This window comes from Artibeus jamaicensis, unplaced genomic scaffold (genome assembly GCF_021234435.1).
Source record: "Artibeus jamaicensis isolate MK-2021 breed Jamaican fruit bat unplaced genomic scaffold, CSHL_Jam_final contig_1015, whole genome shotgun sequence".
Lineage (NCBI taxonomy): Eukaryota > Metazoa > Chordata > Mammalia > Chiroptera > Phyllostomidae > Artibeus > Artibeus jamaicensis.
In genome coordinates this window covers 10,178,913-10,320,592 of record NW_026521194.1, presented here as the reverse complement: position 1 = coordinate 10,320,592, position 141,680 = coordinate 10,178,913, and the positions used below count along the sequence as shown (strand labels likewise).

General features: G+C 50.0%; 2 protein-coding genes and 1 pseudogene across 3 annotated transcripts; 1 reads left to right on the top strand and 2 right to left on the bottom strand.

Annotated features, from left to right (window-relative positions):
- The first annotated feature begins 87,537 nt into the window (after positions 1-87,537).
- IGFBP2 (insulin like growth factor binding protein 2) lies at positions 87,538-112,680 on the top strand. The gene is made up of 4 exons (XM_037132277.2): positions 87,538-88,011; positions 109,066-109,280; positions 110,173-110,313; positions 112,221-112,680. The coding sequence occupies exons 1-4, from the start codon at positions 87,639-87,641 to the stop codon at positions 112,353-112,355; spliced, it is 864 nt and encodes a 287-aa protein (XP_036988172.1). The 5' UTR covers positions 87,538-87,638; the 3' UTR covers positions 112,356-112,680.
- LOC119039509 (nucleophosmin-like) lies at positions 98,736-99,416 on the bottom strand (annotated as a pseudogene).
- A 6,652-nt stretch (positions 112,681-119,332) lies between the features above and the next one.
- Positions 119,333-140,684, bottom strand: IGFBP5 (insulin like growth factor binding protein 5). 2 transcript variants are annotated; one of them, XM_053670980.1, is made up of 4 exons: positions 139,611-140,684; positions 126,040-126,272; positions 125,117-125,236; positions 119,333-123,932 (listed from the first exon to the last, which is right to left on the bottom strand). In XM_053670980.1, the coding sequence occupies exons 1-4, from the start codon at positions 139,942-139,944 to the stop codon at positions 123,801-123,803; spliced, it is 819 nt and encodes a 272-aa protein (XP_053526955.1). In that variant the 5' UTR covers positions 139,945-140,684; the 3' UTR covers positions 119,333-123,800. The 2 variants fall into 2 exon arrangements, with proteins under 2 accessions (XP_053526955.1, XP_036988170.1); XM_037132275.2 differs by having other exon boundaries at positions 126,040-126,269.
- Between the last annotated feature and the right edge of the window lie 996 nt (positions 140,685-141,680).

The following is a 141,680-nucleotide window of genomic DNA, read 5'->3' as shown; positions in this document are numbered from 1 at the left end:
CCCCCTCAGCCTGGCCTCCCCCAAGAGAGGTTCCTCTCCCAGGGCTCCACTTCTGTAAGCGACTTTCATCCATATATGAAAATCTGGCAAGAGCAGGAAGACTTTCTGCTTTGGTGGCACGTTTCTCACACAGCAGGCCAGCGACTCTGCAGGGGGAAGCAGCTAGAGGGAGCTGCTGAACCCGGGGGGGCCTGTCCTCTGTGGACTGCGGCGTCCACTCCACTTCTCCAGTGCCTTCCTCCAGGGTGTTCAGGAGAGAGTGCACATGGTTCCTTTAGCCCGTAACAGCAGGGCAGTGGAGAAGAGAGGTCTTGGTTCTGGAATTGAAGAGCTAAGGTAACTGTTACCATATGGCAATGTCACGGAGTCTTGGCGGGTCAGCAGGACAGGGTCTTAGGGACGATCCCCACAGGTGCAGCACAGAGGTCACGAGACTCGTCTCTGGTGTCAGACCATTTGCATCCCACCTTTGGTTATTCTTAGCATCTTCATTCCCTTGGGCAACTTGCCTAACTTCTCCAGGCCTCTATTCTCTTGTTTCTAAAATGGGGATGAAAATATACCCACCTGATAGAGTAGTTGTAAAGATAAAATGAGATACTTTTTGTAAAGTGTTCAGCTTGACACATAAACATTCATTTAACATTTGATATTGGTATCGTGTTATCATTCTTTCCATCACTCTAAAAGCATGGAAACAAAGGCTCACAGAGGTATTTTTAAGAAATGTATTTTTTCAAAATCACAAAAGCAGTCTGATTGTGTGTGAACATTTTCACTGATTTAAAAAATGGGACATACAGACACCTGGACATGAGCCGGGAAAGGACAAGCTATATTGCCTTATCAGCTCCCAAATGCCAGAGCTCACAGCAGAAATGTCCACTTCTTGTCTGCACTCTCATGCTCTCTGTGGGTAATTGGGGCTCTGCTCCTATCATTATTGCCCTTCTCCTGGGACATGGGCATTCAAAACAAATCTGTTCCATAGCACCCATCTGGAAGCTTCTGTGATCACTTCTGCCCATGTTTCTTGACCAAAGCAAGCTGCATGGCCATATGGGAGTTTAACAGTGTGGGTAGGTAAGCAGTCCCTTTACAAGAGGTAACCAGACATTGGTGAAAATTATGCAATTTATGATGATTTGCTATGTAAACAAAGATAATCTTCATGTGACTAATCCTCTGACATGAGCCAGCTGAAGCCTGCTCTGAGATACCAAAATTGAGAGATCCTTTCACAGCATTAACAGGTCACCAGTTGATGACCACTCTTTGAAATAATTTCTTCAAACCCCCAAACCACGGACAGATCGAAGTCTCTATTCCTTGAGAAACAAACACACAGTCATACCCTAGGATAAGAGGGTCCTCATAGAACATCACAGAGAGTTCACTGCCCTTTCTTACCCTAAAGTGTTTACCACCGATCCCTTTGTGGTTCACTCCATTAACCACTGCTGATTTAGAGCTGATTGCTGGCCACAGTGGTGGAAGGAAAGGGGAACACACACCTCCAGGAATGTGGCAAGCTTCCTACTAGTGGGAGAAGCTAGTAGTAAAGTCGGCAAATAGAATAGTATAAAGTAAATACTGGTTTGGTCTGGGCGCTGTGCAGCCACAAAGGAGGGTCACATAATTAGCCTGGCGGTGTCTGAAAAGTTCATATGGGAAAGCGGATGTTGCTGGCATTTCATTCCTAAGGAGGGTGGGAATTATGCAATTGGTTAAAGTTGTGAAATGGTATTGAGGACAAAACGTACGTCCTTTAAGAAGGAAATGTTCTGACTTCATGTTATTTCTCATTAGCAAGCATCTTTTCTGAGTACTGAACATTGGCTATGTATCAGGCAGTTAAATGACACATCTGTGTCCTTTGGGACTTAACTCACCTGAAGCAGGGGTTCTGATAGAATGGGCCTGGGGTCACCCACAGGTGCAGACTTGTGGGGCTGACCCCAGAGTCTCTAGGTGTGGAACCCAGAAGCTGGCATTTTAAACAAATGCCTATGATAATTTCGGTACACTCAAAATTAGGGGGTTATTACGTAAAAGGCAGCGGTAATACTGATAAGTGTGGGAAGGACCCGGGGAAATGAGATGAGTGTGCTGAACAAAGAAGTACATTAAAGTAAAAAATATTTGCGTTACCTGTGAGTCAGTGGCCAGTGCCCTTTGAAGTCCAGTGCAAAGGTTAGAGAACTTGGCACCTCCTTGTCCAGGCTGCTGTCGACTTCCACTCAGGACCGCCTCTCCAAGCTTCCTCTTTTATGCTAACAAGTATTTTTTAAAAAATTTGCGTTGCCTTTTTATCTCTTCTAATAAAACAATTTAATGGTAGATTCCGGTACCCACTTTGTGTGCAGCAGCCAATTAGGGGCACAGTGATTAGTGAATGAGGAATGATGACATCTCTCTATAGGCATGGAGTTTACAAAGAACTTAGTGTCTCGTTTGATCTTCAGCCAATAATGTGAAGGTAGGTCTCTTAATAACCTGATTTTACATGTGAGGAAACTGAGTTTGGAGAGGATAAACAGTCTGCCCAAGGTCACATCAGGTAGTCAATGAGCTAGCTGTGCTGAAAAATCAGGGGTTTCTTAGAGAATTTAGTCTTTAGGATTATTCCGTTAAAGCGAGCACTGGTTTGGTCTGGGACCTGTAGAGCCACAGAGGAGGTCACTTAACCTAGCCTGGCCACGTCTGAAAGATTCATATGGGAAAGCTGGTGTTGCTGGAATTTCATTCTTAAGGAGGGGTGGGAATTATGCAATTGGTTGAAGTGAAATGGTATTGAGGACAAAACGTACGTCCTTTGGGAAGTAAGTATTCAGTCTTCCTGATATTTCTCATTTATTGGCAAGCATCTAAGTAAGGATCCTGAGTGGTTAGTTGGTCTCGCTTGTAGCTGGACTGCCTCTGACAGAGAACTCGTTCCTTCAGGGAAGCCCCATGCTCCCCACCCTGACCACTGGAGCCCCCTTTTGAAACTCGGCATCCTTTAACACGGCTGGATCCACAAGTAGGAGGAGCTCCAGGTGAGTGTGAGGGAGAGAAAGCGGAGCAGATCAAAGTCAGAAGGCCTCCTTCTGTGCCCGGAACTCAGCAGGCTGTGTATAGCATGTTGGACCACATCTAGCAAAACTATGAAATTTGCTTTGGCCTGCAGTCCTCCTCTCCTCCCCTCAGTGTCTTCGTCATTCCTGTCTCCTCGCCTATCGTTCAGTTCAGTGGTCTCCTTTTTGTCCTGAAGGGACTGTGAGCTCTCTCAAGGTGAAAGGGCATGGCTGTGCTTTGAGCATAAGGACAGTTCTGAGAACTGCACAATCCAAAGGAACAGGTGACTAAGGGAGAGTGTTGGCTGGGAAGGAATCACCATCGTCGGTCACTATGGAAAATCCCAGAGAGCTATTTTCTGACTTCAGGTGGGAGGAGGACAAGCACAGTACCAAGAGCTCTGGTGAGTCTCCTTCCCTTCCATGTCGTGACCTTGAGAAGTAATACCAACAGTAGGAGGTGGCTTTGGCTTTAGAAAACTGGGCTACAAGTCCAACTCTACGAAATGCTCACGGTGACCTTTGAAAAGACTCTTCACTCTGTTCCCCATGTGTTGAGAGGGGGTAGGAGGTCTGCCCGGCCCACCTCATAGTATGGCTACAATGCTCAAAGGAGAGGAAGCTAAGCTAGTGCTAGTTGCCTGGTATGAAGATGCCACGGGCAGTGGTGCAGAGTTAGAATGGAGATGTGGAGTCCCTGAGGACCGGTGTTTCCTGAGTGACCGACCACCAGCGGAAGATTCTTATCTCCTCCCGTGATGGGCGTGAACACAGATCACCAGCTGATCTGTAATAGCAGGCCAGAGTCATGTAATAAGGCAGCAGAGGGGAATGGTTCAGAGGCTGGGCTTGAGCCCTGCCATCTGGGTTTTTCTGACTCTGGCTCTCCCTAGCTTTCTGACTCCAGGAAGATAGTCGAGCTTTCCAAAACTCTGTTTCCCCATCGATAAAATGGGGATAATAACAATCCCCATCTCAGTGAGTTGCTCTCAAATTAAATGAGACAAGATTGGAGTGCTTAGCACAATACCTGGCACCAGAAAGAAGCCTGAGTGTTAGCTATTGTCCTTGTTTTTGTTATATTTGAAAGGTCAGTGCTTTCTGGTTGATCAACACCCCGAGAGACGGGCTAAGCACTGAGCAAGTATAGGAATTAATTAAGTGGATAATGGATGCAATTAATGAGTGATGCATTGACACTTGTACATGCCAAGGACAGGTAAGGGCATATCTGATTGGGTGGCGCTGTCTCCTGTGCATACTCTCTGAGTGCAGGACAGCAGTCCCTTTGCTTCCACATCTACTGTATAACAGACTATTGGTCTTGCCTAGCAGTTCTCCCTTGGGCCCCCGAAAGGAAAGAGAAGTTGAAATTGTGACTCTGTTATGACTGAGAAGCTTTTCATCCCGGCCATCTGGCTGTTTCCAGCCTTGACTCCCCTTCATCAGTGTGTACATTCACAGCACCGACCTACCTGCTCCCCCTGCCCCAGGCCCCCTGCAAAGTATCCTCCCTTCCCCACTCCTGCCCCCCAACTCAAATGGAAATGAAAATGGGGTGGCAGGAGAGCAGTGGGTATCTCTTGCAGTCCCTAGCTTACACTCGGCTTCTTTCTACTTCTGCCTGGATCAGCCTTCAAGAAGCAACACCCCCCCCCCATTTTTTTTACTCAATAGTGATTCTCAGAAACCTTGGAAGGGGTTTTGTGCAGAGCCTTGGTCATGTATGGAGTCACCAGAAAGTTGAATGGGAGGCACCAAAAGAAGGAGGGGCAGCCCCTTGTAAAGCAGGTAATTTTAGGAATGGTGTTGGGGGAGGGGAGATAGACCCCTGGCTTCTGTCATCTCCGCGCATTAACAGCATCTGTGGAGGTGAAAATGGGCAGGAGACCTGCTCTGTCTGACAGTTCAGTAAAGGTGGGGGGCCCATATCTCTCTTCCCTTCTCGGACTGGGGTCCCAGGGAGGGAACTGGTTTGAGGAACCGTGGGAGTGAGTCCCTGCCCCTGCTGCCTCCAGCTCCCAGTGCTTGGTACTTCTGAGCTCTGCAGGTGTTAAGGAACATACAGGTCCCCCCAAAACAGGATACCAAAAGGTCAATGCGAGATTAAAATTAATATATGTTTAATTGAAACTTCTTATGTCACCTTCACCATTAAGCATAGCATATAAAAATGTCCCATGAAAACAACTTTTAGTTGAGCTTTTGTATTTTGCAGGCATTCTAGGGAACACAGTTGTTAAAATTCCAGGGAATCATAAGCCAACATAAATTTAATAAGTTACTGTAGTCAAACCACCTCAAAAGCAAAATTACAAATATACTTCTGAGATTATGCAGACCAAATTTGTTCAGTGTGGGTGCATTTGGGCCTGTTTGATAGGATGCAGAACCTCCAAAAGAATGAGTCCCAGGTCCTGGGGATGTCTCCATCCACCTGCCAGCAAGCAGTGTGTGCAGTAGAGGCACCAAGTTAGAAGCTCTCTCTGTTTCTTCTAGATCTAAACATCTGTGGATAGTATTACTGTTTTTTCTTTTTTTATCACTACTTTGTAGCCCATAAGATTTAAAGTGTGCTCAATAATCAATCAATCAACTAATGGGAGCCAGACTGAGGGCAGTAGAAAGAACTGGGCAGTATTTCTCTGCACCAGCCATTTGCATAGGACCTTTGGGACCACATTTGCCTAAATCCTCCCCATCCCTCAAGCTTCAGGCCTCCTTCTGCTATACCTGGCCACCCAGGCTTCCTTTTTCAACATCTCTGTCTCTTGTTTCCTATACTGCAGAAAGTTCTGAAACTCAAATTCAATAGGATCTCAGGTTACTCATGGAAAGAGAATTCCACAAAAGCCAAGCAGGATGGAACTAGGAATGGAAGACAACATTTACATAATAACTTTAGTCTCCGTTGAGAAAATAGTTTTGTTAGCAGCATATGGCATCAATGTTAGACCTCAGTCCTTGAGTTTGCTAAAAAAAGAATTCAGAGCCAGGGGACTCAAATGTAAGCAAAAGTTTATTAAGAAAGTCACAGAGGTAGAAGAAACAAGTTGCAGAGGCCAAAGAAGGGCCCTTGGAGCTTAGGAGAAAGAGAGCAAAGGTACACGCCTTCAGAAATGGGGACGGAAAAACCTGGGTGTGCTAGAGAAAGAGAGGGAATGTGCGAGCAAGCGAGTGCCCTGCTGGGTCCTTCTGCTTAAAGGCTTTTATCTAGAGATCTCAGGGGAGCATCTCATTAGAATATTCATCAGCTTTGCAGGTGTGGCTCCTCAGGGTCCTGGTTTCTACTGATTGGTCAACACCGGGGCAGGGGATCACTAATCCTGCAGCTGGTCCTGATGTCACCTATAGCAACTTTTTGTCTGGTTTTGCAGCTTTTCTTGGGCTGGAGCTGAAACACAACTGAGGCCTAGATGGTATCTTTAGTTGGACGAAAACTGTGTCCCTCCCTGTGGTCAACAGACTTGAGGCTTTGTTCCTAAGATTTGATGCAGGTTAGAACCTCATTGTCTTGAGGGCTTAATGCTTAAGGGAGTGGTTGTACACAGGCTTGTGTGGGAGTCCTTTGAGACTTTTCTCTGGCTCCCTTGCTCCTCCTCTTAGGGGCTGTACCGCATGACAAGCAACAAAAAGAGGGGAAGTCAGGGAAGGTCTAAACTGCACAAGCAGAGATATGCTAGGGGAGGAAAGGCCACCCTGGGGGTGAGGTGACACCCTACAATGCTTTACTTTCCCAATTTTGCTTGTTGCTAGGCACCCAGGACTCCCTGCCCTGGTAACCTTTTGTACCTGGCCTGTCTTTCCTACTCAGCTCCTGCCTGTCTAACTGCCTACTATACCAGTTCTGTGGTTTGAACCCACATGGCTCAACACTGAGTTTTATTAGTGCTTCTTTGTCTTTTTGAGGTTCTGATACAGGCCCCTGAGTTAAGCTTTGCAATTCATGGCCAGAGCTGGACAATGAATCCTGTGCCCAAACGCAGCATCCTCATTGCAAGAACAGAGAGAAACAGTGAGTGGGGTGGTGCTTTGCAATCAGTCTGCCCAGCTTCTTCACTGCAGTTTTACTGATGGGGAAGCTGAGACCCAGGGAAGGAAAATCTCATCCAGGCTGTGTGGCTTAATAAAAGGCAGAGCTAGATATAGAAGGATTTTTTATTGCTGGTCCAGTGTTCTTTCTACTGCTGTGCAGGGGCTTGATTAAGACTTTTCTTCTCTAAGAAGTTAACATCCCCATCCTACACCTACTCAGGCAGCTAACTGCACTCTAACTGGGGAGGGTGGTCATTTTTTCAAGGTGCACAGATCTTAGAAGCAGTAAGACCTGCAGTGAAAGCTTAGCTTCATCTCTTAACAGCTTTTTGATCTCAAGCAACCTCTCAGAGTCTCAGTTTCCCTTTCTGTAAATACGGCAGAGGATGCCTGAGCCACAGGAACGTGTTGCGGCTTCTGTGAAGGCATGGATGTAAACACACCTGGAGCATGCCAGGTAGACAGCTGGCACCGGCATTGTCCTGGGAATCTGGATTTTCTTGGATTGTTCTGTGACTTCCCCTCTGGTACAACTTGTATCCTGAAGCAAACTGAAAGCTCCCACTGTTGCTTTTACTTCTTGGGTATCTCTATAGAGCTCCACATGTAGCTGGTAGTCAAAATTTTTTCCTAAACAAAAGAATGCCACAAAGATTCCAAAATCTGCTCTTTGGAACTCACCCGACAGTCAGGGCAAAGGCTGTTGTAGAACGTGGAGTGTGTGTGCAATCTGCAGGGGAAGGGCTGCCTTCTGCAGGAGTGTGGGGCAGGTGGGGACTGGAACAGCCAGGCCAGCCTCTTGTGTTACCACCTCTAAAGTGACTGAGGCTTGGACAGGGAGGGAATTGCCTGAAGCAGCCCCTGAGAGAGGGCTCTGTGGAGCCAGGCCTCTGCAGGCCAGCCAGGGTGGGGGCTGGATGAAGGGTGTGAGGCCCCTGTGCTTTCATCAGTTCCAGCCTGCCTGTCCCTGCTTGGGGCCCAGGCACGTCCTCAGCTGAACAAGATGTGGCAGGAAACCATGAATCAAGGGGTGAAGGTGTTCAAGCAGTTGGGCTGACATCTGGGTCTAAATCCCTTTCTCTCCCCTTCCGGGCTTGCTCTGGCCTGTCCCCACCTGGCAGAGTCTGGAGGCTGCCCACAGCTCTGCCTTTCACATCTCTCTGGGAGCCCGGTGACAGCTGGGATTGCCCAGGGCTGGCTCAGCATGCAGAGGGAAAGTAAGAATCTGAGACCAGGATCGATGGTTGCAGGGATGGGTGCCCTTTTATACCATAACGTTTCTGAAAGGGAAGCTTATCTGTGAGAGGCATCGTGGCACTGGGCCGCGGTCGGCAAGCCTTTTCTGTAATGAGCCAGATAGTAAATATCTTAGGTTTTTCGGCCTATGCAGCCTCTTCTACAAATATTCCCACTCTTCTCTAGAGCACAAAACAGATAATACATTAATGAACAGATGTAGCTGTGTTCGATAAAGCTTTGTTTATGGATGCTGCACTTTGACTGTCATATCATTTTTGGATGTCACAACACAATTAGTCTCCTTTGATTTTTTCCTCCAACAATTTAAAACCCTTCTTAACTTGGTAGCCTCACAGAAACAGGGACAGATGGTGGGAGGGAGTTTTCAGGTCCCTGGACTTGGCATCAGGGACTTGGGAGTCAGGCAGCCTTGGGCTCAAACCCCTACTCAGCTGTACATTTGGCTTCTGACCTTTGTCAGGTGGCGTAACCCCTCTGAACCTCAATCCCCCATCTGTAAATGGGGATAATAATGTCTACCTCATAGGGTTGTAGTGAACATCAAGTGAGGTCAGGCAAAGAGCCCGACAGGGACCGTGTGAAGTCCTCACTAGGTGGAGGTTATTACCACTGCTCCTGTCATCCATGAGGAAACCAGCAGTGAGAGCGGGGAGGGATATCCCACTCTCCGTTTCTACCCAGAACCTCTGCCTGTTTTGAAAAGGCAGTCGCCGCAGGCTTTTTACAAAAGTCACAACCCCTTGCTCTCAGCTCCAGTGAACTCATCCAGCCTGTATCCAGGTCAACTGAACATTTGCATGGAGCCCGGACTCTGTGCAGAGCTTGGGGGTGCAGAAGGAGTGGGAGATGGAACATGTGGCCTGGTTCCTGACAAGATAGATGTCTCCTTGGGAGGAGAGATAAGACGCAAACCCACCAACCACAAATTACAACAGCATGTGGAATAAGGCTCCCTAGGGAGGCGGTCACGTCTGCCATTGAGTGAGCGCCAGGCCCTGTGCTACGTGTTAATATGTTAACCCCATATACATAAACCCTCAGTGAGGCTTATTATTATCCCCATTTAATAAGTGGGAAAGTGGAGACAGAGAGACTGGTCACACCCGACTGAATAGAGAATGGAGATTCACAGCCAGGTCTGGCCCATGTGGGAGCCAAAGCTGTACCTGCTGATCTGAGGTGTCTCTGGAGCCCAGAAAGTGCCTTTGAGTTGTGATGGCTGGGGACACGTCACAGAGAGGGTGGCGTTTGAGCTGCCCTCTTGAAGCTGGAGAGGGTTTCACCAGCTATCGATGGGGCAGCGGGAGTAGAAGTTGGGAGGATTCTGGCAGAGGGAAAGACGTGAGCAAATGTCCCTGGGTGGGATGTGTAATGTTCTAGGCATGTTTGGGGAACAGCAAGTGGCCCCTCTGGCCCAGGGAGGGTGTGTTCTGTACAAATGTCCTGTCCCTTCAGGCGGGGGCGGGCAGAGGCAAGGCCTGATTACCTCACTGCCCTGAAATAAATAGGAACTTCCTTGCAACAAAGAAAGCTCATTGTAAAACAATCTGCCATGCAGTGTATCCCGTTCTTAGAACTTGCTTTTTTGTCTGCCCATTATTTTTCTCCTGACTTCAGGTGTCTTTCCTGGTGTGAGGAAGAGGCCGTGGGGCACACTGAACGCAGCGCTAGGCACAGGTGCAGGGTGTCTCAACGGGCTGCGAGTCGTGCTGGCCGGCCGCTTCTCCTCTCTCGTTTCAGGTCCCTCGAATGTCAAATTAGGGGTTAGGTGAACTCCGGGTCCTTTCCAGTTCTAACCTTCCAAAGGATGGCATGCCGTTCCTGTTCCTGTAAGGAGGCAGCCTTGGCCTCCAGCTCAGAGCAGGCGAGGCCACTGCCCAGAACGGTAGATCACTGAGGGGTGGCAGGGAGCGTGGGGGCTGGATTAGGACTTCCCTCCTTCCAGTTGTCAACATGCTGCTTAGATAACCTGCCCCTTCCTGAAATGCGCGGGGGTCCATGTTCTTTGTCCTTTTATCCACCAGACTCATCAGTGAGTCAACCAGCTCATTATTTATTCACACCTGTCCCCTGGGGCCAGACCCCCTGAGTTTAAATCCCAGATCTACCAGCGCTGGGACCGTGGGCAAGTGTCAGAACCTCCTGTGCCTTAGTGTTTTCCTCTGTGAAGAACAGATAATAATGGAATTTGCCCGACAGGGTTTTAAAGGATTAAACTGGTCATGTATCGTAAGGGCTTAAAACCACTCGTGGCACAGAGCAAAGCACAACGGAAGTTTTCACTGTTAGCATTGTTGTGTAAAGCATTTCTCGAGGGGATGCTGTGTGCCCGGTGTCAGGAGCTTCTCCCGTGAAGAGCTTCTCCTGCCCTGCAGCCCTGAAAGGCAGGCTTCGCTAAGCCTGCTTTTCACAGGACGAAACTAAGGTTCGAAGAGTTCACCTGACCTGCCTGAGAAGGGCCACTGGCCCCATGGGCAGCGGAGGGCAGGTCAGCAGGCCCGAGAAGGGAGACAGCTGGGAATAGCAGACAGGTCACCTCCTGCCCTTGTCACTTAACATCCATCTCACATTACATCCCTGCTGCACTGTTCTGTTCTTGTTCAAACCTGGACTCCTGCTGGCCTCTTGTCTTAAACTGTGTAACCCCTGTCAGCACATGAGAAACATTTGCAGGGACTGGGAAGCAATGTGATTGAGGTGCGGCGAGAGAAGCTTGGGGAGAACGGAAGTCCGCCCCTCCGTGGTTGGCTGTGGGGCTGCCCCTCAGCCAGACCAAAGGGGGAACGTCCTGCTTTGGGACAGTCAGGACGTTACTACTTAGATAACTGAGGACACTCGTGTCTCAGTACCCCAGGCAGATCGGAGTGATTATGTTGCACCATAGTGCAATTTCCTCTCAGCTTTTATTTCTTTGGCCGAACATTGCAGATGGTATGCTCCTCTTACTGGAAGGAAGTGTGGAAATGATCAAATAGAAACATGAGACATGTGGGCAACACTGGAACTGCATCTGGACGCTACAGGTGTGGTGGGAAATCCAGCAGGTCTCTTTCAAGACCCTCTAACCCTGCTCCCCCTGTCCCGCTGTCGTTAGTCTGTTCTGTTAGCCTGACTTCTCCCAGGGCTGTTTGACCAGGTCATTCTCCCTGTCACAGTCCCAGGGCTTGTGTGCATGCTATACACACACACACACCCCTCTCGGGTGCTGCCCAAGGCTCCAGTTCCAGCTTTAAACTCTTCACTGGTGACTTCCTGCCTGTTCACCGAACCTTCCTGAGTTTCTCCCTCACACTTTCCATGGAAAAAAGCACCTTCCTCTGTTCTTAGAGCTCCATCTCCTTCCTCCTTTGGAGCCCGGCTGGCAGAGCGCCTCCTGCAGAGCTTCCTCCTGTTTCAGATCCCTATCTTTGGCTCGCCTTCTCTTTGTCCTAGTAGCCTGTACCTATTTTAAAGTCTGCTCTCAAACAGAAATCCTACTTTCTTCAAGTTTCAGGATGCCCTACCTATCTGCCCCCATTTCCAGGCCCCACCATCCTGTAAACCTGAAACCCTTCTTCCTTCCGCACTTGTGCTGATTTCCATATTGATTGCAGGTTCCAGGGCTTCTCGGGTCTTCACAGCTCCTCCACTGGGGGCTGACTGGGATTTCTTCCCCACCCCACTCCAACTAGACCAATTTTAGTTTCACCAAACCTAAGACTGTTGTTTTGCCTCTAGCTTTTAATAATGAACTTGCTTCCAGGAATCCAAGAGCCCAGACAGAATGGCTGCTGACCTAGTTAGTGACCCAGCATAATGATGTCTCCGGGATGTCCATCCTCAGGGCTCTGGTCCACTGCATGTGTGAATGTGGGTTCACACATTCTCACACTCCTCAGGCCAGGTGGGTCTACTGACCTGCCCCTTTGAGCCCAGCTCTCACGGAGGGTTTGCTGAGTGAAGGTCTGTACAGTAGAAGGAGTATGACGGCCTTGCTTTGTTTTAGGTCTTGTGTTTTAATCTCTTTAAACCCCAGTTTATCCCTCCTGTTGATTTCAAGCCCTGGTCTAATCAAAGGTGAAACCACTGAATGCACTGTTGCCACACTGCTCTACACTGTGTATGTGTGTGTGTGGGGGGCTTGTCATCCTCAGAGCTCGGCTGAGAATGCTAAGGCGTCCTCAGAGTCCCTGTAGCCAAGGACAAGGCAAAGGCACGCGGTGGTCTGTTCCCCCTGCCCCAGCACCCACGCTCCTTGCAGACCTGACTCTCCTGGTTCCTCCAAGGCCCCTGCTCCCCGTCTGAGTCCGTTTGAGCTGCCTTTGCAGACCACAGGCTGGGTGGCTCAAACAACAGGAAGATCCCGTCTCACAGTTTGGGAGCCCAGAAGTCCAAGATCGAAGCGTTGACAGGGCTGGTTCCTTCTGAGGTCTTTCTGCTGGGTTTCTCCCTGTGTCTGCATATGGACCTCCCTTTGTACCTGTCAGTGTCCAGATTTTCTTCTTATCAGGACATTAGTCATATTGCACTGGGGCCACCCCAATGACCTCATTTTAACTCAATCACTTCTCTAAAGACTATCTCTAGTAGTCACATTCTGAGAAACTAGGGGTTAGGACTTCAACATACTAATCTTGGGAGGACACATTTCAGGTCCTAACCGTTCCCACTTTTTACAGTGTCCTGTTTTAGGGCATCCTGGACCTTCACTTAGAAGACATTTCCTTCTCTGGAAAATGGAATCAGTCAGGATACTTACTGGTCTCTTGAGGTTTTTGTGAAGATTAAGTGCCTATCAGGCTTAATATAGCCTTGCTCATAGTAGTTATGCTTAGTAAATGTTAAAGCCATGTAGGTAGATAAAGATGATGATGATAACACCATTGTGATTAGCAGATGTCTTGGTCATAACAGAGTTCCTTTTTTATAGCACCCAATGACCATTTTTGCTCATGTCACTTTCATTTTGCTCATTTTTTTCTGAAAGAGGCTTCCCTGTGACTGCCCACTGCTCAAGATTTGGGCCAAAGCTAGTCTTCACCCCTGCTGTGAGCAATTAGAGGTGCTCTGGCAAGAGGAGGAGCTGATCCCACCCCACCTCTTCTATCTCCTCCTGGTAACCAGGAGGCCCTAGGGCTCCTTAATCACAGCTCACTCACTCAGGCAACTGCTCTTGACCTCAGCACCTTCTCCTGCACCGTGCCAAGTGCCCGGGGAGACTGCCAGCTCTCCCACCCTCCAAGACGATTCTCTTCCATCATGCAAGTGATATGGGAAACCCCATCTCCCGTCCCTGGATTGATCACAGAAAAGGTGCTACCGTGTGGACACATAGCCCTGCCACCCTCCCATGCACACACACCATTTGGCTCACACTCACAGTCCCTTCTGATAAAGGCTTTCTGCTCAACACTCTCTGTCTACATGCATCCAAGTGTCCATCTCTGTCAGCACTTTTTAAAAAAATGTTAAATTGTAAGCCTGAGTCTAATTCCATTCTCTGTCCTGTGCATTACTTCTGCACAAACATGCCCCGTGGAGAGGCTGGGTCTTCACACTGCACAGAGCAGTTACGCATGAGTACTTTCTCTCCTCCACACTGTTTTATGCTTCTGTGCTTTTGCATCTGCTATGTCCTCCCTGCCTGGAAGCACATCCTCTGCCTTATACCCTGGTGAGCACGTGTCCTAAGTCAGGGCTGGGTATGGACCCTGCGAGATGCATTGCTGACCTCAAGTTGAGCTGGCGACCCCTCCTTGGTGTTTCTCTTGCACCTTGGCTGGCACCTTCTCCCTGCCACACTGCACTGTGATTCTTTGTGTATCTTTCCCAGCTAGACTGGGAGCTTCTCAAAGGCAGGCACCCATGATGAGCCATTTGACTGCACCCCCCGGCACCCAGCCCCGTGCCTGGCTCCAGATGAATGAAGCCCTGAGGAGGGCTCTGGGCTGCTGTGCTGGGCAGCGCCTTTCATGGCATTTTTCGTTCAGCCTCACCTCTTCCTTTGCCCTGTTTTTAGTCTAATTCCTTTCAAGGCTCTGGCATGAGACTCTGAGCTCATTTTCATGATTGCTTTAAATATTTGGGGCTGTTGGCATGCCAACATGGAGACCCACACTAAGGAAGGAGAGGAATTCTCTAGCTCTCTGGGTCTTGCCCAAACGTAAAAATGTGCCAGAGGCAGGGGAGGTTCTGAGAAAGTGCCAGATTGGGTCGAAATAAGCCATTTTTCTACCTGGCTCAGGGAGCCAGGAATTTTGGCAGGAGACAAGAAAGTGAGAGGCCACAGAGGCCTGGGGACCATGGGCTGGGGTGGGGGAGGGGTAGCATTGTGGGGAAACCAAGGAGGAGCCAGGATGGAAATGAAAGGAAGTGGTTCCACAGACCCAGATATGTGGTGACTGTGCCTGACACGGTGCCTGTGCTGGTGATGAGCCCCCTGAATGTGGACAGTCCAGGAGCCAGTGTTGAAATCGGGCAGGCAGGAGGACAGGAGGACAGGAGGGGACTCTGAAAGTCTTGTCTGGAGGAACTTGGAGGCCATAGAAAAAAAGCTCATGAGCATCTCCTTTCTTCGCAGAGGCCGCAAGCTTTGAGGGTTCCAAGAGAAAGGGACCAATAGTGCTAAATGTGGCCACTGCAGAGAAAGCCAGGTTGGTGAAAGCAAACATCTTGGGTGTTTTAAAGAAGAATTCAGGGAGACTGTGGACAACCCAGCGTCTTTATACATCGCTCGTGGGAATCTAAATTGGCATAATCATTCAGAAACTCAGTTGGGCAATGTGTTTCAAAGGCTTTAAAAATGTATAAATTACTAATCCAGAAATTTCTCTTCAAGGAATATAGTAACATCAAAGACAATAATTAAAGTTTGCTGAGTATTTTCTCAGCCAAGGAGGACATTTTTTAAAGCACTTTACATTTAATAATTTATTTAACACTCAGGAAAGCCCTGTAAGTATAACACTATTAATACTTTTTACAAGTAAATTTTTATTTTACACATAAATAAGTCCTGAAGAGGTTATATCACTTGAGCAAGATCTAATGACTAAAACGTCATGACATTGGAATTGAGATTGTGTGAGAACAGCTGCAAGGTGCTCTTAAACTTGCTCTTAACTGTGGGGTCATCTTGCCTGTTGAAGTGATTAGAAATGAGCACAAGGCTGCACCCAGACGGTGTTCATTTTAGCGTTATAATAACAGGAAGCAATCCAAATGCTTAACAGCTGGAGGTTGGATAAATAAAGTCTGCCTTCTAAATGAGAACATGCTATATAGACGTTAAAAATCACATTGTAAATGAATACTCAATGACATGAGAGAATGTTGATAATACATTTTTAAGTGAGAAAAGCTGTTCTCAAAACAATATGATCTCAAATATGAAAAAAGAAAGATCCTTGCTATAATTCACACGTGTGTGCGTTGGTAGACAGACCTGGCTTCCATGGCGGACTGGCTCTGCCACCACCAGGTGCCCTGGACACCCTTCCCCGCCTGGCATGAGAGCCCATCCTCACACCCCAGTCAGTTTAGCAACTGCCTCCAGGTTGAATGAAATGCTGTGTATTTTAACAAAGATAAGCCAGATGACTGGCAGAGTTCCACCTCCTAAATGTCATTGTTTTCCCTCAGGTCATTCCAAGAACACTTTTTCCATGAGGCAGGATTCTTAAGGAGTGTGGACCAATGGAAATGTATGGGTGAAGCTCATGGGAAGAATATTTCAAATACACAGTGGTGCTTAAGACTAGGTGTGGATGGGTCCCTCCAATGTAGGGGGTTCTGGAAAGTGCCCGAAAGGAGGGTGTCCTGCACTGTGGGCCATTGAAGGTAGGTCAGTCCCCTGCCCCTGGCATCACCAGCTTGCTGTTGCAAACAGCTGAGCCCCAAGATGCGTCAGAAACCCCACTCAGAATCGTCATGGCTTTCTGTCCTATGCTTCACCCGGCTCTAGATCCACGTTCGGGCAAAGACCAGAACTGACTGCTTAGAAAAATATTTAATTGAGGTTCCTCCTACTGTGCTTATTTCTGTCTCAATAAGGCCTTGGCATGCCATAGGTAGCTAAATATATTGGCTGTTTCCTCTCCAATGCCAACCTAGTTTTTCAAATGTTCCCAAGTACATCTGCCCAGCTTCCCCCTTTGGGAGAATTTACAGCACTCGCCCTCTGTAACCCAGCAGAAGGAGAAAACTGCGGAGGAGGTCGACTTTGGTAGAGAAGGGAAATCGGGATTGTGCTTGTGCAGATGAAGGAGTTTGATCGCATCTTGCAGGCAGCTCTGGCTCGTTCACACCTCTGGTAGGTGGTTCTGGAAGATGACCTAGGGGAGGAAGGTCCTTCTTACATGTCAAGGTCTTCAGCATCTTACATGGACTTCACTTTCTGCAGGACCCATAAGGCAAGGCAGAGAATAGCCACCCCACTTTATAGATGAGGAACCTGAGGCCCAGTGTGGCTGTCTTTTCCGTGAAAGGACACCGAGTCTCACTTTCGAGAGTACAGTGTGTATCTCACATCCTCTCAGGTTCCAGAGTTCTTTGTTCTCTAACCTTTGTCCATTTCTTTGATGTAAATCATTGTCTCTGCACTTAACTTTTTCTTTCTAGATGCACAGAAAGATCTGGAGTTGGATTTCTTGTTGTTCTCAGCATTGCACAGAAGGCAACAAAGGTGTTAGGGGTCTTCAATAAATGACCCTTAAGGGCTGCGACAGACTTCCCTCTCTGTTCAAGAAACACTGCTTTGCTCATCTTGGCAGGAAGCTGAAGGGTGGACGTGGGAATTTTAGGGTGAGGGAATTTCAGTCCTGGGGAGTCTGTAGGTCCCCACATCTTATTCGCACAGGTGCTGATAATATCAGCTGCCCCTTTGGGTCTGCGTGCGGATGCCCTTAGCCTTCCTAGCAGCCTTTTCCCACTGCTCTGGAACCTTTCAGGGCATTCCAAGCCCCCGCCCCTCTCCCCCCACCCCAGGGCTGGCCTGTAGTCAAGCATCTTCACACTCTGCTGCTTCCATCTGGAACTCCCTTCCTCCATTCCTGATGCTGGCTGCCTCCAGGCCTGCTGGCTGTTCTGGTGCCCAGAATCCCACGGGGCCCTGCCAGCTGAAGCCATGGTAGACCGCCACAGATAAGGAGGGGTGGGCTCCCTGGAGACAGAGTGCACAGGCAAGAGGATCCATTCCAAGTACCTCTGAGCATTCCTCAAATGGTACCTTAAAGAAAAAGAAGACGAATTACCAATTGGGGGCAGATATTCAGCACATGCATAATCAAGGAGGGATATTTTCAAGAGACAAAGAAAGAACATCCCCAGGTGACCTTGGGATTCTAAGATTCTCTACGTCATTGACCATCCCTATGGCACGAGACTTTGCCTGATATGGAATTATATTATTTCCAGAAACACTTCTTTTTCTTTTGTAAAAAGGTGAGGGAGTCTGAGCACAATATTTGGGAGACCGCGAGCTATTTCAGGGACCCAGCTAAGACTTAGGAAACACAGATGTGAAGCCTGCCTCTCACAGCCTGCGTAACTTCCTGCCTGCAGGCAGACCTGGTTATGAATTCAGTGGAGGCTTCAGGAAGCATGATGCTGGAATAACGTGAGAGGAGGAGTAGAATTAAATAGAAGCAGAACCAGGCCCTGCCCTCCACAGGTATGCACTCCCTGGAGACATCTATGCAGAGGGCTCTTGTTCCGCCATCTCACATAAACTTGTGCAAAATTGACCAAATGGCTTGCAACTTCCCCTTTGACTTGTCAGTCTCCAGTGCTGACAATATACTTCCCTCGCCACCGTGACACACATCAGAAGTCACCCCTGATTTCTCTTCCCTTTGGTCCCACACATCCAAGTCACTGGTAAGCCTTTTCATTCTCTTCTTCACTGACTCTCCAGCCACCCTCCTGCATTTCTTTCCATAAAACTCTGATTGCATGATATCAGAACCTACAATTAACCTCATTTCCAATGAACTCATGCCCACCTGCTTCTCCCTAGTTTCCCACTGTCTCCACTCCAAGCCGCAGCGGCCCTCCGCTCCCCACCATGTCATTCTGTGGGGCTGCCTTCCACAGCTTCTCTCCTCTCGTAAGTAAGCCTCACCCTGTCATCTGCCTGTCCCACAGATGTGTCAGTTTGATTCCTCTTTCCACACCTGCAGCTGAAATTCCAGCCTCAGCTCTGTCTAAGCCGCCAGTCCTACAAAGCCCATCTCCTCTGGGAAGCAAACCCAACTAGGCCATCCCGCTGAAGTCCTTACTGTTTGTGTGTTATGTCCAACTTGGCCCTCATTTGGCAGTTTATTATGTATCACTGAGTGGTGTCTTTTCAGCATGGTTGTAGTCTTCCTGATGCTAAGGGTGTGGTAATACCAGTTCGAATCATCTCTCTACTACACCCAAGGCAACGATGTGGCAATAGGAAAATTAACATCGATCAGGGGATTTAAGACATGATTGCAAGTCCTTTCAACTCTAAGAGCTGGATATTTTTGTCTCTATTTTATAGATGAGGAAACTGAATCTCAGAGAAATGTTTTTATATCCACACCTGGTAAGCAGCTGAGTCAGGATTCCAAACCAGGGTTGCTTGATAATAAAGCATCTTTTGCAGCTCCATGCCACTCCAAGGTGGGGCGTAGGTATTCAGAAGTGCATTGAATCAGAAAAACAATTGGACACATGCAGCTGATGTGCGTTGAGTCATTGCTAGCATCGGACTCCTGTGTTTCTCTTAATCCCACCCTAAAAGCTTGAATCCTTTTGATACTCATATTTTTTTCAAAGAAGCTATGAGCAAGTTTTATGACTTATGTCCATTTAAAAATGTCCTATTTATTTTTCTGGAAGCACAGTTGCTCTAAATTTTTTGCTTGAGCCCGAGGATATTTGATGTCACTGCTGAATGACCAGAGAAGAGGCTGTGATAGCCAGTAGCATCTCTGCCGCATGAGGTGCTTCTGCCCTAACGTGATTACATCATAATCACAGGGACAGGGTGATACGCAAAGTCCTGAGTTGCAGCTCAGATATTACAGATACGTGTACCTCAGCCAGGCTCCCACATTCAGGAATCCCTCATGAACCCCAAAGGATACTATTCATTTGCCCAGGATTGTGATGAAAAGAGAGGGGGGCAGGGAGAATGTGAGAGCGTGAGAGCTCAAACACAGATTGGGGAGAAAGAGAGAAAGAAAAAGAGGAATTGAAGAAAACAGAGGAAGCTTATAGAATGATTTCTCTGTTAAGTGGATGGAAAAACTGATGTTGAATCTTCGGAACTGGAAAGGAAGGCATTTTGTCTTTAACGACAACCCTCCCCATATCGCTTATCATGTCCCAACAGCACAAATACAAGGCCTGGTGGTTTGAGGTTTAGGCTGAGTTAAAGCAGCTTGGCTTCCACCTGTCCTCGCTGACCACCATTCTGGAACGTTCTGACTGGACGAGTCAAGGCCTGCAGCCCCTGTGCCATCCGACCTGTCCCTTCTTAGTCCTTCCGCTGTGGGGAGGAGAGAGGATACGGGTGACAGTCTCATCTCAGTCGCTGGGTGGTTTCTTGACCTTGATTCTCAAGGACCCTCACTCTAAAAACCAAACACCCTGGCCGGTGTGGCTCACTCGGTTGGCGCATCGTCCAGTAGACCGAAAGGCTAGAGGTTTGAGTCTTCCTCCGTCTGGGCACACGCCTAGGTTGTGGGGTCAATCCCTGGTTGGGGTGTGTATGGCAGGCAACCAAGCGATGTTTCTCTTTCCCTCTCAAAGATCCATAAACGTATTTTAAAAAATGTAAACAACAAGCAAAGAACAAAACAAAGTTTTCTGGGGCATTACCATTGGACTAACGCAGAGCTCTCTCTACTCCTGAAAGCGACACCTGCTCTCCGCTCCTCGGGCCCTGCCGCTGCGCACCGCTGCGTGGGTCTCCCAGCCTTGCTGTGGCTCCGAGCAAGAGGGGTCAGAAAGGCCCAGGGACACGGCCAGGGCAGGCTACAGACCAGTCGAGCAGCCCCGCTTCCCTCTGTCCTGGCCTCTGGGCGTGGCGCGCCCACACAGGCCACAGCCCTTCCGGAGCCTCGGGAAGAAGGCGAAGGCCAGGGACCAGTTGGGGGCGGGGGGGGGGCGGGGAGGCGGTGCTGCTGTTGGACCTGGGGGTTGAAGCTGCAGGACAGGCATTCGCCAGGTTCTGTCCGGCGCTCAGACCGCGGGTCACTGTGTGCTGTACAGTGACTGCGGAGGTAAAAGCGCCTCGTTCCCTACGGGAAAAAGCCTGTTTCACAGAAGGCGACACGCCACAGTGGAGACAAAGCAGGCTGTGGAAGCACGTGTTCTCAGGTTCCAACCCCAATCTCTCTGCTGCATAGTGGACTTGAGAGCTTTTCTGGCCCCACTGTGAGGGCCCACCTCCGGTGGTTTGGAGAATTGAACGCGACAGACGCCTGACACAAATGCGTGGTTGTCGGCAAGCAAGCGCCAGGCACGCGTTCCTCCTTTCAGGTTCTGCCCCCGCAGAGAGAACAGGAGCCCGGTCACGTCTCCAGGCTGGTTTCCTGTTTCTACCCTTTTACCGAAACACTGAGACCCCCCCCAGGTCGGGCGCCGACACCTGGTGCCTCTTCAGCTTGCTTCGCTGCCACCAGGCCCTCTCATGGCTCCTTCCTCCATTCAGGTCCCTGCGCGGACACCACCTCCTCAGAGAGTGTCGGGCCAGGCTGACCGAAGCAGCCGCCCAGAGCTCTCCGTCCTCCCCCACTTTCCCGGCCTTGACACCGCAGCACTCCCACCCCCACGTGATGCTGTCTGCTCCAGGGGGCCATCAGCTCCGCAGGACAGGGGTTTTGTTTGCCTGATTTTCCACTTTATTTCCAGTGTCTACAACAGTTCCAGGCTCCTACTGTGCACTTATCCCCTGGCGTCTGTGGAAGATTGGTTCCAGGATCCCCTGTGGATACCAAAATCCTCAGATGCTCAAATCCTTTCTGTAAAACCATGCTGTGTTTGCGTGTAACCTATGCGTAGCCTCCTGCATACTTCAATCATGCCAGATTACTTTGTACCTAATAACATGTAAATGCTATGTGAATAGATGTTACAATGCATTGTTTGTGGAATATTGACAAGAAAAAAGTCCATACACGTTCAATCCAGGTGTAACCGTCACAGGCCTAACTACATGGCACATACCGGTGACCACGTAACATTCTTTTCTTGGATATTCTCAATCTGAGTTTGGTTGAATTTATTGGTGCAGAACCCACAGATACAGAGGGCTGGCTGCAGTCTATATTCAATAAATATGGTTTGTCAGGAGACCATAAACCAGAAATATGGGGAGAGTGGGTTCTGCTTGACGCTGCGAAGGATGGGAGACACAGGGTCCCTGCTGCCTTCAGGGACATGTCTGCGCACGTCAGTCCCAAGCATACTTTCAGCCTTCTCTTGCCCCTCATCCGGGTGCCCCAAGGTAGGTCATGATTCATAAAGCCCAGTGTGGGGTGACCTGGGGAGTGAGCTATATGGCTGTAGAACTCTAACACGGTTGCCTCTTGTGCCCAGACACTTGGGTTCAGGGGCCAATCCTCCCACTGCCGTTCTGGCCACGAGGCCAAATGAGCCTGTTACTTCCCCCCCTGGAGCCGCGCTTCTTCCCCAGGGCAGGGGGCTCCCGGGGGGGGGGTGTATGTGCAAAGCGAGGGTACAGGCGACCCCCTGTAGACCCATCACAGCTTCCCTCGTCACCCTTCTCACCTCATGGCCATTCCCTGGACACATGGCTGTAGTGGCGGGTGAGCTTCAGCTGTGTCATGTCACAGGAAGCGCGGTCCCTGCCTTTACAGAGATGGCACTGGCACCTTTGGAGGAGTTTCGTACTGGCCAAGGTAGGTGGGGATGCTGAGCTCAGGAAGGGAACCGGATGACCTTGGCTTTGCAGATTTCTTCTCAGCTGCTGGCTTCTTTAGAGGAAAGGTTCAGACGACCTGCTGCGGGTTTCTGTGGAGAGCTGGACAGGAAGTATTTTCTCACCAGAGATGAGCCCCTCTTCATCTCTAATGGGCTGATGGAGGGGGCACTGGCCTGGGGTCAGCAGAAGGGGGTCTAGTCCCAGCTTTTTCAGGCCAGACTCTTCCCTGCTCTGACCTCAGTGTCCTCTGACTCCGTAGGTGGCATGTCTTCTCAGAAGTTTATGGAAGTCACTGTCCCATGAGGCCAGCCCCACAGGCTGCACACCGACTGATTGAACAAAGCATAAATAGCTCCTTCCTCCCTGTCATCGTTCCTCAGTCCCCTCGTCATTTCCATGGAGAAGAAGTGGCCTGATTCTCCTGCCAGGGACATCTGAGTGGCCCCTGCCATCTTCTAGTTTCTAGAGCTGGCTCTGAGGGGTCACAGCACATTCCATTTACTCACACATGCCTTGTGGACTATCAGGGACAAGAGGATGTCCAGGCTCCTCAGGAACAGAGTGGGTGAAGGGAGAGAGCCCAGAGACAGAATTACCCATGCTCTGGGGGCTGGGGAGGTAGGCCAGGGAGAGAAAGTGGCCTGGCCTGTCGTAGACCAGACCTGGACGGAGAGGGTGTGATGCTTGCTGACAGATTTCTCATCCCATCCAGCTGCATGAGTGTCACGGTGCCGTGACCAGTTTGGCTTGGAGGAGCCCCAAAGGAGTGATCTTGTCTGTAGCCCTCTGTGGCAGTTTTAAATCATGGCCCACAAATTCTTTGACCCTCATCCCCTCTGCTTGTGACTGACTGCCTTGTGACTATTTAACAAATGAACCCAGGAGACGAGTCTTTGTGCCAGTGCCTGGGCCTGGGCCCTCACAAACTGGCACTTCCACTTCTTGTCTCTGGGGACGCTTGCTGTTGGAACCCAGCCACATCTCCAAGAGGAAGCCAGAGCAGCCCATGGGGAGCAGAAGCCCGCGTGGAGAGGAGAGGACGTGCTGATCCGGGGCCCTGGCTGAGCACCCAGTGCCAGCATGCCTGCCCTGTGAGCAAGCCACCATGACCCTCTGCCCAGCCTCCCTGGCGGACAGCATGTGGAGTCCAGACGGCCTGCCCCACCGTGCCCTGCCCAAAGTGCAGGAACACAAGTAAACTAATGCTTGTTGCTGTTCTAAGTGATGGAATTCTGAGGCCGTTTGTTATCGGCAATAGAAAACTGGCAACCCCCACCCCCGCCCCATTGCTGGGACCAAGGCTCTCAAGTCCAGTTGGACTGTTGCTTAGCTTTTTCTGAAAACAGCAGCTACTCCAACCACCCTGAAGACTTTTCTTCCTCTGGAAAGACTCCCAGCTCATCTCTCTGAGTGAAGATGACCATTAGTAGGAATTTTATTCCTAGAGGGCCATTCTCCCTCCTCACTTCACATCTCCCTCACAATGCCCTTCCCCCACCCCTTCTTCTCACCTCAGCCTCCTGCAACTCTCCCCAGGGCCTTGACCGCATGGCCTGGTGAAATCTGGTGGCGTGCTCTGTGTGCACACGTGTGTGCATGTGTGTTCATGTGTGTGCACATGTAAGTGGGTGTGTGCAGAGGATAATGCTGCAAATATTGAAAGTGGGCAGCAGGCAGTAAGGAGAAGGGCTGATGATTTTGACTGCTGATGTTTTTGGTGGGTTGATTGGAACCCAACCGTTTTTCTTTTAAGAGATTTTAAAATTTAAATCAGCCTTTTCTGGTTATACCATTCTGCATTTTTCACATTTTTTACAGTGAACATGGATCACTTTTGTAATGAAGAAAATAAAACTCACTTCCAATTCCAACATTCAGAACTGACCAAAATTCACATTCTAGTGAATATTTGAGATCATGCCACAAACATGGTTCTGTCTTCACTTTTCACCGTATATTATATTTTAAGAGTCTCTCTCAATATTGCCCCAAACCTAATTTTTAATGGCTTCATAGTGTTCTAGAATATATAAATAATTTGTTTAGTTATTTGTATAATTTATCATAATTTGACACATTATATATATCACAACCTAAATGTCAAATACATGTGTCAGATATGTATGTGTGTACATATCTCATATCCTTGCACGTAACTCTTTAAATATTTGAATGTTTTCACTTTGATTTCTGGAAGTAAAAGTGCCAGGTTAAACACTGAACATCTGGGAGTCTCCTGATAGAGCACAAAGCAGCAGGAAGCACCACTTCTGAACTGTCCTCGTGGCCTCAGGCACATCTCCTGACTGGGTGTTGCTCACTCCTCCCCTCTCGGGGGAGGACCTGAGAGGAGGAAAGCAGGGGAAGAAAAGACCAGGCGAAGTTCTGGCAGGAAGAATGGAGAAACTTATTCCTCCATGGGTATGTGAATGGCTAGGGACATAGTTTCTGTTTTCTTGCCCAACTTAATATGATGAAGGAGAGAAGAAACTAACAATAGGTAGAAACCTTCCATCCATTACCTCGTTTAATCCTTCCAAGGGCCTGGAGTTGTTATTATTCTTATTTTACAGACAAGGAAACTGGGCTGGCAAGGTTAGCTACCTCTCTGGAGTGAGGCAGCTGGTAAGGAGCAGAGCCTGGAGGTGTACCCTGTATAGCCCAGCTTAAGAGCCAGTGAAATGAGCTGCCCTCTGGCCCGGTACCTACACAGCAACATAGGGAAATGGAGTGGGCTTTGTTCCACCCCCCCCCACACTTCCTCCCTGCCCCAGTTTGCTTTTTCTCCCTTCGAATAGGAGGGACCCTTTTCCGACTGTCACAAGGGACTGGACATTATCCCCCAGAAGTTACTGAACCTCGTTCCTTGCAAATGCCTGGATCCTGGTGAAAGCTGCCTTCCCTCAACACTGCCTGGATGACCTTTGGAGGACCCTGGTGGGCAGAGGATTTCATGGGCTGCTGGGGAGCCTTCTGTGGCTGCTCCGACTTGCATTCTTCCAGCACATGTTGTCTAGGAGCATAAACCCTGAGTGTGTACAATGAGGGGAGGGAGGGCCTGCTGGCAGAGAAGCCGCAGGGAGTTGAGCCCATGAAGGGGTATTAATAATGAGGCCTCTGGCTGCTAGGCCTGCCCTCAGAGTCTGTCTGGGGAGGGGCCCAGAGGGCAGCCAAGGGCAGAAGGATGCACAAGGCTCCGAGCCCTGTGTTTAAAACCCAGCATACTGCAAGGAGATTACCCCTTAATCAGAGTTTTGGTCCAAACCCTCACTCTCCTGGCCACTAAATTGCATCTCTTATCCCTTCAGATTCCTTTGCAAGATATCTACAGGGTGGGGGGCATCGCAGATGGACCCCATGTGGCTCTGTTTAGATGCCTCATTCCATTTGGATAGTTTCATTTGAGGGTGGCATTCAAACTATTTAAAAACAGTAAGAATGACTTTAGTCCTAGACCAGTCCTAACAGCTAGCCAACTCAGAAGGCAAGAGCAGGCTTGTAAAGGCCCTCTGCTGGGGCATGTGTTAACTCTTTAGTTGCTGGACTGGGGGAGGTCTGAAGGTGCCACAGGCAGGACTGAGGCTCAGGTAGTGGCTATTTACAGAGAGGTGCAGGTGTTTTTCAATATTTTAAGAATTTATATGGCTGTATCCATATGTACAGGTATGGCTGGGCCCTGTGTGGATGGGAGAAAATGAAGCCCTGGCCATAGGTCCTCAGGATCCTTGCAAATGAGTCTGTCCTGGCTCCTCAAGAGACACACCATGGGTACCTCTTCCTTGCATCTCCATGCAGCGCCTAACAATGGTTTCTGGAGTCAAGTCTCTGCAGTTGCCACACTCTAGCTCATCAGAGATGAGCTTAACATGGCCAAAAGCCCATTCCCACTTCCACAAATTAGGGGTACTTCATCTTCAGTACCCCCCATGGCATATGTCCTCTCTGATGCCTCCCTCATGGCCAATACCCAATCAAAGGTGGTGACAATAAAATTTTGGTTTGGGGGGTTGGTTTAAATTCCCATTCGTGAATTTAAATTAAGTCCTGTGGTTCCCAAGGGCAATATGGTTGACCAGCAAGTTCTTTCCCCAGCAGATCTGAGCATTCCTCTCTTTTATGGTGACCCAAAGTTCCTGGAGCCTGGCTTTTACTCCTGGCTGCACTGTGACCAGCTACATGTCCTTGAATGAGAATTCCCCCTCTCTGGATTTCATTTTCTTTCTTTGCAAACTGAAGCCTGGGAAAGCCGATCTCTCAAGCCCATTCAATTTCTAAAATATGAGTCTGTGTTTCCCTTTCACTGCTGCAACCATGGAACATTTATCATGGTTAAGAAAGTACTCTGGGAAACCAGATGGTTGAGTTCAAATGCTGGTTCAACCACTCTATGACTATTAGCCTTGGAATAATAGTAGGATAGTTGTGTGGTTTGAATAACACCAGTAAAGTGTGTACAAGTCCATAGTAAACTCTCTATAAGCATCTTTTTCTGCTGTCTCTGGTTAAGTGTAGGTTTCTTGAAGGCTAGGTCTTATCTCTACTTTACTAACTGATACCCAAAGCTACCATACTAAGCTTTAATTCAGTAGCCCTGTGAGCAGGTTACCACCAGGGTCTCCATCCTCTGTCAGTAGGAACAGAGCTGACACTCACTGAGGTTTACTCCGGGCCAGACTTTGTACTAGACACTTAACATATAATTTTAAAAATTTTACCCACACAACAATGGCAAGAGATAGGTACTATTCCCACCCACCTCATGTTACTCCTAAGGAAACAGAGGCTCAAAAAGATGAACGTCCGATAGCAATGATAGATTTGGACCCAGGTCTGTGGGGGCTCCTGGCCCGTGCCAGGGTGAACAGAAGGAATTCGTCGGAAAGACAACTCCACATCAGTCCAGGCTCTTTCCCGGGACAGAAAGCTGCCATCTGCATGTAGATAGAGAAGGAAGCCACCATACGGGGGAGGGATGAGCCCTTCCCCTAGAGCCCCCTCCCTCTCCTGTCAAGCCAGGCTCGAAGATCCAAACCACAGAGGAAGATGAAAGAAGCTTGATGTAGTCCTCCACCCTGGGGAAAGGAAGACAAACAGAGAGAGAATGAGAAAAAAGACAAGAAAGAAAAGAACATAAGAAAGGGGGCAGGGAACAGTCCCTGGCAAATATTTTCCATTAATAAATTCCATTTTGCCTCTCAAAGATTTGCCAACTATCCAAGCAGAAAAAATTTTTCACATACCAGGAAAAACTGTTGCCGAAACGCCTCTCCAGTGGGCCTGCCTGCAGCCCCTGTTTCCATAATTTCCCAGGAGGCAGCTTCTCATGGACTCTTGTGGGCTTCCTCTAGGAAGACCTGCCTTTTCCATGGTGGGGGGGGGTCACATACTTCCTTCCCAATGTGGAGAGAAGATGCCCCAGGAGCCTGTAGGTCTTCATGAGTCCCCAATCCCCCTCCTTTCTCCCTGGCCCCCTCCCCTCCCATCTCTCTGTCTGCCTCTGACCCAGAGTGTAGAAAACTTCTGCCCCAGCCCAGGGTTATCCACCTCTTTCCAGTCAGTAGCAGCTCTCTCCTACCTTTCTCCCCTTAGTTCTTCTTCTCCTTCTTCCACCCAAACTTGGTTTTATTGAGTTGAGAGGGAAGAAGTTCTCAAACCCTTAGTGTGATCTTGCTACACCTCCAACACTCTGTCTTCATGCATGTATGGATTCAACAAGTTTTACTGAGGGCCTACAGGTGGCTTCCATCTTTGAAAAGTGCACCAGGCCTCTGTGTTAGATTTGGAGAAAAGTAGCTGTCAAGGACTCATTCGTTTTATTGAATATGCTTAAGGATAAGACCTCTGGAAGTTCCTATGGGTAAATTTGTGCCAAAACATACTGTTCAGGAGCTCCTGAAGCCATCAGAGGATGTCTGGATGAAAAGGAAATGCATTTGTCGACATCAAGTTGCCAAGCCAGAGAGCAAATGTGGATCTCATTAAAACTAAAGCGAGGCCAGAGAGTTGATTATCTTTTCCCCTGATGGATCACCTTTCTGTCTCCAGCTCAACTTCTCCTTCCTGGAATGGAGAGGGGCTGGCTTCCACAATTGTGTTCTCATGCAGGCCAACTAGGAGAGTAACATCTAACATAGCTCTCTGTCTTAGAATGAAGTACGCTCACTCCCCTATAGCCTGACCTTGGTGTTGAGTTCTCTTCTTTGTTCTTCTGGAGACTTTTTAGAGGACCTGATGATTTCTTATTCTATTAGGTTGTACAATCAGGGCCTCTGGGTAAGCAGGACCTCTCTGAGGTCAGGGTACCCAAGCACTAACCTTTATTTAAAATAACCCTTCCTTCCTTTAGCAACTAATTATTGACACTATGTTCTAGGCATGGTACTAGATGCCAAGGATGCAGTGATGAATAGCACACATTCTTGCCTTGCTGGAACTTAATTTCTGGTGGAAGAGATAGATTCAAAACATCTGTATGGGTCAGTCGGGGTAGTGTAACAAAAGTCATTTTTAATCTTGCTGATACTATGTTTTTTTCTTTGTAATCAAAAACTTTATTCTAGTGTCTACTCTTTGACCTTGTAATTCTACATGCAGAATTTTCTCTTATTTATGTGTGAAATAGCACCTGTATATAATTATCTGTTATAGTAATATTTATAATAGTAAATGATTAGAAATATGGTACTGTAGTCTGTATCTCCAGAAATAAACATCATGCGTTGTAAACTGCATGCCCTTCTACGTAGTGCGCTGAGATCTCGTGCCAGGTCGTGCACCATCCTTTTGTCCAGTGTTTCCACGCCGTATGTGCTCCCAGCCCATCAGTCCCCTGGGTGCTGGCTCAGTTGTCAGATTGACTGTCATGTATCATAGTGCTCATGTTCCAGTAACCCTTATTTCACTTAGTAATGCCACATTCACCTGACATTTATCACAGTGTATTGTGATAATTATTCTCCTTTACTGTTAGTTACTGTTGTTAATCTCTTACTATTTCTAATTTATAAATTAAACTTTCATAGGTATGTAAGCATAGGGAAAAACATAGTATTGTATGCATAGGATTCAGTACTACTTAAGGTTTCAGGCATCCCCTGGGGGTCTTGGATAAGGGGGGACTACTGTATCCCGAAAGTCCATTAGAGGGTGTTGATTAAATGCACTGTGGTGTAGCCATATAATGGAATTCTATCCAGCTGTTAAAAAGCAAAACAAGGAAGCTCTTTTTGTACAGATGTGAACTAATGTCCAAGACACATTGTTAAGAGAAAACAGCAAGGTAAATAGCAGGGAGCTTTTTACCTTGTGTGTTACCATTTTCATTAAAAAAGAAAACCAAACAGCGTGAATGTGTGTGTTATCTGGGAAGACTACGAGAGAGAGGAACTCGTTGGCTGTGGGGAAGGAGACTGACTGTTCATTGTATCCCCTTTTGTAGCTGCTGACTTTCCAACTTGGGGATACAGAACTTCTTCAAGTATTTTTATTTTACTTAAAAAAACCAACCAGGGGCGGTGGGAGCCGTGGCCAACCGAAGCATGATGCCTTTTCTGAGGCCAGCAGCGGTGCAGTTTTACCCATCATCAGTGTGGGGGTGTGCAGGTTTAATATTGTCAGACCTTCCCATAAGAGAAGCTGGAAACAATATGTTTGAGGAACCTTCCAATTTTAAAATGTTGGCTCCCCCCCCAGCCGGCCCCCATGCGGAATGAAGCAGATCTGTGAGCTATGTCCAGTCTGGGTCCCTCAGCGCAGGGCCCCGTGGAAAGGTCTCCGGGATCCCTCAGAGGGCTACTGGTTGTGTTTGGGAGAAGAGGGTGAAGGCCACCTTGGACAGGGGCAGCGGATGCAGAGCAAGGACGAAAGGAGCAGAGACTGTGTGGGGGAGGGTGGGGCAGGACAACGGCATCTGGTGACAACCGGATGCGGGGCCTGGGGGACACAGGGAGGTGGCAGAAGGCTGTTTTTAAGGTTGAGTTGTTCGTAGGGTGGAGGGGTTTATAGGCAGAATGGAATGAGCACGGCTCTGAAATCAGGGAGACCTGGGATCTCACCCCTGCTTCACCATCTGGGGGGAAAGCAGGTATTCTTATCATTAAATATAGATATAAATAGAATAATGCACGTAAACTGTTCACAGTTCACAACATGTTAGTTGTTATGGACATTTGCTATTTTTGGTTATCAATGTTCCTTCTCTCTGCTCCTGATTTCGTCCTAGTCGGTATGGTCCTGGTGGGGGTGACTCTACCCCCAAAGAGCGAGTAACAGGAAGCTCGGGTCTGGGCAGTGGGTCAATCACATCTTCATGGTTACAGTAGCAGTTTCGGTGGTCCTCATATGACCCAATGCAGACCGGTCCTGGCACTTCCACTGGAAATGGAATGCGGGTGAGGTGGGAGCCTGGACTACTGTGGGCAGCTTGCCAGCTCAGGGGACACAGGTCTGAGACAGAGCCAGTCAGAGCTAGCACAGCTGAGTGATAAAGAGAGAGAACTCAGGGCCTGGGGGCAATAATTAATGTCCCTGAATCATGTCAGCTCCCTGCCCGGGTCTTCAGCTTACTCCTGAGCTAGAGTATATTCCCTTTTGTCTTCAGTAAATGCATTTCAGCAAACAAACAAATAAACAAACACAAGCATCCGTGGACCGAGGACAAAAAGCTGCTAAGTAGGCCACAGGGTGTTTGGTGTCGCAGAGTCCTGAGATTCACCAGCTCCCTCGATCTCTGGGGATTTCAGGGAGTGAGCGGTTGAGCGGTAGTAGCATTCTTACCTGCAACACCCCTGTAGCGGCATCACAGAGGCTTCCAGATGAGCGAGAACTTGAGCGAACAGTCAAGTGCGAGTCGGAGGTGAAACAAGGGAGCTGAAAAGACTGCAGTCAGAGCAGGTGAGTGAGGTGGGCACAGTGATGCTGTTTCTCGATTCCTGGGTGGGGGGCTTTGTGGGGAGACTGGGATTCCACGGCACTGGAGCAGGCAGGCCCCCACTGGAGCTCAGGTGCTCTTCGCCACACAGGCCCCGCGAGCACTAAACCCCCTCCCCCCCACGAAGTGGCATCTGCAGAGAGACATCAAAGTGTTAACACTGTTCAGGCAAGAAAAGTGGGGCCTGAAACTGCCCCCTGAGTGAGGGCCTGGCAAGGGGTGTGGCAAGTGTGTGTGAAAGTCTGTCTTCCCTCTCGATGGTCAGGGAGGGTCCAGGTCCTCTTCATCTCAGTAACTCAGAGAGGAACCCAGACTGTGCCTGGCACATAGAAAGAGCTAGAATAAAACGTTTCCCGTGCGAACAGAGCGGAAGATGTCAGCAGACTGCTTCTTTTCTTCCTGAAAGAGCAGCCATAAGCAAGCGGCTACACCTGGGACTGAGAGACTGGGGCAAACCCGGGAGGTGGGGAAGAAAGGAGAGTGGCCTGAGGTCGCTTAGAGAGACATCAGTTGGCTGGCAGTGTTGACCGGGAATCGGGGTTAGTTGCTCTGCACAGCGTCTCCTGGCCAGACTTCACTGGAACCGTGGAGGCAGGGAACAAGCCTGAGAGTTAGAGGCCCATGTTTGGAGAAAGAAGGCAAGCGGGAGCCTGCTGGCCTCTCGGCCCAGCTGCCCTGCCTTCAAACACCAGCAGGTGTTTCTGTCTGGGGGCTGCTGGGCCTTTTCCATTGCTGCCCCGCTGCTTCTGCGTGATCCCACATCACGGCTTCCAGATGGTCTGCCCCCTTTCCTGCCCTCACCCCCTCCCAGTTAGGTGGCTATCTGTCATTGTGTCCCACTGGGATTCTTTGGGGTGAGAAGGAATGAATTTCCATCCCACACTTCAGATCTCCTTTTGGCAAAAAAGGAAATTCCATCTGCCTCCAAAAGAATGGGAGAAAATGACTGCTGGGACAGGAGGACTGGAAGATTTAAAGACCTCTCAGGGATAACTAACCCTGGGCCGTGGCCCTCATAGCATCATTGATTAGCATGTGCTCCTGAGCAACTCAGTTCAGTTCCTCCATTCATTCAACAGACACTGAGCAATCACCACGTGTCAGGTGCCAGGTTACACATCAGGGATAGGAAGCTCACCAAGGAATATTCTCTATCTTCACAAACTAAATGGGTAGATAGACAAGCAGTCAAGACAACTAATTACACCACAGGGTGGTGCTTGGTGCACGGGGAGGGACCCAGGGGCAATGGGGCCCCGACAGAGGCCTCTGCCATGGGCTTGCTCTCTCCTCTGCACATGGAGTGTGTGGTACCAGGTCATGAAGGAAAGGTGAGGGGGCTTTGATGTGCCTGTCATGGCCGCATCTTGAGGAGAAACGTAGACCCATATTAGGCCCGAAAGCAACACTGAGCTGTGGTTCTCAGCCAACAATGTGCATTAGAATCAGAACCTAATGAGCAGCTTATTCTGAAAAGGCAGATTCCCTGGCCCAGCTTTGGGAATTCTGGTTCAGTAGGTTTTGTGGTAGGGCCTCAAAACCTGCATTTTAAAGCAGTATCTGGGGTTAATTCTGATGCACATGGTGCATAGACCATGCTTTGGAAAAGACTGTCTTGAAAGTCCCTGGTGATTCCAAAGTACTAAAACTACCCCCATGTAAGGCCTTCACTCTGAGCAAGTGGAAGTGCCCAGGAGAGGGCCTGGATTTGGACTTCTCTCCCAAGACAAAAGCTTCTGCTTTATGAGACTGGCCAGTAAAAATCGCCAGGCTGCCTGTGTGTTTGACAGAAAGCACAGGCTAGTCACGTAGTTATTTATGATTCAGTTGTTTGGAGAGAAACACTGTGAAACTGTAATAGGGAGTCTAAATCATTTTCCATTGCAAAAACACCCAAATACCCTAAGTAAGAAATACCATAGGGTATGAAGTAAGAGCACAGGCCGTAAAGCTAGTTTGCCTAGGTTTCTATCTGAGCTTTTTCACTTACTAGCTGTGAGATCTTGGTTAAGTTACTTTACCTGTCTGTACCTCAATTTCCTGATTGAAAAAGCAAAGCCGGTAATAATGGCACTACCTCAAGGTATATCACAGGAGTTAAACACCTTAATGTGTATAAACACTTAGCATTGTGCATAGACAAGAAATGCTACCTGTTATGAACACACCCAAGTACTCAAAAATGTCCAGGAGCTAGAAACCAAGAGGGAACCAAAACCTGGAAACATAAGCGCATGGCTGTCCTTTGCGGTCACCGTGGGGGCAGAGGAGGGGGGTAGGTGTCTGAACTGGCCTTATTTACACGGGGGTTTGGGCTTTGGTGCTGTCTGGGGACAGAAACACGATCTGGAGCCTCTAGGAGGTGGAGCACTGGCCCCGAGACTTCCACATCAAGCCAAGACCATGGAAGGACAACATCCTTAAAACAGTCATAGACCAGAAATAGTCAATCCCTAGTAGAGAAAAATGGAAAGAGAGCTTGTTTTTCTTGAATTAAACCCTAGGTCAGAAGGGGAAAATGTCTCCCTTAAGAATTCAAAACCACTGGCATGAGTCCTTAGTGGGTTTAGATTTTTAACAAATAATTCCTGTACAACCTAGAAACCCCTAGGCTAAGAAATAACACAAAACTTGGTCTGGGCCAATGATACTCTGTTAGAAGGAAACACTTTGATTACACTGGTTTCTCCAGGTGAAAACCTTTCTGAGGATGAGTTCACAATCTGAAATCACACATATATGCAGGGAAAAACCATATGCAAAATCTGCAGATCTGTCAAACAACAGGACTAGACCTCCCAGAACCTTAGAGGGTAGGCCCATCAGGGAAGACCATACAGTAGGTACATTCAAATGACTACTAGCATCAAATAAGGCTTCAAAAACATGATATATGCAAAGTGAACAAAATAAGGCAGATTGAAAAAATAAAATAGTTAGAAAAATTTTAAAAACATTAAAATTTAAAACTCCATGAATAGACTTAGTAGATTAGATATAACTTAAGAAAGAATGATTGGACTTGGAGGTAAATCTAGGAAATTATCCAGATGGAGCCCAGAGATGGAAATTATGGAAGAGATCTTAGGATATGGGAGGATAGAATGAAAAAGTCTACCATGCATCTAATAGGAGTTCCAGAAAATAAACTAGAGGGAATGGGGTAAGGCAATGTTTGAAGGGAAGATGCCTGATAATTGACAAAAGATGAGAATTTTTTTTTCTTTTTAAGATTATTTATTTATTTATTTTTAGAGGGAAGGGAAGGCGGGGGAGAAAGAGAGGGAAAGAAACATCACTGTGTGGTTGCCTATCTCACACCCCCTACTAGGGAACCTGGCCTGCAACCCAGGCATGTGCCCTGACTAGGAATCTAACTGGTGACCCCTTAGTTCACAGGCTGACGCTCAGTCCACTGAGACACACCAGCCTGGGCAAGAATGTTTAGACTGAGCTCCACTGCCATTGGAAACTGCCTGAGAGAAGTCAAGAAGACCACCTGGTTTCCTGGGAGTGGGGCCTGCCCCCTGACGGACCACCAAGGTGAGACAGGTGTGGGCAGAGGCAGGGGCTGACACCAAGGATCACTGCAACAGCAGGCAGGAGACTTGGACTTGGTATGGAAGGCTCCAGGGAACTTTTACAACACCTAACAAGGCTTGTTAACTAAAAACCATTTTCTGAAGGATTGTTTTGCAGCAACTGTGTTGTGGAAATGAAACTATTCTGGGACTCTTTGTTCCCAGTTCCAAACTGCTGGGGTTTTTGTCTTGTTGTGTTTTGTTTTTCCTTTCCTTTCCTTTTAAAATAGCACAGAGAGGTTTTGCAACAATCTGAGGTGTTTGGAGAAAAGTGTTAAATCATTTTTGAGCAAATGATTGATCTTTTATTCCGTATTAACTATTCTGTGAGCAGTGTTGATATTTTGTTGATGGAAATAACAAAGACTACCCTGCTTCCTTTCCCTTCTCTATTGCTTCATCACATTAGGCAGACCATGCCTGGAAAAACTCTGCTGTGGGCCAAACAAGGGTATGTTCTGAGCAGAGGGGATGTTCCTCAAAAATCATGATTTCACGTACAGGTTGGCTATTCTTTGTGGCCTCCAGCTTCCAGGGTTGTTGCTGACAAATGGAAAGTTGCTAAACATTTGCCCAGGAAATGAAGGATAGAGAATCAAGCACATAAAAGTATCAGCCTGCCAAGGAATGTGATTAAATTAGCAAAGGCTGGCCCCAGGGGCGTGAAGAGATGGGATGGGGACCACTCAACTTACCACATCCCCCTCTCGAGAGCTTTTATTTCACCAGCCTGTGACACAAGGGTACAGTTGACCCAAGGAGAGCTTATTCTTTTTTTTAAAGATTTTATTTAATTTTTTTTTCAGAGAGAGAGGAAGGGAGGGAGAAAGAAAGAGAGAGACATTGCTATGCAAGAGTAACATCAACCAGCTGCCTCCCACACGCCCTAAACCAGGGACACGGGGACCTGGCCCGCAAGAAGCCATGTGGCCTGACTGAGAATCCAACCAGAGACCCTTCGGTCTGCAGAGCAGGGTCCAATCCACCGGGCCACACCAGCCAGGAGAGCTCATTCTTTTGACACATTTATATAGAGGGATAACTGTGTGAAGCCATGGTACTAGGGCCACTGCGGTGATCCAGACAAGCTCCCTGCCCTCTGAGTTTAGAACCCAGCGAGAGATATGGGTAAGTAACTATGATGTGGCTTTGAAAGTGTGATATGGTGGGGATGGTATAGACATGGCAGTGGGGACACATATAACTGAGGCTCGAAGGAATCAGTAAGAGGAGCTGAGGGGAGAAACAAAGAAGGGCGCACTGTTTCATTTTTTTAGAGCACCAGAAATCAGAGGTGAAAGGAAATAGTGCTGGAAAGGAAAGCAGGCAACAGACTAGAAGGACTGTGTTAGCCATGGTCAGATCATAAGCCTTATTCATAAGCCTTGATCTTGAGGAGTCAGGGGCCACTGAAGGGTTTTTCCATAAAGGAGCTTGTATTGTATTTCTGATTGTGTTTCTGATGAGCTTGATCAGCTGCTGCATGGGATGCAGGGTGAACAAGCTGGCAGCAGTGGAGATGGGAAGGACGAGGATTCAAGAGCTGCTTGGGCAGGAGCATGATGGGGGTTGGTGATGGAATGTGGACTTTGAGGGAGAGAGAAGATGCAGAATGATGTGCAGGGTCCTGGTATGAGCATTAGGCAAGTGACAGGAGGAAGAACGCTGTGCCTATGACTTCCTGAAGCAAAGGAGGGCAGGGGGCGATGCAACAGAGCCTGGACGGAGCTGTAACAAGAATGGGGCAGGAGCACTAAGGCTCGAGGAAACTCAGGGCCAACTGAGGGGTTTGCAACCCATGCGTCTCACTGGGCCCCACACTCAGAAGGGCCCGGTGCTTGGCTTAATGCTCTGCCAGCCATATTGAAATCTAGAATGGTTTTGTCTTTGAACTTGTGTTTGATAAGCAAACACATTGGAGCCTGCCCATGAGCACTGCAGAAATGTGCAGACTGAATGTCCTCTGTTCTTTGCTGCTCTTTTACACAGAGCATTGCAGGTGGCCCAGGAGCTCTCTGTTCTGGTGGGCACACCATGTGTGGCAGTTTGGTGAGATGCAAAATGACTGCAACATAAGCATGTTACAGAAACTAGCTGCTTTTAGCCTCAGTGAGCCCCAGAATTCCCTATGCCTGTTCCGTATCAACATGGCTCCCCCTGAGTAAGGGGGACACTGACTGTCCTGGAAAACCACACTTTCCATTCAAATCAACTTGCTTTAAATGTGGAAAGAAGGTAGTGATGTTCTAATAGAACCAGCAAGGAACCCTTTTTACCCATGTTGCTTCCCTCTGTGAGCCAACGATTTATGCCAAAATGATGACAGGTACAAGGGGACAGGGCAACGCAGAGTTCCTTTCCTTCTGAGTCTGTCCTTCCTTACTAAGTTGCAGGTGGAGAGTACTGGTTGGATGTGCGCACATCCAATACACTGGAGTTAGTTTTGTCCAATGTTTCTGTGCTTTCGGTGAGAATGTGTACAAGCTACAGAATACAAACTGTGTAGTTTTGGTGATTCTGCATGTGAATAGATGTTCTTATAGTTACATTTAATGCTGGCATTATAAGATATAAGATAAACACAATCTTAAGATATAAGGTATCTTGCACAATGTAAGATAAACAAAATTCAGGCTAATAACTTAAAGTTAAGAAAGTTCTTTACTTGAAACAGCATTTATTTTTTATTTTTTAAAAGATTTTACCTATTTATTTGTAGACAGAAGGGAAGGGAGGGAGATAGGGAGAGAAAGATCAGTGTGTGGTTGCCCTCCACGTACCCCAACAGGGGACCTGGCCCGCAACCTATAGGCATGTGCCCCGACTGAGAATCAAACCAGCAACCCCCTGGTTCACAGGCCGGCACTCAATCCACTGCTGGAACAGCATTTAATAGCAAATTAAAATACTACAGCAGTGGAAATGTAAAATGGTACAGCCACTTTGGAAGACAGTCTGGCAACTCTTTACGAAACTGAACATAGTCCCAGCGTAGTCCAGCAGTCCCACTCCTAGGTGTTCACCCAGATGAGCAGGAAACTTATGTCCGCAGCAAAAACCTGCATGAGCATTTATAGCAGCTCTTTTCATATTGCCAACATTTAGAAGGGACCAAGATATCCTTCAATAGGGCAATAGATTAATAAATGGTGGCACATCCTACACCCATACAATGGAATATAATTCAGTGATAAAAAGAAATGAGCTTCCAAGCCATGAAAAGACATGAAGAAAGTCTAAGTGCATATTGCTAAGTGAAAGGAGCCCATCTGAAAAGCCTACGTACTGTATGAGTCCCACTATATGACATTCTGGAAGAGACAAAGCTATAGAGTCAGTAGAAAGATCGGTGGTTGGCAGGAGTTTGGGAGTAGCAAGGGGGTGGTATGAATAAGTGGAACACAGGGACATTTATGGCAGTGAGAACATTTTGTATGATTCTGCAACAGTGTCTGTATGGCATTACATGTTGTCAAAACTTATAAAATATACACCACAAAGAGGGAACCCGAATGGAAACATTGGATTTTAGTCAATAATAATGTGTCAACATTGGCCCATCAATTCTAACAAATGTACCACAAAAGCAAGAGCAGAGAGAGGGTATATGGGGGCTCTCTGTACTTTCTGCCCAATTTTTCTTTAAAAATTATGTTAATTATAAAAATTAAAGAAGGATAAAGAAACCCTGGTCCCATGACATACTGACTTGTGGGCTAAGAAGCTACAGGGTTGAGAAAATGATGTTCTCTCTAGAAAAGCTGCTCTATAATGACCAAGGGGCCTCTTTGCTTTGGCTTGGGTCCCTTTCTTTGTCAACATGAGGGACCCAATCCTGGGTCAGCTTCTCCATTGGGAACTGCCTGGACTGCAGATGGACTTTGTGAGAGCTGGTGCTCGGGTGTGTTTGTGGATGAATGCTCAGCCCCTACTCTGCCCTACCTCCTGCTTGCCCCTTTTCAGAAGTTAGGAGCCATATATGCTCTAAATCAATGGGAGGTAGTGAGCGACATTTCTTCCTGGATAGCCAAATAACTGTCAGCATTATCTGAAAAGAGAGTTAGTATCATCTCTGCCACTCATTGGGTAACCTTGACCAAGTTGCCTCACCTCTCTGGGACTCAGCTGATCTATGTAGAAAAGGGACATGTTGGAGGGAGACAAGGTAGGTCACTTTCCAATAAATAAGTGGGGCTTCTCTGATTGAAGACAGGGAAAGATAAGAGAGGGATAACCTAGAGCCCCAAACCATCACTCACTTGTCCTCTTGATGAACTGGTGAGCTTGAAGCTTCAGAATGTCTAGAAATCTCAGGGCACTGAGGAACACAATACAAAAATCCCTATCTGGTCTATCTCTCTCATTGGAGAAATAGAAGAGCAAGGGGCTTGTTCAAGGTCACACAAGGGGTAAGTGGTCATAATGAAACTTGGACCCAGGTCCCCTGACCTCTAGTTCAATGCTCTTTCCTCTCACTGTTTTTCCCCAATCCTGCTGTGGCCACCTCTTGTTTATCAAGTGGAAAACACCCTACCAGCCCAAACATGAGCTCTGCCCTCTGGAAATGGAAACAGCAGCCCACACACAAATCATTGCCACCTCCGGTGCAGTGGCACCCACACAGAGTACCTGCAAGATGATCTCAACTCTCACAGGTTATTTATGTTTATCACTAAGTATGAGATTCCTGAGGTACCTAGAGCCTCTGAGAGCAATTTATCAGGGATTTAAACGAGCCATTAGTTGAGTCTTAAGCAGCATTAGCATTTGTCCACTGTGTCAGCAGAGTGCTGAGTTATGCGGTCTTGCATTCTTATGGCCCAGTTCTTTCATGAGTATTGGTCACATTTCCTCAACTAGGTGCTCCACTCCATGATTAGACATTTCTCCCATACCTATCTTGGTGTTCTGTACTTAGTGTTTAGGTAACAGTGCTTCGTCAATCATGCTTCTTCTCAAGGCTGATGTATCATTTTTTCTGCTCACAAAATGGGAAGATGAACAAGTCAGAAGACAGTTCCTGAGGCAGCAAACTTTTGAACCTATCACAAGGACATGGGTGCACTTCACTTGGCGTGGTGGAGGTGAGAAGGAGCTAAGCTGCCCCCAGTCAAAGCTACTGTGAAAACCCAGCTGCCTGTGGGGAGTTGACTGTGTGGCTGGCACGGTGCTGAGCTCTGCAGGCACCTGGTCTCCAGGAGTGCGGAAAACAATCTTGGCTGAACTTCTTCCTGTCTCACTGTACAGATGAGGGATCTGAGGCTCTTAGAGGAGAACAAACTCAGACAAGGCTTCAGGACTACAACTAAACCCAGGTCTAGTGGACTCCAAAGTTCACGTTCATAATCTCCACATCAAGGTGACCAAAGGCAATAGAATTGGGTTTTGAAAGATCCCATGGGTTGAAAAAAGAGCTTTTGTATCACATATGCCTGGTCTTTGCCCTTCTGCCAACCATGCTGTCTACCCCTCATGCAGCCTCTCTCTATTATTGATTTGAGAGACAGACTGATTTGTTGTTCTAGTTACTTATACATTCATTGGTAGATTCCTGTATATGCCTCTGACTGGTGATTGAACCCATAGCCCTTGGTGAATTGGAATGACACTCTAACCAGCTGAACTATCTGGCCAAGGCAGCCTCTTAAAGAATTTAGACAGGACACCAATTGAAACAGCTAGAGAATGTGGAGCCAACAAGTGTGTAAGCCAGACATATTAACACGGCTCAGAGACCTTCAGGAACAAGGGGAGGGGGAGCTAGCTAATACACATTAACACAACCAGAGTTGGAGTCATGAATACATAAAACTGCAGAGTTTATCCCAAAGGTCTTCAAACTGGGAACATTGTGATCCTGCTTAACAGTCCCTCAGAAGCAAGCATGATGAACTCAAGCTTTCCCAGAGTCCCCTGGGGCTCTGAGATTGTAGTGGATGGTTACTCAGGAATCTCTTGGAGTCAGACAGATTTGGCACTCCATCCAAGACCCATATCCTTCATTTAATAGCTGAGGGGTTTGGGGCAAGTTACTTAAGCCTTTAAACTTCAGTTTGCCCTCTGTGTCTTGGGAATAATAATGATGCCTACTTCAGAGGGTTGTAAAATTAAACGAGATTCTTGCTGACTGCTTAGCACACAGTATCTGGCATATTGTAAGCATTCAATAAATAGTTAGCAATTATTGTGATTATATATTTAATATTCCCTGGGTTCTCATCAAGTTTAATAAAGTTCTTCAGATAGCTGAAGTGACAAAACTCATCCTTTTAGGAACCAAACCAGTCCTTGGTCCAATGCACAACTTTGCTGTTGCTCTCTTTCACACTTACTTTGTAGTGTTTGTGTATCTGGAGGCCTTCCTGAAGCCCCCTGGTAGAAAGATAATGTGTTGGCTCTTTCTAAGGATAGATTGGGTGGTAGCTCAGAAGCAAAATTATCCAGCCCTCACTGGAGTTGCTCAGTTGTTTGTGTGTTGCCCCGCAAAGCAAAAGGTCACTGGTTCAATTCCTGGACTCAGCATATTCCTGGGTTGTAGGTTTGGTCCCCAGGTTTGAGGTTTCTCTTCCCCTTCCTCTCTCTCTAAAAAAAATTAATAGAGTCTTTAAAAATGAAAGAAAATTACTCAGACCCCAGAATCTTTTTTTAAATTGTCACTTAGGATATGTATATTGATTTTAGAGAGAGAAGGGGCAGGGGAGAGTGATGTGAAAGGGAAACATTGATTGGTTGTCTCCTGTATGCACCCCGACTGGGGATCAAACTTGCTACCTAGGTGTATGCCCTGACCAGGGATCAAACCCACAAGCTAGGTGTGTACCCTGACCAGGGAGTGAATCTTCAACCTTATGGGATGATGCTCCACCCAAATGAGCCACCCAGTCAGGGCAGACCCCAGAATCTTTACCTCTCCTGAAAACCACTGAAGCTGCCAGAATATCCATAACCATAAAATCATCACTAAAGTCCTCATCCGCCTTCCCACAACTATAGACTCAAAGTGTTTGAGCTAGATTACTTTATAGGAACTTGAAAGTCATCTGGTCCAACCTCTGCATTTTACAGATCAAAACACTGAATCCTAGACAGAGGGTGGAACTTGGACTAGAACCACAGATGATCAGAATTGTAAAGCAATCAACAGCACCATGAAAGGTTGAGAAGGAGACCAAGTCAAGAGATCCTCTGGATCTAGGGACCTCTAGACATTGCACACATCCCCAGCCAGTGGCACTCAGTTCAGAAAGGCTCTGGGCTCTCAGTTTTTTCCATCTCTGTCTCTCTTGGTGGAGCCTTCTCTCTGTCTGTCTGTCTGTCTGTCTGTCTCTTTTTTATCCTCACCCAAGGACATGCTTATTGATTTTAGAGAGAGGGGAAGGGAGGGGGGGAGAGGAACATCACTCGGTTACCTCTCCTATGCACCTCAATGACCTTGGATGGGGGCTGAGATGGCACCCTAGATATGTGCCCTGACCAGAAATCAAACCTGAAACCTTTCAGTTTACAGGAAGAATCTCCAACAAACTGAGCCGTAGTAGCCAGGGTGAGTCTTCTCTGTTGCATGTGTGTGGCTCTGGAGCTAATTCTGGCATGGACTCATGGTCAGAATAAAGTCAACTACTTTTCCACCCTCTTGTGCTCATTGGGCTCAGTGTCCCTGGAAAAGTTAAGTAGTAGCTTCCCCGGGTGAAAACAACGCAGCTTTATTCCCTGGGCAGTTCTCACAGTTCTGTCAGAGGTGGTTGTTAGGGAAATGTTGAACAAATAAATCAGAATCGGGATAGAGAAAACAGGGATCCAAGTCAGAGAGAAGGGGACAGGTCTGTGGGGAAGGAAGGAAAAGGGGCAGGGGCCATATCTGCATTATGCACTGTGTTATCATTAGTGATCATACCTGATGCTCAATAAATATACACTGAACGAATCAGTGAAGGGAGGGAGTGAGGGAGAGATACGCAGCCTATTAGATCTCTTGGAGAACTAGACTAGGCAAGGTAATCTGGTCAAAGGGCCATTTAGGCATGTCCAGGAAAGAGGAAAGTAACTAACACACATGGCACCTTCAAGGTGAACAAGGTCCCGTGCTTGGCCCTTCTATGTGGAACATTACAGAATGCTCAATTCCACCCTACACCACAGGCATTGACCATTTCACAACCGGGGATACTGAGACTCAGAGTAACTTTAATGTTTAGATGGAGGGAAAGCCTTCTTAAAAGGAGTTTACACTGATGAACTCCCTTCTCTAGATTTCTGGTGTGCCTCCACTCCCTGCCAGATTCATCTTATGCCCCTCTCATCTGCCCCATCACTTGGAACACTGACTTCTAGGAAGTATACCATCCAGACTCCCTTGCTCTGGCCTTCTGCTGGGAGGCACTGGTTAGAGATTAGAAAGCAAGAGTGAGAGAGAAGTTGGAGCATTTATTCCCCTGCTTTCTCTCCTCTCTGCCTTGCAATCTTCTGTGGCTACAGCTCTTTTCAGGTAGCCCCTCTCTCACCACCTTGGTTCTGCCTGGGCTCTGGAAACAACACTCCCTCCCCTGCCCCCAGTAGCCCACTGTTGCTTTCTCATCGTTACGAAGCTCTAGATACTTCACTGTCTCTTTGAGGCTCCCTGAACTTTGCCTATATCTCTGTAAACAGTACTTTTATTTAACTCTGTTTAGTTAAACCCTTTTGAATGACACACCCTTCTCCTCTCTGTGCCTTCATTCACTCAATTTCCAAAATATGTCACAGTCTCCTCCCTCTCTTCCAACCCAGAACATCTCAAACTTCTACACCATTTACTCCCTGACCACCACCCCAGTCCTCCAAGAAGTCTTCTCTGAGTATTCCCATGCATCACAATCCTATTTTTCCCACCTCTAGGCTGACTGCATGCAGCACAGAAAGCTCCTGCTCTATTGTTGTCGTGGTTCTAGGACCCAGTGACTTGTCAACCTGGTCATCTCTGCAGGATAGTGAGCTTCTTAGCAATTAGGACCATAAAATCACAAACATGTTTTGCTGGCATGAACCTTAGAGATCATCTCATTCCACTTCTTTATTTTACAGATGAGGAGATAGAAACTCAGACAGGGAGAGGGTCATGTCCATGGTCACCAGTCACATAGAGTCAGCTCCAAAGCCTAGTCATCCGATTACTTCCCCATGTTCTGTTTTTGCATTTAGTAGGGCCTCAATATGCTGATGACTCATCACTTGATTTTTATCTCTAACCTAGTTCTTTTCCCCGAACTCCTAACTTATAAATCTTACTTCCTACTCAACATCTCCATTTAGGACAAATAAGAGACATCTCTACGTGTCCAAAACTGAACTTGAAGAAAGTTGGGGCATGTGAGTGTGTGTGGCTGGTGTCAGGGGATGGGAAGCAAGGGTTCCTCACACGTTAGCTCTCTATTCACTAGAAACACTGTTCTAGCTAATACTTGTGCTACAAAGATTGCATCACGTAAAAGAAGGCTTGTGTGCCCTACAGCACTCTTCTCTCCTTGTGAGGTGTAAAAGGACTTTATTCTACTGAAATTGTGTATATGAAAGGACTGAGAAGTGCATCCCTAAGTGGGAGCATTATAGATGATTGGCCAGAGATCAAGTGTGCACCTACCAAATACAAATGACCTTCAGTAATGTAAAATCCTTTCTCCAGCAAAGATAACCAACAAGTTCAGCTGCTTTTAAATAAGAGTGCACCAAGTCAGAAAAAATAAAACCAGGTCAATGGCAACTGGATCGTGTGAGCCCTTCAATTTGCTATGGCAGGAAATTACACATCCAGTGTCCTCAATAGTTATTCCAGCTTGCTCAGATGCCGACTCACCAGGGAGGTCCCCATGATATGCAGGCTTTTCAAGTAATATCTTTGGAACTGGAGATTGTGTTTCTCATGAGACAATTCCTCCTTCTCTGATTTCTGCAATTGAGTTCTCTCATGCACTATGAAAGAAAAGTGGTACAATCGGGAACTATGCTGATGTTGTATGTGCCAGCCCCTAAGCTTCTGTCTGTTGGACTGAAGATGCACCATCAATTGATGAACAGCTCAGAAAGTCTACATGGCCTTTACCTGTTTTCCTTTATTGATCCTCAAGAAATAGGGTCTGTTAGAACAATTATATTCTAAACTTCCTTGAATGGAAATTAGAGATGAAGCAGAGAAGAAAGGAAGGAAAGCAGAATAGTCAATTTCTTGCCGCCAACCTGTCACCACCCAGCTCACTGTCTGGCATTTCACACTGTTGATCATACTATCAGGGCAAGGTGTTTTTTTCCTAAAGACATTTTCCATAGCAGCCTATACAAATTTTAACTTTTTCTGAGATGAAAGCTCTGTTTTTCACATTAGATATGCTTCCCCTAGGCCAAAGGCCAAATGGGATTTGCCTCATATCTCCATTGTATCCCCAGAGAACGTGGGCCAGCGGTGAGAGTGGACATAGATAAGAGGACTTTATCCCTTGAACAGAGATAAAGGAAAGAGCCTGAAAGTCTATTCCAGTTTGAGAGAGAAGCTCAGACAATAGAATGTGTAACCAACCATTCTAAAATGTAGTGGCTTATTCTCTGGTTTCTCTTCAGATCATATAAATCTTTCGCCTTTTTAAAAATGTAGTGGCTTAAACACCAATAAATTCAATTAAAATAAAATAAAATGTAGTGGTTTAAAACTAGCAGCATTTATTGGTTCTCCCAGCACTGTAGGTTTACTGAGTGGGTCTTCTGTTGGCCTTGCAGCAATGTCCCAGGCAGCTGCATTCAGCAGGCAGGTCTGCAAAGCCCTGGCCTTGGTTGCAACAGCAGAAAAGGCTGGGTCCCTCTCTTGATGTGATCTTTAGTCCTCAAGGAGACCAGTCTGTGCTTCTTCACATGCCAACAGTAGTGTCCCAAGAGAGTAAAGGTAATACCTGCAAGGTCTCTTAAGAACTAACCAAGAAGTTCTCACAGTATTACTTTTTGTACATTGTATTGGTCAGTGCAAGTCATAACAGCAGCCCAAGTTCAAGGGGTGGGAAAATAAAGTAACTCCTGATGGAAGCACCTGTAAAGTGACACAGCAAAGAGAAGTGAGCCCAGGGGAGGCATGATTCATCAGGGGCCATTGTTGTAACCATCTGCCACATATAGCACTTGTCAGGTCCTAGAATGATGGAGCCAAAAGGGACCAGAATAGGGACCCAAGGCTCTTGACTTCTAATCCAAGCCTCCTGCCACTGGACCAGTTACTCCAAGCAGTCACTCTCAACTGCTGGGAGATTCAAATACATCATGATGCTGAATGTGGCTTCCAGCACCGGCCTATCAAACGTGGAGGTCTGCCTTCTCCCCTCAGTGAGTCTGGCTTCCTCCAGCCTTTCCCCAAGCTTCGCATACTATTTTTATACATGTTGTAGTCTCAACACATTTTCCATAAATTTTAACAAGTTGACAAAAGAATTTTTTTTTCAGCAAAGACACTGAATAAGAGCAAAGACTGCAGCAGAGGGGGGCGTGTCTGGGAAAGCAGCCATTTTCAAAGAAGAGTACATGAAGTCACAGTCACAGCTAGTTTATTTAGCATGGTCATTCATGCCTAACTAAATATTAGAATCCCAGGGAAAAAATCCACTCTGCATCATGTTTCAGAAACTCGCTTTGTAAATGGTCCTCTAAGATGTGTACATTTTGCATATTTGCTGTATATAATATATATTTTCTTCCCTGCTCACCCAGCCCTTAGCCCTACATTTAAGCTCCTCAGGGAGAATCTGTTTCTTGCTTCTTCTAGACTCTGGTGGCTGCCTGCGTTCCTTGACCGGTGGTCCTATCACTCCAGTCTTTGCTTTTACGGTTGTATTTCCCCTCCTCTTCTGTTTGTGTAATTTTCCTCCACCTCCCTCCCATAAGAACATTTGTGGTGGCATTTAGGGCCCACTTGAATTATGGGTAATCTCATTTTAAGATCTTCAATTACATCTGCATAAATGTTTTCTTTTTCAAATAAAGTAACATTTGCAAGTTCCAGGGACTAAGATGTGAATGACCTTTGAGAGGTCACATTTCCGCCTGTTATACCACCTCATCGTATACAGGGGAAACCTGAGGCTCTGCAAGGTGAGACAACCTGCCCAACATTTGGGAGACAATAGAAGCAGAGGCAGGCTTCCAGCTACAGGGTCTGGACTCAATCCATTGCTCCTGCCAATCCAGCAAGCTTCACCCCAGACAAAAGAGGATGAGAGAAGGACCCTGCTGAGCAGGATGCCCTCACTGAGAGGCTCCTCTTCAGGGAGACTGAGCACAGCATGTCAGCAGGGACTATGTGGTGAGAGAGCCCTGTTGTCGTCGGTTTGGGGTGACATCAGAGATTCATCCTTGGAAGAGAGAAATGTGACATGAGTCTCAGACCCAGAGAAACCAAAGTTATTTTGGAAAATGTCTCAGGTGCAAAGTCCGGGGCTGCTGGAGTAGCTCTATGGTGATTCCACTACCACAGAGATAGCTGGTTGCATCATTCATTTGAGTGTAACGAGAGCCTCTAAATGTATTTCAGATGATGAGACCACAGCCACCCCTCTGTTTCCTTGGGGAAGGGAAAGGGTTATCTCTCTAAACTGACTCCAGATGTGTAATATCAGAGAGAAGCACTTGCTGCTCATGAGTTTGGCTGCCCTAACAGAAAGCACCAGTGGCTTTGACATAATAGAAGGTTCTTTTTCTTCCACTTAACAGCCTGGGCTTGCCCAGGCTCCCCAGGGAGCAGTGGGCCCATGTTCTTTCTCTCTTACTGCTCCACCATCCCTGGATGTCACCCTCGTTCACGTGAGCCATTGTGCTCACGTCCCTCATTGTGTCCTGTCTGGCTTCACAGCGCTCCCAATCAATCCCCCAAGCAAACAATTCCCTACATGAAATTCCCTCTCACTAGGTGTCTAAGAGGTTTCTGCTCTCTTAATTGGATGCCAACTGACACAGTCTGAGACCTGAAAATGGTGAGAACTTTGAAAAGAGGAATGGGTAAGGGAGTACCACAAACACAGCCACTGAGATGCACCTCTGGAAGGGAGAGAGAACACAGGGCCCTGGGCAGTCAAGGCCTGGATCCGGGAGGGGGGAACGTCTTGCCTGTAGTGCTCATGAGTAGATCTTTTGAGCTGGAAAAAGCTGCAGAGTTTCAGCCTCAATGGAGGCTGCACCAATGGGCTCTGAGTGGAGGCTCCCAGCTAGGAGTGGACTCAAGGGGAGTGGGCAGGGCTGAGCTGGGGTGAGGAGGAGGGGGAAGGAAAGTGAGGGAGTAATCAGCTGGCTGGCTGGAGGAAACAGGAGTTGAGACCAAAAAGGATCAAGAAGGGGCAGGCAGTGGGGCACTCAAGAAACGTGCCCGGACATCTGGGACGTTGGAAAGAGCATAGAAAAGCAACAGAGTCTGTACATTTCGGGAAGTGACGGGTGCCTGGGTGCTGAGATAGGCCAGCAGGAGACATTAGTTAAGGTCCCTATTATGGTCTGAACCTCCAGATGCATCTGTTGAAGTCTTCACCACCGGCATCTCAGAATGTTACTGCATTTGGAGACAGGACCTTTAAAGAGATGATTAAGGTTAAACAAGGTCATTAGGGACTGTCCTAATCCAATTGGCCTATTCCCATGATAAGAAGAGGAGATTGGAATATAGACACACACTCAGCGGGAAGGCCAAATTAAGACACAGTGAGAAGACAACTATTCACAAGCCAAGGAGAGAGGCCTCAGAGGAAACCACACCTGCCACCATCTTGATCTCCTACTTCCAACTTCCAGAACCGTGAGAAAATAAATTTCTGTTGGTGAAACCTGCTAACATAGTATTTTATTATGGCAGCCCTGGCAAACCAATATAGTCCCTCATCTACCAAAGCACTTTCTCTTCTTTAAAAAATTTTTTCTAAAGATTGTATTTATTTATTTTTAGAGAGAGGAGAAGGGAGAAAGAGAGGGAGAGAAACATCATTGTGTGGGTGCCTCTTTCGCGCCCCCAGCTGGGAACCTGGCCCGCAGCCCAGGCATGTGCCCTGACGGGCACTCAAATTGGAATCTTCCAGTTCCCAGGCTGGCACTCAGTCCACTGAGCCACACCAGGTAGGGCTTTACCAAGCATTTAAAATCCTTCCCAACAACTTTTTCTGGGAGGATTTAACCTGATCAAACCTTTCTTTTTCTTTTAAATTTTAAGAAAATTAAGAACTACATAAGTCTGAAGAATACTAGGCCTGGCTGGTATGGCTCAGTGAAGTGAGTGCCAGCCTTTAATCCAAGGGGTTGCTGGTTCTGTTCCCAGTCAGGGCACATGCCTGGATTGTAAGCCAGGTCTCCAGCACGGGGCGTGTGAGAGGCAACCACACACTGATGTTCCTCTCTTTCTCCCCACCTCCTCCTCACTCTAAAAATAATTAATTAATTAATTAGTTAATTTGTAAAATCTCAAGAATATTAAATGCCCATGCTCTCATTATACAGAATTAGCAACTTTAAAAATATTTTTATTTGTTTCAAGCTTTTTTGATAAAATAGTCAAAATATGACAAATAGGGTTAAAGTCCCTTTTACCACAAGCCTTTCCTCTTCTCCCCTCTTCAGAGCCAATCGCTATGAAGGAACTGATGTGCATTCCTTCGATCCACGCGTCTGTGAGAAACATTCGGAACTGGTTCCCGTGGGTTCTTAATTTTTTGCAATCACGGGACGTGTCTTGTGAACCTTGGCTCTACCATTTCCTGACCTCACGTTTAGCATTTCCAGAGCATAACAGGCAAACCAGGGCACAAAAAGTCATGAAAACTGGTGCAGGGACCAGCAGGACACATAATACTCTTGAATGAAATAGTGACAAAAATCATTCCCTGCAGATCGAGTCGAAGAGAAGTCTCATGTTGGGGCTAAATCTTTAATATTTGCTACTTACCCTCTTTAACACAGAGAAAAATATAGGCTCTAAATTGTCAGCATGCAAAGATATCAGGCCAGCTTTTCACACCATTGTCACTTTCCATGAATTTGTGTTTATGATTACCTTCTATGTAAAGTATGTGATACTGGTCTTTCCTTTATGACACTAGAATAAAGTTATCCTATAAAATAAATTTAAGTGTAAAATGTGGATTGGAAGTAAAAAATGTTAAGCCAATAATGGTACCCATGGTGTGTGAACATAGAAAATTAGTGAAGGGTGTTCATGAATAGGATTTTGTGAAAAGCCAGAGACACCAATAAGCATGCCTCCGTCTCCTGTTTGTGGAGCACTTGCAGTGTGTCGGGGGCCACAGGATGAGTTCTGTACATTATTTGTTGTAATCCCACAGCGACCCTCAGGAAGAGGTGATTAGCTGCCTTTTACAAATTAGGAAACTGAGGCCCAGCCCATATCTGAAGTGACTCCAGAACTCATGTGCTTAAGCTATGCTTACTGCCTTGGAATTTTGTCTTGACCTGTGTGATGGGGCCTAAAGGCACCTAGTCTGATGAATCAAGAGGCTTTTGGAGGTCAGGATAAAGGCAGGGATGAGAACGTGCTTTGAAGCCTATGAAATGCTGTCCAGATGCTTCGTGGGCTTGTGGCTGGTGTGGAAGGACCCACCCTTGGTTTGATGCTCTACTGTTGCCACCTTGAAATCCTTACCACTTTCACCTGTGATCATGTTTGTATGTGAAGTCCCGTGGGACAGTGGAGATGCACAGGAGGCCTGGACCTCTGCTTATGTGGGGTCTCCTTTCCACTCTCCTGATTCCTGGTTCCTTGTCTGGCCCTCCCCCCCAATGCTACCCCACCCCACTCCACCCCAGAATGGCTGCTGCCCTCTCCCCAGCATATCCGTGGGCCATGCTTTGCTGTTAATCTGCCCTGGCCTGGGAGGAGGCAAGGAGGGTTGGAGTAGGGAAAACTGGAGACAGCGTGTGTCTCACACTGGGTGAGGTGTGTCTGCCCTCCTGGGCTTGTTTGCATGTGGCTGAGTATGGATCCCTCACTCACCCTCCATCTAGAGACCCAGGGTAGCCTAGCACCAAGGTTGCAATCCCTGGGGCAGCTACCCCAAAGGAAGGGGAGATAGACTTTCCCAGCCCTGGCCGGGCCTCATACATTACTCAAGACTCAAGGCCAACCTTGAGTCTTGAGTAAGTGTAAGGAAGCATTTGATGTGTGTGACCATGTGGAAGAGCAAGAATTCAAAGGCAAATCCAGGAGGGAGGAACAGTGTTTATTTAGAGAAGCCTCAAGGGGCAGGAAAATCCATACAGACACAGCGTAGTGCAAGTGAGTGAGGCCAAACCTAACTCTCTGCTCGCAGACATGAAGTCTCGAGGTATCTGGGTTTCTGCATTTGTGGAATGAGGAGGCTGGACCAGAGGAGAGGCCTGAGCCTGCTTCTGTTCTCGGGATGGAATCCATGGGCCTTCTCCCAGAACAGTGCCCTGATCTTCAGTAGTTTGTGTGACCTTTCACAACACCACAGCTTGTGCAGAACCCTATACATGGACCAGAGGGACTCCGGGCGAGGACGTCCTGCACTGGAGTCTCAGCAGCTCCTTCCAGCACCTGAACTAGCAGGAAGGAGCCCACTGCCTATGACGGCTCAGGGCACGGGAGGCCGGCTGAGATTCTCAAGTACCAAACGAGACTGAGGAAAAAAAAAACATAAAAATGGGCAATAGATTTGTGAGAAGGAGATAGTAAAGAAGATGGTGGACTGTGTGCAGGCTACAAAAGGTTCCTGGGAAGCCAGGCAGGGAGGGAGGGAAGGAGGGAGGGAGGAAGGAAGGAGGGAGGGAGGAAGGAAGGAAGGAAGGAAGGAAGGAAGGAAGGAAGGAAGGAAGGAAGGAAGGAAGGAAAAAAGGAAGGAAGGAAGGAAAAGAAAGAAGAAAGAAAGAAGGAGAGAAAAGAAAGAAAAGAAAGAGAGAAAAGGAAGAAAAGGAAGAAAAGAAAGGCAAAGAAAACAGAGCCCATACTCCTAGAGTAGAAATTGATGACTTAGCAGAGAAAGACATGGACAAGGCTTGGGGAGGATGCAGGGAAGAGGAGAATTCTGGAAATGGAGCTGACTCATGAAGTGTTTGCACTAACGGGTCTCTGGGGGGCTTACCTAAATTCCACAGTGGGAGTGCCGGCTACTAGCCTGGTCTCTGATGGGCCACTGATAGGTTTCTGGGGCCAGCTGGCCAAAGAACTGGAAAGACAGAGTGGGTACACACTGTCTCCAAAGAAAGCAGCTCCAGGGCCTTGGGGAAAAGGAAAGAGGGAGGAGAAGAGACAGCGAAAGTGAGCGAAGCAGCCAAAGGCATGGCAGATATGCTCAAATTCGGAAAGGAAGACCAGGGTCCGGGACAGGGGGCAGAGGGCTGATGCGTGCAGCAGGGAAGCGGGTGCCCATGGAGAGGGTAGAAAGAAAAATGGGAATTTCTGGTGTTCACGAATGAGGTGACAAATAAACGGCTTTGTTTGTGGGAGGAGATGTAAATACTTGAGTGCCCCATTTCACAACTTAATTGCATAATTCGTCAAAAATTAACAACCCGTACAAAACAAGACCCAATGTTATTCATGGACACCTGGATCGAAAAAGAAGGCTCTCTGAGGAGTTGACCAGGCTGAACCCACGAGTGGAATTCTTTTTCCAGAGTGTGGGACCCCTGGGAGCGAGAACCACAGGCCTGGAAGAGCATTTAGAATCAGACCTGGGTTTAAGTCTATACTCTGCCACTATTAGCTCTGTGATTGCAGTGATTTAAGTTGTTTAAATTCCAGCCTCATTATTTGTTAAAGAAGAAAGTAATGTTTGTGGCGCCTGTGCCCAGGGCGGTTTACTGGCTCTATGGAAAAAATGTGTGCGGAATAGCTTTGTAAACTGCAAACCACTTCCACTGGAAGACTCTGTTTCTTTGTTCATTTATTTGTTTATTACTCATCCAATTACACCATTATCCCAGCTAAACAATAAGTGCTTGCACAAAGTTAAGGTCAAAATGCTATAATAATTCAGGCCACATTGTGCTTCACTTTATTGCTGTTATCAGTGAAACAAGGCCTGGAATGAGGCCTCGCCCAGCCATTCTTTCAGTTGATTCTTTTATTGGATCCAACATTCATTCTACCCATGGTGGTGAGACCCTGCCGAGGGCCACACACCTTACAAGGCACCAGGTGACAGCAAGTGGCATTTTCTGTCTCCGGGAAGCTCAGTGGAAGAAGAAACTTTCCCCACCTTCCCTGACCTCTGTTTACATCAGAGCTCATCTAAGTTTAAGTTTTAATGAGCCAAAGCAGGTTCTAGAGATTAACTTGTCTTCTGCCTGGGCCACTGCTGGCTTTCCTGAGACCCTTCTTTGTTTTCTGCTTCGGGTGTTAATTAACCTCATCCTTGGAAAAACCACTTTTTTGGTTAAATTTTTCAGTTATAGACTATAATACCTTCTCCTTGAGCTGCAGACTCCTTAAAGATGAAAGGTCCTTTGTTCCAAATTAACTTAGACTCTAAATCTCAGGGCACCAAATATGTGATGTGCTGGCCACAGAGGTCTGTCATCCCCCAGTGGGGCACAGTGCATCAACATTTCTCCCGAACCCTGCTCCTTCCTCTGGGCCACTTCCAGCACCCAAAGGTGAAAAGCTGAGTGAGGACCACAGTTGGTGGGTGGGTTGTGCCTTTTGGAGCTTGGTCACAGCTTAATGGGGAAGGTCACAATGGGGGGAGTGACATAGAAGTGAAAAGTGAGAACCTCTGTCCCTGTGAGGCATGGGCACCACACGCTGTGGAGACAACACTTAATATTGTTCCCTCCTCCAAGCCTGGGAACTGTTTCATCCACTGCTCTCCACTGCGGTTCTTCCCCCTTTCTAATCCTTCCACTGCACCACCTTGAGGTTTGATTGCTCTTTTTTTCTAAGCAAAAGCTCTCCTGTGTCTGGTATCTTCTGCAAGCAGCTCATGCCCATCTGCATACACTTCAGCTTACCCCAAACAGGCTGGTCTCAGGTGCTCTTCTTCCCCTCATTCTGAGACAAGACAACTGGTTTATGGCTTTTCAACAGCCTTTGCACTTGGGTTAGTGGCTTGCTCACACCACTAAATGTCACAGAGGCCACAAGCAAGAGAACAACAGTGTGGGTGGGACCAGGACTGAAGCACTCCACTCTTAGCATACAGACGACATGCTAAGTGGTGATGTACTAATTCCAAGCATGACTGTCATGTGACACCATGTGGATAGTTCTTCACTCTGCCCCCATGCTTAAGTGCTCCCCCAATCCCAAGCTGGAGACAAACCTGTTACAGAGTCAGACTTGTATCTTCTTGTCATGTCTTTAACAGTGCAGAAAGTTGTAGAAAAGGCACGTGGGCTTTTGGGATCCTGTAAAACTGAGCAGGTCAGCTTTCAAGACTTATGGGCCTTAGGCTTATTCTTAAAAGAATGATCTTCATGTTTATCGTGTCTCACCAAACAAATTCCTCACCCTTTAGCCAACATTTCTTTCACACACCATCTCAGTGACATTTTTGTAGACAATCCACCTATTGCTTTGATCTGTGGCACTACTGAAGGGTGGTTTGTTGAAAGCAGGGATCTCATTCTCTGTAATCTTCACCAACACCTCCCCCAAATTTAAGGGGAAAAACATTGTTTTCTTTGCAAACACAGCTGCAAGATACATTGACAAGATCCCCTTCCCACCAGACTTCCTCCACGCTCCCAGACGAGAGTGCTGGCGCTGTGCTGTCCTGACGGCAAAGCCGCACCATCTCCTTCCGCTCCCCACTGCCACCCACCCCGCAGCTGCTCCAGCCCCAGCCAGGCCCTGACGGCACTCTACCCGCTCTCTTCTCTCCATCTGCTGTTTCCACCTTTTGTAATCACTGGGATCCTTCTCAAGGGCAAGCAGCCCAAGGCCATGGTGGTGCATGTGGGATGTAATCCTGGCACTGGAATTCACTAGTTATGCTATGAATAGCTTGTCCAAGTCACTTCCCCTCTCTGTTCCTCTCAGCAACTTCATCAGTTGAATGAAGGCTGTGAAAAATCCTTTCATTTCCAGCTCTTGAGGTGACCAGTGTGTTTACTTTTGTGTATCCATATCATATCTAGATGCTGCAATAACCAGCCCTTTGCTGGTCTCCAGCACTCAGAATGTTTTCATCCCCTGACTTTCTGCTGTGTCCTTTTCTGCCCATGCCTGGCCAGAGCTGATCCTGACCACCTGCATTCCCTGTTCTCATCTCTCAGATAGCGAAGGGTTTCTGGAGTCTGATCAGGTCCCAATTTCTGCTTGGTTAGATCCTTACAGATTCATACTCTTGAACCTGAGCTAAGTCTCGCTGTTGCAAAGAGCTGCATTAATGTATTCTTAAAGAACTATCATTGCACATCTCACCTTGTCTATTTCACAACATTTCTTTTTCTTACTCCAAGTTCCTGCCCCGAACAGATGTTCTTGGTGCTGGAACCATATCTTCTCAGCTGGCGTGCTTCCCAGGCATGCTTCCAAGTGCCCGCACCCCGCAGCTGGAGCCTGCTCTGCCCTCTTTGCCAGTGTGTGTGGCTCTGTCTGCTAAAGTGCCTGTAGGATGCATCCTTTGGAGGGACCCCTAAACCAAGACTGAAAGAAGCTGGTAGATAAATTCCCAGGCTCCCTCATTTCTCTTGCAGGATAATTCTGAGAACTGTGCTGTCTGATGTTTCCCAGAGTTCTCCACTGGGTGAAGCTCCCACAGTGATCCTTGGCCTGAGAATGCATCCATTCCTGGCTACCTTTGCTTCCCCGTCTCACGTATCTGCTTCCTTACTGCTGTTTTTCTAAAATCAGCTCCCAAATTAACTATTTGTCTCAAATTCTGTCTCAGAACCTGCTTATTGGGATTCCCACACCAAAACACCATCTCTCCTCCATCTACCTCCCTCATACCTGATAATCACTAAATCCTATCTTTTGGAGAACATTGAGGCCAGCTGAGTTTATGTGCAGAGCTGTATACCTCATCTGCTTATCCCTATATCCAAACATTAACTCTTCTAAATCTATCCCTATACTTTAGTTTTAGAAGGAGAGAGTGAGGGAAAGCCTGGGCAAGCCCTGCCTACCTCTCTCTGGGAGTCCTTTCTACCAGGGTTCTTCTTCTAGTGCCCTTCTTCCTTCCCTCTACTGACTTCTTTCTGTCTTGAACCTACTGGGAAAAAATAATACAACTCCCCTTGAACCTGTCCCATAACCTATTGACCTTCCCTTCACTCTGAAGTTTCTCACTGGGATCATAATACTCTTCATGTTCATTTCAGCACTGCCTACTTTTCCTCCCTGCTCTGGGACCTGGTTTCAACCTAGGCCACTCTGGGATGCCACTGCAAGGTCGTGGCTGGTACCTTGTTGTCCAAACCCATTGTTGTTGCATGTCCTCGTCATATTTTTCTTGACTGTTCATCTTTTCTTGACTGTAGCCTGTGTGTCGTACTTAGCTCCAAGTAATGTTATAAAGCCCTGGGGGGACCACATTACTTTCTCCTCAAAATTATTTGAGGATAAAAAGATAAAAACATTTTTCTAATTATTATACTTCAAGTCTTCCATGACTGGCCTCTAACTTTTCGACTTACCTTGCAAATCCTCCACTATAGGCTCCAAAATAGGTTCATTTATGTCCATTATTGCCTTCCATGGTTTTCTCAGTGATGCTTCATTTCATTTTCTTTCGTACATGAGCCATTCCTCGAGTCCCAGACAGGGCTATTCCATTCTCATATAGAGTTTTTCTCATTTTCTCCCAGCCCTGCTTTTTTATCTAAAGTCCCATGAGCATTGGCCTGTGCTTCCTTACTTGGCCCTTTCTCTCATGTGTTTGCCTTGTCTGTCCAACGAGGTGGAGACTGTGATAAATGGCATTCCGCGAATGCTTGCTGACGTTGACAAAGATGAAACAGAATGTCTAAGTCAGTCCTAAAGACGTCATCTACTTGCTGTCCTGTGCCTCCTCTGGCACATGGATGATTGGAGGTGCTTTACCATGGAGATGGCCAGCACACAGTGTGGGACCTCCTGCCTCTTCACTCTTTGGGCACCCCAGGTTCCCACTCCAGGTTTATTCCAGCAGAGTCTGGTCTCAGCCTGCTTTTGATGACATTCCTCTGGGGACTATGGGAACCCCAATGGGAGCACTATATTAGCTCTTGACAGGTAAGGGCAGGAAGGTCTTAAGAAGAAAAGCAAGGCCACCACGCTGACAAATGGCAGAGTCAGGGTGAGAATTCATGTCTCCTACATCCTAATTTAGGATACTCCCTGGCAGGGTCCTGGGTAAAAACTCAACTTTAACCCATACAGCAGAAAGTGGGAGACCATGCATTATCTAGGAAAAGCCCAAAGCTTTGGAGACACCTGGGTCTGTCACTTAGTAACTCTTTGATCTTAGCCAAATCATTCAATTTTTTTAAAAATTAGTTTCCTCATTTATAAAAATAGGCACATTAGCATCTCTCTCAAAGAGTTACCATGAGAATAAAATTAGATGCCATATAGAATATGGCATTGGGAAGAGATATAGTGTAATGTTGAGGGCACAGGCTTGATTTAGAATCTCGACTATAATTTCTGGGCTGTACAATGGGGGCTAGAGGGGAGTAGGTGGGGGGTTCAGCAGGGAGAGTTACTTGACCTCTGAGCTGAGGGCCCTGATTTTCCTACATGTAAAATGAGGATAATAACTGTGCTTGCTTCACAGGATGAAAGGAAAATATGCAGGTATGGTGTTCAGCAGTGTCTGGCATGTGGTGAGCCTTCCACTGTTACAGGCAAACCCCTGCATCTGGCACTCACCAAACATCCAAAGAATGGGTCTCCTTCTTCCTTTCACAAGCAAATACTGTAAACATGATAATGGGAACCACATTCTTAACTATGAGAGAGAGAGAGAGAGGGAGAAAATTGTTTCCTGGGACTTTAGAACATTTTAGGCAACTGCTATTACTAACTACCAGCCCTGTTCTGTTGCTGATGTTTGTGATTCTCTTCGGCCCTAACCTGTGAGCAGATCCAGGGTGAGATCCTGTGTTTTCCCCAAACAGAGGACAGTACTGGGTACATAGTAGGCGATCAAAAATGTTTGCTGAACCCCAATGTTCATAGCAGTATATTTTACAATAGCCAAGTGCTGGAAGCAATCAAAATGCCCATCAATAAATAAGTGGATCAAAAAACTGGTACATTTACACAATGGAATACTATGCAGCAGAAAGAAAGAAGGCGCGCCTATCCTTCGCAACAGCACGGATGGAACTGGAGAGCATTATGCTGAGTGAAATAAGCCAGGCAGTGAAAGACACATACCATATGATCTCACCTATAAGTGGAACCTAATCAACAGAACAAACAAGTGAGCGAAATAGAACCAGAGACATGGAAATAGAGAACAAACTGACAGTGAAGAGAGGGGAGGGGAGATACTGGGGGAAAGAAGTGGAAGGGTCAAGTCAAGGAACACATATAAAGGATCCATGGACAAAGAAAACGGGGTGGGGGGTGGAGGGGAGATTGATGTCGGAGGTGGGGGGTTTATGGGGGTGACTTCTCCACGAGTCCCCCCGGTGCCACGGACACACTTGAGTGAATAAATATGGCTGAGACATGCTGAGATCTGTTTGGGGAGGAGGAGTGGGCTGTGGCCAGTTTCTCAGGGGAGAAAAAGGCCAGCAGCGGCCAGTTTCTCCAAGGAAAAAAAGGCCCCTAGTGCCCTCTTCCATAGCCTTTTATTGGGTTGTAATACACAGGAATACAGGGCGGCAAGGATCAAACAGTAGATAACATTTCAAAGAGATCCGAGGGCTTCAGAGTCTGAGTCAGTGTCTGTCAGGAAGAGAGTTGCAGACACTTTGGGAGACATATCCATTTCCTCTCAGACCCTTATCATATGAATGAAAGCACTCTTACCAGAGCAGATTTCACAGGTTTATCAGCAAGTATTTGTGATGCCAGATTTTCCCCCAGGACACACTCTAGCAGGACCAGGAGCTGCACCCCTTCCCAACAGGTATTCAGGCTTAAGGGGATTAGAACCAGGAAGCTCTTCTCCCACAGAACATGGGGACTCGGGTTTTGTCAAACCGGGGGTGGTGGTGGTGGTGGGTGTTTTGTGTGTGTGTGTGTGTGTGTGTGTGTGTGTGTGTGTGTAAGAGTTCACCGCTCTGTGTTGCAGCCCCCCCCTCCAGTCCTTCCTTGAAGGCCTCCCAAGTGATGGAGTCTGGCTTAGGTTGCCCCCCACTGTGAGGGGTCTTACCTGTCATTGACTTCTGACCAAGCTTTGGGGGCAGGGAGAGGAACTGAGGCAGCGTTTGCTACCAGAGACAGGCTTTGTCTCCTGGGGCTGGCACTCCGAAGGTCATCTCTCGCCCTTAGCCACAAGGGGTAGAGATATAATTCCTAAAATCAGGCAGAGCAGTCTGCTACAGGGGGTGGGTAGGTAAAGGGAGAGTAATGAGGAAAAAAATGAGGACAACTGTAATTGAATAACAATAAAATTTTTAAAAATGCTGAATCATTATCACAAAGTGGTTCTTTAGGAAGAAAAAAATTGAAGTATTGCTTGGATAAGGTAGTAAAGTAGGATGAATATTTACTTGATGGGATAGAAATATAAAAAAATATAATCCTAGAGAAGGGTCTGTGTCAGGTACTGTTCTACGCATGTGATGATGTGTTTAGTGGTTGCCACATGCCTTACGAGGTGTATACTATTATTATACTCCTTTTATAGAGGAAGAAACTGAGGCACAGAGAGGTTAAGAAACTTGCTGGGTGTTCTCTAACTATCATGTCAGTAGTAGCCCCCCGATTAGAATCTGTGAAGCTTGGCTGTAGAGTTTAGTCTTTCATCAACTCTTCTCCCCTCCCCTCACGATATGCCCGGGGGCTGCAGTGAGGGTCAAATGGATATAAAGAATGATGCTCCCACTCAGCAGATGCCCTGTGACTCTCAGTTCCTTACCAGCCCGCCCACTCACATAGCTCAGGCCAGCAGAGGTCTATACTTGGCAAGCTACTAAAACAAGAGAGATTACCTTTGTCAGAAGTGTTTGCAGTAGTAATAGAATTTCCTTTTAAAAAAAAACATTTTTTGCTGACTAATTAACTGAACTCCCTTTGCGCCTTCTATTTCCACCTCCGTGACCTTGACCTGCATGGACGGTGTGGCTTTGTTCTTTGCACCCACATGGGTCTCCCTGGCTGGTCACTGAGCTACTTGAGAAAAGACCTGACCTGCCTCTTTAATGTCACCACTTCCTGCTGTGCCTGGCACAGTGCCTGGCACAGGACACGCGTTCCATAAATAGTTGTGGAATTCTTGAACTAAATGAAGTTTTTACAGTGGAAAAACAAGAATGAAACAGTCCGTGAAAAAGCAGAAAGTAATCTGTACCATTATGGTGCAGTTGATTCGTAAGATGTTATGCCTCTTTTTCATTAGGCAAAAAAGAAATGTCCATAGTGGAAAAACGAGAAATTGTAGATAAGCAAAGACATCAAATTGCCTATGATTCTATGATTAACATTATAATTTGTTCCTTCTACTCTCCTTTTGCTTTGTCTGTATCTGCTCCTAATCTTACATACAGATAATCCATGTGGCAAGGGTAAGTGTAAATGACCTATCTTCTGGCCATTTTTACACCTAACCTCAGTTTTATATAGATTTTACTTTGTACCCACTTGTTTCATGGGGCATCTTTACTATTAGTATTTATTATAGAGATTTTGGAAAGTCAAAAAGCTGGGAATAAAAAAACAGAAATAAAACTTAATCTCTGCAGCCAGAGTTAAAGTCTGGGCTCTCTCTCTCTCTCTCTCTCTCTCTCTCATACACATACACTAAAATTGAAATTGTATACATGCTTTTATATCCTTTTTTTTGAAACAAAACTTTTACATTTATTCAGTGAATATTTATTTCCAGTGTTCTTCAAAAGCATGAATCTCCATGGTTGTTAGTCCATTAGTTGGATGTTCCCTTATGTATTTTAAAGTGCTGTGAGCTACATAATAATAGGCAAACTCTTAAAAGCTTCAAGTTCAAATGATAATTCTTTTATGGGAAAATTTTTTAACTTTATTGAAATAAGGTTTACATTCCATTATGTTCACTCCCTAGTAAATTCAATGACTTAGTAAATCTATGAAGTGTGCAGCTATCCTCAGAATCCAGCTTTCAAATATTTCCATCCCTCCAGTAGGAAATTTTAAGCACCTTAGATAGGCTTAATTGGAGAAAGGTCCGGGAACTGAAACTATCTTTTCTGCATATCCAAATCCACCGCAGGTAGTCAGCTCTCTTCCCCGTGCCCTAAAGTGGGGCACTGTGGCTGAGACTGGGAGTCGGGAAACCTGGTTGATGGATGTACTTAGAAGTGGCTGTACCACCTCTCTCCCTACATCTTCCTGAGTCCCTATCAGGGAGACAGAACTTCCCGTGCCCTGATTTGTCAGATAACTTAATTTTTTCATCTGGTGTTCATTTCTTTTCTCTTTCCTCTTTCCTATCCTTCAGCCACCCCCCATCCACCAAGGCCAAGACAGGTCACAGCAGCTATCAGACATCTCTGAGCTCTTGTCACCTAGGTACCAGCTCCACTTTTACTACTCCAGCCTCTGCTGTCTGGTCTTCACCCTGCAACCAGACAGATGGTGGTCCACAACCAATCAGAGCGGATTGCTCCCCTGCTCAAAACCCCTTCATAACCACCCCCCATGCTTCTCAGCGCACTGGTCTTGCTGGTTCTAGAACGCGCAGCACTTTTTCCCGCCCCAGAGCCTTTGCACCTGCTGTCCCTCTTTTCTCCTTCCTTGTTTTGCTGAGTCTCTGTTCAAACATCACCTCCTTGGAGAGGTCTTTCCTGCTCTCCTCCCCACATCATTCCTTATCCCTCTAACTCGTTTGCTATGTTTCTCGTTTTGGCTTGATTTGCCGTTATATTTTTAAGGGCAAACAGTCATTAAATGAATGAATGATTAACACACACAATTAACTTTGACCTATAGAGACATCTCCATAACAAGTATGATCTAGAAGATTTGCATATGTGATTAAGTATATAAGAGAAAAGCTGGGAGTCCTGTTGGGAGAGGTGGTCCCAGGTGTCCCACTGTCTGACTTCAGATTTGTTACCTATTAGCTATTTTCATCATTAATTAGGGCCTGTTTACCATGTCTTCCTTTGATGCCTTTGTAGATACCTTGGATACCTAAAGGTCTTAATATATATAAAGTGCTTACCACATGCAGGCCTTGTTCTAAGAAGTTAGGCTGTTATTTTCATCACCATCATCATCTTCATCGGATCATCATCATCATCATCACTCTACTTATCTAGAATACTTACAGTACCTCCCGGGAAGCTGCTGTAGCATCACCCAAGAAGTTATTAGAAATTCAATTCTGGCCCTGTCCGGGTAGCTCAGTTGCTTGGAGTGTCATACCAATTGACCAAGGTTGTGGGTTCCATCTTTGGTCAGAGCATATCAACCAATGAAAAATCAACCAATGGACACATAAACGGGCAGAACAACAAACCTATCACTTAACCCAAAGCCCGCTTCCTTCTGTCCCTCCTCTGATTATAAAAGGTCAAACCTGCTTCCTCGCTGGCCCCTCCTCGCCTCCCAGTCGCGGGGGCTGCCCACATTTGTAGGCTACTCTGTTGCTTTCCACTTGTCCGGCACCCCAAACGCCTTTCCGGTGTCCTACAGTGGAAGGACCTGTAAAGGACCAGGCCACTTGGGGATCAGGGAGGGGAGGAAGCCCGGGTCTCTGGAGTAGCAAGGAGCAAGGGAAGAGAAAGGGAGGGGTGAACTATGCGTGAAGAAGAAAGTAAGTGGTGCTCGTTTGGGGGTCACAGGAGGAAAGGTGTCAAAAAAACGTGAGGGTAGAATTTATGAGGAATAGCGATTTAACCTAAAATGTGGTTTCAACGTTTTTGGACCATGACCCACTGTAAGGAATACGTTTTACATATCTACATAGCACACACACTCACACATACCCATTCAGCCGGTCACACACAACCGAAACCCTGGTTTTACAGAACAATACCCTTATTACATGTGGTATACTAGTAGTTTTTTTTTCCTTCTTTTTTTTTGTACGTACTTGTTTTTGTTGTTAGGTTATAATAAAGTGCTGTTGTCATCAGTGGAAATGAAGCTCTTCCATGGGATTGTGAGGAAGGTACTACAAGGACCCATGCACAGGGGACTGCGATGTAGCAGGGTTTATTCAGGTGGAAATGGAAGCTGACCCCTGGGTTTCCAATGTCCCATCTCTGTCCATCACGCCATGGGAAAAATCCAGCCGTGCCCTCATCAAGGCCAAAACAAAAGCCAGCGCCCAGAGTTTCTGCTTCACATTAAAGCTCAGTCTTTGGAGCCCACACCATCTGCTGCGGGCCTGGTAGACCCACATGGTGTGTGCTTCTGGGTGAGAGGGCTAGAGCCAGAGCTTCTTTGTTCCCCTGGGATTGTATTAGTTTGCGTTGGGTGGACCAGGTGCTTTTTCAAAAGAACCAATCAACTTCCCAAGCTTTTGTGGGCTTTTGATAGGCCCACCTGCTAGTTAGGCTGACAGGACTGTGGTCAAGCATCTCTCCCGCCACCCACAACAGACCAGCACCTGAGGGGGGAAGGGAGGGGTGTTAATCCCCTTGGCGGAGCAGTGCTATGGTCCCCTGGGGTGTGAGGCTATAGCTTCCTGGTAAAGCAAACACGCTCATGCTCCCCAGTTCATTAAACTCAATGTCTAATTCCCTTTGCTATGTTTCTTATTAATAACCAGTTAATTGTGTACAATGACATTGTGATATTGTGATTTTTAAAAAGATTTTATTTATTTATCTTTAGAGAAGAAGGGAAGGAGAGAAACATCAGTGTATGGTTGCCTTTCGTGAGTCCCCTGCTGGGAACTGGCCCGCAACCCAGGCATGGGCCCTGACTGGGAGTCGAACCAAGATCGTGTGGTTCCCAGGCCCGTGCTCAATCCACTGAGCTACACCAGCCAGGGCGTGATATTGTGATTTATAAGAAATATACATTTGGTCATTCATATAAATATATTTCTCAGATGTAGTTAGTCTTCTGGCTTACAGCTCTAGAAATCCTAGGAATTTCCCAAGTGAGAACAGTGATAAAGGTGATTCTTGTTATGCAAATGAGGTAGGGAACCACCTAAGGATGAGAGCTGTTTTTGAGGACAACCAACCTCTAATTCAAGAGGTGAAACTTCTAGTCTTACCCCCTTCCACACACACACCTCTGAGAAGGGGAGAAAAGCTAGAGATTGCATCAGTCACCACCAGGGGCCAGTGATTTAATTGATCATGACCATGTCCTGCATCCTCCATAAAAACCCAGGAGAATGGGTTTAGAGCTTCTGGGTTGGTGAGAACACGGAGGTGTGGGAGATGGGGTGCCTGGAGAGGGCGTGGAGCTCCACGCCCCGTCGGCCCACCTTGCCCCGTGCACCTCTTCCATCTGGTTGTTCTTGAGTTCTATCCTTTTCCAGTAAACCAGTGGTCTCATAGGTGACATGTTTCTCTGAATTCTGTGAGCCATTGTAGCCAATTAATCAAACCCAAGAAGGGGGTCGTAAGAACCTCCATTTGTAGACAGTTGATCAGAAGTACCAGTAATGACCTGGACTTGTGATTGGCTTTCTGAGTTGGACGGGGTCACTGCAACCTCTAGCCTACAGCTCCTTCGTCAGAGGCACGGGTAAGAGCCTGGGCTTGCAGCTGGTGCCTAAAGTGCGTGTGCTGGGGGTGGAGGGAGGAGCGAAGGACTGAACCTCACCTCCAGGAAACGGATGCTGTCTCCGGGTAGATAGCGTCGGAACTGAACTGAGTTCTTGGGTACCTCGCTGGTGTCCTAGAATTGTCTGTTAGTGTGGGGGTCCCACATGTTGGGATAGGGTCCAGGAAACCCTTTCCAAATGCTGAATATTATACCTATTACAGTGATTTCACAACACACTCATTGTTTATAACCCACAGGTTGTAAAACAATGACCTGAAGGTAGGCAGTTGAGAGAAAATTTATTATCGGTTTCTAAATCTATGAAGGGCGATTAATGGATAACGATAATAAATAATAATAGTTAATGGGTACAGGTCTAAGCACTTTTATAGTCACTGTCGTATTCAGCCTTACAAATCCATGAGGTACTATTGTTTCCATTTTACAAATAAAGAAATGGACACATTGAGAGTTTACATAACTTTATTCAAGTTGGTTATTGGCAGAGCGAGGATTCAACCCTGGCAGCCTGATGCTGAAACCGGAAAAGACATCAGCGTTCGGGCCGTCTGTCACCTTCAGACCCAAAGCGGAGACGGGGTCCGAATCTTTATGGGCATTTTATTCAGTTGGCCCTGGCTCTGAGAAGATGGTGGGTTCACACCCTAACAGACCATCTTCCATGTTCTTTTCAGGCCAGACTTTTATAACGGAGAACAAAGTGCCATGAGAGGTTTTGAAATTCAGAGGAAATTAGGTTAAAAACAACTGCAGTGTTCTCGCCCTGGGCAGTCAGCTGTTCCCAGGAGCAGGTGGTCATCTGTCTAGTCTTGGAGCAGAGTGGGCTGGATGCTCCACTTGTCCCCAGGCGGTGATCTTGAGCGGTGCCCCAGGAGGTTGGCTGTTCCTCCCAGGAGCCAGCACAGACCTTATCTGAAGCTTCTGAAACAAGAGCTTTAACATACGCATTACTTACTAGGCTTATAACTATTTACCTTAAACTAAAATTTTCTAACTCTTGAGTCCCCTATCAATGCCAGAGACACGTTCCAATTTTCTGCTACTTGTGCACAGGGTGAGGGGCAAATGTATGAGTCACTTGTTTATAGCTTCGAGCTCAGTGCTCCAGGGTTACAAATGACTGGATGCAGCCCCTGTCACTTTTTGGGGGGATGGTCAGAGGTAATCCAACGTGAGACAGAGAAGAACCAACGTGACAGGACAGGAGGAGTCACAGAGCAGAGGCAGAAGTCACTAAGGGCGGACCCTTGCTTCACTGTGGGGCACTGAGGCCCTGGGACCCACGGAGCTGAGTGGCAGAGCTGGGAAGGGAACCAAGAGCTCTGGGCAACTAAATCTGCTCTGTCCTTCCTACGACCTCCCTGCGTGGGTATGAGAAGCCAAGACAAGTGAGCAAATATTTGTGGTTGCCTCTGGGGATTTTTGTGAGCAACCTCATGAGTTCCTGTAGAAGGCGGCATGTATCCAATTGCATTCTGTGGTCCCCCAGCACCGGGCTGGGCACACTATATACCTACTGTAGGTATCCCCTACCAAAGGTGCCCAACCTGCAGCCCGCAGGCTGTGTGCAGCCCAGGATGGCTACGAATGAAGCCCAACACAAAATTGTAAATTTACTTAAAACTTTTTTTTTTTGCTCATCAGTTTTCACTAGTTTTTATATATTAATGTGTGGCCCACGACAACTCTCCTTCTTCCAGTGTGGCCCAGAGATGCCAAAAGCCTGGATGCCCCAATAAGACCATCCACTTCTTATTCATTGTGAGCTGCCTTGCCATTTCTCTGCTAGTCTTTTTTCACATTTGTCATTTACATCTGTATTTTATTTAATTTTCATTGCACCTTATATCCACCCCCAACCACGTAGAACTGTAAGCAGCTCGAGAATGTGGAACGTGTCTGTTTAACTTACTACCATACACTTGCTTGCCTATCTTACAAGAAGATGTTGGGTAAGGGTATGAATAGATTGGGGTGGGGGGAGGGCTGCAAGGCAGGAACATAGCCTTCACTTCCTGAATCACTCCTTGATTCCTAGCTTGAAGGTGAGCACAAATGAGCTGTCCTCTGCTGCCTCAGCAGCAAGCAGCAACTCCTCACCCCATGGGTCAGGAGAGCGAGAGCAAGGAGTTCCCAACAGGCCTCCCCAAGATGTGCCACTTTGGCATGTGGACTATTTTGACCTGAAGGCAATTGAGACCCTGTGTGTTCAAAAAACTCTTACCTCTCCCTTCAAAGATTTAAATTGGGAGTGAGGAGAAGGAACACACTTTCCTCTCCCTCAAGCTTCTTCTGGCCAGTCTGAAATCGAATAGGCATGAGACAGATTAACAAGAGGAAATAACCAAGTTCAATACATACACATGTACAGGAACCTCACATACATGAGAGGTTTGGAGATAGAAAGGCAACATGGGTAGATAAGACACCCTGAGCTGGGGAGGGATGGGGGACAGTACCTTGGGGACTTCCAAAGACATTGCAGGATGTTAAGAAGAACAGACCTTTAGTAAATAGAAGTTTGCCCTGCCATTCAGGTGGGTGACAAGGTGATCGCTGATCACTTCTCCTGAGCAAGGCCTCTGATTCAGGCTCTTCTAGGTGGTTAAGGGTCAGGTGGCAGACATTTCTCCCGAACCTGTGGCTAAATTTGCCTTTAGCTCAAAACAATCTGCGGACCACAGAGGCACACTTTGCAGTGACTTGTTCTGGCCTCTCACAGGAGCTTTGCCCATAACAAGTTATTGTGAAAACGTACATTTTTATGACCTATGTTTGCAAGGCAAACATCTAATTGGTGAACATCTGCTCTTATCCTACAAACGACCCTCCTCCCCTCTGAAGTCACAGGTGCCTCACCTCACTCCTTAGCTCAGAATGCCATGGGTACCTCACTTTACCTTTCTGTCTCTGAACCTCTCGTGTATGTGGGCTGACTTTCTCAAGCATGTGGGGACCCTGTATATATATATATATATATATATATATATATATATATATATATACACACACACACATACAGGGTCCATATATATATATATATATATATATATAAATTAAATTTGGTTATTTTACCTTGTTAATCTGTCTCATGTCGGTTTAATTTTTAGACAAGCCAAAAGAATGTATAACAGTGGAGGAAAGTTTCTTCCACCCCAGCAAAAGCAAGGACTTTTGCGGGCAGGGGGTGGCTTGATTGAGCCTTGGTACTTCATTTCAGCCCAGAGATAAAGTCGGGGTCACTGGGGCTGGCAAGTCTGGCCATCCTGTGTCATTTAAAAATAACTGTATGTCTTGGATCTTTTCCCTGCCCCTCCATCTTATCTATCTTTTCTTTTCCTTTCTTTTCTTTCTTCCCTCCATCTTATCTATCTTTTCCTTTCTTTTCTTTTCTTTTCTTTCTTTCTTTCCCTTTCTTCCTTCCTTTCTTCCTTTTTTTCTTTCTCTTTCTTCCTCTCTTTCTTTCTCTCTCTTTCTTTCTTTCTCTTTTTCTCTTTTCCTTCCTTCCTCTCTCCCTCCCTTCCTTCTCTCTCTTTCTTCATAATGTTTTATTATGTTGTTACAGTTGTCCCAATTATTCCCCCTTTGCCTCCCTTTCACCCCACAACAGCCCAGCCTGACCCCCACTTCCACAGTCAGATGGACCATTGTCCATCTCCCTGGGCCCTTCCAAAATGTTCATTGACTAACCGCATCACCTCCTTTGTTTGCCCTCTGGCTTCTAGCAGCTCTGGCGGTGAGAGGACCTGGCAGGTCTTTGGAGGGTGGAAGGGGGGCGGAGCCAGACGTTTTTCCTGCTTTCCCTCCACTTCCTGCCGTGTCCCAGAAGCAGCAGCAGGAGCAGCAGCCCCTGTCACCTCCGTGGCCCCAGATCCTTCTGAGCAAGCCCCTGATGTTCTAGCTCCACCGGGTGAAGGGTGGCCAGATTTAGTAAATAAAACACACGACACTGGTTAAATTTGAATTTCCAATAAACGAAAAAAAACATTATATTCAGTTTTTACTATGGTAAAAGACATACAGCATAATTTATTATTTTCATCATTTTAAAAAGCGCAATTCTGTGGCTAAATGTAACACATTATATACTAAATTGTTATACCAAGAAGTATACATTTATCTTCTCTAAAATTCAAACTCAACCAGAGTCCTTCATTTCCTGTGGCAACTCTGGCGGGAGAAGCCTCGCTCCTAACCGTCTCTGGCTCTCTCTCACCCAAAGGAGCTCTCCAAGACCTTGGTAACCGATTTCCTTCTTGTCCAATAAAAGACCTAGAATGCGCCCTTCCCCCACCGCCCGCCCTGCTGAAATACTATGAGAAATATCCACCCACCCCCGCCCTCAATCACCAAGGGATCAGAATAAGGTTCCCAAGAGAGTTCGTCGAGCAGTTCTTAGACGGTCGTCACATCCCACCCAGCCCTGCTCTATACCATCTGCCTCATTTTTTTTATCCTCCCGTGTTCCAGAAACCGCCAGGTGTTTTTTAATTCTCAGGTGCACCCCCCACCCCATTGCCCGGGGTAATTGGATCCTTGCACCAGCCTTTGTCCCACCGCCCCTCCCCCGCCGCTCAGCCGGGCGCCGCTTGCCATCCGCCCACCTGCCTCCCTTCCTCACAGTCTCCGTCTCGCGGGGCCCTTCCTGCGGCACGTAGGGCACGTCCCCTGCGTCTGCAGGCTGTCCTGCTCCCTCCCTGCCCCCTTCAGGGCATGACAAAGGAAAGAAAAGAGTGGCTATTGTTGCACTCACCACTTTTATTAATGAGTGCATGCACAAAACCAGCTGGCCCTGCAAACGTTTTTTGCTGAGCTGGAGCGCTGCAAAAGCAGGCGGAATCTTAGTGTTTCGGTTTCGGAGGGGCCTTTGGACCTAATTAATTTCACCCTTGTACAACACAGGGAACCTCCCCCTAAATCACCCAAAGCAGGAACACGGTGCGAGCGGATCTCAGGAATCTTTAATGCTGGGGTGAGCCTTGGAGGTTAACCGTTCAGACTTTGGAGTTCAGACAAGTGATTTTTTTTTTCAGTGCCCAATGCAGTCCTTCACATCCTCAGGCCTGAGGGACTGTGATGAAGTGGATTGTTGTCACGCAAAGAGGGTCTGGCCCCCTGCTGCTCTGCTCCTGACCAGATTGATATAGAAACTGAGAATAAGCGTTTTGAAACTTTTAGAACAATTTTGCATTACTGCGCTGTCCAAGCACGTGATCATGTTTCTAGTAGTTGATTTTATTGTAGTTTACAAAAGTGGCGGCCCGTGATAGTCGGGAGGGGGTGGTGAACCAGTCTGTCACTAAGAGTTGAGCGGCACTCTTTCTGAGTCCCACCTCTTGGAGTCTGGGTGGGAACGAGGGTACCTGTCCTAGGGCACGTGGCTTAACCCTTCAGTGTGTATCTCAGTGTCTGCTCGGTAAGTGGGGATTACAGCAACGTGGAATTGCTGGGAAAGTCCCGTATGTTCTGGGTAGGAGGACCGGGGAGGGCCTGGCATGGGGGGGCTGGCGGAGTGACTCTCTCACCCTTGGGTGCTCACTGCTTCGAGTTCACAGAACCACCAAGGTCTCTGTGGACTGACCCTCTTTCTGGAGATCTCTGAGGACATACCTTCTATTCCTATGCTTCGTTTGCGGTTAAAGTAATTACTGATATTAAAGTTCTCTAAGTGTGGAGCCATTTCTGTGCCCACCCCCTATCTTAAATCATGGGCTATGTGATGAAACCTGGGGGTGCAGGGTCAGTCCAAGCAGTGGGTCAGCCCTGGGGTCGGCCTGGCAGGTCAGGATGAGGAGGAAGAGGAAAGCCAAGGGCAGTTTCCGGGGTCTGAAGAGAAAGGATCAAGCTGGGAGTGGGGATTACAGAACCCCAGTCACAGAATAGGGACTGAACTCGGAACTCTGCAAAGGCAGCAAGGGATGGAATGGGAGCTGGTGGGTGTCACTGCAGCAAACACTCCACCAACTCACAGCTACCTTTAAGGTGCTGAGCAGGTAACTTCCAGCTTAAGCTTCTGGAATGCTAAAGGTGTTCTTGATGTCTAACAACCCCTGCTCACACCTCAACAGCTCTCACTGGAGCCAGGAGGGGGTGACCTTGCAGGTCCTGTCTCTTGGTGGGGAGGGAATATTACCACACCTGTTCTGTCCCTCAGATGATGCTTTTTCTTCTGTCGGCAGGCTGGCAAGTCTCTGGGAGGCTGCGTCTTTGGTCCTGGTTGCACTTCTGAGCACCAGCCTGGTTCTCCCCTCTCCTTTGTGTGACTCAGCTGCTAAAAGTGGCCCCTGCCGGAGCCCTCCCATCGCCAGCGCTCAGCTCACATCTAGCTCACAAGAGTGTTGCCTGCGTTCTTTACCATGTTTTCCTTTTCTTTTATAAATTTTGAATTGGTGGCCAACATTTTCAAATTGGCAGAATTCATGCAAAAATCTGGAGAACTGGTTTTACTCTGACAATCACCCAGTCTGGCGACCTTGAGCCCTCGTTCTTCGAGGCCACAGTCATTTGGAGCAGAGCAGAGACTGGCCTGTTCTGATGGCGTGTGCTTTGCCACAGTCTCCACCACTCACTCTGGTCTTTTGCTTATTGCACTTACGTATGTTTGCCTTCTGGTGCACATTAAGCATTTGGACAGATAAACCCTTGTCTAAACTGGGGACTCTCACAAAGTCCCCAGTTAAAATCTTCCCTTAATAAATCATTGGAACATTGTCATTTCCACTCCATACTCCATCCCCTACTTCACTCCTCACCCCTACTCTCAGCTCAGTTGGCATTAGCATCGCGCAGCATTTCCAAGACATTTAGATCCTACTAGAGGGCCTCCAAGCTTGCACTCATCCGGGGCCCCCTACCTACTTGGATAAATATTAAAATTTATAGTTATGTAGAAAAGGCTCTCCAGAGTGTCTGGCCCGCGGAGAAAGAGTTCGGAAAATGGAAACTTTCGTTACTGCTTTCATCATACTCTAGCTCTCTGGGTGCAGATTCCTAAATCTTTCTTGAACCCCTCCTCTCTACAACTCAAGTTGCCTCCCCTACAACTCAAGACCATGCTCTTGTCTTCTCTCCGTGGACATGGCCCACAGCTTTCCAACTGGCTTCTCTGCCCTCCCTTGGTCGCTTTCAAACCCCTTTTCCCCACCTCGGCATCTACCTAAAATGAAGTTTTGTCCACGTTACTCTTCTGATTAAAACCTTCAATGCAGCCTTACTCTTTCAACAGGAAAGGGTTCAACATCCTTCACAGGCCTCTGTCCAAGACTAGGCCCTTCCCTACTGCTCCAGCTCCATTCCCAGTCTTACACTTGACTTCCCAGCAACACTAACAGGCAGTGGTTCCTGGAGCAGCCCAGCTTGTCTACCTCCACACCTTTGCCTGTGCCGTGGCAACAGCCTAGAAAGTCCTTTCCAACCCAACCAACTCTTATCTGCCTCCAAACTCAGTTCTAAGTCTCACCACCTCCGAGAATCCCTTCTCATGCGGAGGGTAGTGCCCTGCAACCTTGCCCCACAGACCTTCATTTAAATTTGTTTTGTTTTATTGATTCCAGAAAGAAGGAATGGGAAGGAGGGAGAGAGGGAGAGACATATTGATGTGAGTGAGAAACATTGATCGGTTGCCTCTTGCACATGCCCTGACTGGGAATCAAACCCGTGACCCTTCAGACAACACCCAACCAACTGAACTACACCAGCCAGGGGAGCCCTGGAGATCTTTAGCACAGCACTGCCCCCGTACCCCTCAGCCCACAGCCTGCTTTGTTAGAGCGGCAGGACTCTGAGGACAAGAACTGCAAGAGTCTAGTTCATTCTTATATCCCCAAAGCACAGTAGGAGGTCACTCAATGTCTGCTGAATGGATGAGTAAGTGAAGGAATGCCTCTCCTGCCCCCAGTTAGAGTAACTTCTACAGCGCGGTCTTGCAGGTTCCCAGTGAAAAAGTGAGTAGGTGACAGGGAACAGAGCTCTCGGGGGCACAGCTCCCAGCTCTGTGAGGCTGGAGGGTTTCTGCTCAGCATTTCTCTAGAAACAGGATTGACTAGTGACTCGCTTCATACCCATTTCTTCTCCAGGATTCCACTTTGCAGTGGCGTCTGTTTTCCATACAGGCGTAGTGATCATACGACCTGGACTGAGGTCAAACATCTCATCTTTGTCCTTGTTGTACGCACCACAGTTCTCAGTCTGAGGTTTAGGTGCCAAGGGCACCCTGCCCGCGGCTCTTGATCCCCTGGCCTTTCACCTTTTAGAAAAGGGAGGTTCACACAGGTCAGATGAGGAGATCACTCGAAGGAAGGGGTGCAGGGATGGTGGCATGAAAGCCACTCACTCAGCAAACGGTGTCGGGCCAGGCCCTGCTGAGGTCCTGAGCACACAGCGGTGAGTGCCGTGGTCAGTCCTTGTGCAAGGAGCTTGGAGTGAGCTTGTTAGAGTGGGAATGAAGGCAGGTCTAAAGCTTTGGGTCTTCATCCTAATAACAAAAGGGGAGCCACTGAAAGGTTTTGAGTGGCATCTGAGTTGAGCCTATTTGTGTTTGGAGAGAATCCTCTCTGGGTGCTATGCAGATTGTAGATTGGAGCTCCGTGGAGCTTCTGTAAAGGAACGCTCTTAGCAGACACTTCTTTTGCTGTCCGCCAGTCATTCCCGTGTTCCCTCACCTGGAAGCTCCACTGGGGCAGGCAGACTTGTCCATTTTCTTCTCGGATCTTTCCTAAAAGGTGCCTGGCACCGAGCAAGTGCCCCCAGACGCCTGAGGGCTTCCAAACTCCCCAGGAGCTTCAGGGCAGGATGCAGTCCATTTCAGATCCTTTTCTGGCTGAAAAAGGTATCATCCATCTGCACTCATCTGACCAGCTTGTCCTGGGGCCCAGAGTGTGCTCGTGCCAAACACACAAAGGATTCATCCCAGTGACTTGAAGGGAAGAAAGACAAGCACCAAGAACATGGACATGGCAGGATGATAAGGACCGGGCTGTCCACAGCACAGAAGGATGAGTTTCTCAAAAACGGACCTGGTGGGTCCTGGCTGGTGTGGCTCAGTTGGCTGGGCACTGTCCCACAACACTTTACCCACTGTTCCAGATCACTTTACCCTCTCAGAGCCTCGCTTCCCTTTGAAGGGTTGCTGTGAGAATTAACTAAGATAATTAAATGAGATTATTTTTGCAAGTGACTTTGCTAATAGACTGGCACATGGCAGACCACCCGGCTACTCCACTGCTCTCCTGCTCCTCCTTCCTTCTCCTTCTCTTTCCTTTTCTTCCTCCTCTCTTATTGTTATTATTATTGGCCGGCCAGGCTGCCTGGTGTCCCTCCAGAAAACCATTAACCATGTTTGAATAAATCACTCCCCGCTTCTACTCCCTCCTAACTACATGGAGCTGCCCACTTGTGAAGCAGCTCAACTGCAACTCTGACGGCAGGTCCTCATGACTTTGGTTTGGGCTTTATTCGAAACAGGTTTGTTTTCTCTGTCTTCGATGGCTTCCTGTGCGCAGCATGTCCCGCCTGCTGGGATGTCGCTCCGGCCTCCCACTGCATCCCGTGCAGAGCTGCATGGGACATGGCTCCCCACCCGGTCCTTAGGGGTTACTTCCTCTCCAGGCCACTTCAAAGAAAATTTTGCATCCCCCTCAAAACCTGTATTTTAAGTCAAATCTTTTGAAATAAACCCTCCAGGCCAGGTGGAAAATTTCTGCAGGCATTTTTATGTGAAGTGGAAACAGGAAATCTTATTTTTGTGTTAGAAAAAAAGACCATTCCAGAACCTTACACTCTCATGGAGGAGGCTGGGGTCAGCTGGGGATGCGTGTTACAGAAAAGGCCTGGAGGGATAGCAGTCCAGGCCACCGGCTTCCTGGAAGTTCACATCAAATTCTCATCAAGAGTCCTCAGCACAGTGGGCCGAGCATACCTTTAGGGACACGTGAGGTCTGACTCCCGCCCCTTTTTCCATGTCCTTGCCGAGGCAGTTTGGGTGAAGAACAAGATGGACCGCTGTTGAAATACACCCCCTGCCTCACACTGTGGCCCAAAGGGACTGGAACCCAATGGGATGGGGCAGAGTCATAAACATCCCTACTGGCTACATGACACTGTGCTTATCTCCACAAATATTGACTCTGGAGGATCAAACAGGTGTCCAAAAAACAATAATATTTTCCCTCAGAGAGAAGGTCCTGTTCCAGACAGCCAGGACCAAGCAGGCAGACAGGTGGTGGCAGGTAGTACACCTGCAAGGTGAAGGTCTCCCGCAGGGGCACTGCTCTGGCTCAGTGGGTCCCTTGGCCAGGGAGGAGGGTTGGGGCTTGGGTGCTGAGATTCTGAAGAATCTCGGGCACCCCATATTCTGGGCTGGGGTTTTCAAAGTCCAAGGGCCGGTCTAAGAGACCAGAGTCCCCCAGGAAAAACCCAGCTCAGGTTCAGTGGACATTGACTTGAACTTCTTCTTTGGACCAGACATCCCTCCAGAGACCTTCATGAGTGACTCCACTGCACCCTCACAGCAGCCTCATGAGATGGGTACCTTCCTCTGTCTTGCAGATGGGGAAAATGAAGCTCCAAGCAGTTTGGAGAGTTGCAGAAAGTCACCTCGTGGGTTAGTGGAAAAGTTGGCACTGGGACCCCAAATAACTGCCTTAAAATACGTTGTCCTCATGCTGGTCGTTCCAAGCTCTGAAGTCCTTGGTGCTACAACTGGAATGTCCTTTATACACTGAAGGTCCAGAGACCAGGATTCTGGACCAAGTGCAGGTGCTGAGGTCATTGACTTGGCCGAGCCTCTGGGTTGTTTACTATTTTGTGAAGATGTGGATAGAAAACATAATAATTATTTTTTTTACATTTCACATTTTTAACATTTTTTCCATTGCATTTTACATTCAATATTCTTTTGTATTAGTTCCAAGTATACAGCATAGTGGTTAGACAGTCATATACTTTCCAAGGTGTTCCCCCTGATATTTCTGGTACCCGCCTGTCATCATGCATAATTATTGCAACATTACTGATATATGTCCTTTGCTATACTTTACATCCACTTGACTATTTTGTAACTACCGATCCGTACTTTTTGATCCCTTCACCTCTCTCACCCCAAATTCCCTTCCCTCTGGCAACCACCAGTCTGTTCTCTGCATCTGTGAATCTGTTTCTGTTTTGTTTGTTCATTTATTTTGTTTTTTAGATTCCACATATAAATGAAATCCTATGGCATTTGTCTTTTTCTGATGGACTTATTTCATTTAGTATAATACCCTCTAAGTCTGTCCAAGCTATTGCAAAAGATAAGATGCCCTTCTTTTTTATGGCCAAGTAATATTCCATGTATATATGTACCACAGCTTTTTGATTGGATGGAAATGATCACTGATTTGTCATTCTGGTTTGTGGGCAAAGGCACAGTTTGGAGATTATCGCCCAGGTGCCTAGTGCTGCACCACGGCCATGAGGGTGTACGTGTGTGCATGTGTGATGGCGAGGGAGGGTTCTCTGTGACTCTAAACACTCCCTCTGCCCAAACCCAAGGACACCTTTGAGTCCTGTGGCCAATCTTTTTCATTGCCATGAAGTGGAATCCTCAGGACCCTTTTCTGTAGAAGGAAAGGGCTGAAGCAAAGAAAGAAGCCTCTAGCTGGGGGTGGGCTGGAGATAAAAAAATAATATCCTTCATGAAGACAGCAATGATAGAGAACGAGAGGCAGAAAAGCACAGAGAGAATGAAGAGGAGACCTACCGGAGATAAGCCACGTTGTGACAGAGAGGAAGAATGAAATAGAGGATAGAAACAGTTGCACTGCGACGAACTGCGGAGAGGAGGGAGACACACTTTGCAGACCGAGAAGAAGCCGAGTTTCCCTGGAGGTGGCAGGCAGGCAGGTCCCCACGGGCAGAACATGCACACGGAAGCTGTGGGCTTTGAAAGAGGTAAATGGGGGACTGTGGAAGGGACTCAGAGTAGCAGAGGGTGCTGGGTGCTAGGAGATGCCCCAGAGAGAAGGGTGTGCTGTCTCCGATGGCCCTGATGCCCTACTAAGTACCAGTCCCCAGAAAAGCAATCTCCAACCAGGTAGGTCCCTGCTGTCCACAGTCGAAACCCAAGGGGCATGTAGAGGCGAGATGTGGGAGAGGGGAAAAGAAACGCCCTCTCTGCCAGGGAGCCAGAGCTCTGATTTGTGCCACCGTCTCCAGGAAGCCTTCCCACTCCACTGTTAAGGCTGCTGACCTCCCCGCGAGCCATTCAGGGCCTCTTTGTCCCCTTGCTTTGCATTTATAGCTCAACAGAATTATAATCAGAGCTATAATTCCCATAGGCTCTCTTATTTGTGTATTTCACGTGGGTGGGTATTGTTTCTTTTAATAGACTGTACATTTCTCTGCTGTTTCTGTCACATCTTTGCAGTATCTGGTGCAGGGCTCCTGTTCTTCTGAGTCCTACTCCTTCATCTTTCAGTAACTTATACTTTTTAAAAAATTCCCCCACTTACTCAACTTTATGTCATTGCTCCTGGTCATGTCTTCTATTAAAATTCCCTTTCTACTTGTTAGCTCTTTAAACTGCCCATTGGTTTTTGTGTTTTTTGTGGGGCTTTATTATGTTGTGAAGGTAGAGTGGGCATTTTGTTCCCATTTTGTAGAGCAGGGGACTGGACCTCGGGGACTTGCCCGAAATACTTAACTTGCAAGAGATGAAAAACTTTGTACATTTTGTAATGGCACATAAGCTGATTCTAGGTGGTATACCAAAGGTCATCTTTTATTTGACAAGTTATGTATTTTGTTGTCATGTGTAAAGAGAAAGTAGTATATTAAACAGGTGTTTTCAGACACATTATTGCTTGCAGTATTCTATTTAAGTAAGGTGAGTGAGTTGATCTAAAGATAAATATTAAAGAAATAATCACGCAGATGGTTCAAAGATAGGGCAAAAATTAGAAGTAGGTTCCCGAATGACCGATGTTTGGGAAATGCCGCTTGGAGGGAGGGCCCTGAGTCTGTGGGGTTTGTCGCCTGCCCGCGGCTCGGATGAAGAGCGGGGAGCGCCAGGCGGGGAGAGCAGTGCTCCGGGAGTGAAACCATCGATTTTTCCAACGGCCTTGAGCAAAGAGGAGCTTTGTTTCTTCAGGCCGAAGTTCTTCCACTTGTGCAAAGAGGACTCATGAGGCCGTCCACACGCAGGCACGTAGGGGAGTCACGTAATCTCCGAGTGCCGTGAGCAAAGCCAGGCAGAGGGAGGTTATGTGAGGGAGGGGGGTGCCCTGCCCTCACCCAGCTTTTGGGGTCATGGGGAAGTGAAGGAGATGGATGGAGGACACTCGAAAGAAACACAAAGCAGTATCAGCTCAGGCCTCGGGACAGTTTGCACAGAGCTCCATTCCTGAATGGCGGAGTCAGGAGCCATGGACAGGGGCGGAGGAGGTGTGCCTCCCCTCCAGGAAGGGGCTCTACCAGGAGAGAAGCAGGAAAGATGTTGGAAGAGAGGCTGCCAACGACGGGGAGCTTCCTCCCCCCTCACACTGGTGTGTAAAGGATCTCCAAGTTGAGGGCCGTCCTCTTCCTCTCAGGGAAAGATTCTCCGATGCCACCCCCTCACCCCAAGTGCTCTGTTTCTGAACGGGACGACTCCATCATCTCCTCCCATGCTCAGGTCTATCTCCCTTCCTCCTGGGTCTCAGCTGAGTAGCTGCAGTCTCAGTAGCTGGCTTCTGATAGGAGAAGGGAGGCTGAGTCTTAATTCCAGAGCAAAGGAGAGACAGGGCTGCCCATGCAACTGTGATGTGTGGTCCATCCCCACACTGCAGCCTTCCCTGGGGTGGTGGGGTGGGGGTGGGAAAGAGGTGGGGATGCAGAAAGGTGCTGTGCACACCCATTTTTTTACCACCACCACCAGGCAGCAATTTTGTAGGAGACCAAACTGCCTACGTGCCTACAACAACTTCTTGCTCTTTCTAAGTCTCTGCCGAAACAATTCATTTCCTGGAAAGGGGAGTTAGGGCAATAATGTATGTGTGACTTGGAAGGAAAGGAGTGAGAGGATGGGGCGGGGGGAGGTCTGTGTGCTCAGCTGGACACACAGATCCTGGAGCCTGCATTGCAAAACGCCTTTGCAGTAGACTTGGGTTTCACCTGTAGGAGGGGTTGGCTTTTTTTTTGTTCTTGGGACTTTGGGGGAGGCTGGTGCCCCTGGGGCGTAGGAGGCAGGCTGAGCTAGTGAGCTTGTGATTTCACATTGCCAGTGCCTTGCAAAAACTGGCTGGGTCTCTTTCGGTCCTTTATTTGTTTGTCTTTGCCTGCTTCTCAGTGGCCTCAAGGGGGTGAGGGTGGGGGCAATGGGGAGATGAGATAATTGTGGGGGCCTGAACAAGTTTGCTCAGACAGTATTGTGTGGCCGAGATCCACTGAGCAAGCAAGAGAGAGCGCCAGACCCCCTGGGAGGAGAGGGGAGAGGGAGAAAAAACAAGTAGAGCAATTCTAAAAGTGAACCAAAAGTCACTAGAAGGAGACTCAAAACCAAGCATCTGGAGAAAGTGGCCTGCGGTGGCAAGTGTGGGCAGTCTCCCCGAGTGGAGGGCCAAGGAGTGGGGACAGCGGGATTTCCTGGGGGCTGGGGGTGCCTGCAGACAGTTTAGGATCGAGAAGTCCACTGTTGCAGGAGTTCCCCCTTCAGAATAAGATGGGCCGCTGTTTGCCAGGGCCTGAAAGGTTTATTTGACGATTCTGGATAGAGCATCGCCAAACAGACGTAGGCTTGTTTCTAGAAAGAAAGCAAGCCTCAGCAGGGAGGGGTGGGGGGCAGACCCGTCTGGTGGAGGCAGCAGCCCCACTCAGACTTTTCACAGATGCTGTACCCTGCTTGAGACATTTTCAGGAAAAAGCCAGTGTTCTCCGCTCTGATCCACAGCATCTGCCTGGCCTTCTTGCTCCTGCTGCCTCCCCTGCCTTCCTTCTCCAAGGACTCTTGGGAAGTGCCCTGCCTGGTTGGCTCTGTGTCTGGTCCAGGAGCACCAGGAGGGTCTGCTGGGATCTGGCCAAGTGCTGGACTGAGACTTTACTGGTGACACCGGGGATCCAGACACTTCACTGTGGGGGTCTGACACTCATGGTTATGAGGTGGCCTTTCCAACAGGCATTCTGTTGCTCCCTTGAGGTCACATGTGGGGACACTAAGATGAGCGGTCAGTTGGATGCAGGCTGGGAGGTCATTCTCCAGGGTCTGTACTATGCCCTGGGCCTGAGAGTCTTTGCAGGCCTGCTCTCTCTCTAATTAAGGAGGCCCCAGTGCTGGGGTCGGCCCATGGCAAACCTCGGGCCAATCTGGCCTCCATCTGTTCGTGGAAGTGAAATGTTATTGGAACGCAGCCTCACTTGTTTGTTGGAGTATCAGCCTTGGCCACTCTGAGGCTGTGCAGGCAGAGTGAGGAGTCGTGACAGAGACCCTGTGAAGCTCACAAGCCCTAGGTCTCTGACTGAACAGGTTCGCCAACCCCTCGTCTAGAGAATCCCAGTGGAGGGATATTCTTGGTTTAACACTCTTCCTTCAGAGGCAAGTGGTCCTTCGAGGATTTCCACAGCACCTTGATCTCAACCACCTTTCAAAAGGAAATGGGGAAATGCGTGATTTGTTTAGTGGGTAGCCCCGCTATCCCCAGCTTGAAGTGCTTGGTAAAACTGAGCCTCAGAGGCTGGGAGGGGGTGGGTGACCTAATGGAGGGAAGAGGGTTCGTTTATTTCATTCCTGCCAGCCTGTCTTGGAGAGTAGCGGACACCGTGGGCTCCCCAGGGAAGGACCAGCAGTTTGAGAAGCGATGGCCTGGCCTGTACACGCTGTGCTCACAAAGGTGCTGCCAGTCGTGCCGTCCGGAGGTGGCCTCCACAGCATCTTCTGTGCCCTACGCCGCTTCTCCACCCCCTTGAAGACAGGCTGGCCTGGTGACTGTCTGGCCAGTGGAGGGGAAGTGATGCTGTGGGAGTTTCTGGTTGCCAAGGAGCCTTGCCACTTCCACCTGGCCTCCTGGGACACTCCTGGTGTTCCTCCTCCAGACCCTCCACCATGCTCTGAGAAACCAAGCCATGAGGAGGAGCCGCAGTGGGTGCTGTTGTTGACCCAGCTCAGCGGACAGCCAGCCAGCCGCCAGCCTCAACTGCTGGCCAAGTGAAGGAGCAACACTCTTGGGTGTTGAGCTAAGTCAGGTCTTCAGATGACCCAGGTCCCTGTCTACTATGACTACATGAAAGCGCCCATGTGAAAATTACCCAGCTGAGCCCAGTCAGCCCACAGAACCACGAAAAATGATACAGATGGTGGCTTTAAGACATAAGCTTTGGGATGGCTACCCAGTGAGAGATAAGCAGAACAAGGTCAATGGCAGTGTGGGCCACAAGGGACACGGGAGACACACAACTGTGGCCACACACCTGGAAGTCAGTGGCAGGTCTTGAATCAGAGCTCTGCTCTCTGGGCTCCCCTGGGGTGGTGGCAAGGTGAGGGTTTGACATCCGACTGTATAACACCCTCCTGGGCAACCTCTCTACCCCCATTTGATGCTTACGAGTATTCAATGAAAAAGCACTCGTGAAAGTGTTTGCACAGACTTACTGCTCTTAGCATTGTTCCTTTTCTCCTCTTGTTATTGCCCTGGACTGCCTGTTGCTATGGCCACCACATCCGTTGGCTCTCCTTATAGCAGGGAGAGGTTCTGGACCCCCGTGGCCAATTCCGTGCTTTCTTCCAGGCCTCCGAGGACCACTGTGCTCTGATGTCTTCTCCCGTGTCTTCTCTGACCATCTTCAGTGCAATTCCTGGAGGCTCTGTGCACCCACTCCTCCCCTTTCTGCTTCACCACGCACCAGGGAGCAACCCCTGCCCTTCCCACCGAGCTCGGTGAGGTCCTCCTCCTGCAAACACCTTCCCAGCTTCATCAGAGGAAGGGCTGTCCGTGGTGTTTTCCTGACCTCCCTGGAGGTGCGCAGCCTCACCTGCACTCCTGCACTGAGCCACAGCACACGGGCTGCATGCCAGGCAGAGTGCTAAGGACTTTACCTTGACAGTTTCATTTACTCCTCCCAGCAATCTTCTCAAATAGCTGCCATTATTATCGACTTCTCCTTACAGATGAGGAAACTGAGGCTTGAGGTCACTTGACCCAAACGCCCTAGCCAGTGAGCGGAGAAGGTGGACGTGGATCTGACAGCTGGCCTCCACGCGCTTTCTCCGAAGTCCTCCCCCCGCCTCCAGAGCTCCCATTCTCATTCCGGTCCTTTCTGTGTTGTCTCTTTGATCACTGTGGAGTCGTGCAACCTAATTCAGTAACTTCTAGAGGGCCGGGCCACACAGAAGCCTAAGCTGGCATCTGGGGTGAAGCATTTGGGGAGGATGTTCGGAGACAAGGAGGGTGATGGGTCAAGCTGTTGGCCCGGCACTTGAAGCTTGTTTGAGAAAGCAGCCGGAAGCCTGCAGCCCGAACCTCTTAGTTACCCCAGAGCATGTTTTTCATGTTCTCCACGATTATGTTCCTCAGATTTTCATTGCTGAATTTCCAAATTAGGAATCAGATCAGAAAAGCCAGAGGTCCTTGTGCCTGTTTATTCTGCTTCAGGACTCAGCAAGGAGGAGGTGGGTGGGGGTGATCCCAGGGGTGTGGACCAAGAGAGTAGAGGACACTGCCCTGGTCTAGCAACACTCATTCTTTCGGTCTCTCCCCGTCTTCCCGAAACATTAACAAACTAAAGCAAAACTCCCCATAATACATTTTAAGTCTTACTCAACAGGCTTAATCACGATACATGGGCGTGACGTTATATAACATTATATGATATGATTCTCTTTTAAAATTCCTTCTCTTCTGTCTTCAAAAAGGTGCTCACTTCAGCGGTCATCAGGGAAATAAAAAAATGAAACCACAATAAGACAGAACTACATATCCCTCAGAATGGGTACATTGCAAAAGAATGGAAAATGCCAAGTGTTGGCAAGAACAGGGAGCAAGCGAAACCCTCTGCAGGGATTCAGAACTACGCCGCCCCCCAAGATGTGCCTCTGTGGTACATGAATTATTTTGAGCTAAGCCTTTGGACTCAAGACAAACTTCTCCCCACCCCCTTCCTTAACTACTTAGAAGAATTTAAATTAGGGGCCTTGTCCATAATAAGAGGTATTACCAGAAATAACTTTTTATGAACTATTTATAGGGCAGGGCAGACATCTAATTACTGAGCATCTGCTTTCTTATAGTTCTTAGTGAATTACCTCATTTTCATTATTCAACCAGTCAAAAGAACCGAAGGAGGGAAGGGGGGCCTTTCCCCTCCCAACACCTCATATATTGTGATGAGCGTCTACATCTACTTGGCAAAAGCTTTCTGACTGCATCTCCTAAAGCTGAACACATGTAGGCCCCATGGCCCAGAAGTTCTTCATGTAGGTACAGACCCAACGGAAATGTGCGCACGTGCTCTAGCAAGGACATCCTCTGGGAAGTTCAGGGCAGCTGTGCTCCACAGCGTCGGGACCTGGAAACTCTCCCAGTGCCTGCCCGCGGTGAGCGGACGAGCAGATTGCGGTGGAGTCTTCCCAACAGCAACAAGGAACCGACCACTACGAGCAAGGATATGGCTGAATTTCACAAGCCTCATTGAGCAAAAAAAAGCCAAAGAGAAAAAGACTGATGTTGTATGTTCTCATTGATCTGAAATGCAACAACAGGCAAAATGCATCCCCGCCGTGGAAGTCGGGGTCACGGTCGTCCATGTGGAGGCAGGTGACGACTGGATGGGGGCAGGGAGGGGGCTTCTGAGCGTGGCGCTCTTTTCTTCCTTCATCTGGGTTCTGGTTCTGGGGGATGGCCAGCTTGGAACATTTGTCAGGTTTATGGCATGTGTACTTTTTCACATGTATGTCACGGTTCACTAAGATGTTTTGAAAAATGTTCCTCTCCTTCCGACGGCGTCATGGAGGAAATCTCAGCTGGGGTCTGGCTCCCCTTCCTGCTTCCCTGAGACTGGCTCATCTTTTGTGGACCAGGGCGGGTGAGTGTGCCAGGCTCAGACGCTTCAGTAAGCCTCCGACTGAACGACTTTGGTTTCCTTGTACTCATGTTCATGGTTGCTCTCTATATATGGCCATCAGTACAGGTTTTCCATTTATGGTAGTGATATAAAGGGTTTTTAAAAAATATTTTATTTATTTATTTTTAGAGAGAGGGGAAGGGAAGGAGAAAGAGAGGGAGAGAAACATCAGTGTGTGGTTGCCTCTCATGTGTCCCCTTCTGGGGACCTGGCCTGCAACCCAGGCATGTGCCCTGACTGGGAATCTAACCTGTGACCCTTTGCTTCACAGGCCCATGCTCAATCCACTGAGCTACACCAGCCAGGGCAAGTTTTTTATAAAACAGCTTTAAGTAACAAAAAATGAATTCACTTACATTAAAAATATTGTGTAAATAACAGTGCAGGTGGTACTTAGAGACAGTGAACCCTGAGAGGGTGGAGTTGGTGAAACACTCCTCAAATGGGACAGGCAGGGGTTACGGGGAGGGGAGAAAACCAGTTCCAGCCCGTCTCCATCTTTCAACGAGTCCCCCCTGCACAATACAGACAGACTCTCAGGCCTAAGGACATACACAGACTTCACGGAGGCTCCTGAGGAACATAAAGCAAGGTGTGCTCAGGGAATAGGGGGTGAAGCAGGGGTCAGGAGCAGAGAACCTCAGTTCACTCAACAAAGATCCACCGAGCCCCCAGCTTCCAGGCCCTGTGCTCTAGGCCACCCGAAGGGACCTGGCTGGGGGCCTTGGCTGAGCCCCACTCCCTCTCTAAGCTGCAGCTGATTGAGTGTGTGCTGTGGTGATTCGAGCCTTTCTGGAGTAGAGCTCTGAACCACATGGCACTTAGAAAAGGACTTAAAAAGACGAGGCTGTTGGTAGTGGTGGTGGTGGTATGTATGTATGTGTGAGAGACTATTGACCAGGAAGCTAGGAGAAAAAAAGTGAGGAGTGGCATTGGCCACTCCTCATTGGTCGGACTCATTGGCAAGAGAAAGTCCACTGAAACTCTGCATTGGTCAAGTTAGCCTCACTTTGCCTGCTCATATCTCCAGGGTTGTTAGCTAAGAGATCAAGAAATTTATACGAAGGCGGAGGGAGAATCTCCAAAGGTAAGTGAGTAGCTGAATGAACAAATGTCTCTCCTGTTCTCACAATGCATTCGTCACAACTTTTCATCGTCAGCCGCTGGGCATTGCCATGGAGACTGAGAGTGAAGGGCCCTACCAGGAGCGTGTTTGGAGGCGCTACTTTTCATTCATTCATTTGCTGACTCAGTCATCCATTCACTCACTCAGCACGTTCAGGGAGTGCCTACTAGGTGCCAGGCACTTCATTTTAGACCCGTGCTCCATCCAATATGGAAGCTACTAGGCACATGTGGCCATTGAGCGTTTGAATTTGGGCTAGTTCAAACTGAAATGCGTTGTAAGTGTAAAATATACATCAGAGCTTCAGGATCCAGTATTTTTAAAGAAAGAATTTTAAATCTCTCAGTAGTAATGTGTAATATTGATTCCACATTACTATGATAATAATCAACGCTATTGGGTTAAACAAAATATAGTATTAAAACGGGTTCCATCTATTTTTTTTTGCTCTATTTTAATGTGGTTGCTAGAAAATTGAAACTTGCACATGGGGCACACATTTGTGGTTTGCATTAGGTTTCCATTGAAGCGTCATGCTAGGCACTGCCCTACTCTGAAGGTGCTCAGGCTCCAGGGGGTGAGGCCAACGGAAGCAGATGTCACCAGGCAGGCACAGGGTGCTGGGGCACACCATGGAGGAGGGACCAGCAACTTCCCCGGGCCTGTCGCTTTTTACTGTTCTCGGATCTGCGCTGGACACTGTCCTAGTGACTTACAGAAGTCCAGCTCTGCCTATTTCACTACTCACCGATGGACGCTGTACCCCTCCGCCCACCAAAGGAAGCCAAACCTCCACACAAGTCAGCTGGATTCTGCTCCTAAGCATTCTGCTTCCTTTTCCAATCTCACTTTCCTATTTTCATGCCCTGATTTTGTCTGGTCTTTCCGTTTGGAGTGCCCTTGCTATCTCTACATTTTCCTTGGGAGACGTCCAAGTTTCCATTTCAAGTCCGATTTACCTATGAAACCCCCATCACATCTCCATCTAGATATTTCTCCTCAAAGCCTGACAACCAGTTGTTTTTTCATCGTATTAAACTCTCCCCCATAACATTATCAGTTTCTGAAGACCAGGAACTTGCCTTCCTGAGCACCTAGCTCATCTTCAAGGCCAGGCAACCCCTTGGTGGGTAGCCGTTGAGTTGAATCAATTGGCTCCGGGCTGGAAAGCCTCAGCCCTCTGGAGTGGAGGGCTCTGGGGGGCGAAGTGTGGCAGAGGAGGTTCACTGCCTAACGACAGGGATACGTTCTGACAAATGGGTCACTAGGTGACTTCCTCATTGTGGGACCATCGTAGAGTGCACTTCACCTACTGCTTCTAGTCTACAAGCCTGTACAGCATGTTACTGTACAAAACAACCCAAGATATAATGAAGCACAAGAGAAGATGAGGCCATGGAGACACTTGGTAAACAAAAGTTGGATGAGGCTGCTGCCAGCGGAACGCCATGTATTGTTTCACAGAACACTCTACAACGGTGATTAAAAAAAAGGGTAGTAAATAAATACATAAACCAGTAACAGTTGTTTACCGTCATTCTCCTGTATTATGAACGATACTTTTGTACAGCTGGCAGCAGAGGTTTGTTTATGCCCGAATCACCACAGACGCATGAGTAATGTGTTGGGCAACGAAATTATAATGGCTATGACATCACTAGGTCATAGGAGTGTTTCAGCTCCATTATAATCTTACAGAACTACCTCGGTACACGCAGTCCCTGGTTGACAGAAATGTCCTTATGTGGGGCATGACTGTCCTGAGAAATTACACCCGGGCCGGAGACAGCTTAATGGTCCATCCCTCACCAAGAGAATCTCCCTGACCAGAGTCTCTGTTAGCGTCACAACCCTGGGAGATGGCAGGCCCAGCCTGGAACGCTGGCAGGTTGGAGACAACGTGGACAGATGACTCAGTAAATCAAACAGAACAAGGGAGGCCCTCCTTCCCCATTGGTCTGCATTCCTGGAGAGGACAATAGCTGACCTCGCTCCAGGGGGTTCTCTCACACCTGGAAGGCTGATCTGACCTCCCCGAGACCCCTGTAGGGGGTGCTCTGGGGTCAGTCCTGCAGCAAATGCCTCCAGATTTTAGGGTGGGGGTCCAAGTGGCTAAGGGATTACTTTTATGGAGGGAGGTGGGCAGAGCAGGTGGAGAGGAAGGGAGCAGGTTTCTGGGTGTCCAGTAATGGTATTTCTGGTACTTACATGTTACCGTGTGCTCAGCAGGGCTGGGAAACTGACATGGTCACTAAGGAGGGCTCTTGGGGACTAGGATGGTCTAGAGGATGTGAACCTCCTCTCAACACCAAAATTATTGTTCCAAACAACATATCACTGGGGTGTGAAAACTGAGGATGAAGGGAGTCCTTGGGGTTGGGAGTGCAATCTACTTGAAGGTCAAGACCATGCCTTTTGTTTTTGCATTCCCCCGGCAGTCAGCCCAGTGCCGGCCACAAGGAAAGCGCGCAGATGCACTCATTGTGAACTGAACCGAAAACAGGAGGAAAAAGGCACCCACTCTTCCTCACTCCTACTCCGATCCCACTCAAGCCCCCGAGGGATTCTTACTTTCCAGGAGTCAGGGAGCCCGGGTTGAAGGGTGTGGTGGGGCAGAGGCGGGGCGGGTGGGTAGAGGACTTACAGAACCGAGAACAAAGTGAGGGTGGACAAGTGGGCGTGCGCACACGCACTGGCCCGCGTGCGGGAGTGTTGGGGAAAGGGGGTGGTCTCCAAAAGAGGGAGGGGAGAAGGCAGGGGGCGGGGAGAAGCAGGTCCCTTTAGGACCCGGCTGCAGCGGCTGGGGAGGAGAAAGCCCAGGAGGCGGCTCCTGAGCTCTCAAGGCAGTGCCACCTGCCCATTCTCTTCGCTTCGGTCGCGCTCCTCATCGCCAACATGCTGCGGAGACTGAGCGGCCCCGCGCTGCCGCTGCTCCTGCCGCCGCTGCTGCTGCTGCTGGGCGCTGGCGTACGCGCCGAGGTGCTGTTCCGCTGCCCGCCGTGTACGCCCGAGCGCCTGGCCTCCTGCAGGACCCCGTCGGCCGGCTCCGGGCGGCCCTGCGCCGAGCTGGTCCGGGAGCCGGGCTGCGGCTGCTGCTCCGTGTGCGCCCGTCTGGAGGGCGAGACGTGCGGCGTCTACACCCCACGCTGCGCCCAGGGGCTGCGCTGCTATCCCAACCCGGGCTCCGAGCTGCCCTTGCAGGCGCTGGTCCAGGGCGCAGGCACTTGCGAGAAGCGCCGCGACTCCGACAGTCCGGAACAGGCTGCAGGTACGGCGGGCTGGGACGACTAGTTGGGAGAAACTTGGAGGGCAGCGTGGGGCCTGGCCGGCGGCCGTTCTGCTGGGAAGGCGTGTGCGGCAGGACCCCAGAGACGCTGGTAGCGGAATCTTGGCCAAATTCGGGGCACTGTTGGGAGGAGGACTCAAAAGTCAAGTCCGCGAGTGGGCTGGCGTTAGAGCGCGTGGAGAAGCCTGGCTACTTAAGTGTGAGGATACATGGGGAGAGGAAAGGCACCCCTGTTATCACGGTTTCCCCGGGTAAAACTTACCCTGACTTATATTTTGGAGGGGGTGTTACTGGGGTGCAGGGGGTGGTCAGATCTGTGGGAGTAGGCACCGAAGGGTCCTGGGAAGGTCCTGGTGGAGGGCGCTGCTGGGGGCGGAGGTGGCGGGTGCTGGTGACACTGGTGAAAACGGATGCAAGGAAAGGCAGCGGCGCGTTGAGGGACTCTTTTTCTGGGATTGTGAGGTGAGAATAAAGGACTCGTTGGTACCGGCAGGGTGGGTTGCTTAGGGGAAAAATAAAAACAGACGCCGCTGCTTTTTTTTTTTTTAAACATAAAGGGTGGAAAAGGATCTTGCTATTATGTAGGATGGAAAAATAAATAAAAGAGGGGCATTTGGGAGGCAAGGAAGAGACCCCAGGAGTTGAGTCAACGTCAGGTAAGCTGGGTCAGCGGCTGCAGTCCCGGGCAGCATCTGGGCCCCGGAACGGAAGCTGGAGATGCTTGGGCGGTGGACGCGCAGCTCCTCTCACCGGGACGAGGTGCACCCTCCCGCCCCATCTTCGTTTTCCGGCACTCCCCCTGTCCGAGAGAATGGAGACCCTGAGATCCATCTTAAGGGACCTTTATTGTCCCCCCAAAAAAAGTTTCCTGAGAGACACAGCCAAACTGTAAGGACCTCACTTGTTTTTCGTATGTTTGTAAAATTACAAAAGCCTCCTACCTCAGTGGCCTGGAGGAGGCTGTAATTATTTTCTTTCCTCTTGGAGACAGTGGGGAAGTGTGTCCACTGCCTGCTGTTGTTTAAAAAGCGAGTCCGACCAAGTTTCTCAAACTTGGAAGAAAAAAGGAAGGCAGAAAAGAAAGGGGGAGAAGACACCTGATTCTAAGTTTCGGTGGTCGTTGTACAACGGCCCCCCAGACTCCCTGCTCCAACTCTCTCTACCTGTTCCTGTTTTCTCCCTATTCTCCTTGAGAAAGGAGTTAGGGGTGAGAGTCGAAGTCTTTTTCTGTTTATCCAGTACATTTTGACCTTGAGTGCACAGCGAGTTAGGACTTCCTCGGAGGAGCAGACTCTGAACAGGGACACCTCAAGTCCAGTGTTCTGCCTCCTGCTGGCTTCGCCCGCCCCTGCCCCCCGCAGCCTGCCTCCAAGTTAACCCTTCCATCCTGCTTCTCCTAGAAAGTGATGCTAAAGAAGATTTCCAAAGACCCTTTCACCGCAGGCCGCCGGTCCCGTAGCCTGTGTTCCTCCCCCATCACTCCCTCCTACCCCTGGTCCACCAGGGAGATTCTGCGGTTTCTGAGCTGAACTCTGACAAACTAAACATCTTCCTCAGCAGGGTGAACTTTTGAAAAGGCCTCCAAGTTCACAGACCATTTGGATTTTGACTGTTTTTAATGAACTACGTTTTACAACTTTTTTTTTTACTCTTTAGACCTCTCCCTCTGGACCTGAAAACCAGCTGGTTTCAGGTCCCGAACCCCAGCAGCAGGTTAGGATCCTCAGAAGAGGACACACGCAGAGGGTCCCCGTTCTCGCCTTCCTGGAGCCAGAAAGGGGGAGTTGTCGGGGGAGCCGGGGACAATGGGGCCAGTTCACGGGAAGAATGCCACTCAGGATTTTCTTCCTGATTATGGGACTTCGTTCCACTGGCTAGCCCCAGTTGCCTCCTGAGCTTTTGGCATTTCTGTCTTGGCTCCTGACTGGTAAGAGGGGACAGCCAGGTGGGGTGGGGGTGGCAGTTAAATGTGGAAGCCTAGTGAGCATATTGGAAGGAAGTGACCAAGAGCAGGGTGCCTGCGGCAGGAGTAGGGGTGGGGGGCGGGGTAGTTGCACTGTGGGGAGAAGTCTGGGCTTTGGCGGTGTCAGGAAGAGGGTGAGGAAAACTTCGAGACTTCTCTGCAGAAAGGGGGTCTTGGGATTGAGCAGGGAGGGGTCGCTGCATGGAGATTGCTGGGGTCCGAATCGGGTGGGAGCAGAGGCTGACCCGGGCCCAGAAGAGACCTTAGCACTGAGTAGTGCTGCCTCCTATTCTTCTCCCATCCCTTCTCCTCCCGCCTCTGAAGAGCAAGCCTACACCCCGCCACCCCCCATCCCAGCCTGCATTCCTCTTTGAGCAGGTTGCTTTTGAGAATTTTAAACATACCCTCTCATTTCGAGGCAGCAAACCCCAGCAGTTCCGGCTTCGCTGTTAGCTCTTTTGTCTTTGTTCCCAGGGCTCAGGGGCTGTGTCGCTGGCTTCCTGGGGATGGCTGGGATGCAGGGGGGTGGGGTGGGCACTTCAGCCGGTGCTAAACCCGCATCCCCTGGGGGTGATGAGCTGGGACTTGTCGCCAGTTCAAAGAAACCCAGAAGTCAGCCTGGAGGTTGGAGTGGGTGGGTCTGGAAGAAAGATGAGGGGAAGACAGAGGTCTGCGTTTGAAGTTCGGACCTTAAAAGTGTGTGGCTGTGTTTGGTGGTGGAGTGGGCAGTAGTGCCTAGAAATGTTGGGGAGGAGGATTTGGGCCAGTTTGGGTCCTTTCAGAAGTCAGGGATTAGTCGGGGGGATGGGGCAGGGGTCAGGCGGAGCTGCGCAAGTGGCTGTCTGGCCTGCTGCACATAGGTAGGTACTATAGGACTGTGCAGTTGCTCAATGTCCCAGGGCAGGCAGGCTGGTGGGTGGGTAGGCTGGTGGGGCGCACAGGCTTTGCTTGGGGGGAGGGGAAAGGGCAGAGGCAAGCACTGATTTACAGTGGTTCAGTGCAATTTCAAAAAAAGGGGAGAAAAGCAATGGGACTTCTGGCTCAAAGTACTGCTTTGCATCTTGTCTTGCATAAATTTGCATACTGAGTTCAAAGTCATAAAATAGACTTGGGGAATGAGTGGGACCCACTCTCACGGATTGCTAGCACCACTATCTTCCGCTCCCTCCCCCTTTCTGGACAGAACATGCAGAACTCACGCTGCTAAGCTGCTCCCTCTGAGTCACTGCCCCCTTGGAAGGACATGCGGGAGCTGAGGGCTGCTGCTCCCGGATCCCCTTTCTTGGAGACTCGGCACTGCCTTGACTTTGGAGACCTAGCAGGGGTGGCTCTGTGCAGTCTGGCCTTGGAGTGGGGCTGGTCTGGAGGGTGTGGCTGCATAGGTCCTGAACCTGCTAGGCAGGCAGTGGCCTGGGGCTGCCATTATGCTGGAGGCCTGAGATTGGAGGAAGTCGCAGAATCGGGGTCCTTTGCCTGCAGTCTCCCCTGCCCACCTTACACCTTTGTCCAAAGTGTTCAAGGAAGACGGTTGTCTTTGTGTGGTCACAGTGACTCCATCCATTCCCTTGACTAGGTATTTCAGGACGCTTTGAGAAAAAAGCAAATCCTGTATAACAATGTTAAAAGATTTCACAAAAACAGAAACAGGGCTAAGGATTCTAAGCTAGAACAGGTAACAGAGTCTTGGGGGAAGGAAGGACTCATCTGGTGTGGTCATGAAGATCTATCTATGCAGTAGTTCACGGCCAAATTGGACTACTGAGTTTCCTGGCAGGCAAAGGGAAAAGGGAGAGTTTACTTTAGCATTGAGCTCTAAAGTAAAACTTTCAGGCAAATCAGTCCTTTGGATGAAGGGGGGCAACATGGAAATTAGTTCCATAAACATGCCCTTGGGTTGGTTGCCTGCAGGCGGGGGCATTTGCAGTCACCCGTTGTCAAACATTGGAGGGCTTACTGTGAGAGAGTCATTGATCTCTAGCCCCGCGTCAGGTTAGATTTTAGCTGGCTCTCAGATGAGGTGTTCTCTGCCATAGAAAACGGGGACGCACAACTGGTCAGTTTTGATATGAGGAAGTTCTGAAAATTCCTGGCTCTAATGAAAGGCAGAATAGGAGCTTTATTTTCAATGGAGGGAGGGGGGTAGGCGGGGGGGGGTGGTGGGTGGTAGGACAGGCCAGGGCCTGCTGACGGGAAGGAGCAGGAAGTAAACAGATTATGCCCACATTTGGTTTTGTTGCTGGCTCTCTTCTCGTTCTATAACGCTGTACAAAAAAGTTACCGTTATTATTTTTAAAGAGACTCCATATCCAGGGACTACACATTTAGTTCCAATCTGTCCTCTATGTTGCCAGCTGCCATTTTCCTCCCCTGCTTTCTCCATCCTGTCTTCTCAATGCCCTCTTGACCCTTGTCTCCCACTGGGACTTGGTCTAGGTCACCCAGCTGGACATGGAAAATGGCATGGAAAATATATCTGCCCCAGCCCTCCTGAGGGGTCCAATTAAAGGGAGACCACATAGGTGATTGGAGTCCGGAATGTTTGAAACAAATCTAATCCTTAAATGAGGCAGGTGGCTGGCCCGCAGTGTGGGTGGGAGGTGTGGCCATTGCCCCCTGGAAGACTGTCAGTACTAGGGCTGCTTCTGCTGAAACCAAGGCTCAGAGGAGTGAGGTTATCCTTGCAACTCACGGGGAGCTGGTGATCTGGTTGGCAGGTGTTCTGGGCCCCTCTGCGTCGCCTTGCTATCTCTGGCCAGCATTTTGCTGAGGTGGCAGGCAGCTGCCGGCAGATGGGTCGTCCACTCCCCTCTGTCCTCATCCTGTTATGAACCGGCTTCTTTGCCCGCTTTGTCTTCTGTCTATGACATCCAGGAGAGGGAGGCTTTTTGCCTCCATCTCGTAGGTGTGAACTTGGGCTTTGTCAAGGGGCACCTTAGCTGGTAAGTAATAGTATGAGAGACTCACCTGGCTGGACACAGGAGGGAGTGGAATGTTGGCAAAAGGAGCCTTGGATCCTATCACCCAGAAAGGTTTGTTCCTGGACACCTGGTGATCTATGGGTCTTGGTTTATCCCTGCCAGGTTCAGGTTCAGTTATTTGCATTCCTTTGCCTCCTTCGAGATGCCCAAGTCCTGGAGCTTGGGGACTTCAGAAACAGAAGTGGCCAGTGTGCAGCAGTCAGGAGAGACAGTGGGTCCCTGGGTGGGGCTTCTGGAGTGGAGAACCAGAGAGCACGAGGTAACTGAGAAGAAATGAAGGTGGAAGGAGCCTCGCCTCCTCCATCCACAGACCTGGGTTCCGACGCAGACGTGTCTCTGGGAACCCGAGTGGCAATGGCGTGAGTGTATGTCTTTTTTTTCCCATTTGAAAATTTCTATTTGAAACGTTTATACTTAGATATGTTCACTTGCTTACCCCATCTTTTTTAACTTTTTAATTGCAGATTACCTTCAATATTATTTTGTGTTGGTTTCAGGTGTACAGCATTGTGGTCAGCCAGCTACATACCATGCAGTGCGTCCCCCATATTTCAGTCCCCACCAGGCCCCATGCACAGTTATTACAGTATCTGACTCTATTGTATCCCTCACATGGGGTGCGTGTGAGGGCCACTGTGGTCATGGGAAGTAGCTTCTTATACACGGTGTTGCCGTAATCTTGGCGAGTGATGTCTCCTTTCGGTCCTTAGCCAGCTGGCCTTGAAAATGAAGGGCCAACCCCACTGTGTCAGGCAAGCCGCCCCTCTCCGAGGTTTAACGATGGCACGTAGGGGCCTCATCAGAGAGATGTTTTCTCTGAGCCTCAGTTTCTGCATCTGCAAATCAGGAATTGATAGGAGCGGCTCCACGTGGTCCTGCCCGCACACGTGCGTGCATGTGTGTGCGTGTGTAAAAAGAGACAACGCATATAAAACTTAAGCACTTGTGTTTTTTCCTGTTTAGTAATGGGTCACTTGATTTCTAACTCTTTACCTATACAATGGAAATATCCATACCTCTGACCTACTTTCACAGGCCCTGGTGAAGCCCTTTGTGGAAAGGGTAGGGAAACTCAGTGTGAACCCAGTTGGCAAGAACCAATGGTTTGAAGTCAGCAGGCTTGCACCCTTAATGCATGAGTTAGGCAATGCTCTGTGGGGTGATGTTCTGACGTCTGGGACTGACCATTCTTGGTATGGGGGCTTCACTCTGTTGTGCCTGGATGGGGGTATAAGGACTGGGGTCCGTGGGGGCCCCAGACTTGGGACACTGGAGACTTGTGCTGGCCCTGCAGCTCACAGGGGACAAAGGGCTGAGTCCTGCCTTCACTTGGCCAGCCAACCTGTAGGACCCAGCCCTCCAGCTGCCTGTGTTCAGAGGACTGGAGAATCGCTGAGGCCACATCTTGGGTAAGAAGCTCCCTCCTCCGCAGGGAAACCCGTGGGGACCCAGACTTCAGAACAGTGGGGGCCTGCTTGGACCCAGCTGGCCCTGACACACTTAGGACGCGGGGTGTGTGCGAGGGGGAAATTTTTTTGAGCTGTCAGAACCAGCAAAGACCCCATGGTGCCCATTTCCTGCTTCAGGAAAACGGGCTTTCAGATCCATCCTGTCTGAGCCGAGGGTGCCAGCAAGTTGAACGTGATCCTGGCAAAGAAGCTGGATGCTCCATCCAAAAAAAGTGACGTTTCCTTACTGTGGGCCTCCAGAGTTTACCTCACTCTTAGCGGGGAGCAGCATCGCCTCCCACGGGGGGCTGAGCAGTCTCATTTGTCCTAGTGTGCGATTGCATCTGTGGTCCCAGGGAGCCCTGGGGTGACAGCCTGTCTGGGCACAGTGACGACTGTTCTCAGGCATTGGATGGAATGGAAGGCTCAGGAAGCAGAGGCGATCGGTGCCTGAGCCCTCACGGTCAGCATATGCTTCTGGGGAGGGAGGCCCAGGGCGGTGGGACAAAGCACCGGATTCGCCGCTGGGAAGCTGGGGAGGCTGGTCTCCTTAGACTCTGGGCCTCCCTGGTGTGCGTGACGGGGGGGGGGGGGGGGGGGCAGGAAAGCCCACGTTACAGGCGGGTAGTCAGTACAGAGAAATTTCCTGGCTTTCAGGTTCCAGAGTAACTGCCCCCACCGCCACCTCACCTCCACTATGAGTACAGTGTATGGACTGCTTTTCTCTTTCTGCTGGAAGATGGACCACCCCCTATGCCTCTCCACCTACTTGGCTCCTCACCCTCGACCCACTCCTGCTCCTTCCCAAAGCCAGGGAAGATCTGGGTTGGCGCAGCTCCTGGGTGTCAGTCAGCATGCAGGGGGAAACCTTGCTTAGAAAGCTTCTCCTCCGGAAAGAAGCACAAAGTGGACTATAGTCAGGAATTGCTTCCCTTCCCCCTCCCTTTTTTTTCCCCCCGCAGTGGGGGAGGGGCACATTTGGCAGCCCTTTGGCCCCCTCTGGCCCCCGGCTCCACATCTCTTCCTGGCTTTTGCGAGGGGAGCAGGACTGAAGGTTGGGGAGTTAGGGGGGCAGGGGCTGGCAGGCCTCCAGCTGCGAGGCAGGAGAACTGGCCCGCAGCCCCTGATGGAGTTGGCCCCAGAAGAGCCGTGGGAGGTTTCTAATTAGTGGACGGGTGCAGGTGTGTCAGCCTGTGTTCATTCAAGGCACTGAGCTCCCGGAGGCCTTGGTAATTTGGGGAGGTGGGGGTGGAGGCGAGGCAAGAGGGGCATGCGCCACGTGTTCTCCCCCACAGGACTTGAAGAGATGGGGACCTTCCAACTGGAGGGGTCCGAGTTGGATTGTGGGGGTGCCGTGAGCAAAGGGGCATCCCTCAAAGGGTAGTCAACGACGAAACAACAGTAACTAAAACTGTTCTATTTTTCCAAGACATTGTCCACCTCCACCAAAGTGCCTGTAGGGTTGTTTGCTTGTTTGTTTGTTTTAGCTTTCACCTCTGTTGTAGTCCCACGACTCTCCACACTTGACAGGTAAAGAAATTATGGCTGCATTCGGGTTCAAACGCCAAGGCAAGCACAGACCATAATGGATGGCCCAGAATGGAGTCCGGCTCTCCAGCTTCTCATTCCAGGCCTCCAGTCCATCAGACACACACATGCAGAGAAGCAGTGAATTATATACTGCTGCTTGGAAAAGCTCCTTTTCCCTGGGAGGTAGTAATTAAGGCATAACTTCTCAAAAATGTTCCTTTATGCAACTTCCCAGGAAATTTCTTTCAGGTCTATTGTCTTGACTTCTGGGTGGTGGTGACAAGTTGCCTCTGGTTGGTGACCTTGCTTTCTAAGTGCCTGAGGCCAAGATAAAATGCAAATGGCAGTTCTTTTGTGCCCTGCCCCACTCACTGCCTGATAAGGCTGGGTAGTTGCTATAGCAACAGTGGCAGGGAGTAGTGTGTCAGGCAGTATGAAGCTGGGCGGGGGTGGGATGGGCTTACTGGATCCTAAGGGCTTTTGAACTGAGTGGTGGAGGGCCTCCTTCCCTGGAAGGTGGGGGTACCGTGGAGATGGGGTGGGGCCGAAGTGTGGGGGAGCAGAAGATGCTGTTAGGGGTGAGTAAGAGCCATGAGGCTAAACACATTGGGTTTGGTTTTTGGCTCTGCCATTGCCTACGTGACTTTGTACAAGTGGCCTCAGACCCTATGGCTTTTTCATCGTGTGTGAGAGGGAATAAGAAATTATCAACCTCATATGATTGGTATTAAAACGAAGTTATGTACACAAACCACTTAACACGGAAACTGGGTGTTGGGAACTGGGATAGTCAGATGTGGCCATGCAGGTTCTGGTCTCCTTCCTTCTCCCCCTGGGCTCAGCACACAGAACAGAAGGTGAATGGCAAATGCCTGGTTTGGGGTGTTTTCTGATTGTCCGAGTTTATTGAGAAGAGATATTGAAGAGTCCTGTTTGGGGATGGCTTACCTGGATGGCTGCCCGTTGCTTGGCAAGTCCAGACTGAAGTCGGTAGTGGGGGGGTTCTCCAGTGGGCAGACATGGCCTTTGCCCAGGTCAGTCATCATGGTTCTCCCAACGGCCGGCCAAGGCCCCCATGTGCCCCAGAAGTGAGGATTCTCACCTGGCTCTGGCTGGTTGTCTCTGGTTCAGTTTGCTGCCTCCAAACCAGGAGAGCATAGCCAGGGGAGACAGCCGATGTGATGCAACGTTATATCAGACGAAATTAGTGAACTTTTAGTTGAAGAAAAAGAAAAGCACAGTGACCTATTTAAAGATACTTATTTATATTCAGGACGCTTCTTGTGCTGGTTTGAGACTGTGGCCGGCAATCCTGGACATCTCTGCAGGTTTTTTAGTTCTTTTTTTAATCCTCTGGGTTCAGTTTGTCAGTGTCTGAGAACAGTCTTATTGGCATGGGGAACAGGTGGTCGGAAGGGGAAGGGTGGTAGCAGAGAGATGGTAGGTCCCAGCCTTTATTCCTCTCTGAGAGCTGGTTTGCTGGGTCACGTCCTTGAAACTGAGTGTAGGGACAGTCATTTGTGTCCCAGGAGAGGGTGTGTCCTTCCTCCCCCAGCCCTTGCTTCCGTTTGCTAGCTGCATTTGTGTACTAACCACTTCTGCTGCTCTAGGACCTCAGTGTGGGGGCGGGGAAAGGCCAGGAATGTGAGACAAAGAAGTGATATAATGTGAGACTCCGGGTGGGAGGTGGTGAGATGCTCTCTGGATAGTCTGCTTGCCTAAGGTATTGAGCACATTTGTGTGCCAACTCTGAGACTAACTACATGAAAAGGCAGCTGTCATTATTACCTGTAACACCTGCTTTCTGATCCTGGAGAAGAGCAGGAAAAGCCCTGGAAAAAGTTGAATACTGTCTAAGAAGAAACCAAGTCAGTGGAGATGTATATAAAAAGCTAATGCAAATAAATGGGCGGCTCCTTCTGCCACCTTTCAACCAGGAAGTCTGTGTACTTTGTCACTTGCTTAGTTCCTTCCCATGAAACTCATCTTGGGTGGCTTCTAACCTGGATCTCTCTCGTCTCAGTTTAAGGCTGCTTTCTTGCTTGTCCTCAAGGAGACCAACAGGTGTCTCCCTTCCGCTGGGCGTGACTGGCCCTTGGGTACCTCCGCCAGCTGGCCCCTGCGGACGCCCCCAGAGCCCTTTTGTGCTGCACCAGGAAGAGCCTGTTCCTCTGTTCTTTATTCTTCGGCCTGGGCATCTTGGTTCCTTCATCTTCCCCTCCTGGACCTCATGACTGTGGTTCCATCGTCTTCAGTCTTTCGTCTGACTCATTTCCCAGTTCTTCATGCCACACGGACCTGACCAGGAGCCATGTTCCGGGTCCGGCTGGCAGCACTGGCCTCTGAGGGTAGCAGTCAAGTCGGCCATGTTACTATTGTTGGGTCCTCTTCCAGTCAGTGGGGTGCCAAGGGCACCCCAAGTTTACTAATACACTTTGACAAGGAGGGTGAGGAATGGGTGGAGTGAGAGAGGTGACTTTTTACAAAGAAAATGATAAAGAATGCAGAAAAAATTACTAAGAGTAGTATAATAACACCAACTTACCCCCCGGAATTGGGAATGGTTGGTATTCACAGCATTCCAAAGAGAAGTGTGTTCAGAGATGGAGATTGCCTCCAGCCCAGAAGGGGGCGCCGGTGAGTGGTTCATCAGGAAGGGGATTGAGATGGAAATAGAAGGCGTCAGCTGGACCGCTGATGGATGATGCTCAGAAAGAACTGGATTTGTGTCTCCTCTCCCTCTTTCCTCATCTTTGGGCTCGGTTTGCCAGTTGTGCCCAGGATTGTTCAGTGCACTTTTTCCGTACATGCTTGCAATTTTGCTTCAATGTCTCCTACAGAATGAGGTCCTTTCAGTGTTTCAGGATTTCTTTTATGCTTCAAATACCTTTTGAATTTTTGGTGTTGATGGTTTTTCCATTCTGGTTTGATTTTTGTGCATTTTTGGCTGGAGTGTCTCATTAGATCTCTTTACTGGAGCTTTTTCTTCAGTTTCCTCATCATCATCATCTTCCTCCTCCTCCTCTTTATCTCATCATCGTCATTATCCTCATCAGCAGCAAGTTTTACTTTCTTCTGTGGAAACTTGCAACCACTTCCTGGGACAGAAGGCTTTCCAGACATACATGGGAGTTTCACCTCCTCCTCCTCCTCACCTCCTGACCCCGCATCCTCCTGCATAGCTACGAAATGCTGCCCACTACTGTTTACGGGCCCTGAACCGCACTTCGGCCGAAAGACTGCAGGTGGTGTTATTTCAAAGCCGCCAGTGGCAACCGTTGCCTCTACGGACGTTTTCAGAGTTGCCAGTGTCACTTTGGTTGGGCTGCCTTCATAATTCATTGTCTCGGCTTCAACACAGGGCAGCTCGTCTTTTGTAACAGCCCCTGAACTGACCATTTGTAAAGGCCAGGGGTGCTCATTTTCATCACTATCCACCTTAAAGAGATCATCTTTGTTGGCCTTTAGTTCACAACAGTCCTGGAGGTTGGGAGTCCCAGCTCAGGGGGCCGGTGTGGTTGGGTGAGGGCTGTCCTCCAGGCTGCAGACAGCCTGGCTGTATCCTCAGAGGGTGGAAGGGGCTCTTCAAGTCTTTTTTTAAGATTCCCCCGATGACCCTCTCTTACCAGCCCCCTGTTACTGTCCCTTCTCCCCAGAGGTGACCACCAACGTGCATTATTTAATGTTTCTCTTTCTTATCTAAACAGATTTGGTAATGGGCGGGCCTTGGTAGGCTTGTTCTCTGAAAGCAGATTGCAAATGTACGTAAAAGCTTCCATTCGGCAGCTTTTCTTCCCTGACAACCTCAGGGTTTTGAGATCTATTCATGTTGTGTGGATCACAGGAGTGAGCGCAGGTCCAAGTTATCCTTTCTAGCTGCTGTTTATTATCCCACCGTAGTATTCTACAGATTTACGTATCCATTCACCTACAGAGGGACGTTTGCTTCCGGTTGCTAGTTGTTTTTTATCAGTATGAATAATGCTGTAGTGAACACTGTTGTGTGTATGCCCTTGCACACATGTCTCAGAGAAGCAGAATTGCTGGATCAGGCACATTTTCCCCACTCCCACAGCCCCTGGTCCAAGTCTGCACCAAAGCACGCACTACACACTCCCTTGGGGCTTCGGCAGATAGGTCACCTTGCTGGGTGCGTGGATGGCTTTAGTTGAACCAGAGGAGAAATGTTTGGGGATTGTGGGAAGGAGAAAGCTGATAGTGCTGTTTGCCATCTTGGTATCAATTTCTCTGGCTCTTCAAGGGCAGCCTGGCTCACAGAGTCCCAGAGGACCTTGGCTGAATTTGAGCTTGTTTTTGTTTTCCCAAACTGTCTGCCTTAGCCCTGACCCTCCTCAGGCCTTTGTGATTCCAGGAATGACCCTGGTGTTTATAAAGCAGCCCTTTGAGAGTGCATAGGCAGGGAGGCTCTGGAGGGGCTGTGCCGTTTCTGCTTACTCAGGAGATGGCAACGTGAGGGCACGCTCCAGAAATTGTCGTGAGGCCTGGCCAAGAAAGGCTCCTCCGTGTGCATCCAAGCACACGTGTCTGTTTATGGACTCATGCGTTGAGTGGAAAGAGCTTACTCAACTGCATCTTCACATAGTGGATATTCGAAGCCATATCTCTTGAAAAGAAGAGGCATCTTTTCCCATCACCAAGAAGTTCTTTAAGAAACTGAGTCAGGAGAGAGGATCACATAGGGATGGGGCCCTGAAAATGCCTGAGCTTGAAGGGGATTGTTAAAAGTACAGATTCTTTGACCTTTGTCCAGACTGCTGTCTTTGAACTTCTGGGGCTGGAGTTCAGGGTGTTATTTTTAGGTAGCTTTTCTGTTGATTTCCAATGAACAGCTATGTTTGCAAACCAGGCACCTGGTCGAACTCCCTTGATTTGTAGATGAGCACACTGAAGCCTACACATCCGAGCTCCCTGCTGGCGTTACTCAGAGCCCTGGGCGGTAACATCAGGGTCAGAGCCCTGGGCCTCTAGGCCAGCGCCGTTCTTCCTACCACACTAGAACCGGTTGGCCAAGGCTTGAGTCCAAGAGCTGGTGTTCCAAAGGAAACTTAGGAAGGATTCAGGGTGCCTTGGCAGGTGGTCAGCTCTCCGCCCTGTATGATGGCGGGGGCGTCTGTCTACTGGCCACTCCACTCAGCGTTTACTGAGTTCTTCAACACTTGGCAGGTGACAGGCCTGTCATTGCTGTGGTATGGAGAGATGATCCCCAGATGGAAAAGGCCAGTTCCTGTCCTTGTGTGGTGTAGCCTGGAGGACTTGTGAATCTGGAAGGTCTGAGGAGGCTGCTTGTAGCCACTGCCTCCCACAAGGGGAATTCAGAGAGAAGGAACCACCTGCTTTTGTTTGAAAACCAAGCTGAGGGGCCACTGGTCTGTTCCCAGGGATTTCTCCCAGATCACGGGGGCATCTGAGAGATGCCAGGTTTGCTTAGCTGGCTCCCTTGCAGGGAGCAAGGCTCAAAGTGGGAAAGAAGGGGGAGTTTGGAATGATGCTGGCTGTCGGCAGGGGGTGGATGGACTGAGCTGGAGAGCGCAGTGAAGTAAGCTGGGCTGTGTCCTTGGTGCTAGCCGGCACCACAGCGGCCCTCAGTGCACCGCCACCTGCTGCCTCTGACCTGAAAACCAGGTGTCACTCATCCAGAGACACTGAGGACCTCAGGTTAAACTTTAGCTGAAAAATAACAAATAGCCCCCCCCCCCCGCCCACCCCATTCCTGACTTCTGGGTCCCTTCCCACCTCCCAGCGTGGCCTGAATTACCCACCCAGCCCCTTGGTGGGTTGTGTTACTGAACGTAGTGGCCACATGCTAGAAAGAGGTAGGTGACCACAGTCAGCCACCCAAAGAGCCTGGCTTCAAATTCTCTGCAACAACAGCCATTTCCCCTGAGAGTCGGGGAGTGTACTTTGAGCCCGGTCCCACCTGTGCCCAAAGACATCCATCAAATGGCAGAGATTTAGCAACATACAAGATTTATATAATCAATAAAATCAAGGTTTAGAAGAAATAAGCAAATAGGCAGAACTCTTTTATAACTTGTTTCCTCATTCATTTGGTCATTTTACAGAGCCGAAACCACCCCCAAACCCCCTGTCCACTGTCTATCAAATATAGTTTTCCTTTACCCATTCAAGAAATAACGTATTTCTTCTGAAGCTTGATTGTTTCCACATTGGGAATTTGGGTGGTAATCATATTGTATCCTATTTAAGTAGCAGCCCTCACTTTATTTAGGATTACTATTCCCATTTTTCCAGACTTGAGAAATGAGAGCTCAGAAAAGTTACAGGGTTTGGCCAAAATGACCGTTGGTTTGTAAGTGGCAAAACCAGGACTGGAATTCTGGGCTCTTGACTCATAGAGCTCTTTGCTTGGTTGGGTTTGTTACTGAATGTCCACTGCTCATGGACATTGATAGAGAAGTTGTCTAGGAGGGAGGAAGAAGGTGATAGTTTCATTCTTTTGCTCAACATATGTTAAGGGTAAGTGCTTTTTGGGAGAAATCACCAAGGAAGGCTGGAACCAGGAAGGCAGCCAGCATCCTCCCGGCCTGTCAGCTGGAATCCATTGGTGAAGGGCTGTTACCTATTGAAGGAGATAAATCCACTGGAGGGAATGGTAGGTGCATGACTGGACTAGGTCATCTCTCTGGTGCCCCCAGCTCTTGGCTTTCCAAGTAACCATGAGACAGACTAAGGAGGAGGTTAGAAAATGACTAGGTTTTTTTTTTCAGAAGAAAGAAAAGAAGAAAGGAGACGCGTTAACCTGTTGCGAAGATGTGTGATGGTTTTAGAGAAAGGTTGCCCTTTCTCACCAGGCTGGAACAGGAACGGATGCCTCACACTCTAAGCAGGAAGGACCCTAAGGTGTCTCCTTTAGGGCAGGAGTTGCCAGCCATCCAATGGAACACAGAGGTCAGAGTGTCACATGAGGAGGAAATGAAGTTTCATGAGTGCAAGGACCTGCTGGACACGAGAGTTTTCATTCACTGAGTAAGGTTGTCAGGGTACGATGAAAAGGACCACAGCTGGGGGTGGGGAGGGCTAGGCTGAAACGAAGTAATAAAACCAGGGCAAGATACGGGTGCATAGAAGTACACCCAGCTCTTTCTCCTGGAGTGTCAGCTCCCAGCCCCCCTCCTCGGCTAGGTTAGTGAGGCTGGGTCAGAGGACAAGGTGGAGACTCCATGCCATTTGGGAAGCACCCCTGGTAGTGGCAGAGGGGCTGCTCCTGTAGACCCTGATGGTAGTCCTTCTGGGTTTGCTGTCTGTAAAGTGGGACCACTTGTCCATTTCCTCTCATTGCACCGCCCTTTCAGGATGAGACTTCTCCCCGCTCTTCCTGCCCTCTCCAGAGGAGACTGGGGCTCTCCACTCTCTGCTGATGTCTTTGGAGAAGCTTTACCTTCTGCATATAATCAGGAAGCGCCCTGCTTCAGTGCTGACCCATTTCCTGGGTCTCTATGCAGAGAATAGCCAAGGATTCCTAATCTTCAGGGAAATCTCTTCACGGGCCTTGGAGGTCCCTAGCGGTCATCTCCAAGTCTGAAGCCTTTTCCAGTTATGTGATTTGGCTTTAAGCGCTGTTACTTGGCGTGACTTTTGTACTGCATCCCACGGAGCTGCATACATAAGTGGTTGCTTAATAAATATTATTCTGAACCTAACTCTCTTAGGCAGAAAAAATGCATCTTGGTATTTTTGTTCTGAGGGCAAATTCCATCTCTAGCTGGAGTTCTACATCTGGAATGCTTCCCTGAGGATGGCTTCTGTCACCTACAAGAATGTATGGGAGGAACTTGCTAGTGTATAATCAGGCCCTGTCTGACTGAGGGGCTGTGGGGGTACCCCCTCCCTGGGAGGCGGGGTGGCAGCAGCTACCCATCTGTTCGAGTCCTCCCCGCCATCTATTGGAGGTGGCCGCTGCTTGTTGGTTTACATGTAACAGATGAGCAATGGAAGCACAGAGAGAAAGCCAAAGCCACGGGTGGAGCACAGCACAGCTAAGGGGTGGAGTGGGGACTCAGCCAGGGGGTGAGACTTGGGAGCCTGAATTCTTGGACCTCTTTGGTGGGGGATAGTAACGGCCGAGGAATCAAGGCTGCTCCCAGTGGACAGTCCTTTCTCATCTCCAGCCAGTGAATTATTTCCTTCCCCTTCCTGGAGCTTTACCTCGGAATGTGGAGCAATGGCAAACCGGGCCCATGGATTTCCTCATCTCATTAGCATGTTCGTTGGCAGTGATGAGATCAATAAAGGAACGGAATGAAACGTATCTTTGAATCCAGGTGGCTTCCGTGTGGGTGGACAAACTGACCCTGACCTCAGAGAGGTTGGGGGCATCTCGGGACAGGAAGCCAGCTCCTCCTGGGGGAAGCCTGCCCAAGAAACCCCCAACGCCTGCCCTTGGATCAGAGCTTTGTTAATGACTTTCGTGGGCCCCTCCTCCGTAAAAAACGTTCTAAAATCCTAATATACAACTGTGTCTTATGACTGTGAAGCTATCAGTATTTGTACCATATATTAAGACATTTTCTTGGACCTCATTTTTCTTTCCGATTTCACAAGAAATCCAGACATTGGGCTAGACCCCCCGGCACAGAGCCTGCTGTGCCCCGTGAATGAGCGGCCCGGCCCAGAGCCCGCAGGCCTGGCTCCCATTCATCTGTGTCTTCTCTTTTCCGTCAGACTTGTTTCCAGGGCTTACGGAGGGCCTGGCGTTCTTCTGAGCGCTGACCTCTAGGACTTGGCCGAGGAGGGCATCTTTGGCTCTGTCAGTGGTACGAGTGCCCGGGAGAGCTCAGAGAAGAGGGGGCAGCAGGCTGAGTCCTCTGGGATGCCCAGGGGGGATCCCTCCCACGCCAAGAAGGTACACTGGTAGGCCGGAAGTGCGCCTGGGCTGAAACGGTGGGGTCCTAGCTGTGGGTGGGGAACAGAGTGGAGCCCAGGTGAGGACTGGGGCTTTCAGCCCTGGGCCGGAACATTTTTATGCCTGTGGTTGAAGTTTAACTCCTCAACAGTGGTTGTATACCTGGGCAGTTTTTCCTCCCAGGGGCCGTTTGACAGTGTAGGGAGACATTTTTGATGGTTACGGCCAGGGAGGGTGCTGCTGGCACATAGTGGGTACAGGCCCAGGAGGCTGCTCAGCATCCTGCAGTGCACAGGGCAGCCCTTGTGAAGAGTCATCTGGCCGCAACATCAGTAGTGATGGGTCGGGAGACCCTGGTCCAGAGGATGGTCCGGGCATTGGGTTCAGGCGAGTGGAGCCTCCCCTTCTTCAACCAGAGAACATGTGATTATAGCCACAGTGGAGGCCAGCAGTCTTAACTGGGCCTGGGGGCAGGCAGGCCAGCCTCCCCTGCAAAAGAGAGGAGCCAGGTGCGCCTCTGGAAGTCACAGGTTTCTGAGAACAGAGTGGATGGTTCTGGAAATGGTGGCAGTGTGCTCTACCAGCTGATTTCCAGAGCCTTGTCTTGTCTAATTCCCACCTGAGCAGAACACAAGGTGTCTGCATGTGGTGCTGAGGTCTCCGGAAATTCTCTCTGCCACTGTCGGCAGGAAGCTAGCCTGTCAGGATGCCGTGAGGGTGGGGTCACGCCAAGGGCGACCTCAGGTGCAGGGGTTCAGGCAACCAGGAGGTTCCCATTGGATCCTGGGTGGTTCCAATGCAGCAGTGGAAAAAGGATTTTCTGGGTACCTTCCTGTCCTCATCCTGTGATCCCTGGGCCAGCGCCTGCAGGGGTGGGGACAGGAAGCCTGAGACTGTCACACCAGGTCTAGTGCAGAGAAGCCTGTAAATGGCAGGAGAACTGAGATGGCGAGAATGGGGTTGATCACCTCCCACTTACTTATGCCAACAACTGGCTTATGATTTAAAGATTAATATGAAGGATGGGAAGTACTGAGTCAGACCATCATATTTATTTTCCAAGTATTTCTCAGACTCCCCCAAGCCTCTCTCTTCTAGCCTCCTGCCCTCCACCTCTGTTATCTGAAGGGAGAAGGGGTTGGGGTCTTCTTCGAGGTTGGTCCCACCTGCCTTACCAGCCCCAGAGGACACCCTGTGCAGACCTGATGGGACGGAGACAATTTGTGCAGCGGGCAGGGCTCCTCCGTGGCTCCATCCCCACGGGCAGCTGAGCGCAGGAACTAGGACCACTCCTACAGTCTCTGGATTTCTGCTGGTCTAGCCGCGGGGAGGGCGCGGTGGGAGAGGAGACTTGGGATGGACTGATGGGCCTGGCTGAACGGGGTGGAACCGGACTCCCGCCCAGTGTGGTGGCAGCTGCTTCAAATCAGCCTTCCCCTGCGGGTGGTGTTGGGACTTTTGGAATAGGATTTAACCTGTACTTGGTTTGTGTATGGTAAAAGCCCGGCTACCCAGAGCCCCTGAGGAAATAGCCATTCTACCGAGAAACATTTTCCAGGTTTCAGAAGACTTACTTATTTATTTATTTTTTAAATGTGAACTTTATTTGATGGGATGTGTGGGAATATTTGTTTCTGTTATTTATTTATTTATCACTTTATTTATTTGTTTGTTTTTAGACAGAGGGGAAGGGAAGAAGAAAGAGAGGGAGAGAAACATCCATGTGTGGTTGCTTCTCACACGCCCCCCACTGGGCACCCGGCCGGCAACCCAGGCATGTGCCCCTGACTGGGAATCGAACCAGCAACATGACTTACTTATTTAAATATTTCCATTTTTATTTTTCTAAAATTTGACAGTTTGGGGATAGAAATCATCCCAATCACCCCAACTCTCGTTTGGGGCTACACGTGGAAATCCTGAGGGTCACGCCGGGGTACAGGGTTGTTTGCTATGCCCTAAATGTCCCTAAAGTTCTTACACTTCTTTTTTTTAAGTGTGTGTCCGTCCTCTTCCCTCCCTGCCATTTGATACTTCTTGCCTGCATCTGCGTGCCTTCTTTTTTTCCCTCCTTTTAATTTTGTTTATTTTGTTCTGCCGTGGCCTCAGAAACCAGACCCAGAAACCGGGCTACGGCTGGGAACGGTCGGGGCACCCACTCGTTCTCCCGCATCTTGTGAGTGAGGCACCCCCATGTCCCCTCCCGTGTCACGAGGCAGGACCTGGTGACAGGTCTCTGCTGCTCAGAGGCTTATCTTCCTCTGCATCGTGGACGTGGTCGGGTTCCACATCGTCTAGGTAGCGAGAATGGAGGCAGTTTTCCTCTTCATCATCATCGTCATCGTCGTCATCAAAGTGATCTCTACCACCAGCATGATATAGAGCTGCCATGTTCCAGGCCGTGGCTTAACTGCTTTATCAATAACACAGGCTCTAAAGTTCCGTGAAGTAGGGGCTGTTACTATCTCTCGATGTACGGTCGAGAAAACAGGCGTGGTGAGGTTCTGCGCAGGAGAAGTGCTGCAGGTACAGAAAGTGGCAGAGCTGGGTTGTCACCGAGGGCACCCGCTCCCCCAGTGCTTCTAGTCCGGAGGTGACGGGCCAGCCTGGAAAGGAATCTGCGGGAGCTGGTGGGTGCCGACCGGCCTCGGGCCCTGAGCAAAGGAAAGAGGTGGGGACAGAGGAGGAGATGGGGGCCAGCCTCTACTGGGCATTCTGTTTGCGGGGACCATGCTGGTGCCTGGTCCCCTGGAATCAAGTGCCAGCTCCCTGTGGCACAGAGGCGTGCCCCATCCCTAGCTTGTGAGTAGATGCCACCACTCACAACAACCTTGTCCTTTACAGGAAAGGGCTGGCTCCTCCCACCATACACAACACTGCCCAGGCCCACCTGCGCCCACCACACTGTGCCTAAATTCTAAAGGGACTGCCATACACTAGGAACTTAGCCTGAAACTTGTGTGTAGAGATGCTTGAAGAGCCGTTCAGTTGTATTGGGGCTGCGAGTTTTTGAAGGTGTGTTGAAAGGCAAGAGGAAATGTGCGAGATTTGTTTAGAAACACTCTGCACCCCGGGTCTTGTTGGAACCTGCGGGGTAGCTGCTCTGGGCGGGTCGGTCTGAGGCCATGTTTGCTCTGCTGTGTTTACAAGGGGCTGTTTGAATCCCTGCCCTCCTAGGGTTCAGGGGCCTTGTCTCCCCGGTTCCCACCCTTCCACAGCACTCTGATCTTCTGACTCATGGCCGTCTGGACGTGCCCGAGCCACTGTGAGACCTCGGTAGCCGGGGGCTGCTCTCAGGGCCCCCTCCTCCTGGGCTGCGCACACAATAGGAGCCTTTCCCTGTTACTGACTTATTGGTGGTTTAACAAAGTCAAAAGAGCTCTGACCAGTGTGGCTCAGTGAGTTGGGCATTGTTCCTCAAAGCGAAAGGTCACCGGTTTGATTCCTGGTCAGGGCACATGCCCGGGTGGTGGGTTCAGTCCCCAGTTGAGGTATGTGTGAGAGGCAACCAATCCGTGTTTCTCTCCATCTCTTTCTCCCTCCTTTCCTGCTTTCTAAAAATAAATAAGTAAATATTAGAAGAGACTTCATGGGTGTTCTTTGGTCAGATGTCTAGATGTGGTAAGATGAAACTTTGAAGTTGAGCAGGTCATCATTCCCATTCTTGGGGCTCTTGGTGTCCTGGGCTTGGCAGTGGGATGCGTAGGCAGCGGTGGGGACATGTCCGAGTCACCAGGGTACTGCTGCAGCGGCTGAAGGGGAACTGGAGAAGGGCAGACAGGCCAATAGAGAGTCACAGCAGGGGCGCCGGGAACTGTAGGTTCTGTGGCGACGTGGCTCCCCCTTCTCCGTGTTTTAACATTTCGCCCAGTCCGTGCCCTTTCAGACCATGGGTTAGTGACAGGTGACTCTGGGAGGTCTTCCTGGGGGGAGCATGACGGATGCCAGAAGGGACTTAATCCCACGGCATGGTGAGGGCCTGAAGACAGAGCCCCCCTCTGTGCTCCTCTGCTCAGTTCCCCACCCCTGGGATGGAGGCGGAACAGAGCAGGCGTTTAAGGGAGGGTGCAGATGGGGCCCCCTAAGAGTTGCCGTGAAACCGACATTGCCAAGCCCTGTATGTTGCCCCCAGGATTGCTTAGATGCTCGTTATCTCCGTCGTCCTCACTGTCCGAGGTCCAGACAGTCCCGGAGGGCCCATCCCTCTGGAGTTTCTTTGCTTCTTCTCTGCAGACAATGGTGATGACCACTCTGAGGTTGATGACCACGGGGACGGGACCATCCTGGGAGGTGGAGGCAGTGCCAGCCGGAAGGCCTTCACGTCAGGCATGAAGGAGATGGCCGTGTTACGGGAGAAAGTCACTGACCAGCAGCGCCAAATGGGCAAAGGCGGCAAGCACCAACCTGGCCCCGAGGACTCCAAGAAGCTTCGGCCGCCATCTGCCAGGGTCAGACAGGGTCGGGTCTAGCTGGAGGGGGGGTGGGAGGACATGTGGAGGGAGACTTATGGTGGGGGGAGCACCCCAATAAGATGCACGTGAAGGCAAAGCACTTTCCGGTTTTGCCCTTAACATATTCCACGATCTGGAGGCCAAACAGCCGACGAGCATCTCCTCTGAGGGACCTCGGTGTCTCTGCCTGCGAAGTGAACTGGGCATACGGCTTTTTGCAGTGCTTTCCTTCCAGAGCCTCCGCATTTCTGCTTGGCTTTGGAACATGGGTGTTGGACCTGGAGGTGGAGCCACCTGATTTTGCTCACTCAGGTTGCAACGTGCTCCCCTTTCTAGCCTGGCTCTGCTGTGTTGGGTCTTGGCCCCAGCTGGGTTTATGGAAGGGAGTGGAGCTTGGGCCACTAGGCTGGGGTAGGGGTATCCAGAGATGACCACTTGAATTTAGTATTTGCCAATAGATTCTGTCTTGACTCCTGAAAGCCATCAGTACAGCAAGAGGAGGAGTGAAAACTCGCAGCCGTATGACCTTCTTTTGGGGTGGGTGGGACACACTGACATGGTAGTGAGCCCACTGGGCTGGGGGTCAGAAGTCCCTCGTTCCATCTTGGAAGATTTTAATTTACTTATTTGTACAGAGAAGGAATGGAGGGAGAAAGAGAGGGAGAGAAACATCGACTGGCTGCCTCTTGCACGCCTCTCCAATCAGGGACCTGGCCTGCCCAGGCCTGTGCCCTGACCTGGCAGCGGACCAGCGACCTTTCAGTTCCCCCTTTGGGTTTGCGGGACGATGCCCAACCCGCTGACCTGCACCGGTCAGGGCTGAGTTTCTCCCTGGGGTTGCACCCAGGGCCACTCCCTCAGCATCCTCTGTGCCTGTCTGTGCCCGCAGACCCCCTGCCAGCAGGAACTGGACCAGGTCCTGGAGCGGATCTCCACCATGCGTCTCCCCGATGAGCGGGGTCCTCTGGAGCGGCTCTATTCCTTGCACATCCCCAACTGCGACAAGAACGGCCTGTACAACCTCAAACAGGTGAGCGGATCTACCCGGGCCTCCGGGGCGTGTTGTTCCTGCCCCACCTACCTGGAACCGCCAGAGGTCTGAGAGCTGAGAGCCGGAGAGCTAGGCTTCCCTTCCCGACTGCAAGCCTGGCAGAGGCTGATCCCACCGGCCCAGCCGCCCGCCAGTAGCGGTTGGTGCCCAGGTGGGGAGGGGGCCCCTTGGACAAGAGATGTGGGCTGATGCGAACCAGTGCGGCTCAGCCTTTACCGTGCGTTAGAATCACCTGGAGCTCATTCCCAAGCCCGACCCGAAGAGCTGCCATCCAGAAGGTTGGGTGGGGACAAGCGGTGGCATGTGCAGCATGCTCCCTGGGCGTGCTGATGGCCCATGGGCCACACTTCCAGAATCACTGATCTCAACCATTGACCCGGCTGCTCTGGTTTTCGAGGATCTCAGGAGATGGAGAATCAGAGAATCAGAGAAAAGGCCACTTAAAATAGTTGGAAAAGACAGTAATGGAATAGCACTGTAGGTCCATTAGAGAGCAGGAGGGAAGAGTAAGTGAGCGGCCCAGGACCACCGCCCCCCACACTGTTCCAGTGCCTTCTGATCATCACTGTGTATGGGTGCTATTTCCCTTTAACAGTGTCAGTGTTTACACACGGCCACATGCACTTCGTAGTGATGGTTGGCTGTTCAGTATTGGTCACTGTCGTTTGAGCAGCCCACCCTCACCTCCTCCCACTCGTCCACCCTGTTGGGAGGACAAGTGTGTATAAACGCCTTTCACTTGAGGCGGAGAGAGAGCCTGGGAGGGAGAGAGGGGCGAGGAGTGAGGGTGCCCCGACCTCCTGTTTTCAGGCAGCGGCTGCGCATGGGGACCCGCGGGGCAGCTCTGACGGTCACGGATGCCAGGGCTGCACACGGGGAGTTTCAGTTCATGAGTCCGGGCAGTTGCCGGGCACTGGGATTTTCAGAGTTCCCCTGGTGAGCCCAGTGGGCGGTCAGGGTGGAGGTAGAAGGTGGAGGTGGGCGTGCGGAGCCGGAGGTGGGGTGCGGGGTCCTGCTGACCCTGGGGCAGAGGTGTGTCTCTTCCCCGCGGCCTTCACATGGCTCCTTGCCCCTCTCAGTGTCAGTCTAGTGGCAAAGGCTGTTTGTGCACGAGCCCTCTGAACGTACGCCAGCTGCCTTGTTTGGAGCTCAAAAGGAGAAATAGAGGTCTTTTCTAATACAGACAAACAAATCAACAGACAAAACGGGCTGTGTGCCCTACCACGTGGGTAACTGACGGGGTTTGCGAGAGTCGTGCGTTTATGGGTAGAGCAGGCTCCCTGGGAGGGGCGGCATCTCCGCTACAGCTCTTCCCGGCTGTGTGACATGAGGCACGGGACTGGAGCCACCTGTGCTCCTGTGTCATCCTCTATAAAGTGGCGACGTAATGGGAATTCCCAGGGTGGCTGTGAGGATTGAATGAATGTGTTAGGTACCAACTGTAACCAAGCGGCATATAGGTTGTGGACGTGGTGCCTGGCCCACAGTAACACCCGTGTTAGTGTTGGCTTTTACCATTACGTGCATTTTTCATCTCACGCTGTGACTGAACTCCAGTGTGGCCGGTCCCCACTGGCTGGGACCCCCTGCAGCTGGGGGCTGAGTCTTCATTTTCGGCTATCACCTCCACAGCCGTGCACATCAGAGTGCGGTCCCTGGCCAGCAGCCTCAGGGTTGGCTATGCCCAGTTTCGGGCTCACCCCTGACCCACTGATGGGAATCTGACTTTTAGCAAGATCCCCTGGCACACGTTTAAGGTTGAGAATCGCGGGCCTGCAGCCCTGGCTCAGTGCGCAGGGCGCTGCTGGGTAAACGGTTGGGTTCACGGCAGAAGGGAAGTGGGCAGCTGCTGGGTGCCTTCCACGGTCTCTTCTCTCTCTCTCCAGTGCAAGATGGCTGTGAATGGGCAGCGTGGGGAGTGCTGGTGTGTGAACCCCAACACCGGGAAGCTGCTTCAGGGATCCCCCACAGTCCGTGGGGACCCGGAGTGCCATCGCTTCTACAATGAGCGGATGCAGTAAACCACAGCTGGCCGGTGCCTGGCACCCCCCCACCACCTCTCCAAACATGGGTAGAGAGAAGAGAGAGCTTGTGTGGTGGGCGGGGGAGGATTTCCCAGGAGTTTTGACACATGTATTTATATTTGGAAAGAGACCAGCACCGAGCTCCCCACAGCCGCTGCCTCGCCCCTCTCAGCGGGAGAGGCCACCCCCCCTCCTGGAGTCCCTGCTGGGAGGGGTGCGTGCAGAGGCAGGGCTGGGGTCCAGGTTTGGGAGGGGGAAAAAGAAATTTTATTTTTAAACCCCTGTGTCTCTTTTGCTTAAAATTAAAGAAAGGAAAAATAAAGTGTGTGTCTTGCCTGAGTCTTTGGGGTCCCCCTGACTCCCCGGGAAGCGGGAAGGGCTCAGCCTCGGCTTTCCATCATGAGGCCGGAAGGAGATGGGTGGGGCAGGAGGAAGGCAGATCTCCCTCCAGTGGCCTTGGCCGGTGGGAACTTGGGGTCCCTGATCCAGGTGGGACCGTCCCTCGCAGCCCGGGACCCCGTGTTTCTGGCCTGGACCCCTAGCCAAGGCCCTGGCCTCCACCGGCCCCCAGGTGGGCACTGACGAGGAAATGGGGGGGTCCGTTTTCCTCTCACCCACTTTCAGGTGATACTTCAAAGAGAGTAACACTGAAATTGGGGGCCTCTCGCCCCGGAAATAAAAGCTTCCTTCTGTGCATGGAGATGTCCACTCAGCCCCCAAGGAGATGGACTGGGGCTGCAGAGGGCCAGTGGCTCACAGAGGCACCGCCTCGGACTTCAGGGGCAGGTCTCTGAGCGTCCAAGTCGCTGGATCCAGAACAAGAAGTATTATGGGGACTACCAGGCCGTGAGGCACAGGTGCGTTTTCTGTTACCAAAGCAGAATTCCACGCAAGAGCTCTCCCCAGTGTGTTCTGTTGGCCCCTCAACCCCTGGTGAATTACAGGGGGCTCAAGAATTTGCACTGGGCCTCAGGGGAAGGAAGGCCCACTGTCCACCCTCTTCCCCTCCCCAACCGGAGGTGCAGAGCCCCATCTCTCGTGACACCCCCTCTTCTGTGTCAGGAGCCTGAAACCTTCCTGCCACAGGACACCTGGGTGAGAGGAGCTTCTCTCCTGGGAGTAGAAAACTAGGTCCCCAGAAGCAGACAGCCCCTTGTCCACCTGCGGTCCCTTAGCTAGTGGCTGGCCCCCCGGGAAGTACATTAATTCAGTCAATCTTCATGAATTTACGAGCGAGGTGTTCTTACTAGCTCCACTTTAGAGACGAGGACTAGGCCTCTACAGCAATCCCCAACCTCCAGCCCGCGCCTGGAAGCCCCTAACCTCAGAGTGGGTGCTGCTCAGCCTTAAGTTAAACCACCCCTGTGAGATGAGTGGAGAGGCAGCGGTGCTTTGGGCCCCTGGCTTGGATCTCGGGGTCTGATTTTCTTCCCTGCGGGGTGCTCTGCCGCCCCTCTCCGGTCCGCTTAGCTATAGTCTGCTGCTGACCTGAGGTGGGGCGGCCCCTGCTGGCTCCCCGGGGAAGTGCAATGCTCAGCCTTGACTGACATTCTATCGAGTGACCGAGGGCGTCAAAAAACAATGCGCCCTTGCGCCCTTGCCTCACTTTTAAATATTCTGACCTGATTGGTCTGGAGTGGAGCCCAGAAGGGGGCTTTATTTTTTAAGGTTTTCCCAGGTGATTTTAATGCAGAGCCAGAGGGGAGGCAAGAACGCTGGAGCCAGCATGTCTGGATTTGAATCCAGTCTCGTCGCTGATGCCATAACTCCGCAGCTGTGTCATCCGCCTTCTCTGAGCCTCACTTTTCTTCATCCGTCTAATGGGGATGATTTCGGCCTCAAATCACAGGGTCCTATCGCTGTGAGGTGGTGGGTGTGGTGCGAACGTGCTGTGCAAACGAGGGCTGTATACAATGGAAGGGATTGTCAGGGGGTTATTGCCGGGCTCAGCCCTCATGCAGCCGCCGTACCCCATGGTTGCCAGCTTGCTTGGGCCATTTCTGGAACACTTTTGTAGAATGCTCCTGAGGATGCCGCGCTCTCCCTGCCCAGTTCCGTGTCACTTGCCCGGTCCCCTCGTACATGCTCTGAGCCCCGTGCAGAGAGGGATTTTACGGGTGTGTGAGCAGCATTGCCGCAGCGGCTGTAGCTACAGGAATCACACTGATGTGTGAATGACCAGAAGCCTTTGCTGAGGGAAAGCATAATCGCCCCCATGTAGCAAGATGGTTGACTGGGCAGGGATCTTGGAGATGTCAAGCCTATTGCTCTCCGTTTTGAACTACCTATCTTACAAAAGTCTAAAACCTGGCAGTTGACAGACTGGGGTTACACTGCCCCCGTGTGGCAGCACAGGAAACTGCAGCTGAACTTTTGTGGTCCCTGTGTCTATTTTGCTTGAGAGGTGTTCCCAGGGGTCCAGAATGAGTCAGCTTGGGAACACTCATTAAACTTGGGGGATTATAGGACCGATACTAGGGCTAATACCTTAGGAAAGAACTGGGAAATATGCGTTAAAATCTGCCTCCCGGGTGATTCTACAAAGTAGAATTCTACTTTGTAGAATCACCCGACTTCTGGGTGACCTCATTTGCAGGATTCAGGGTGAAATGAAAGTCCAGAGTCCCTCATTCAGAAATTGGTACGAATTTGAAGACAGCAACAGCAGAGCATTAAGTGAAGCACAGGCCCTGGGCGACTGCACGGGTTGCGTGCCCAGGAAGCTGTACCCACGTGGGGGCTCTCTGAATGCAGAGACTTCCTGTTGTGACCACATCTGTCCTACGTATCTTGAAAATTAGCTGCATAAGATGCAGTAGTTGAGAGCATCAGCCTGGAGGGGAGGTATTCCTGAAACAGAACTTGGACTCTGCTACTTACGGCTTATGTTACTTCGGGCACCTTTCTAATCTCCAAACCTCATTTATCTCGTTTTTATTTTTACATTCTATTTTAAAATTTTTATTTTATTTAAAATATTTAAGTATTTATTTTTAGAGAGAGGAAAAGGGAAGGAGAAAGAGAGAAAGAGAAACATCAATGTGTGGTTGCCTCTCTCACGCCCCCTATGGGGGACCTGGCCTGCGACCCAGCCATGTACCCTGACTGGGAATTGAACCAGCAACCCTTTGATTTTTCAGGCCATCACTCAATCCACTGAGTCACATCAACCAGGGCCAATTATTTCATCTTTAAATATTGGGATAGTTTCTGTCTCAAAGAATTGCTCTGAGATTACAAAATAACTTATGTCATTCAGTGAGTGTTGCCTAAATGTAGTTAGTAGCGTATCCTAAACTTACGGTTTTTAGGATATGATGTTAAAAATGATTACGAGTGGACAGAGCTCGGGCCTGCGAATCAATGGATCGCGGTTCGATTCCCAGTCAGGGCACATGCCTGGGTTGAGACTGCTTCCCTGCAGGCCAGTTTCCAGCAGGGGACGCACAAAAGGCAACCATACATTGATGTTTCTCTCCCTCTCTCCTTCCCCTCTATAAATAAATAAATAAATAAAATCTTTAAAAAAATGATTACGGTTCCTGTCCTGAAGGGCTGACATTCTCAGGGAGGGAAAAGCCATGTAACTCCATGTGGGCCACAGGTGTGATGGAGGTGTGCTCGGGTGCAAGTAGGAAGACCAGCTGTGCCTCAGAGGGGTGCAGAGGCAGAGTTGTAAGGAGGAAGTGGGAATTCGGGGAAAGGAGTAGGGTGTGTGTGTGGGGGGCACGTGTGTGGGGGGGAGGGAGCTTAGACAGAGGGAATAGCATGAGCTACACCAGGAACATGAACACCATGAACCTGTGGTAAAGGAAGGGCGCAGGTGGAGGAGGGGCTGGAGAGGAAGCCGGAGGAAAGCTCATCAGGAAGGACATTGGATGTCTACCTGAGGGGCTTCAAGTTTGGCTCAAAAGTTCTCAAGACCCCCAAGGAAGGAGTTTCGGCTGAGGATGGGTATGATGGGATCTGTTTTAGACAGTGAACTCCAGCTTTGGCAGTAGTTTTGCCACTGACATTTCTCCAAAGCACGATGATTGCTAATTGAAAAAGAAAAGAAAAGGAAAGAAAGTGAACTCCGACTGAGATGTCTAGGTTGGAAGGTAAGACCCAGAACGGGAATGGACAGAAGGTCCAGGCAGGAGAAAACCGCAGCGGTCCAGGCGAGGAGTGGGTGTGATGCGACCAGGCGGGGGAGGTGGACAGAGGGTCACATTCGAGAGTTGCCGGTGAGGTAGCTTATTCTTGGGATTTACTGGGTGTAGGGGGTCAATGAAGGCAAGAATAATGTCTGGGACAGCCCTGGCTGCGTCTTAGATAGTTAGAGCACCATCCTGCTACACCAAGGTTGTGGGTTCGATCCCCGTCAGGGCACATACAAGAATCAACCAATGAATGCATATATCAGTTAATTGATGCCTCTCTCTCTCTCTCTCTCTCTCCCCTTTTCTTCCTCTTTCTCTCTAAAATCAACAAATGAAAATTAAAAATATTTTTAGAAAGAACGATAGCTGAGGGTCAGGCTTCGGGGACTGCATGGCTGGTGGCCCCTTTCCCTGAGACAGCAAAGAGAGGAGGAAGATGAAGACCTGGGTCGGAGGAGAAGGGAGACGAAGTGGGGATGTTTTAGGGGAAGGAGGGGGTCAAATTTCTTTGTTGTTGACCTTGCACTCCTAAGGGGTAAGATATAATGATAAGACAGGCAAAGTCCCCGAGCTTAAGGGATGAGCCCAATTTTGGCCTGTTGGGATTGGGTTGCCTGGGGTTTTGGGTGGAGAAGACATCCTGACTTTCTGCTCGTCCTGATCCCGACATCCAACTGATGGGCAAGTCCCACTGGCTGTATCTCCAGGACATTGTTCATATCCACCCCCTTCTCTCCCTCTCCTTTGACACCTATAGAGCGAGTGAGGGGAGGGCTGATGGAGGAGGTGGGGAGCAGCGGGGGGGGGGAGCAAAGGAAGGGCGCTGTCCTTGGAAGCAGGGGGGCTGATTGGGGAGGGAAGGAGACATGATGGCGGTTTGGAAGCTGACTCCGTAGGATTTGGGAGAGGAGGATGAGGGCGGTTTCACAGGTGGGTCTTGGTTTTCTCTGACAGGGAGAAGGCGGTGCGGGGAGAAGCACGCAGGTGTGCTGTAGACCTGAGGGGAGCATGGGAGGGAGACATTGCAGGCAGGGATCCCAGGGGGGTCCTGTGGTGGTGTCAGCTCACAGGATGGTGGGACCACTCTCTCATCAGGGCTCAACAGGGCTGTGCTGGGGGGACAGGGTCAGCTGGCGAGGTGTATCCAGGGCAGGTGAGACCTGGACGGGCGGCAGCTGTCAGTGGGCCGTGGGCTCTGGTCTCAGGGAAGGAAGCAGAGCCAGAGAGTGTTGATGGATCCAAAATCAGAATGGCGAGACCGAAGACTCCATTGTCCCTTAAGTAAAATGCTGATGTTGCTGCCCCCTCACTCCATTCCTGTCACTGTCACAGTAGACGGTGAGTAGAATAGGAGAGTGGGCTTTTCAGAATGTCCTTGTGGAAACGTTAGGTCCCAAGGCCCAGAGCGTGGCTTCGGTGGACAAAGGGAGACTCGGTAGAGTTGGGGAATGTAAGAGAACAGTGTTCCTAAAAGTGTCCTAAGAGTGACACGCAACTCCCGCCAGTCTTACTGGGTCCCCAAGACCACAGGTGAATTGCGTGATCACTAAGGTGCTCTGTGGGTTGTCCGGGGTGGGGGTGGGACAAGGGTAGGGCAGCTGGGAATCAGAATCCTAGGAGTTTTTACATGAGGGATGTGTGTGGTGGGGGGAAGGGGCTCAGAGGCGTGGAGGACCGGGTGGGGGCAGATGAGCCCTGAAGGAGGAGCAGCCGTTGAAGTGAGTCCTGCTGACGCCCTGTCCCCCTGTCCGGCACACTGCACGTGACACAGGGTGAGCTGCCGCAGGTGGAGAGGCCGGGAGACGGTCCCGGGGCGGGTGGTGTCCTGTGGGCTGCCGTGTCCCAAGAAGGCCTTCCTGCTCGGCACTCTTCGTGTCCCCTCTGCGTCCCCACCCCTGCAAAGGAGGTGGGCAAGACACCCAGTCCCTCTCTGCGCCTCCTAGCAAAGCTTTCACATCCTCCGCTTTTGTCTTCACTGCGTAAGGTTGCACGTTTGCAAGGTTGTGCACAGGGGAGAGGTCTTAGGGGAGTATCAGTGACCCGGGGACCCTTCAGGAGGAGCGAGCCCGATGACTGGCCCACCCCCTGGCCAGGCGGGGCCTTTCCCAGTCGGTGTACTTGGCACATGACTCGCAGGGGGCGGGGCAGAGTGGAGATGCCACCAGCTCTGTCTCCCTGCTGTGCCCACGGACTGGGAGGACCTGGAAAGGTGCTGTCACAGGGACACATAAAGGACAGTGCGCTGCTGTGGGCCCCGCAAAGGAAGAGGGGACATGGGGATGAGGGGAAGAGCCTGAGGGAAGGGGTTCGGGACGAACTGCCGCAGAGTGACTGAGACAGAGAGGCAGTGTGGGAACCTGAAAGGTTGAAACCAGAGTCACCAGCCCACACATGGCTTCCTTCCTCCCTGGGCAGAAACAGCAGAGGGGCCGGGCGGGAGCGGGACGGCGTCTGCCTCGGCCAGAGGTTCCCCGCAGTGACTGAGGAACATTCTAGAAGTGTCTTCTGTAAAATCCTCTCCAAAGAGAAGAGAGCCATCATTTGCTTAAGGATGGGTTAAGGCTACTTTATTTAGTAGCTGGGGCTGAGGCTAAATGATAAGAATATAGCAGTAATAACAGCAGCTGAACACGCATCGACTACTCCCTGTTCTAAGCGCACGGTGCACAAGAACTCACCGACAGGTCTGAAGGGATGGGGCAGGGGGCACCCAAGTTCTGGATGGGAGGGCGGGTTGGGGGGCCCGGGCCCAGCCTCCACCTTGACCTGTGTCCTTCCCTCTGGAGCGTGGCCTGAGGAGGGTCCTGGGTCCCGGAGGAAGCTGACGCAGGCTAACTGAACGCATAACTTTATTAAATAAAGGCTTTGTCATGACACAAGACAAAGATCAAGGAGTAACATAAATTATACGTTGAATAAATAGTATACAGATATCTTCACCTTTTTAATAAAACGTGAGATCCTCTGTATTTTTTTTTTCCGTTTTTATTTCCTTAGGTACAAAATGCTAAACAGGAGGCGAGTTCTTCCGCATTCGGGTGATTTTTTTTCCCCCGCATTTTTTTTTTTTTTACCACAAACTGGTTTTGTTTGCTGGTTTGCTTATCCATCCTTTTTACCAGTAAAGATTATGAGCATTTATTTTCTTTAAAAAAGTTGAAAACAAAAAAGAGGAGAAAATAGAGCTATGGTACGTATGTATGTAAAACTATCAAGAACTACAGTAATATGTGCTGTGGTTATTGCTGTTTAAGAAAAAAAAACCAAAAACACAAACCGGTAGGCAACTCGGAATCTGAAGGTTCTTGTCTGACAACTGTCTATCCGTGTGGGCTACTGTGTGGTGGCAGTGGCGGTGGGACTCGGGCTGGTGTCGGGGGACCGGAGACCTGGGGGAGTGGGTGCAGGCAGGGCGGTGGCCCTCCCACCTCCCTTTCTCCTCCAGAAGGAGTCAGAGAGGAGGCCAGAGTCTGTGGAGATGGCTAAACTATATACTCCATTAGAAAACCAAGAAAGTATGTTTAAAAAAGACACAAAAACCTAAGAGGAAGAAAAAGCAGAGAAAAGTGCAAAACGTCTTGCACTTTAGTGGTTTCAAAAACAGACAGTACAACGGCCAGGTTGCTGGCAGGTAAAACCCCATCTCCCCGTCCCACCTCTTCCCAAAACTTAGCCTCCCTTCTCTTGGAGGCCCCAAGGGTCCTCTCTGAGACCAGAGGGCTGTTGCTTCTCCTGGGCCCACTCCTCTCTGAAGTTCCCATTCTGAGTTGGAGCCCTCTGGGCAGCTGGGCTGAGGGAGCGGGAGCCACAGTGCCCACTCCTAGGGGGCTGGGCAGTTGCCATGGCAGCCCTGTGGCTGCCAGAGAAGGGAGGTTGAGGCCCGCCTTCTGCAGACCTTAGAGGAGGCTGACCCTGTAGGGTTACCGTGGAGACCACCAAGGTGGTGATGGGAAAATGGGTGAGGGGAGGAGGTGGGACCCTATAGGGCCTCCCAGGCCTCCCTTCCTCCCCACTGTGAGGGTTGAATGTCTCCAGGCCTGCCTGTTTAGGCCTGGCTGTCCGAGAAAGTTTTAATTCTCTTCCTCCCCAGACACCCTCCCTTGCCGGCAGGCAGAGCGGGCAGGGCAGCTCTGGGGGAGGAGGATCGGTCCTGGCTGGGCCTGCCTCTATCATTGGGCAGCAGTTATGGGCCACACTGCTGGAGTGAGGCACAAGTCAAAAGGGAGATGGGGAGAGACCTGTCGAGGGCGGCAACATTGAGACTTGAGGCCACAGAATGGCTGGAGCCAGAGTCCTCTAGGTGAGCAGTCAGGGGCCAGCAGGAAGCCTGAGTCCAGGAGAAGCTGGCCGGGACTTCGCTGCCGGCAGCACTCACCCCTGCCCAGGGCATGGGCTCTGTCACCCCCAGTGACCCTCTCCCCAGGGTCTCTCCACTCTGGGTTCAGGCCAGACCTCCCCTTGGAGAGATTTAGTTCCACCTGTCACGAAGGTCCAGTGTCCTCTAGGGACTGGCCAGCTGACCAGAATCACCCCCTGCAAACACTGGAGACTCACAGGTCTGAGTCAGTTGTCATGAACTCTGGGAATCAGAAGAGACCAGTGGAGTTACAGGCCATGACCCCCATCTCGTGGCTGACAGCAAAGAGTCACTGTAAGGGGCAGAGGCCCATTCAAAGTCCAGTAAATATTGGGGGGTGGAGAGAACCCCTCTGAGGAACCAGGTCCAAGCCTGGGGAGGGGTGGGGGGAGGGTATGCAGTGCCTGGCTCAGTCTTTTCTTAGGGGGAATGGCACCCCCATATCCACCTGGCAGGTCCCAGTTAGACGGCTGCTCAGGATCCAAAGGGAGCATGGGCAGAAGGGGGCAAGCGGGGAAGGTCAGGAGACTGGCCTCCAGCACTGAGTGGGAGTTGGGGGCTGGGCACAGTCACACACAGAGACTGGTGTGCGGACACAGCAGGCCAAGTGAGTCCTTGTGGCTGCCATTCCCATCAGGCCCTCTGCCCCGTGAAGATCCACCACCTCTCCCATCCCCAGCCAACCATCCTGTCTCGGGGAGCAGGAGACATCCCCCAAGTTCTGCCGCTGCAAATTCTCTGCTAGCTGGCATAGATCTGTTTCTCTGCTGTCCCTCTTCATTGCCCCCAGTTCAGTGTTGGAGGGGTCTCCACGGTACCATGCCGTCGGGAGAGCGTAGAGAGCTGGGTTCACAGTGAGAAAGGGTCTCCTTGCCAGTGTCCAAACCCCATTTCCTGGTGGGCTATCTCCAGTCTCAGGGGGCAGCCCCGAAGCCACCCATCTGCTGAGGAAGTCAGTGGAGAACGGGAATCTCCTGGGGTCAAAGTTCAGCTGCCGAAGGACAGCACTGCCGAGCATCCACCTCCTGGTTGGCCGGAGCCTTCCCTGCATCCCCCGCCCCAGGGAGGAAGCCTGAACTGGCCAGAGTGAATGAAGGGCTTAGAGGACTCTCTGGCCTCAGCCCCTCACTGCAGGGGGAAGATGGGCATCTGAGCACAAAGTCTTGCCCCTTCCAAACACGGCCAGCTTCTATGGAGCCTCTCTCTGGTCTAGCTGCTAAGTCTATAGCCCACCTACGTGACCCACCTTCCTGGCTCTGAGGCCTGGAGTTAGCTCATTTCTCTTTTACAACCTGTTCCCCCTTTTCCTCTCTACTTCTTCTTGAATCCCAGAGGGGTTATTGGGTGGGACGCCATGGACATGGCCCTGGGCTTTGTCCCCCTTCCTTTTGCTTTGCTTCAAAGCTAGAGCGGGCCTGTCAAGCCTCATTCCCCCAGCCCTCTGTCCCCTCCCTCCATTTCTCTGGCCTGAACAATCACCTTTACTGCCTTCCTGCTCTGAAACCTGTTCACCTCTATCTCCCTCTCCGCCATCTCTCATGTCCGGCTCGCTCCTGCCTTGCCAGTGTGAAGAGTGAGAGAGGCTTTCAAAACACAGGCTCTGCCCTGGTGACGTGGGAAGGCTGCAGGGAGCAGTCGGCCACACCCGGGCCCGTCAGGGTCGCTTGGTGCGGGCCCCGGAGACGGCGACCTCCGGAGGGCCTGCAGGGACTTGCCGGGGTGCACGGCCACCCGGCCGGGTGCTGTGTGTGAGCATGTGTGCCTGTGGGAAATCAGGAAAAAAAATCCAACACTGTGCCCCACAAAGGGGGCTGCTGCTCACGGGAGGCAGGCAACGCTGGTGTTTTATGGGTCGTGTTAGGAGAATATGAGTTTTCTTGGTTTTCCCAGAATGAGGAAGCTCCTCAATGCCCCCATAGAAACTACTTTAGAAAGTTAATGCAAACCTTTGAAAGGAAGGAACGAAAGAAAAAAATAGATTTATATGCCTATATATGACTACATGGAGCCTTGTAGATAAATACAAGCCCGCGTTTTTTTCAGCCTATCCTCCCCCACAGAGGCTGTGCTAGTTGCGAATCGAGTGCTTGGAGGTGCTGAGACCACACGCGTGGTCTCGGTCTCCCCGGAGGAACGAGTCCTCCCACTGTCGGGGTCTGTGCTGATTTCTAGAAGTTTGCACAGGGAAATCTGCACACACGCTTAAAGCTTAGGTGTCTGCTTAGGAAATCTTATCTATCTAATATCCCTCGGGTATTAATTTGTTTCGTTTTGAGAGGAATGGAATGCATTTAGTGTTTTTAAATTTGGGGGGAGAGAACACTCTACTGGGGTGAGCAGAGGGAAGGAGGGTTCGAGCTGCCCGCGTGGCTGGCTGGAGGTGGAGAAAAATCCCAGAGAGGCAACGACACTTTTCTGTCCCTTCCGTTCTCTCCCCGTGACCAACCTAAACTGCGAAAGCTCCAAGTGTGCCATTGAGTACATCTTGGGTCACTACTTCTAGGGCCCCGACATGTGTCCAGCTCGGGCCGGGGCTGCTGGAAGGTGGGTCCAGCCGCGGTGCCTGGTCTCTCCTTCCTGCCCACACGCCTCCTTCCTTTTCCTGACCCTGTTCATCTTTCCCTCTCTCCTACACCGACACCTCTTCCCTTCGCTCCTCCTGTTCGTCCTCTCTTCCTTTCCTTATTCATTCAACTTGCCTCAAACAGAAAACCATTTAAAGGGGGGGGGTCTCCTTAGCTTTTTTCCTCTCCGCTGTTGCCATTTTCAAAGTTGAGACCTTGCTAGAGATTCCGAGGTCCTCAGTTTCCTCAATTAGATAGATATATGCATTTTTTCCCTTAAATGAGATGAAATGAGTGGCATCCTAGGGTGGAGGGAGGCACTGGCTGGAGTTGGGGCTGGGGGCGGGACGGGGTGAGGGAAGGATGGGGCGGGGACGCATCACTCAACGTTGCTGCCGTCGAAGGTGTGGCACTGGAAGTCCCCGTCGACGTACTCCATGCTGGGCAGCTTCATGCCGTACTTGTCCACGCACCAGCAGATGCCGCGTTTGCGGCCGCGGGAGGGCTTGCACTGCGGTGGGGGGAGAGACGGGCCGTGAGGACGGCTGTGCCCCGGGACTGGTCTGACCCTCCGTTTTCCCTCCCAAGGCAGACTCTCACCCCCAGAGAATCGAGGGGGCCGTGTCCAACCCTGGGGGTCTGGTGCCCCCACAGCACAGGAGGGCCTGGGGAAAATGATAGTTTCGGGAGTCTGCCCTCGGCTACCTCCTATAACTTCTGTTTCATGTCACCCATTCGGGATCTTCCAACTCGGTATTCTCTGAACAGCTTCATGATCTAATGATCTGATAATCGTATAGTAATAATAATAATAATAATAATAATAATAATAATAAATAGGAGGCATCCCTTCTGCAGTTTATGTAGGTACTGTTCTAAGTGCTTTACAGAGATTAACCATTCTTCTTCATAATTGTGTGGAAATAGTAAGTATGACTATTCTACATTTTACTTGAGAAACTCAGCAGAAACATTAAATGACTGGGGCAAGAAGACATAGTAGGTACATGGCAGAGCCAAGAATTGACATCCTAGGGTGGATGTCAATTCTAGGGTGGATGTCAAGGCCCCTGGCTCTGGACCTACCTCTAACTTAGATGAGGGCACCCTTGTGGAGCACCAGGGTCACCTGGGAGGGAGCTTGTTAGAAAAGCAAGATTCTCAGAGTCCACCCATGCCCACCAGACACTCTGGGGAGTGCATGGGGAAAGTAATTGGTGTTTTAAGAAGCCTGCTGGGTGATTCTGACGTCCAAGGAAGGCTGAGAACCAGTGCCCAAAGGTAACGCAGACCAGGTTTAACAGCCAAGTGCCGCTGGTTAACCGACAGTGGGGTACTCAGAAGGAAGCCTGGCTGCGAATGGGACCCCAAACGACTGCAGGTGGTCCATGGTGAAAGTATGTTTTAAAGACATATATGTGTGTGTATATTCATACGTATCAGAAAATAACACATACAACACAGGATGTCACATAGAGATATAAATGTTCCTTTCACAATTAATGTAAATAAGCTAAATCATTGAAACTGAAATGGATTGTTATAGTATAGGAGAGAGTGGGAAAATTCACACTGTGATAAGGATATTTGAGGTTTGAAAAACACCATTGTTAATAACAGAAATTTTAGTTTAGAGGTAGAGGTTCCCTGGTAGAGGTTTTCCTTTGAACTTGGGGGCACGGGCCAGGGGCATACCTGCTTTCTCTTGTAGAACCCTTTGCGGTCACAGTTGGGCAGGTACACGGCACGAGGCACCATGCGAGGGCTGGCTTTGAGCTCCTGCAGGGAAGCCTCCATGTGTCTGCGGCAGGGGCCCTGCGTGCGGACAGGAGGGATGAGCGCATGGCGGGATCCAGGTGGAAGCCACCTCCTTTCGTTCCAATGAGTTGCTACCAAAGGTCTTTCCCCCTCCCCTGCTATGTGACCTGGGCGTATGAAGTGTGCAAGACCTGCTCTGTGACCAGGCCCGGAGGCAAGCCGTCCCACCTGTCTATGGCCCATCAACCTTTCCAAGCCGCTGAGTAGTGGCGCCCGGGGGCGGGCGACTGCGGGTGCTCCGGCTCAGCGGTGTTCCAGCGGTGCGCACAAGAGCGTTTAACCCGTGCCACACCTGCCTATGTAGTCAGGAGCACCGGCTTCTTTCCCCTTAGATTGTCAAATAAAAAGTGACAACAGCCAACACAGCAGTAGCCATCTGGTGTGAATGAAGCAAAACTATACCTAGTTTTTGGTCTGGTAGGCAAAAGTATGTATTTTTCGGTGTGCCACAGCCTTTTAGCGATTCGTTTATGTGTCGTGAGACGAAAAAGGCCGGAAACCGCTGCTCTGGGAGAATGTTCAGCGTCTGCCTCGGTGAGGACACGGCTCCAGGGCGTGCGTGCTGGCTGGGGCCGCCGGCACTTCTCGCTGCCTCTACTCCTGCTACTCAGACAAGCCCTCGGCCCTGGCAACTGTGGGCTCCTCTACAGACTCTCCACTGCAAGTGGCCGGTCCTCCACTGGGTCTAGCCTAAGCACCTCCCGCTGCCAGGAATGCTCGTTTAGACGCAAGTCAGGGTGGCAGCAGAGGCTGCGGGGCGTGGATGCGGAGGGAGGTGGAGGAGAAACCTGGAGACTCACCTGCTCGGATTCCTGTCTCATCTCAGGTGCAGCGATGACCCGGGGGTGAGCAGTGTTCTCGGCTCCTCCCACGAACTTGGACTGGGTCAGCTTCTTTCTGCGGTCCTTCTTCACGGCCTCGGCCTTCAGCTCGGAGATGCGACTGTGCTTGGGCCGGAAGATCTTGGGGGAGTAGGTCTCCTCTGCTGTCTCGGAGGCGGTTGGTTCCTCCTGCTCCTGGGAGTCTCGCTCTGCTGGGAGGAGGCAAGGGAGGGTCAGCCTCTGCAGCTGAGGTGCAGAGGGCAGAGCCCAAGGCTCTGAGGTTGTGGGGGAGGGTGCCGAGAGGGGGTCTCCGCCCCCCTGGAGCTGAAATAAGAACCAGGGTGCGGACTGCGCTCACAGAAGTGGCAGGAAGTTGCTGGAAGGATTGGAGTCCTGCAGAGTGAATCTAGGAAGACTTCTGTGGAGTTGGGGGATATTGAAAAAGTCAAGCTGATAAGCAAGGGAAGTTTGACAGGAGGGAGAGGACGTCCTGGGGGCAGGAAAGGGGAAGAGGGAATGAAGTGGCCTGTGGTGGGACTTGGGCTGGTCAAGGGCTTGCTTACTGGGGCCGGCTAGGCAGTGGCTGGAGGTGAGAACACAACCTGGAGATCTTGGTTGTTGGTGGAAAACAGGGGCAGCCAGGGTGTGGACAGGAAAGCCCAAGTGTAACCTCTCGTGAAGTCTTTGTGCTTTCAGAACTCCTGGAGGTGAGATGTATTGGATTTGGGGCCCTGGGGGTCTGAATTAGATGGGTGGGGGGAAACGTCATATAGAACAGGAAGAGGGGACCTGCGTGGAGGGGACCGGTGTTGGTGGGTTGCGGTGGGGGATGCGGAACCCAAGGCCTGACTCCAGGCTCTGAGCCAGAGCCGGCTCTGCCCTCGGGGCCTGGACAGGCTGCAGCCCCAGGCCGAGAGGCCGGCAGCTGGCTGGGACTGGCACAGTTATATATAGGGGTGACCCGGTGACAGTCTATACTTAGCTGACTTATGACCTTTAAAGAAGTAGGACTTTGTTCATTTATTTGTTGGTCTGTTAATTCTGCCTGTCTGGCCTTTTCTCAGCCCACAGATTTCCATTCACTTCATATCTCACAGGCACCCTCCTCTCAGTTCTTTGGCCCCACCAGCCTATGCAGAGCCCAGAGGTCAGGACTGCCCTTCCCAGAGGGCAGGGTGTGGCCAGGATGCCCACGGTGAGAACAGGTGCCCAGGTCAGGGCGGGGAGGCCCTGTCTCCGTTGCTCTCTTTTCAAATCCTAGAAAATGCAAACGGCTTGGAGGGGACCCCACGTAACTCAAATGCAGTGCAGGAAAAGCTGCTGTGCACCGGTTTTGCTATCACGGGGCCACCCAGGAGTGAGGTGCTCTGATGGGAAGTGGAAGGAAAGGCACGGGAGCAGGTGGGGTGGGGGGTGCAGGGAGCGGGAAGCTGGGTGAGAAGACACTGTTGTGTGTCCCCGGGGCAGCAGCTCTGGGCCCAGGAGGAGTTACAGGTGTGTGTTAAGAAAGGCGTCCAAACTCGGTTGGGGTGGCAGGTGGCAGGAAGCACCCACACACCTGTTTGTTGGCTCCAGATTTGCCACTTTTAATTGAACAGGCATCTAGTCTTTAAGACCCTGGCAGGGAAGTTCCGGGCCCTGACGAAGCCTCCACAGGTTTGCAGGGCTCTGGGGGGTTAGTTGATTTGGGTTATTTATCCACAGGAGGGAAGGGATGTAGCCCCAGGAGAGGAAGATAAGAGAAAAAGCAAAGAGCAAAGCCAGAGGCAGGCTCTCTCTGAACCCAGTTCAATGCCAGGCTTGGGTGGGGGGGAGTGGGAGGGGAAGTGGAGACTACTGTACTTGAACAATTCACACGGCCGCCCCAGGATCCCGGCCTTTCACTCTGTCTTCCCACCGTGACTTGTCTCTCTGCTCCGACTCCACTTATCGGAACCTGCTGTGTTGACTCATGTCCACGTGATGTGCCTGGGCCGTGGAACGTGGCCTTCTAGGAATTAGCTCATAGAGTGATGCTTTGCGGTAAACCTACTTTTCTTTCTTTCTTTTTAAAGATTTTATTTGTTTTTAGAGAGAGGGAAAGGGAGGGAGAAAGAGAGGGAGAGAAATACCAATGTGTGGTTGCCTCTCTCTCTCTCGCCCTCTACTGGGGACCTGGCCTGTAACTCAGGCACGTGTCCTGACCAGGAATCAAACTGGCGACCCCTTGGTTCACAGGGTGGCACTCAAACCACTGAGCCACACCAGACAGGGATAAACCTACTTTTCTTGGTTGTGGGATGAGCTAGAATGGGGCTTGGATGCAGGGACAGGCGTAATTGCTTTGGGGGACTCTGTGCAAACTGAGAAGCTAGAGCTCTGTTATCAGGTGACTCAAGCCCAAACCCAACTTGGAAAACAGGTGGTAGGGAGAGGAAAAGCCAACTATGGCTCAGACGGGTTGCTGAGCTCGTCTTCCTGAGTGACTCTCGACTTTTCACTCAGCCTCTGTGGGCATCACCAGGCACTCTAATTCTCAAAAAGCATTTGACCACTGGGATAGAGGAGAGAAAGGCAGATGGTTGCCACTGAAAGGCTGGGGTATTCTGGGGGTGTGTGGCCATCCCCCATCCCCCTCCCCCAGTCAAGATTGAAACCAGATGAAGTGAGGGGAGGTGGGAGAGGGGGCTGGGTGCCGACCAGTGCAGGGCAGATGTGTGTTTCTTTCAGGGCCTGCTCTGGAGGGCCAGCAAACTGTCCTCAGGGGCACCTGTGACTCCAGGCTGCAGGAGTTCCCTGGCCAGTGGGAGAGGCCCCAGGGAGCTGCTCCCCTACGGGGGTCTGGCCCAGCCCCCGGAGTCCTTCCAATGGACCATCTAGTGCTTCCCCTGTGTCCAAGTGGAGCTAAGTACATGCACCTATTCCAGGGGTGTTTTTTCCGCCTCGTAAAGCCCTCTGGGATGGGTATGCCTCCCCTCCTCCTCTGGCCACCTGTTTTGGGGGCACTCCCTGTCCCTTTGGTCAGAGGGTGTCGTCTGCCAGATGTCATTTCACAGGGCGTCTCCCTCTGGCCTTGGTGGACAAGGAAGCATGTTGGCTCCCAGCTCTGAGTGTTATCAACAGCTCTTCTCAAGTCTCCTCACTTTAAGCTTTTTCTAAGAAGGGCTGCCTGTGGGCCAGCCTTCACTTTGGGTCCCCCTTCCTGGGAGGAGGATGGGGCTGTTAATGGTTTGAAAGAACTCTGGGGCAAACTAACCTTGACCTTTCTTAGACTTTTCTCTTCAAGCTTTCAAGTATCGCCTTGGGGCTAAGCAATGACGACCAAATCATTTGTTTCCCTGGGAAACAAAATGCAGATTCCTGTACCCTCTCTGCGTCCTTCCCTGGCCCCTGCAGGGCGGGGCTCCTGAGGGTACACCCTCCCCCTGCGACCAGCCCTTAGGATGCTCTGAAGGGAAGACTTAGAGCTTTGATGTGTCTCCTGGGTTTTGGTGCCACTTAACCCCAAGGGAACTACTACTTGGTGGGGGGGAGGGATGGGGGAGAGTCAAGTATCAAAGATACTGATCAGAGTCTTGTGGTCACCTGTAGGCTCCAAAGGGACAGTGGGAACTTGGCACAAAGCCAGGGCAGAGCCACTGAGATTAAAGGGCTGGGATGCTAGAGCCAGCAAGCCCTACTCAGCTGCTTTGGGGCTGAGTCATAAATAGGCTTTCAATTTGGGAAGGGTTTAAGTTTGGGAAGGGATAAAACAAGAAGGCACCAGTAGACTGGCAGCTCCTGAGCTATTTCATCAAGAGAAAGTGGAGCGAGGGTGTGGGAGGGATTTAGGTGAAACTAAAGGGAGGACTTCCCGGGGAGGTTGCCCTGTACACAAACAGCCATGGAAGGAACAGAACAGTGCAGGGGGTTCTGGAACCTGTTGGACAGACAGGTTAATACCTCCACGTGGCCAGTAGGTGGCGCAGGAGACTGATGACCATGCAACGTGTCCCTGGTACTTATGGCTAGGGACTGTAAGTCATTTTAAAATCTGGAATTTGTGCGCCTGTTTCTCTGACAACCACTCAAACCCTCTCCTTTTCTCTGTGTGTCTGCAGCTTGTGGAGAGTCAGGGAGCTGGACAAGGGAAGACTGGAAAGGACCCACAGGAGGGGGAGGTGGAGAAGGCAGGCGTGGGAACTGGAAGTGAGGAGAGAGGGCAAGGCTTATCTGGGCATAACTGCGCCCCCTCCCCCTGCAAGCTGTTTCTTTCATCTGCAATTTAAAAAATGATCAGGGAAAGAAGTGAAACATATCCGGAACCCCCTTTCCCATCTCTAGATGCCATTTTGAAAGGATTCTGCAGAGGATGGAAAATGTGGACTGCTCAGCATCATTTCCTTCCCCTTTAGTTCTGTGATCCCGCCTGATGGCTGCAGGGGGAGAGCCATCATACTGTCCTGACAGTCACCTTTGGGCCGAGTTGTGATTCTGCTCTGACTCCTACCCCCACGCCCAGCCCTGCCATGTCATGCGGGGCCATCTCAGGTCCTCCTCCTTCCGAAGGGCTGCCCATTGACACTGGTGCAGTGACATTCACTGAGACACAGGCGGGTACGTGAGCCTTCCGTGTGCCAACGTGCACACCTGCTGGAGGACTGCACCCTTCCCATGCCCCAGCAAACACAGAGAACCCAGGGGCACCTCAGGGTGGGCCGACTGACTCACAGGGCAGGTGCACAACACACACCCCCACCCAGGCTCCACCACTGTCTCCCACCGGCCCTCTCGCTGCTGTTTTGCTGTAGGGGCAGGAAGCTTTAGCAGCATTAACAGGCACGTGGTCTTAAGAAACATCTGACCCCACCCTACTCCCCAGTTAGAGATGGATGGCTCCCTGCAGTCTGACCTCCCACCCCAGGGCTCTCAGTCCCATCCTGGTGCCATTAGCAGCCTGCTCCTGGGCGGTTGGTAGATCCCACTCTTTCTTAACCTCATAATCAAACCTCAGAGAAAACTTGGTGGCCCAGGTCTTGTGACTTTGCTTACGGAAATGGAAGAAACTGAGGCGTACTTGGAATTCACAGCCCAGGAAGAATGTCGGGCTCTGCCAGGCCACCTGGACCTGGAGAGAGGAAAGTCTCTTTTTCTAGCCAGAAGACAAGATGGTTTTGCCCAGAATCTCTGTACGGGAATGAAAAAGGGAGCTGGGTTTCCACTGGCTCTCATTCTAGTCCCATGTGTGGAATTTAAACACTGATGTTCTTAAGGGCAGAGGCTCGTTATTTATCATTGTCTCTGTGATGCGGGGCACTCAGTGAATAACCTTTAAATGCAGAGATGCATGGATCTACGCAGGAGACAAAGTGAAGTGGGTCTGGGGGCTTCTCTGTCTCTAACCTGGGGTCCGGTGGTGCTTAGTGGATGCCCTCAGAGGTCATCTCACTGGTGCCACTGTCTTTAAGCATAGCGACTGCCACAGAGGGAGCAAGGAAGCAGAGGAATGAGCCCCACAGGACAGGGACAGAAGTAAGGGTCCTCTGGATTTGCTGGGCTTCTCTCTGATCGGAGGCTTCACTGTCCAACACAGTAGCCACTAGCCTCATGTGGCTATTTAAATTAATAAGTATTAAATCAAATTTCAAATTCAACTCTAGCCACATTTCAAGTACTTAATAGCCACATCTGTCACTGCAGAAAATTCTGCTGGGCCGCTGGTCAGCGGGCACTGACCCGTGCCTGGGTGTGGCTGGGTGCTCCACAGCCTCTCTCCACCTTGCCATGTTTCCAAGCCAACCTGCAGCCTCCTCCTCTTTGCACAACACAAGGCTCATAGGAGAATGACGGGCTGGCCGCTCCCTGTTTAAGAAACCGTAAGGCACGTCTCGGTCTCTTGAAGTCTGACGGTTCCCCAGCTGTAGACGCCAGATGACTCAATTACACTGCGTGTGCGTGCGTGCCTTTGCATGGAGAGCCAGGGCTGGCGCGGTAGGGAGGGGCTGTGGGGCCTTCCAGGAGAGCAGCAGTGTCCCTTCTCCTGCCAATCCCACCCCCCAGCCAGCGTCTGCCTTGTCCCAGTCTCTCTCAGAAGACACTGTTTTTGTTTCCTCTGTGGTCAGTCACAGACGCGCATGCTCTGGGCTCGTTTTAACCCGAATTATGGGCTGAGAAGGAAAAAGAGCGGACTTTCCAAGAGGAAAACTAACCCAAACAATCCTCATCCTCAGCTGCAAGATGGGAAGAGTGGCAAGAACACGCAGGAGGGGAGTCCTGCTGACTTGGGGTGAGTGGCAGAGGAGGGAGCAAGTTCAGGGTCGGTGACTAGACAGTGAGGGCAACGGGCTTACCCTGCTGAGCTCCTTGCCAGCCCCCACCCCAATCCAGGCCAGGAGAACTGATGTGGTTAGGCACGGTAAACCAAGAGCAAAGTTGGCCAATGTAGGCATGTCCCATCTCTATTCTGAGTAGAGACATAGAGACATCATACAGCAAAGTAAACAAATATAGCCAGACTACCCACCCGTACCCTTCGGTTGCCCTTCTTGGGAGGAAGATGGGGCTGCTGACAGTGGTTCAATAAACCTGGGTGCACATTTCCTTTGACAACAGCCCCTTTCCCACACGGTTCTTCTGGGGATTGAGTTGATGTGTGAATCGCCTCTCAGCACAGGTCTCTGTTGCCTCTCGCCTTGTTTGTTCCAATCATCAACTAAAAATTTGGTTGCTTGGCACCTGATTGACAGGTGTTGATGTGTACATCACAAGATCTAAGGCTCCCTGGAGGTAGAAAGTTCTGCTGGAGAGTGATGACTCTCTCCTTGTCTCTGGAGAGCCCGACTGCCAACCCTGGGTGAGAGGGACTTTGCACAAGTGCTTCTGGGAAACAGTTCCCACAAAGAGAACTCACCCTGCAGTTCTTCCCTCTGTCTAACCCCATTCCTTCATGCTGCACTAAGGCAGCCGGTCTCCATCCCTACAGATGGAGAGAGAAAAGGTGGCCAAATCCTGATTCAGGGCCGTGACCGTGGTACACATTTCTTGACCCCCGGGAGACAGCTGGTGATAAATTAGCACATGAGAAATACACACTGATGAAGAACTCTCAAGATGAGTGTCTCCGGCCAGGTTTCTCTGCAGGTGGGGAAGGTGAGCAGGCTCAGCAGAAATGCCTTTTCCCCTAACACCCCAAGCCAGAAAGTAACAGAGGGGCTAGGTAGGAAGCAGCCTCTGAATGGAAGAATGGGAGTGAGGACATGCGGGAAGCTCCGGTCCATTTTCCTGAGCTGGCAACACTCCCACTCATGACTCATCACAGCCCATTCAGAACATTACAATTAGACAGCCACATTCTCTGCATGACCAGAAGGGGGCGATAGGGAGCAAGCGGTTTGAATGCTTCCCTGGTCCCCTAAGGGAGGCCCTGGTGTGAGTCAAAGGGAATCCTCTCCTGTCCAGCAATCAAAGCTCAGGCTCTTTTTCCTCTCGGCGCTTTGGGGGCAGGAGCGGAGCGCGGAGATAGCAGTTCCCGCTCAGGTGGGAGGGGCTCGCTGGTGGCCACCGGCCACCTGTGGCTTTTGACACTTGAAATGTGGTCGTGGGTCTGGATTTAAAATTTTATTTCACTTACAATGAACTTAAATTTAAAAACTGACACGTGATTTGGTTATTGGGCCATTTTTAAGTACGTGTGGAACAATGCGAGCACCAAAATCTACTTTTCAACTAAAATGGCCAGTCAAGTGTTTCCAATGACAATTTGGTGTTCGAAGTGAGAGGTGCTGTAAATGTAAAAGGCACCTCAGAGTTCAAAGACTTCGGGTGGAAGAAATCATGTAAAATATCTTATAACTGTGTATTTTGGTATAAGACAAGAGATAATTAGAATTAATTTCACCTGTTTCTTTTCACCTTTTTAAAAAATGTGGCCACTAGAAAACTTGACGGATGGAATTTGTGTTACAGTTCGACTGGGCGCTGCTGTTCCAAAGGGCTGGGGGTGAGCGTCACCTTTGCAAGGGTGACAAAGAGATGTTATGGCTGTGATGGAACAGGCCAAGGTCAGCACACCTGGAGGCCACGTAAAACCCTGGGCGAGCTGGCAGGGGTCCTCTGATCCTCGGTTCTGAGTGCAGACTCGGTCTGGGTCTTGTCTCAGGCTTTGGCAAGGGAAAGCCTGAGCCCTCGAAAATGAGATGGCCTTTATTTTAGGAATCCCCATGGGCTCACCTGGTGGTCTAACCTGCTGGAAAGCGGGGTGTGTCTTACGGGCCTCTAGGGTGCGTCAGGAGGCTCTTAGAAATAGCTCAAATCAACCCCAACAACCTGGAGGCCTCGCTCTTCTCTGCTCCTGCAAGATCTCCTACAAGTCTGAGTGTGTTCAAAAGTCCCGTGGCCCTCTTGCCCTTTTCCTTATTAACTCTGTGGTGTGCGTTTTTCTGTTTTCTTCTGATGCAGAAATCTCCCAACCGCTTCCTCATCCCACCCCAGCTCAGTTCTCATCTTCCTACTTGCTTGCCTCCTTGAGTGGCCTGTGCTGGCAGACGCCACTGGCCCTGAGGAGCAGGGCACTCTGTGCCATGTTCTCCCTAGAGACTACAGACCACTACATGGCCAAGGCGCAGTGAGGGCCTGCCAGCCTTTCCACATCAGGAGCGTTCCCAGGGAAATGAGGCATGGCACTTGAACCTGAAGTCCCTTTCCTTCCCTCTTTGCCACCTGTCCCTCACCAAGTCAGTGGCCTAAGCCAGCCTTTTTTGCAAGACCGGGTAGAAAAAGGGACAGAACAGAGAGCGATAGAAAAATAACAGGGGTGTTGCATTATCTATGTTGGTGCTATTTTGCCTCTTCCCCTAAAACAGAGCACCCCCCCAAGTTCTGAGCTCTTGTTTCGTCTTCACGAGCCTCACTATGGGATGAAAGCATCGGGTGCTATTTGCCAAAAACCTCACTCATTGCAGGTCAGACTGGACCCAGGCAAGAGTCCTGGTGACCAGTGAGGAAAGCCAGGATCAGCAGCCTGGGGCCCTAAAACCAAGAGGGAATAGCTGAGTTCCAGTCCTGATTCAGCCACTAACCCTGCATCTAATTTTGGGCAAGTGACTCTGCACTCTGGGCTTCAGCACCCACATCTGTCAAATGAGGGCCCCGACCTCACGGATTCCAGGGGCTCCTTCCAGCTTTAGGATTCTTTGGCCAACACCCAGACAATTCCTGGAGAGATGTTAGGGCCTTGTTAAGCCGAGTGGCTAGGCAGGAAAGCCCGCTTCCCCCTTTATAGAGATCTCCAGTCAGTCCTTTGAATTAAAAAAAAAAAGACATTGTAACAAATCATGGACAGAAATGGAACTGGAAAAATGGGGGTTGGTTCTCTGGATATAGAGGAAAGGGGAGTAGAGGCTTAGAATTGGCTTCCTTGTTTATTTGCTTATTCATTTTTGCAAGTATTGAATAAGTCATTGCTTTGGAAAACATATCCAGATGAAGGACATTTCTCTGGGGATCGCAACTTTTGGACCAACTGTAGTAAAAATGCAAAACAAAAACTCAAACAAAACCCCTCCAAATTGCCTCCCTGTCTCTCACCACAACCATCTACTTCTTGATCTGTTCCTCCTTGGTGCCTGGACCCTTTAGGGTGCTCTTCCAGTTTCTGGATGCAGTGGGCCTGGGGTGCGGTGATCTCTTCTTCAAAGTTTTATTTTTCACACATTAAATAACTCCAAGTTTCAAGGCATTGCTCAGGTACAAAGTAAAATCTTTAGACAAAAGTCACCTTTTCTTCCCACTATTCCCTCCCTACCCTCCTCCCCCCATGAAGGGGACCAGGGCTTCTGCTAGGATTCCTGCTCCCAAGCCCTTTGCCATAACCCTCATGGTGACCTCTGGCCCCCGGGGGTCAGTCCTGACCTCCCCCTACAGCTGCAAGCCCACCTGCCCGCTCAAATCCAGCCCGAGCCCTGGGACTAACACACAGCTGCTCTGACTTAAAACTCAAGCCCTCAGGGGATGTCTTGGCAGTTGGGGGGGCGGTGCAGTGGGGAAAGGGAGGGAGGTTGGAGGGAAGGATAAGGTGGGGGAAAATTTAAATGGAAAGAAAATGTGGCCAACTGCGCTTGCTCTCCCAGCCTGAGCTGACACAGCAGAAAGGGGCAGGCTGGGGGTGGGAGTGGGGGTGAGGGGGCAGTAAGAAAAGTCAGTAAGTTAAAAGCAGCATCACTTGTCTTCCCAACTCGGTTTTGGTTGGCGCAGGTTGCAGCCAGCCTCTCAAAGGCTCGTTTCAAAGGGAGGGCCTGCGGGTGGGAAAGGCATCTGCCCCCTTCAGTTTTCCAAGATCTTGTTCAACCCAGACACAAATTTGGCCATTAAACCTAACTCTGGAACTTGACTTCAACATGGCATTTGGACCGGGGTTGGAGTGGAAGCCAGGGTTGATGGAGGCCAACCCCCTAAAAGAAGCAAAGGCTGAATTCATTTTTATTGAGGTACTGTTTTTCTTTCTTTCCCAGAGCACATTTTGACTTTCTCTCTTTGTTTTTCAGTGAAACCGTACTGAAGCCCAGAGGTCACTTCTCCCCGCATCCCAAACTTAATGTCCCCCAGGCCCAGGAGAAATTTCCCAGACCAGGGCAAAATGCGCGCTCTGCAGCGCTCCAGTCCACAAAGCCACAAGGTTCCCTCTGCAAACAATGCCCAGAGCAAAGCCCAGCCCTTCCGCAGCTCGATCCAGCTCACGGATCTTTATTGAGCTTGGTCCAATAAATAACTCGTCTCCCGCCCCTTCCAGTCTCCTACGTACTGCCCTCTGTTTCTATATCTATCTTTGCCCCTGAACTCGCCGAAATAAAACGCAGGGCCCTGCGCGATCCCAGTTCCAAGCTCTCTGGCCGACTCCCTCTCCCGTTGCGCAGCAACGCGCGCAGCAAAACACCAGTCTCAGCCCGCCCGCCCTCCGCCCTTCCTCCCAAAGCTTTGGCTGCCTGCCACCTCCCAATCCTCAGCTCCTCATTACTAATTCAAATGCATTCTTTTTTTTGGGGGGGGGGGTTAAAGAAGATATTGGTCTATCTCTACACATGCACATATATTTTGTGCGCGTCGTCTATACCTGTAGTACCTATATTTATATGGAAACCGCGGTAGAGAGGAACACCTAAGTTGGAACTGCTGGTTTTGGTGGGTGGGTGGGGTGAGTGTGTGTTGGGGAACAGGAGTTTTGGTCAAAGGAGCTGACACTCTCCTCCACTCTCGGTTCAATTTCCACTTCTTAAGAAGTGCCTCTGCGCCGTCTTCAACTTTTGGGGGCCCACTCAACGGTTTTTGAGTTGAAAAACTATAGCCAGGAACGCCCACTCCCATCCTCTCTGTCCTGGAGAAAGGCTTCAGCCCCGGCCACGGGTGGAGCATAGCCGTTGGTGACTGCAGACGGTTAGGCACCTGCCTAAGGCGGAGTGGCATCCGAGAGCAGGGCGGGGGAGGGAGAGGGGAGGGGACAGAGAGGCTGTGGGTATTGGCCTCGGGGTACCTTGAAGGCGGAGGTTGAGGAAGGGGCTGCAGAGAAATCTAAAGGGCACGTTGCTTGGGACAAAAGCTGGTGTGCGTGGGTGTGCGCGTGTACACACACACACACACACTCTACATCTACCACATCACACCAACCGCACTGTTGGGCAAATAAAAGCGGGGCCAGAAGGTGGCTGATACCTGGCGTACTTTCGATGTGACCGGATTCTTAACCGGAGCGCTCGCTCTTCCAAGACGGGAAATCGATTCATACCTCTTACCCGCTCCACGCCCCCTTCCCCCAACTTTTTCCAAATCCACAACCCCCACGATGAACTCGGGCGGGACTGCTTTTAAAAAGTGATTCTTAATGGGCGGGACTGCTTTTAAAAAGTGATTCTTAATAAAAAATAACTCCACAAACTGGCCTCCGGGGTTTGCACGTTGCTCTCCGTCTCTTTTGCAGGCAGCAATCTGGAGTGAGACCACCTCTTGCAAAGCTGGAGGGGCGGCCGCCTGTAAGAGGCAAAACCTGCAGTGTTTTGGGACATCTAGTTTGAACCTAGAAAAACTCTCCTGTCTTGTCTTAAGCGCCGACGCACTTCCCTCCTACGTGGTAGTTCTGTAGTTTGCAGTTTTTAGAGAACTCATGTGGGGGTGCTCACGGTGGAAGGGGATAGGAAAGAAAGGCATTGTCCCAGGAGGTAACTACAGAGAATAAACATTACTTAGCCAAGTCTTAATGCCTTTTGAAAAGAATCAACAACCAGTCTGACGTTTGGGAATGCAGATTTTTATATATAGTCCTTGAAACTACTTACAGAAGAATTAAAACCAGTTACCTCTAAAAAGAAACCCCGTCTAATGGGGGCAGAAATGTTCTCATTAAACAAGTAGCTCAGTCAACCTTTTAAACCCGGACTCCCGGCGCTGAGAATTTGTGGGCAGGGCAAGCTGGGGGCGGGGCTACTTAGAGGCGGAGGAGAAGCAACGGGGCGTGGCTTTCCAGACTCTGCCCCCTTTATTTTGTGTTTCCAGGGCTTCTTTTACATTTACACCACACCCACTTGTGGTCAGGTTTGCGAGATGGGGGCGCGAGGATCGGGGGGATTAGTACTGAGGGGGAAGTTGTGAAGTCTGAATTTCACATCCCCCTCTCGCCTCCCAACCCTATATATCCACCTTTCGCCCTAGGTAAAATCTGAATTGGGGCGGGGGAAAAAGTAATTAGATTCAGGGATGAACATCCAGCACAGAACCCCAAACCCTTCTTTCCTACGCACCGCCCCTCCCCCCCACTACCCTATGGACCACCCTGCCTCCCCCGTGCGTGTCTAAAGTAGTCTTTCCCTTCCAGGGAGAAAAAAAAATGAGTATTTTGCATTCAAATCTGTTTTACCATCTACCGCAATCAATCATATAGAGTCAAAAGTAATGGGTGTGCACGTGGGAGGGGCACTGAAGCCCGCACCCAAAAGGCAATAGCTACCAAGGGTGCGTGCCGGGGTGTGTGTGTGTGTGTGTGTGTGTGCGCGCGCGCGCGTGCGTGCGTGCGAGTGTGTTGGGGTGGACAAATAGAAATATCAGAAGGGACGGGCAGGGAAGCAGGGTCTGGGAGGGGCGGAGGTAGAAGGAGCACAGAAATCTCCCCTTTCCAGGTCCCCAGTTAAAGCAGTATTTTAACAAAGAGATTTATTTTTTTCAAGTTCAGAAAAAGAAAAAAATCGTGTTGGGTGGCTAAGAGATGATAGAGGAGGGAGCTGATAATGAAACATGCACCCTTTCAGACTGGAGATTGAGAACCTGGGGATTTGGACCTTGAGACTGAATAGGAGCTCAGAGTATTAAGACCAGGGGGGAGGGGTGGGATGGAGTCGGGTGGGGGTGGGGGCGAGGAGCAGAAGAGAAGACCCCGAGAGGCTCGGAGAGGCAGCCGAGGGTAGCTGGGGTAAAGACCCTCCCCACCCCCGTCCCCGTCCCCCCGGGTTGCATCACGGCTTTAAGCCGCTTTCTGGGCAAAGCGCGCTTGGCCAGCCTGTCCCCTGTCCCCTGCCCGTGCGCCGTGTAACTGGCACACTGAACGCGCTCACCGATCTTGACTTGCTCGCGGTAGCTCTTTTCGTTCAGGCAAACCCCGCGGCCGTGCAGCAGGGCGTGAAGCGGTTTCTCCTCATCCTGCCGTGGGAGGCAGCGCAGCCCCTGGGCGCAGCGCTCAGTGTAGACGCCGCACGACTGCCCCTCCGCCAGGGCGCAAGTCATGCAGCAGCCGCAGCCCGGCTCTTTGACTAGCTCGCAGCCCAGGGGGCTGGGGGGGCACATGGAGAGGGCTTTCTCGTCGCAGGGCTCGCAGTGCACGAAGGAGCCCAGGCCTTGGGCCGGCCCCGCACAAGCGGCCAGCAGCAGTAGGACCGCGGTGAGCACCATCTTCTCCGAGTCTCTCCCTTTACCTTGGGGCGGGGCAGGAGAGCGAGAGTGCAGGGACAAAGGGGCCAGGAGGGTGCCGGAGAAAATTAAAAAAAAATTCTGGCAGGTAGAGCAGGTGTCCTCCCCCAGACAATCGCAAAATGTGGGGAGAGTTGGAGGGCTGGGGTGCTTGCAAGCAAGTCCCAGTTACAAGGATTAAAGATTTGCAACAGGTTGAGGGGAAAGAGCAGCGCCAGGTGCACGCGCTGGGACTGGGGTCGGACAAACAAGCCCCAAGCCCGATCCGGTCAGAAGTGCAGGGGGACAAGCCAAAAATTGTTCACCCCAAAGCAACCACCGGAATAAGGAGCTCGGAGGCTGTGGAGGAGATGAGGTGGGTGGAGAAAAAAGGATTTGTCTTCAAAAATTTTGTTTAAAATCTAAAGGACACCCTGCTCCTTTCTAACCCTCAGCTGCTAGCGGCGCGCGGCTGCGCGGACAGGTAGAAGGCGGCGGCTGCAGCCGCAAGGGTAAGGGAAAATGCTGAAATCAAGGAAAAAAAGAAAAAAGAAAAAAGCCCAGATCCAAAACCCTAACACCTCTTTTCTCCCACTCTGCAACCACCTCTTCGAAATTCGCAGGTTCTGCGTGAAGTCGGGAGAAGGGTGCAAACGGAAGGGAGGGTAATTAGAAGGAGCGAAAAAGAGGAAAAGCCCCACACGGCTTTGCAGCTCTTCCTAGCTCTTTCCCCCGCAGAAGTTTCCAAAGAGACTACCGGCTCCGGTCGAACGGGCGCTTTTAAATAGACGGCCCTGGCTGCCAGCCAGTTTGTAGCTGCAATTTGAGCTCCCCAACACCCAACCCAGGCAAGGATGCCAAGGAGCTTTGCAGTACGAACTCACACGGGGTGGGGGTGGGGAGAGGCCTTCGAGACACACGGGGGGCTCCCGTTCGCTCCGTGAACAGCGCCCTCCTCCCCCCGGAATGTAAGAAAGGGGCATGGGGGACTGGGCTGGGTCTGCACGAGGGAGGAGGTGGTCGGGGGCGTGTGGATGAGAGAGTTCTTCGGTGCTCGGTGGACACAATGAGAAGTAACTCAGTCTCCCCCTCCCTCCTACCCCTTAACCAGCCCAGGCCCAGGCTGGAGGCAGAAGCATTTTCTTAATTGCCAACTGGATATATACCGTGCCCAAGAAATTCTTCCCAAGCTTTGGGAAATGGCTGTCTGCTAGTGTCTCAGTGACCATGTAAGGGTGTGTACACGTGTGTGTCTGTGTGTGTGCGCACACCCCCGCTTGCTGGGGGGGGGGGGTTAGTGTGGGATGGCCAGAGATGGATGGTGAGCTGAATTAAAAGAAAAAGAAGAAAAACTGGATTCACTGCAAAAAGCCTGGGGAAGGGGATTTAATCAAGAGTTTCTGTTACTGGTGGAGTGACTCCCTGTGGGCACATGGTCAGGCCAGGGTGGCTGCTTCCTCCCAGGTGCACTGTTGACCCAGGAATGGGCGTGTGTATGTGTGTGTGTGTGTGTGTGTGTGTGTGTGTGTGTGTGTACCCACAGGAGGAACATTCGGACCACCGCACTGTAGGGATAGTGAGGCCGAGACCGGCAGTGGGAGGAAATGCTCAGTCTGAAAACCTGGCCTGGCCGTCTCGGGTGTCCTGGGTGGGATTTTTTAAAGGAAGGAAGGCCAATTGGAGTAATACTTTTCCTTCATGTTCTTTTGAAGGGACATTTCTATTGGGCAGGTCCACAT

Excerpts from the sequence above, each read along its gene's own strand:
- IGFBP2 (XM_037132277.2), top strand. The coding sequence starts at position 87,639 with ATGCTGCGGAGACTGAGCGGCCCCGCGCTGCCGCTGCTCCTGCCGCCG. Across the intron at positions 88,012-109,065 it reads CAGTCCGGAACAGGCTGCAG|ACAATGGTGATGACCACTCT; the intron begins GTACGGCGGGCT and ends TCTTCTCTGCAG. Across the intron at positions 109,281-110,172 it reads TTCGGCCGCCATCTGCCAGG|ACCCCCTGCCAGCAGGAACT; the intron begins GTCAGACAGGGT and ends CTGTGCCCGCAG.
- IGFBP5 (XM_053670980.1), bottom strand. The coding sequence starts at position 139,944 with ATGGTGCTCACCGCGGTCCTACTGCTGCTGGCCGCTTGTGCGGGGCCG. Across the intron at positions 126,273-139,610 it reads CCGCGAGCAAGTCAAGATCG|CAGAGCGAGACTCCCAGGAG; the intron begins GTGAGCGCGTTC and ends GCCTCCTCCCAG. Across the intron at positions 123,933-125,116 it reads GGTTCTACAAGAGAAAGCAG|TGCAAGCCCTCCCGCGGCCG; the intron begins GTATGCCCCTGG and ends CCCCCACCGCAG.